We start from the raw sequence: 113,115 nt of genomic DNA, 5'->3' as shown, positions 1-113,115 counted from the left end.
TCCTTTTCTGAATCCAGTGTGAACATCTGGCATTTATTTATTTATTTATGTCATTTATAGTCCACCTTTCTCACTGAGACTCCAGGCGGATTACATAGTGTGAGATTAGTACAATCAGTATCAAAGACATTTCCATACAGTGTCAAGGACATTTCCATAGGATAAATAAATAGTTTACAAAGACATAGCATTAGCAAGGATCCAATACAGAGTTGAAGAACTGCTGAAACAGAACGGAATCAATTCTAGGACTGACATTAGACACCATGAAGCACAGGTAGTATATAGGAGTACAAATTTAAAGCAACAGATAATATGTAAGGTAGCATAGTGTTGAAGTCTATGGTCCCTAACTCATTAGTGAAGCATCTGAGACCCCCTCCCTGCAATACTTCCCTCCTATCTGAGTAAAAAACTGATTCACATTATTGCTAGGAGAGAAATTTTCACTTAATTTTTAAGGCATGTCTATACTAACCAGGGCTTTGTTTCAGCTGGAACGCTGCGGAGTTCCAGCACCTCTTGAAAATGGTCACTTGGCCGGTGGCCCCGCCCCCTGATCTCCAGACCGAGGGGAGTTTAGACTGCCCCCCACCATCAGGGGGCGGGGCCACCGGCCATGTGACCATTTTCGCTTAGGGCAATTTAAACTTTAAAAATCTCCCCCTTTGTTCCAGCTGACCCAAAGGGACGTCATTGTGTGGTCCTGAGTTCCACCACCTCTTTTCCCAGAAAAAAAGTCCTGGTCAAAGGTACCTGTCCCCCTTCCTTCTCTTCTGTACAGTTCTTCAGCATACTGTTTCCCTCTTTCCTTGCTTTTGTCCTGATGGGCGACTGTATTTCCGTGTTCATCCTGGCGTGAACTTCCCTATTGTGCGTGTGTGTTTCTCTCTATGTTAAACAGAATGCCTCTGTAGTGCACAGAAGTCTTGGGGCGTGTAAACGGGATGCAAAGGCGGTACAGGGGTGTCTGTGGTCCCAGCACTTCTGGCCCTCCGCTGCCTGCAGCGGGACAATGAGGGGCCTTTTCCACCGAGGGGGCGCCAGGCTCGCCCTCCCTGCCCGCCTCGGGGCTCCGTCGGGCAAAGGCGCCCCGCCTGATACCGCCCCCGAGCCTCACCGGCCGCGCTGCTGCCCGGCCTTCTCCACGCCCTTCCTGGGCCCATCCGCTCCCGCCCGGCCCGGCCCGGCCCGGCCCGGCTCGCGCACAACGAACTCGCCCTGCCCGGGGCCTGCCCTGCCTTGCCCTGCCGGGCGGTTCTGCCGCCGCTCCGAGGCTGCTTCCTGCGGGGCCTCCCGGAAGAACTACAACGCCCACAATACCCCGCGCCACGGCCGGAAGCCGGGCGGGAGCGGCGCGTGCGCGGAGGCGGCCGGAAGGGAAGGCGGAAGCGGCGGGAGCGACCCCCGGCGGCAGAGCGGAGGCTGGCCTGGCGTAGCCCGTCGGCACCGCCCCTTCCCGCACGACGGGCCGGCCAGGTAGGCCGCCCTCCGAAGCCCGCTCTGGGCCGGGCGCCGCGGGGCTCCGCCTGGGGGCGGCCAGAGGAGCCGCCGCGGTTGGGGGGGGGGGCGCGGCCGCAGACCCTTCTCGGCCTCCGCTCCGGGGCGGCTGCGCGGCGGCCTTCCCTCCCGGGGCTGTCCGGGCGGCCGCGCCAAGCGCCCCTCGCGAGATTTGGGCCGCCCTCCGCGCTCGGGGGAACGGGGAAGGGGCCTCGGGGGGGGGGAACGGGGGCTGCCCTCGAAGGGAGGGCCAGGCGCGCCCCCTCCCGGCTCTCCCCTGCTGGCCCGGGGCCTGGCGCGGGGGTCGGGGAGACGCCGGGGCCGCCCGCGAGAGGCTGCAGCCCGAAGCCGAGCAGGAGGCGGGCCCCCTCCCTCCCTCCCTCCCTCCCACCCAAAGCCCGGGGCCGGGGGGCGCCGGGGCCGGGGTCCTCCCCTCCCTCCCCTCCCCCCCGGGGCCGAGGGGGGCGCGGGCCGGGCCGCCTGCCGGGGCCGGGGCCGGGGCCGGGGCTGGGTCTCGTCGGCCGGCCTCAGCGCGCCCCCTCTGCCCTCCGCAGGCCGGTGAGGCGCGCCTGCCGGGCCGCCATGGCGCTCATCGAGGGCGTGGGCGACGAAGTGACGGCGCTCTTCGGGCTGCTGTCGGCGCTGCTGGTGCTGCTGCTCGCCTGGCTCTCGACGCGCACCGTGGAGCGAGCGGACCCCGCCGCCCGGCCCCTGGCCCCGGAGCAGCCGCGGGGAGGAGAGGCGGCGGCGCTGCTGGGCGAGCAGGGCGGGCAGGGCCAGCCGTCCGCGGGGGCCGCCTCGGAGGGGCCGGGCGGCGCTTCTGGCGACCTCCGGCACAGGACAGGCCTCAGCTCCCCGGAGCAGCCCTCGCCGCCCCCGGGAGGCCTCAGCCCAGAGGCCGCCTCCCCAGCAGACCACGGCATCGTCCTCCGGCTGAAGTTCCTGAACGACACGGAGCGCCTGGCCCGCGTGCGCCCCGAGGACACCGTGGGCGCGCTTAAGAGGTGAGGGGCGCCAGCGGCTCCCGGGGCGGGGGGGGGGCTGCTGCTGCATCGCTGATGGGTCCGGGGGCGATCCCCCCCCAGCCCTTTCCAGGCCTCTCCTCACCCAGAATCTGCAGCCGCCTTGGACTGGGTTAACAAGGGGCTGTTTCCTTCTGGAGGCCTCCACACCTTGGCCTGGGAATCCGACTTCCTCCTGTTGGGGGGCAGTAAAATCCACAGGCAGATCTTGTGCTGAGATGCGTTGACGTCCCTCAGATCCTGTGGAAGCTGCAGGCTCTCTCTTGCCCAGAGTCCCCCCTACCTTCCGCAGGCACCTTCAGCCTCGCTCCCTCCAGAGGTTTGGCTGGCAGTTCTGAGGCCCCAGGGGGTGGCACACGTGGAGAGCTGCCCCTTGGGGTTTTGTGGCCTCTCAACTCTCTTCCACTGACAGGTCCCATTCCCCTGAGTGCCTACCCAGCCTTGGGAAAGAATGGGCTGGCTTCTAGAAGCCTGATTCTGGCTCTAGTCATTTCAGTTGTGTCTTCCTTCCCCTCGCTTTGCTGGTACTGCTAGAGCGCGAGGGTACACAGGCTGTGGGCGTTCTCAAAATGCACTGACCTCTCAGGAACTCCACTAAGGTGACTGCAGTGTGCACTCTCAGGGGTCCTGCTGAATCCAGTGAGGCAGGGAGGGGTCTTATCTAGTCTGTTCCGAGTGGCCAACACAATATTTACAAGCAAAGAGCACCCCCCCCCCGCTCTTTGTCCTCCAGCCACAGTCAGAGGGTAGAGACTGCATGCGAACATGGAAGTTCTATATAAGTATGGTGGCCCCAGAATTCCTTTTCGGCCCTCGCCATATCGTGCAGCAGTAAGTTCTGCACATTAATGATGCACTGTGAAGAAATTCTTCCTTTTGTCCATTCTGAATCAACAGCCCATTAATTTCATGGCATTCTCCCATCTTCTTGTAGTGAAAGAAAAAGCTCTCCCCATAACATGCAAGTCTGTAAACCTTTTTCATGAACCCTGTGGGTTTAATTCATCCCAATCTTGCCTTAGAAGCCCCAAACCTCATACTGGGAGGTGTTCCTGCCTCTGTTGTTTTGGTTGTCCTGTTCATTCTCCCCCCCCCCACACACACACACTCTATGAGAGTAAGAACATCTGACAAGCCCTGCTGGATCGGACTGGGGTCCCTCTGGTCCAGCCTCCTGCCTGACACACTGGCCCACCAGTCACTCTGGAGGGCCAGCCACAGGGCATAGAGGAGGAGGCGGCCTTCCCCTGAAGCCGCCTCTTAGCGCTGCTGTCCAGAGGGCTGCGGCCTCCCTTTAGTCACCGCGATGAAACCCTCCATGAATCTGCCTGACCTGCTTTTAAAGCCACCTATGGCCATCGCTACCTTCTCTGGCAGTGAATTCCACATTTTAATCACTTGGTGGGTAAAAAAAAAATGCTTCCTTTTGTCCACTTTGAACTTACTGCCCAACAGTTTAATTGGCTGCCCCTGAGTTCTAGAAAAGCTTTTTGCTGTCCACTTTCTCCGTGAAAGTCACCGTTTTATAAACGCCTGTCATGTCCCCCTGTAATGGAATGTTATGGCAGACCGCAGCCTTTCCCACTCACTGCCCCCCACCCTAAACCTCCCTTCACAGGTCTGGGGCTTCCCAGGCAGGTAAGGGCTGGCCACCACATGCCACCTGCCTAGCCTCCACTTTTGCAGGCAGAGCGCCCCGGCTCAAATCCACACAGGGTGCCTTCTCTCCTCTTCCAGAGGCCCCACCAGGCAAGCAGCCCCATCCCTGTATATCTACAGGGGGCAAGGGAACTGAGAGGTTACTGTCCTTACGTATAAGCTGCCACCATTTAAACGACTAAGCCCATTTAATGAGACCAGAGCTTTTGTGGGAGTGTCAAATATTTTCCCTCAGCCAACGATTCCAAGCAGCCAGGGCTAAACAAAACAAAATTAAACTTTATTTACAAGAGCATAGGAGTGAATGGTTTTACACTCTTAAATACACTGGGGTTAAACAGGGAATGTTCCAATGGACCAGAACAGGATTCCGAGCCAGCGGCCTTTCTGCTGCCTCGGCTCTCTCCACCTCTCCCCACCCAAGGGACTCCCAACTGTCCCTGGCTCAGCATTTCGCGCCCCCCCCCCTCCATTGGAGAATAGTAAAGAGTCCAGTAGCACCTTTTAAGACTAATCAACTTTACTGTAGCATAAGCTTTCGAGAACCACAGCTCTCTTTGTTAGATGGCGTTTGAACTGGCTGAGACTAAGATTGAAAGAGATTTTGAGGTTGTAGTGCATCTGACGAAGAGAACCTCAAAATCTCTTTCAATCTTAGTCTCAGCCAGTTCAAACCCTATCAGCATATATTTAAAATTAGGATCCTTTTGTTCCAGAGTGGATCACCTTACACTTACCAATATTGAACTTCCTTTGTCACATTGTTGCCCACTTAACTAATTGAGGAAGCTCCTCCTGTAGCCACCTTCATTTTTACCATCCTGAATAATTTGGTATTGTCCACAAAATTGACCACTAGACTGTTCACCCCCCAATTCTAAGTCATTTATGAGCAAATTAAAAAGCACCAGTCCTGATCCTTGGAAGTCCCCTTCTGTTCACTGTCCTCCATTGCCAGAGATACTCCTACTCTCTGCTCCCAGTTGTTATCCATCATAGAACCTGCCCTCTTTTCCCACGATTGCTAAACTTTCCTGGGTCTTTGGCAAGGGAGTTTGTGAGAAGCCATTTGAAAGTCCAGGTATACGATGTCTACTGGATCGCCCTTATTTGTATTTATTAACCTGCTCAAAGAACTCCCAGGGTTGATGAGGCAGGACTTCCTTTTCCAGAAGCCACACTGACTCCCCCCGGGCAGGCTTTGTTCCCCTGTGCGCTTGTCAGGCTTCCAGGACCAGGGGCGGCTTCTCCCCCTGGGCATTCCCTCAGTCGCCAGGCTCTCCAATAACAGGCAGGCACCCAATGGCTTAATGCCAGATTACAGGCTAGAGATCTGCCCATCCCTGGTCCTGCTCTGCTCCTAGGCTTGGGGTCCTGCCTCAATTCCTGAATCGCTGTAGCTCGGCCCAAAGAGAGTCACCTGCTGTTCTCCTGGCCAGGAATTCTGCCTCCCTGGTCCTTCTGGCTTCTCAGGCCCTGCCAGCTGTCTCCAGCCTCCTTTCCCTCCTGCACTTGCCTTTTATTCCCCTTGCTTCTGTCTGTCACACCCACTCCCTGGCTCTCGAGCCCTTACTCCCAAAGAGGCCCTTATGCCCGAGGAGGTTAGCATTGGCTGTTTGGGTTCTGCCTGCCCTTCAGGTGCCTTTGGGGCCAAGTCCTGCCTTTCCTTCATCCTGGTCGCCAAAAATGCTCTCAGAGGGCTGTTCCGCAGCTCCCCTGCTGCATATCCTGACCAACGATACTTTTAAGATATAATAGTGCTTAATAAATAGGTGGTTAGTAATTTTCTCCTAATGTTCGTGGGACAGATGTTAAGCTAACGGGCTGGTATTTTCCTGGATCCCCTCTGGGCTTTTTATAAAAATTAGGGTGATGTTCCTATTTTCCAGTCATCTTGCATGAAAGTTAATTTTAGTGACATTACAGGTACTGGTTAGATGATGAGCAGGTTCATTCTGAGTTCCTCAAGAACCCAGTATGGGTGTATGCCACGGGACCTTGAGATTTACAGGTTCTTGGTTGGCCCAGTAGAACTTGATCTATCATCACCTTGACTTGACAGTTCTTCAGTCTCCCTTTCTAAAAAGAGCAGCTCCAGCTTGGGTACGTTCCCCACATTTTCCATAGTGAAAATGAACGTCAAGAATTCAGTTTCTCTGCCATTTCCCCGTCTTCCTTAAGCAACCCTTTTGATCCAGCGGTCTCCCTGGACAGTTTCTGTCTCCTGATACATTTGAAGAAATGCTCGTTTGTCTTGATGTTTTAGCACATTCTTTTTTTTTTTTGCTCACCTTACTGTGTGACTACATACAGTATTCCACATCAGGGTATCTAAAGGCGTCCCGATTTTATTTTCAGTCCTTCTCATAATCATTGCTTGTGTGTAGTTCTTCCTTTTTTTTATCACTGCCACTTACAGAATTAACATTTCAGTTGAGCTTCTCCACCCCGCAACCCTAAATCCCCCTCCGGGTCATTCCTGCCAGTTCAAACCCAGGAGGTGTATATTCAGAATCAGGCTCTTTTTGCCAGTAGCAACTGAGAATATTGATCCCAGTTGCCATTTAATGCCCTGTCTGGTAAACCTGCCGTGGTCCTGGACACTAAACTGGACTACCATTGACCTTTAACTACTGGTGGTGTGACTGGGATTTCAACCCATCTTCTTAGTGATGTTAAGCTGAGGGCAGACACGGCTGTGAGAAGGGAAGCTCCGATGTGGGGCTGGGAAAGCCAGGGATGAAGCAGCAGAGGGAAGATGGCCTCTGAAGAACTGGGACGGTGTGGCCGGCTGCAATGAAGCTGGAGAAAGAGTGAGGGGGGCCCTTGGCCACCCATCCAGCTGCTTCCCCTCTCGCGGCCCTACTTTCTCCCGTCTACCCTCTGCTTAACATCATTAGGAAGATGGGCAGGCAAACATTGCCGTCATTTGTTGGGCCACTTACTCTGGTCTAGAAAAGCGGCTGTTCTAGAGACCTCTGATGGTGCCTAGGGCATGTCTTGGTTGGAGTTCAGGAGGTGGTGCAAAGTGCCCCTGGTGTGCTGCAATCGGGTCACTGGTCAGTCTTTCCCCTTGTGGAGAATGGTGACGTGAAAATAGCTTTGATGGGGCAGGAATGCCAGCCCGGAGCTCCCGCCTGTCGTGGCCTCAGGCCCTGCTCCGAGGGCCCTTTCTCAGGCAGGAGCTGCCTAACCCCGCTGCTCCGAGGGCGGCTTCTGCCGGGGTCTGGCCCAGCGCGGTTGCTGCGGGGGGGGGGGCTGCTGCTGCTGCTGGGCGGGCGGCGCCCTCTCCCCTCCGCCCATGGCCTGGCCCTGACCCTGACGGTGCCCCCCTTCTCTCTCTCTCTCTCTCCCCCCCCCCCGGCGGCAGGGCCCACTTCCCCGGCCAGGAGCGGCTGGTGCGCCTCATCTACCAGGGACAACTGCTCCGCGACGACGCGCAGCCGCTGGCCGCCCTGCACCTGGCCCACCACAGCGTGCTGCACTGCCACCTGCCGCCGCCCGGCGCCCCGCCGCCCGCCCCGCCCGCCTCCGCCGCCCGCCCGGAGGCCGCGCTGCAGGTGGGCGGGCTGATGGTGCCGCTCTTCGCGCTGCTGCTGGGCGCGCTGTGGCTGCTGCAGCTGCACTACCGCCACGTCTTCACCGCCGCCGCCACCAGCGCCCTGGCCGGCCTCACCCTCCTCTTCAGCCTCGTGGCCTTCGCCGTCTACCGCAGATAGCGCCGCCCCGGAAGCGCCGGGGAGGGGCCCTCCGCAGGAAGTGACGCGCCGGAAGTGCTGCGACGGGGCTTCCGGCCGAGAAGCGCGATGGCGGCGCGCGGCTGAGGGCCCGGCCCTCCTTCCCGGCCCGGCCATGCTGCGGCCCCGCAGGCCTGCGGAGCTCCTCCGCCGTCGCCTCCCGCTCGCCCTCCCGGCCGCCGCCGCCGGGTTGCACCGGCCGCCGCAGGCCGCCCTGCAGGGGCTGCTGGAGCGCTGGCGGGCGCGGCATCCTCCCGCGCCCGGCCCCGCCGCGGGCTCTGCCGGCGCCCCGCGCCCCGGGCCGGCGGGTGCAGAGGCGGCCTCGCGAGCCCGGCCCCCCGGCGACGCCGCCCTGCGGGCCCTCTTCGGCTCGCCCGCCTTCTGCCAGAGGCGCCCCGCCCGCCGCCCGGCCGGTAGGTGGGGGCCGCCTGGGAGGGAGGGGCGGCGGGGCGGGGAGCCGCGGGGCGCCGCCGCTGCTGAGGCCGCCGGCTGCGCTTCTCTCCCGCAGACTGGCTGCCCGGGCGGGTGGACGGCCTGAGCCCCGCCACCGTGGCCCTGATCGCCAAGTACCTGGCCCGGCACCGCCTGCGGGAGCCGCGCTTGCTGGACAGCCTCGCCGACTTCCTGCTCGCCCGCGTCCAGCAGCTGGACCCCAAGGTGGGCGGCCGGGGGGGGGGGGCTGCCCCTTGCGGGGGGAGGGCGGCGCTGTGGGGAAGCCCCGGCGGCGCCCTCGTGTGGCTGGTTTGCCGCAGTCTCTCTCACTGAGCCCCGAATTCGGAAACCCGGAGCGGGAGGAATGATCGAGCACTGGACAGGAACGAACAGTGCACGGGGCGGAGGATCTGGGAGACCGGGTTTCGAATCTCCGCTCTGCCATATAAGCTCTCTGGGTGGCCTTGGGTCAGTCACACTCTCAGCCTAACCTACCTCGCAGGGTTGTTGTGAGGATAATATGGTGGGGTGGAAGAGAATGATGTATGCTGCTTTGGGGAGGAAAAAGCAGGGAATAAATAAAGGAAGTAAAACAATAAACTGCCGGGGCCAGCATCATGTGAGGAATGCAGGCGGTGGGACAACTTAGAAGGAGAGGCCAGGCTGAGGACTGCTGAGTGTTGATCCACGATGCCCTTCTGGTCCTGTGCTCCAGGTGATCCAGAAGATGGTCTTCCCCTTCAGCCGCACAAACTATCGGCCCTCCAACCACCCTGAGCTTTTCTCCCAGCTGGAGTCTGTGCTGGTGCAGAAGGCGGCTGCTTCTCCCCTGGCCACAGTCAACATCCTCATGTCCCTCTTCCAGTTGCAACATTTCCCCTTGGCTGCCCTGCACAAAGTCTTTTCTCCAGTCTTCCTTGGCAATGTCACCAGTAAGTGCCGAAAGGGGTTGGTGCTGCTGCGGCTTCCATGAATTCCTTGCTGGTGATGTAAAATTTCCAGGAATGTTGAAGCCATGGGCGGGAGGGGATGGTGGGGAGTATTAGGAAGTTTCATATCAAACCTAAACTGCTGCTGCTATTACTATTTTGCATTATTTGCATCCCTGTCTTTCAGGTGAGGCCCAAGGCGTATTATACCATATAAATCGATACAGTCAGCAGTGTGGGATGTCCAGTAATCCACGTAATAGGATTGGGGTTGGGATTGAGGACGTCTGAAACCAAGTAGAGAGCTGAGGCAAAGCCTAAGTATTAATGTGACACGTTAAATAGCAGGATACAGCAATAGGTAATATGTGCTGTTCACTGTAGAGTCCAGCTGGGACAGTCAATAAACAATACCATGGGGTATGGGTTGCAGACATTTAAAAACAAACAGCTGAAACAAACAGTAAGCATTTTTACCTCACATATTAAATGATGTGGAAATTACTCCATAGAGGCATACTTGCAGTAACAGACAGTACACAGAAGTATAGTCTGCAGTCTCTAAACCTTTCCAGTGGATCTCTCTGAACTATTTTCTTACAACACAGTCCTATTTTTGGTGTAAAAATCCTCCTGATTAATTGAATTTTGTATAGTTTGCAAAAAGCTAGGAGCACAGGAACTTTCCTGAGCTCTTTCTGGCAAGCTATTCCATAAGGTTCATGTATGGGCAAGTTGCTGATTTTTTCCCATTTGCAGTGTGGCACCATCTAAAGGCCCTGTTCAGATGAGCCAAGCTGCCATGGTGGGGGAGAGGCAGTCCTGCAGACATGAGGGACCAAGATCATGATGGGCCTTGAGTGTACTAGTTGATACCTTGATGTGAACCCCGTAACTAATGGTATCTCAATAGAGTGGAGAATGGGAGTAATACGCGTGCTCCACCTAGATCCCAATAATAACCAAGTTATGGCTTTCTGCACCATGGGAGTCTCCAAATTAACTTAGAGATCTAAATGGAGTGCATTACATAGAAACAGAGATGGAAGACCCCCCCCCCCAAGGGTCATCTAGTTCATCCCCTGGCACAATGCAGGAGATTCACAGCTATCCCCCCACCTCCCTCAGTGACCCTTGCCCAGAGGAAGGCATAAAAACACCAGGCCTGGAGGAAAATTCCTTTCTGACCCCAAATTGGGTCTTCTATTCCGTGGGTGTATAAGAAAGCGCCATGAGAACCGCGCCCTGGCTCCTCCCTTCATGCCCTCCCTCTCTTGATCTGCCTAAATTCATACTGAGCCATAGAATCAGCATTGCTGTCAGGTGACCATCGAGCCTCTTCTTAAATACCTCCAAGGAAAGAGAACTCGCCACCTCTGGAAGAAGCCCGTTCCACTGAGGAGCTGCTCTGTCAGGAAATTCTTCCTAAAGTTTAGTGGGAAACTCTTTTGCTTTACTTCTAATCCATTGTTTCTGGTCTAACTCACTGAGGCAACAGAAAACAACTCTGCTTCATCCTCTACGTGACACCCTTCAAGTACTTGAACAGGGCTATCATATCACCTCTCAGTTGCCTCCTCTCCAGGCTAAATATACCCAATTCCTTCAGCCTTTCATTATAAGACTTGGTCTCCTGGCCACTCACCATTTTCGTTGCCCTCCTCTGGACACGTTCCATCTTGTCAATATCCTTCTTAAACTATAGTGTCCAAAACTAAAAAGTTAAAGCTGTTTATTACAGCAGTCCAGTTTCAGTGTTACTGTGTCATGAATCCAGGTGGCCAGATCAGCTGTGTCAAGGTAGGGAGCCTTTCTCAAGGCTAAACTAACTTGGAAGTTGGAAGAATGCATTTTCTGTGGCTGCATTAACTTACTTGTCTAGCAGCAGTGCTTGATCCAGTGTAACACTTAGGCTCTTAACCGATCAAGTCAGAGTCAACTAAACCTATCAAAAGCGGAGAGCTCAGTTGATGCTTCAGAATCTCCAGCTTTCCAACCAGCACCATTTCTGTCTTGTCTGGTTTCACTTAATTTGTTCACTTTCAGCCATTGGATCCCAGCAGTCAGGTATGGATTTAAGACCTTTTCTGTAGGGTTCCCCAACCTTTTTGAGCCTGCAAACACTTCTGGAATTCTGACACAGCGTGGTGGGTGCAGCTTACTTTCAAGCACAAATCCTTGTGCTATAGTGGCAGCTGCTGCCAAAGCAACGTTTTTAAAAATCTGCACAGCCGATCAAATCTCTAATGACCAGTCAGAAGCGTTACAGTTAAAATCCCTACCTGGCCCTACTCGTTGAAAACTCTTGGCAGGCACCAAGAAGAGTGTTGGAGGGTGCCATGTTGCTCATGGGCAGCATATTGGGGGCCTCTGCTCTACTGCCTCACCTGGGGATTTGGAGAGAGAGAGAGAGCTGGGTATCATCCACATTTGATGACATTCAATTCCAGAGCTTTGAGTAATGTTTTCCTTTACATGGGGGTTGTATAACATAGGGGATAAGATAGTACCCTGTGGAACCCCACAAAATTCCCACTCTGAAGTTAGCTGTTCCATGAACAATTTAAACCCATCCAGTCAGGTTGTGTGATACCTACTTCTGCCTCCAAACACCTTAGTGGGATGGCATGATCTACTGTATGAAAAGCTACAGATAGACCCAGGAGGATGAGCAAAGAGGCATGGCCTTTTCCTATATTCAGACGAGAGCTCTATCTGTCCCATAGCCTGGCCTAAAAGCAGACGAAAAATGGTCCAAAACACAAGAGTTACAAACAGAATCATTGAGTTGGAAGGGGCCTTACAGACCATCTAGTCCGACGCCCTGCCCAATGCAAGAGCAGTTGTCCAGCTTCTCCTTAAAGACCCACCATGTCCCCCGGCAGCCAATTCCACTGCTAAATTACTCTTAATGTGAAGAAGCTCTTCCCAAAGTCCAGCCAGTACCTTCCCTCCTGTAGTTTAAACCCATTATTTTGAGTCCTATTCTCTGTTGCCAAGGGGAACAGCTCCCTTCCCCGCTGTCAGTGACAGCCTTTCAAATACTTAAAGAGAGCAAGCATGTCTACTCTCGGCCTCCTCCAGACTCAACATTCCCAGGTCCCTCAGTCTTTCCTAGCAGGCCTTGGTCTCCAGGCCCCTGATCGTCCCGGTTGCTCTCTGCACCCATGCCCAGTTTCTCCACATCCCTTTTGAAATCAGGCCTCCAGAACTTCACACAATACTCCAGGTGGGTCCTGACCAACGTGGCATATCGTGGAGCAATAGCATCTTGTGATTTGGATGTTATCCAAGATGAAGCATCAGTTGGGCTGCTCTGGTGTAGTGGTTAAGAGCACGGGACTCTGGCCTGGAGAACCGGGTTTGATTCACTCCACTTGAAGCCAGCTGGGTGGCCTTGGGCTAGTCACGGCTCTCTGGCACTCTCTCAGCCCCACCCTCCTCACAGGGTGTTTTGTTGTGGAGATAATAATGCCATACTTTGTAAACTGCTTTGAGCGGGTGTTAAGTTGTCCTGAAGGGTGGTATATAAATGGAATATTACTACTACTACTACTACTACTACTTGGGCTGTTTCATAGTTAATAGTGTGGGAGTTTTTTGTGTTCCCCCAGAATTTTCCATCAGAAAGATCACAAGAAAAGCCCTCTGGGAAAAAATGTTCCAAAGTTTTTCCATGTGGGGGGTGGGATCCATATATCCACTCCTTCCTGGCTGGATCTGCAGTGGGTGGGCTGAACTCTGCTCTCCTGCCTCCTCTTCATAGGTAGCCCCTGTGGGTTGATTGTACGCCGCTACCTCTCCTTTCTGGACGCAGCTGTTGCCCTGGAAGTCCAACAGTATGATGGCCCCCGCCTCGACCCCCAGTACCGTGTGTGCATGTTTGATGGCGCTCTCACTGCAGATGAAGCCAACCACAAGTACAGGTGAGCAGGCTGGGGTCAAGGAGAGGAGGTGGTCGAGTACACTCAGAGAACTTCCCATGTTGTTTTGGAAGTGTCCTTTTTCATGAGAAGATGTACAAATGTATTGGCAGAGAGGCTCAAAGATTTTTTTGGCCCTGGAAGGCCATTTTTGGGAGTGGAGGCTGAAAATACTGAGTCAGAGTTATATGATCCAGAGGTTAAGGACCGCCTACTCCTATGCGAACCTACTGACCACTCTGGCTGTCTCCAGAGGCCTTGTTTGGGTGGCCCTGCAACCTCCAGCTAGATGGGTGGCAGCCTGAGAGAGTGCCTTCTGGGAGGTGCCACAGAAACTGTGGAACTCCTTCCCCAGGGAAACTTCTCTCTCCGCTGTTGCCGTTGCTCTCCTACAGCGGGGGAAGGCTTGTTCTGCTTTGTCTGGTGTTCCCTCACTGAGTCCTACTGACCTTTCCTTGCATTTGTTTTAATTGTTTTTATATATTTACATGTTTTAATTTTGCTTTAACGTTTCTATTGTTTGCCACCTTGGGGACCATAAGTGAGATGGCAAGGCAGCTTTAAAATGTTTCAAACAAATAAAAAATATGTAAGAAGGGAAACCGTTCATACCACCCGCTGAGCCAGAAGCAACTATTTTTAGCAAAAGATACTTTGAATCAGGACGTGGGGTGGGAGGGGGGGTGGCGGTTGAGCCAAGGGGACGGCCAGTGGTTCTTGAGGTGCGTGAGCCAAGGGGAGGACAAGGTGGTGCCTCCTCTCGGTCTGTGTCCCCCGAGGCCTGTGGGAGGGGGCTTCCCACCCACCCCTGCTGCGCCAGGGTTTCTTGCCTCGGAGTCTTTGTGACAAGGGCTTTCCTCTGCTGCTTTCCCTAGTTACAAAGGACTTGTGGCAGAGGCTCTCCGGCAGCTTGTAGGTGAAGACGGTTTTCGGCAGAATGAAGTGCTGCCCCCAGGGTATTGTGCAGGTGAGAGAGCCGCCGGAAAGAGGGCAGTGTCTGGATCCGGTGGGCAGGGCACGGGAGAGTGCAGGAGGGCTGCTTTGTTTCGGCAGGGTTCAGGCCTTCCAAAACAAGGGCCCAAGCCCTGCTTGACCAGACCAAGGTGGTTCCATCCTCTCTGGCACTCCCTCTCCACGAATGGCCAAGCAGACTTGTCTGGAAAGTGCATAAACTTTCCCTGGGAGGGAACTTGCTTCCCGCCCTTCGCATTCCTGTCCGAGTGCTGCATATTCAAAAGTTCACCCCCTCCATAAACTGAGCTGCCACTCAGGGGCCCTGGCTGAGGCTGGCGGGTCCGGCTCCTGCCGAGCTAGGCAGGCTCTCAACTGCCCCGTTCACTTGAGTTTTCTTAACGGTACCATTCTCACTCTGGTTTCCAAAGGCCTTTTGGGGAACGCCCTCTCCTCGCTCTTTTTTGGTTTGTCAAGTTCTGCAGCTTGCCATCTGCAGCAAAACGTACATGAAGAATTACAAAGCTCCCAATCAGTTTTCTTTTCAGAAAATTAGTTGTATGAGCCCAGCCTGCAGTTAAGGTTTTGAAAGGGTTTTTTCATATGTAATTAAACTTCAGAGGTTTTCTCCTCTGCACCCAACGCGTGCATCAGCTCAGATACTTTCCTCTACCCCCTCCTCCCAGCAGCCCCATGCTTGCAGTGAGATTGAGCCTTGCATACGTTGTCTTTTGTCAGCATTAGAAAGGTGAAGACCCAGGCAAATGAGGGGGAGATGGGGGGGAAAAAGAATTAGGATACCTCTCATGAAATATTTTGGGTGCATGGGTGAACTGCTTTTTAACTCATGTTTTAAAAATGCCATTTTTGGACCTCCTGTATGATGGACCTCTGTATTTTTCCTCATGGGGCACATAGTTTGCGGGGAGGGGGAGGGTTGAACCCAGGAAACAGACCAAAGGGGGGAAGGATTAGCCCTCCCAGATCTCTCTCACTGCACAGCTGCACAGCATCTGACAAAGAGAGCTGTGGCTCTTGATAGCTTATGCTACAATAAAGTTGGTTAGTCTTGAAGGTGTGACTGGACTCTTTGCTATTTTGCTACTGCAGACTAACACGGCCAACTCCTCTGGATCAGCTCGTTTTAGCGTGTGTTTGTGTTTTAAGTAGTAAGGAGGGCTGATAAAAACCCTATGGTATTCCATGGATCTCAGCTACCCTCAAAAGTTAACGGTTTCTTTTACCCAGAAAAAAAGATGCCCCCTTCCTGCTTCATATATTTCCAGCAGATTTTGTGATCACTTCCTATGGTGGGAGGGTGGACACGAGAGCCACTCTCTCCTTTGGAGTTGGGGCTTTTGGAAGCCTTTCCTCAGCCCTGACTTCCCCCTCCGTGCTGGTGTGGCCTGCCTTGCCTTGTCAATTCCTCTCTCTGCAGATTTCCTGCTCTGGATCTCCCATTCAGGCTCAGTCCTCCCACTGCGCCAGGTCTCACAACCTTCCCAGGCTGTAAGCCCCCCGGAAACTCCGTATTTCCAGACTCTCTCCTTGGCTACGCTGCAGGCATCACTCTCCAGGCAGCAGCGGCTGAGCAGCAGCATTCTTGTGCCAGAGGAGACCCCGCAGCTGCCGACACCTCAGGGCTGTGGCTGTTGTCCGGGGGAGGAGCCTTCCACAACCACAGCCCTGCCAAGCAGCCCTTTCACGATGGGCAGCTCTCCAACTGGCTCGCTCTGCAGCACAGCTGAAGCTGCCCCCCACTTCAGTCCCCCCACCCAAGGCATTGGACCTCAGCAGCACCTGCCAAAGGAGGGGCATCTCCTCCCAGCAGCCCCAGTGGGCTCCCCATGCCTGCCCAGCTCTGCAGGAGCAGTGCCAGATGGAACACAGAAGGCCCAGGGAATCCACAGGTATCTGCTGGGACCTTGGGGTTATTAACCACTTGCTTTGTTGCTCAGAACCCCTCAATCTCTCCCAGGCTCTGATCTGGAGCCAGGATTGTGTGGGTGGCAGTCACTGGCGCTCCGTTACATCCACACATTCTGGAGAAGTGGTAGCCTCGCTAACTCTGTGGGCTGCTCGCGGGAATTGTGTGGAGCACCTGGCCAGTCAAGAAGGAAGTGTTTGTGCGCGGGGGTGATGGTGGCGTGAGGCCTGTGTGAAGGATGCTCAGAGGCACGCAGGGTGGGGAGCACAGAATGTCAGGTTTCTCAGCCCTGCCTGCCTGCCTGCTTGCTGGCTGTGGGGACAGACTTGCTCTAGAGGGCCGAGAGCTGCATCTGGCTCAGGGCCTGGGGATGACCAGAGACTGGCTGGCTTGAGGACTGGGCCAGGGGCACAGCGCCCTCTCTGGAGGGGCTCGGAAATGGTCCCACCAGCACCCCGCTCTCTGGTGCTACCTGGCTGAAGCGGGGGAGGGGGAGGAGGGAGGTTTCTGCAAGCAGGAGCATGAAGCCCCTCCCGCGCCTGCAGGCCCCCAGACTTGTCTGCTGTGGGGACCAGAACCCGAGGCAGGACGTGGGTGGCTGCGGCAGTTGCCATACCGGTCTTGTTTCGCAGAGTGGTGCTGTCCGTCAATGATGAATGGCATTACTGCCAGAGTTCATCTGTCCTGGTGGGCTCTCGAGCGATGCGCAATCGGCATCTCCACCTGCTGGGCTACCACCTGGTGCAGGTAAGTGGGATCTCCCCTCCTGGGATGGGCTGCTGGGGTTCTCTTCCCTGCCCGTGGCCTGTTTCGGGGGCAGGGGGAGGATTGAGCGGACCTGCCCCAGGCCTGGAGCGGGACCACCACACTCTTTGTTGTTTTGAGTATGGTGGGCCCTGGCCTGGCCCTCAGCAGTGCAGCTCGTGCGTGAACAGTTTTGGGAGGAGAGAAAACATCCCTGCCGGCCTTTGTCTGCTTCTGCGATGCAGCTGCCCTACAAGGACCTGGAGAAAGTGATCGGCTTGGGAGGGGCCAAGCAGTACCTCTGCCAGAAGCTGAGACGACTGCAGGTGAACGCGTGAGCCTGGGGAGGGGGCGGCTGCTCCTGCTGCTGCAGAAAGGGCTGTGCCCAGGGCCCCTCAGCAGATGTGGGGCAGTGCCTCGGTTGGAGGGGCAACTGGCCAGTAGAAAGCTCAACGGCAGCAGTGGTGGAGGAAACAGCAGAGTATACACGGTAGACGCCCTGCTCCAGACACAGAAAGAAAGACTGGCCTATCGTGAGGCGGCTGGAACAAGTGGAAGATGGGAGAGAAACGAGGTTGCAATAAAATGGAAAGTGGAACCGTTCTCACCAGCTTGCTTTGTTTTATTGACACCAACTTATCCATGGTAAAAGGAAGGAATCGGACGTGTACACACACACACACATACACACACACCCTTTAATTTGGCGTTTGCTCCCGTGACCTTCCCCTGATCCTGTGGGGAGGGGCAACGCGTGGCTTGCCGCAGGTGTTTTCAGAGCAGGCAAGCCCTTCGGCGCCTGCTGAGGCTCACCAGGGGGCTTACAAAAGCAAACCACCCAGTGGCCAGTAATACCCACCAGATTATTATAAAGCTGTTGATTGAAGTTTTAAATTAATCTTTAAATAAGATCATCATATGCAAGGGGCCACTGATTGTCACCCTGAAAGAGGCGGGCACGGTGCCTCCCCCCTTCTCCCCCTGCACTGGTGCAAGGAAGCAAAGGGGTGACTGCGTTCCACCCAACCGACTCCGGGTCCCGCTACGGCAGAGGCGGCAGCAGCAGAGATCCACGGATGCCGCTTTGGTGAAGGCCTCTTCCCTCCGGGGTGAAAGAGTGAGGGCCCAGGAGCGGTACTCCGAGATCCACCTCCTCTCTGCGCTGGGTGAGGTGAGGTGGGGCAAAACTTCTAGAGTTCTCTGCCCTCCTCACACCGGCATCGGCATCTCGTTGTACTCGTCCACGCCTTCTCTCTCATCCAGGATCGGCTCTGCCTCGTCTGCATCCAGCTGGCAAGGAGGAGGAGGAGGAGGAGGAGGGAGGGTGTGGTTGGGCTGCTGCTCTCCTGCCCAGGCTGACCTTGCCAAGAGCTTTGGCACTTGCAGCCACGCCCCCCCCCCCCCCAGCATCACTTACACATTTCATCTCTCGCTCAGTGAAGATGCGGCTGAGCAGGCACATGCGAAGTGGCACTGTGAGGATGAGGATGAAGGGGAACGCTAGGGAGGCGACGGTAGACATGACGGCCCACAGCACGGCCAGGCATGCCAGCTGCAAGCCTGTGAAGAGGTGCATCCGTAGCGTCCGCACCTGTGCAGACAGAAGCAGCCGCGGTGGGCCAGGGTGCCTCTTCCGCTGTGGTGGCGCTGCCCCCCCCTTCTGCAAGACTGCCGCACAGGAGGCTCACACGGCGCTTCTCCATCGCAGGAGGAGGGCAGCGAGGGCTGTGCCCACTGCTTCTAAGCAGTTGCCTTGCCCCGCCCCCCCAATTTCCCAACCTACATGCGGTAGAGACCCCAAAGGCCTTCCCCATGCTGACCTTCTTGACGTAGGGCACATCAGGGTGGTGCTTGGGGGGCATGAGCAGTAAGTGGAGGCGCTCGTAGAACTGGATCCCATTCAGGGAGGTGACGCCCATATAGAGGAAAATCCCAAAGAGGACAGCCAGCGGGATCTTGCGCAGCAGGTCTCCAATCACAATCGACAAGCCTGCAGAAAACTTGGCTCTGTGAGCCCGTCCAGCACAGCTGATGTGGGGGGGGGGAAGTGTTGTGAGGGCTTAGCTCAGAAGGCCCCTGGCTCCCTCTGAACAAGAATCTTTTGAGGGGGGAGAAGCGAAATCAATGGTGCCAGAGCGATCGTGGGGGAAGGAGGCCACCTGTGCCCTCGTGCGGGTGACAGGGTGCAAGGCCCGAAGACTCACCCACAAGAACAGCCACCAGTAGCCCCGTGACGCGCTGCTCCTTCACTTCTTGGATCTTGGGCTTGTCCCCAGGTGCCACAGCCTTGCTCATGACGGTCAGGGCGTTGGCGTGCGTAACAGAGCGCACTGTGGCTGCTGCCAGCCAGGGAAGCCCGAAAAGGGCACAGAACCCCCCCATGGCTACAATGAGCAGGAGGTCAAGGTGGAAGCCGGAGCCCTTCTGCAGCTTGCGCTCCTTCTTGCTGATGATCAGCCTGGGGGAGGGAGGGAGGGGGGTGGTTAGGGCAGCAAGGGCTGTACCCACTCTGCTTCTACGCAGTTGCCTTGCCAGCTGCTTGGAAAAGGCCCCATCAAAGGCTTCTCCGCAAGCCCCTGGACCCGTCTGGCGGCAGGGAGAGTCTTGCCCTCGCCCCCAGGAAGCCGCTGTGCTTCACTCACGTCGTGATCTGCGTCTCCATAAAGATGAGGATGAAGACCAGGACAGCAGGGAGGGCGCTGGCCACCATCATCCAGACGGGGAAGGGGCGCTCCTCCCCAAGGGGGTTGATGACCCAACTCCGTTGCTCAGGGTCTGTGACAGAGAAGCCGTGGGGCACCGAAAGCTTCTGCACAAGGGGACCACACAGGTAGCCGCTGAAGACACAGCCATGCCAGGGGAAAGCGGGGCCCAGGAGCCGCCACTCCGTTGCTGCTGCTGCCGCCGCCCTCAGCACAACTGGCTGGCTGCCCTCCCTCGCAGGAGGTCCCTAACACACATTGCTTGGCAGACACCCCCCTGTGGCATGCAACTGTTTTCAAAGCAGCTGAGAATGGGGGGGGGGGTATCAGTCCTCCCTGGTGGGTTTTGGTAGAGTCTTTTGGTCCTCTCCCATTCTGTGGGAGACGGGAAAGTTTCGCTATGGGACAGCAGTTTGCAAAGCAGCCCACCCCTCCCCTCCCGCAGCTGCCCCCTCTCCCCCCCACCCACCTGTGTGTACGTGTCCTGGATGCTGTAGTCCACCAGCACCATTATGAGGATGGCAATCGGGACCCCGAAGTCACCAATCACCCGGCGAACCTGCCCAGAGACACGCCCTCAGTCACAGCCTCCTGCCGGCCTGCTTCCTGCCGCCCCCCCCCCCGCCCCCAGCTCAGGCCAGACCCCTTCCCTAAGGACAGGTCTGCAGATCTGAGCCCTGACTCCCCCCCACCCCCCGGCGACAGGAATACCAGGTCTAACGTGAAACTGCTGGCCATGCGTAGAGTACCCCCACCCACGCCGTCCCAGAAACAGCCTCCAGGGCTACCTCTCCACAGCCCTGGACCACACACCCGTCCTGGGAAGAAGCGGCTGTTCTTGAACTTGCGAAGGAAGAAGGCGATGAAGAAGGTGCCGGCCATGAGCACTAGCGAGAGCAGCGCCGTGTTGGGCTGCCCTGTCACTCTGGAAGCCGCTCGGCTGTCTGTCTGGTTCCCCTCAGGCACAGGGCCGGGGTCCTCCTCGCCCGCCTCTGTGCCGTTGGCCTTGGTGCAGCCGTGCAGGGGGTGTTCCTGGAAGATCTGTCCGAAGGAAAGGGCCAAAGAGTTTGTCGCAGGGAAATGGCCAGGGGTCCTTTCATTCACGCAAGGGAACCCCCGCCCCGCCCCACCCCGCCCCCGGTGAAGCAAAAGCCACCACAGATTTTTCTCTTCCCAAATGCCGTCTTGGCACAAATGCTGCCCTCCTGGCCTGCTCACAGCCCCCACCCCCTTGTGGTCACCTTGATCAGCTTGAGAAAGGTCTCATAGATGAAGATGAGGGAGATGAGGAAGGCAAAGATCTCCTGGGTGAAGCGGGAGACGAAGCGCACCAGGAAGCTGCCCTCAAAGGCCACCATGACCAACACGATGAGGATGAGCCAGAAGCCGATCCAGACGCGCCCCACCAAGTAGTCCAGCTCGTGGGATCTGCAGAACTGGGGGCAGGCGGGCAGGAAGCAGTGGGTCTCCCAGGGCCAGGGGGACTCCGCCCTCCGCCCCGCTCCCCTTCTGGGTGGGGCTTGTGGGGCTGCTGCAGGATTAAAGCCCCCAGCCTTCTACCACTGTCTACCCCTCCAGTGCAATATGAATGGCAAGTCTTTAATCATCAGCCAATGATGCTGCGCAGTATGCGCTTTTATCACCACCTGCTGCATGCCCCTCATCTTTACCTACAAGGCGGAGACCCAATTCACCTCCCTTTGAACGGCAGCCCCAGGGAAAGCTTCTGGGCCCTTGGAAACCTCAAGGGGATGACAGGCAACCCCCCAAACTCACTGTGAAAAAGGCCTCCTCAAACACCAGCAGCGGCCCTGAGAAGCCGATGATGAGGAGGGGCTGAGCCCCCAGCAAGCAGAAGAGGATGCCCTGCACAGAGGTGGACAGGATCAGCTCCGAGACCCCAATCAGCCCCTGGGTCTTCTCACCTGCATGGGGGAGGGGACGACAGAATGAGGGAGTGGGCCTCGGAAGTTAAGGGGGTGGCAGGACTTTGCCAGCAAGTGCCCGGGGACAAAGGAGGTGCCCCGCGAGCATGTGCGGCTGAGGAGAAGCCTGCACCCGGCGTGCCCAGTGCCAAGGGAACCCTTCCCCAAGCAGCACATGGCCTTGAGCTTCCCCACAGCCACATAAGGCCTCCGGTCAGTGCTCGCTGGGCACCCACAACTGGTCTGCCCCCTGCATCTCCTTCTAGTCCGTTCTTTTTTTCCTCCCCTGTTATACTGCATTGCTTGTTCAATGTATGGGACTGCCTTCATTTCATTGCTCTTGAATTGTGAAAGCTAGTTTATTGGACGTATTACGGTGTTTTATTTTTGTCCTTTAATTGTACAATCCCATTTTATTACATTGTTTATTGAAAGTCCTATCCTGGTGCTTATTGCATTGCTCTTAAAATGTTGTAATCTGCCTGCATCTCAGTGAGAAAGGAAGACAGTAAATGAGGGGAGCCACCCTCTACCCAGGCAAGAAAGCTTTGACTGGCACTGCTGGGAGGCGGCGGCGGCAGCAGCAGCAGCTCTCTGCCCTGGGTGTTTGGCCCCCCATCCGTGAAACAGGATGCTGGATTAGAAGCATACAGCTGGAAAGGACCCCAACGCTCCCCTCATCCAACTGCCTGCAGCATGCAGGCAATTCAGAGTGAAGCGACCACTGATCTACGGCCAGAAGAAGGCAAAAGCCTCCAGAGCCCCCAGCCAGGCTGGCCTGATCAGATGGACCCTCCCTGGTCTGGTCCAGCCGCAGGGTTTTTCTTTGGATGGTAAGTAAACAAACCACAGCATCTGCTGGGAGGGCAGAGGGACACAGAGCTCCAGCGCCAAGCACTGCCCTTGGACGCCTAGACCGGGCTGATGCGCGCGCGTGTGTGACGCTGGGCTCAAGGGCCGCTGCCCGGCTCCTCAGCTGCAATTCTCCAGGGTGTGATTCGAAAGCTGGCTTCTTGTGCGAGGAAACCCACTGAGGCTGCGGTCCCCAGGTCACAGGCTCGGTGCTGCGAGGCTACTGAAAGACAGCGGCTGACTCAGGGGCGGCGGGCGGGGACAGAAGCGAGCCAGATCTTTGCATCGCATCCGTTCAGTAGCATTTGGATTTGATTTGATCCTGTTACGTTTTGATATAAGCTACTTTGGATAATGCTTCTTTGAAGAAGCAGAATACAAATTCTCAAATGAACACGCACAGGTAACCCCCCCCCCCCACACACACACACCTGTAGCGTGCTTACCCAGCAGTCCTCCGAAGGTGATGGCAGGAGAGAGAGCAGCAAAGTAGATGAAAATCACTGCAGCCACGCACTGCGGGTCCAGAGCATCCCGGAAGTCACTCAGGTATTTGGGGTAGCGGCGACGGACGTCTCGAATCAGGCCCCCAAAGGGGTGGCCTGTCCGCCGGAGAGGGTCATCCTCCTCCTCCTCCTCTTCGGCCACCTTCAGCTTCAGCAGCGCTAAGCAGGCACACAGCTGTCAGTGGGGCGGGGCCCCTCAGGGTCCCAGCAGCCCATCCTACAGCATGGCCGGGGGGCGGGGGCGGGGGGGGACAGGCTGGTTCCCTCCCCAGACAATGGAAGACGCTGAGCTCCAGCTTCACTGCCTCAGGAGGTGGGGGCAGCTCCAAGCACAGGCAGCTTCAAGAGGGGACTGAACATAAACATACGGAGCAGAGGTCCATCCGTGGCTATTAGCCACACAAGGTATAGCTGGAACTCTGTGTCTAGGGCAGTGAGGCTCTGTATTCTTGGTGTTGGGGAGGGGCAATCAGTGGGAGGGCTCCTAGTGTCCCTTCCCCACTGGCAGACCTCCTGAGGACACCTGGGGGGGGGCTGGCCACTGTGTGACACAGAGTGTCGGACTGGAGGGACCGTTGGCCTGATCCAACATGGCTTCTCTTACATTCTTAGCTGGCTAATCAATACGCCCCAGAATGGAGCCCCTTTGGTTCCTCACAGGGAACACAAGCAGGCTGTCACTTGAGGCCTGTGAACCTCATCAGATGGGGCAGAAGGGGTTGTCCAACCTGCCCCCTGGATGAGATCCAAGGTTTGCATAGGTGGCCCAGAAGCAGCGCACACACAGGGAAGGAGCGCGTTCACCCCGTTCCCACCTCGGGGCACGTGCCGCTGTCCATCACTGCCGGGCTAAGCGTTGCCTCCCCTCCCCACCTTTCTCCTCTGGCGATTTGGGCTCCAGAGCCACCCCGAGAAGCAAGCGCCGCTCCTGCTCCTCCCTCCGCCGCAGCATCTCGCGCTGGAAGTGGGCCACGCTCCGGAGGAGCTCCTCGCCCTGCACCTCTGAGGGCGGCAGGACCACGCTGCAGTCCAGGAACTCGTTTATGGCGTTGAGCAGGTCGTGCCGGTCGTCGGCCAGGTAAGCAGCCTCATGGAATTGCTGCGGGTACACGGGGCAGGCTGAAGGGAGAGGCCTGGGGCCCACGCAGCACGCAGGGGCCAGGCAGGGGCTGTTCCAGTGGCACAGCAGGCCTGTGTGGGCACCGAGAGGGGCAGGCGGCGCCTACCTTGTCAGACATGAGCGTGGAGATCGACCGGCCAATTTCATGGTAGTCCATATTGGTGCTGCTTGGGCCCAGCAGCACAAAGAGAAAGCGCACCGGGACTGGCACCTCCAGCACCGCATCCAGCTGAGCTGCCTCCTGCAGCCGCACAAAGGCCATGGTGGGCTGGTCCAAAAACTCCACACAACCTGCGGGCGAGAGACCGTCCGTGTGCTGGACTCGTGCGGGGGGTTGCCCCAGCTCCTGGGAAGCCTGGGGTCCCGCCTTTCACACACAGCCTCCCACCAGCCAAGCCATCAAGGCCCCTTACCGACAAGCACCACCGTGGCCTCGGCATTGTCTGGGATCTTCTCCAACAGTTTCAGCTCGTGCTTGGACTTGGATCTGGTGATGCTGCCAGGGACTGTGGGGGACAAGACTTCCCTCTGCACAGAACAGCAAAGGTGTGAGAAAAGCAGCGGAGGTGGGCATCCTCCCCCCACCCCGCCCACCCCTGCCAGACCCACTGCCCCGCCCCGCTCAGGGAGCCCCTTCACTGCCTGCCATTGGAGGAGGAGCCCGAGCTCTGTGGGCAGAGATGCCCTCTCATCCCAAGTGCCTGGGCAGAACTTTCCCAGAGTTGCATCGCTTCCTCTTCCCTAGTTGCCAATAACATAAACTGCTAGTCCAGCACAATCAGCCAGCAGGCAGGTGGCACGGGGCTGGGCTGCAGCCCTGACACTCTGGCTTGGAAGGGAACAGGCACCGGCTCAGTGTGTGTGTGTGGGGGGGGGGGGGTCTCACCTCTCTCTCGATGTCCACTCGGGTCTCGTGTTCGCCAGAGTGGCCTCCAATGAGGGGGTCAGTGACTGCTGGCTCAGCACCCTCCCCTACGTGGTTGGTGCTGTGGTGATGGCCCAGTAGAGAGCCCAGGGAGCCGGCTGAGATGTTGCGGGGGAAGGAGAAGTCCTTCTCATCAGAGGGGTGGCTGCAAGAAAAGCTCTGAGTCTGTTGGCACCCCAAGAAAGCAGTTCACCCTTCCGAGGGAGAGCCTAAGCTCAGTGGGAATGGAGCTTCCTTCCCCTGGAGGAGCGAAGGGGATGGGGATCTCAACCTCTACCTGTTTCCAACTCCTGTGCAAAGCCAGAGGGGCAGCCGGCCTCACCTCTACTGGTCCTGTGCTCTGTGGACCCAGTGGTCCACCCGTGCGGACCTCACCTGTGCTTGAGGAGCAGAGCTCGCAGCACGTTGGCACGGTCCTCAGCGCGAATCTGGTCAGAGATGATCATCTGCTCCACCACCTGATGCGCCACCCCTGGCAGTGTCTTCTGGTCCAGGTCGAGAAGAACGGCTCCTGGAGGGAGGAGGAGAGAAGGAGGAAGAAGGGCAGTAATCCTGGCATCCTTGCTGTGCCCCCCACCCCGAGACCTGCCTCTACACTGGGACGAGGCCCCCAGGCGGCTCTCCCAAGGTGCATTGACTGACGGAGAACAGAGGCGTCTGGCAGCCTCCGTGGAGTGGCCCTGTGCCGCTCTTCTTTGCTTGCACGGCCCCTGGCGTGGCCCAGAGACCCACCACTGTTCCCCAGGCTTTGTCTTGTGTGCCAGCAAGTATGCTTAAAGGGCAGCACTTATCCCCACAGGTCCAGAGGAGTGAGCTGTGTTAGTAGCAGCAAAATAGTAAAGGGTCCAGTAGCACCTTTAAGACTAACCAATTTTACTATAGCATAAGCTTTCGAGAACCACAGTTCTCTGCATCTGCCAAAGAGAGCTGCGGTTCTCAAAAGCTTAAGCTACAGTAAAGAAGTTGGTTAGTCTTAAAGGTGCTACTGGACTCTTATTTTATTTATGTCATTTATAGTCCGCCTTCCTCATTGAGACTCACACTACTATCCCCGCAAGGGAAATGCTAACTAGCAGGTAAATACTAATATACTGCAATGTAATACCTGAACTAGGAAGAACTTTTTAGCTGTCTCTTCAGATTTTTTTGGAATAGATTTGAGCTGCCAGTCATCAGTCGGCTTCATCAAGCCATGTGGTTGTGCCTCTATTCCACCACAAGAGGAGGCACATCTATAAGCCCTTCAGCCAAGAGGAAAGTCGTACAGCTCCCTTAAGCAGCCACAGGCCGCCCAGCAGAGGAGCGTGTCCCTTTAGCTGCGCTTCTGCTGGGAGCATGTAAATCTCCAATCCTGGTTCCCCTGAGTGTAAATCTCCAATCCTGATTCTCTTGCGTGATTCTCTTCCTTTATGATAAGTCACTTCAAGGGCTGGAACAACCAAGGGGGCGGGGTTGACCTATCAGAAACTCTCCTGCCCTGGCAGCCTCTCTGCTGTGACTGCCCCTCTTCCCCTCACCCTCCTTTAGGCACCAGAGATCCCTGAGAGATGAGGGCAGGAGGAGTGATCCCTAAGCCCCTTGGGAGCTCTGCCCGGTTGCTGTGCCTCTCTCCCTCCGGCAACGGGCGCAGTTCCAAAGCCCCTGAGAGTCATCCTGACACCCCTCCAGTCCAGCTGCGACGCTTCAGGAGCCCCTGCCACGGCCGCCCTCAGGAGCACCCTTCTGCTCACCGTGCGACAGGGTTCTGCGCAGTTCCAGCAGGCTGCGGAAGGAGAGCGAGGCCACGTGCGGCTTCCCCCAGCGGTCGGTCTCCTCCTCCACGTCCTCCTCGAACTTGATCCAGCGAGCCGTCTCCTTCCACTGCATCTCTTGGTTCTTGTCGATAATCAGCTCGTTCAGCTCCACAAAGACCTGCACCAGAGAGCAACCAGCTTGGACTGGGGGGGCTGGCAACAAGGACCCCCCCAAAAAGATCTCCCCAGACTCCTTCGGTGGAACAGGAACCCTTCCCTCCCTCAAGCCCTCTTGCCTAGTGGCCCCCAGGGGGTGCCCCGATCATCCTCCATAGGCTAGACCTTGTGGGGCAGCAGAGTGCTTGACCGAGCAAAGCTGCTCCAGAGGGCTTGAGCAAAAGAGTCAAGCTGCACAAGGAGAGCCTCAGCCCCTGCCCAGGGCGGGGGGGGGGGATGGGAGGGGCGGGGAGGAGGCTCACCCACCCACCCACACAGCCTGGAAGACAAGTCATGGCCTCGCCCCCAAACCCTTCTTGACAGCAGACCACTCCTCAGCCCGAAGAGGTCAGGGGACAACACCCCCCCCCCCCACATCCTGATACATCCTGTGGAGGCACCCCCACACACACACTGAAACTCCCCCCCCCCCCAGTGTGAAGGGAAGTCCTCTTGGTGCAATATCTGAGAACTTAATTGCCTCCCAGGTCGGGGAGGTGCCTCTCAGCCATCATCCTGTTTCCAGTTGCTGGGCAACTGAGGTCTCAGGGAAGCCTCCAAGTGACCCCTCGGGACAGCTGCCTTCTCCCATTGGTGGCTTCCCTGGCAGCTGGCATAGAGAGGTACACTGCCTCTGAACATGGAGGCCTTGCTCTCCCCACATGATCACTCACCTCATGGGGCTGCCGGTCCTGCTTCCGCTGCCGTGCACTGGGCTCTTTGTGGTCCCTGCCAAGATGCACCACCTGGCCCTTGGCACTTTTCCGGAAAAGGTGCCGCCGCACTCCAGGGACATCCTCAAACCTGTGGCCTGCAGCAAAAGGGGAGCAAAACGTGGTGTGTGGGGGGGGGGGGGAGGACTGAATGGCCGGGCACCTGTCCGCGCTCCGAGACCCTCTTCGTGGCAAGTGCTCTGGGAGTGGGACTTTTTGTTACCCCTCCCCCCCCCCCACACACACACACACACTGGACACCTCCATTCCTGGGTCAGGTTCTGGGTTCAAGAGATACATCCGAGTGGATAGATAAAGCATATGAATGTACAGCCACGGCTAAATTAACTTCTTACGTGCATAACAGACCAATATCGGAATTCCAGAAAAAATGGAAACATTTGAGTATGTAGCTTGAAGCTAAGAAAAATTAAAAAGTTAATATGGAAATAGATTAATTATAATATATGTCAGGGTTGAACTTTAAAACTTTAGACTTTAAAAATGTATAAAATGATGACTGTTTAAGACTTGATATTAAATGTTAGGTATAAAATTTCCTTCCCTTAAAGAGAGGGAAAGGAGAAATACCGCATAAGCCACGGCAATACAGCCCGGAAAACCCACAACAACCATCGTTCTCTGGCTGTGAAAGCCTTCAACAATACATTAAGCTAGCTGTGTTACCACATATTTTGAATATACTTTTCTGTTGTAGTTTAAATTTAGTATTTCCTATTTTATATAAGTTTCTATGCACTTTCTATGGCTATTTGTGTTTTTCTTTTCAAATAAAATTTTTAAAAAATTTAAAAAGACCTTGGGGCTGGTTGTTTGGGGGAGTGAACGGGCAAGAAAAGTTTCCACTCCCACCAAGGAGTTCTGAACCGTTTTTCTTTTGTGAGCATCTTTGGGATCAAGCTGCATAGAAATGGCAAATCGAGGAGGGGGATGAACCCCACGGGACCCTCCTCCCCACAATTCTATGCTGAGCTTGTGGTCTGCTCCCACCCTCCAGAGTGCCAAGAGCTTCTGCTCTGAGGCTGCCCACCCGCAGCGGCACAGCGTGCAGCCCCGTAGAGTGCTCACCTGCCTTCTAGGACGTCCGCAACACGTTTTGCTCTCTGGAGGGCACGGCCAGGCACTGCCCTCGCCCCAACTTCCCACTTGCAGTGCAGCAGCTGGGAGGCTGGAGCTCTTCTGCCTACAACTCTCTGCTAAGACTTATTCCTGTTTTTCCCCCATGACAGCAAACACCAGCACAATTCGGAAAGCTCCTTGAAGGCAAACTATACATGCACTGCCACCCCAGCGGGGAGGCGGGCAGGGCTTCCATGCCCCAGCACAGCCACTGATCACTGGATCTCCCCTCCCTCTGTGTCTGCTTCTTGCCCTCTCCTTTGCAGGGGGCTTCTCCCCCCCCTTCCCTGCTTCATTGCACACAGGACTGGGGAGGGGAGGGAGCCTTGGCCCTGCGTTTCAGGGCGCCAATGGCAGAGCAGGCGCCGGGTGAGCCAGGTCCCCTTCCCTCCCCCATGGAAGCCTGCTTGATCTTCAGCCTGCCCCACGCTTTCAGCCTAACCTGCCTCACAGGGTCGTTGCAGGAATAAACCTGAGGAGAGGCGAATGAGCCACCTTGGGCCCAGGACAGGAGACCGGGGGGGGGGGGGGCAGAAATACGGCAAACGGGCAAATGAGACTTGAGTTCCCCTTGAAGAAAGCCCAGCAGAGGGTTTGCTTTTGCCCATGGAAACCCATTTGGGGGGAGGGGGCTCAGCAGGGGCCTTGTCTGGGGAAGCCCCCATCCTGAGGTGGAAGAGTGGGGGGGGGCGCCTGCTCCTCTGCCACACTCACTCTTCATGTAGTCCAGGTCAGCCGAGGCCAGGGTCTGCGCCTCCGACTCATCCGTGGGCACCTTCGGGTACCGGGCCTGCTCCACGCCGGTCAGGCTGCCGATGCACCGGCGCTCATTCAGGTTGTAGCTTCGGTGCCCGGGCTGGGACTTGGAGAGGGGGCGCCCAGGCGAGCCCCCCTCCAGGCCGGGCCCCTCCGTGCTGCTGTGCTCCTCGCCCTCGGAGCTGCAAGTGAGAGACCTGCCGCCTCAGGGAGAGCAGCCCCCCACCCGGCTCCCTGTCTCGGCTAACCAGCAGGGAGCCCGGCCCAAATGGGCAGAGAGCAAAGCTCCAGGGAGGGGAACCCCAGCCACACGCACCGCGGGCGGGGCCCAAAGTCTCCCGGAGGCCGCTCTCGGCTGGGCTGGGAGACTCCCTGGAGAAGACCCCGGGCCGGCCAGAAGCCCCCTCCCCCCGCAGGCCCTCTCGCCCTGGGGCATCGGCCCCTCCTCGGAGACCTGCCAGCCCCGCCCCAGATCTGCCCAGGTCTGCGCCTCGCTCACCTGCCCGCCCTGGCCGCGGGTGAGCCCCCAGGGATGGCGGGGGCGCTGAGGGGCGAGGCCGGGCCGGAGGAGGCCTCTGTCCGGCGCTCCGCGGCATCCTCCTCCTGCAGGAAGAACTGGGGGGGGAGGGGGAGGGAGGGGGTCAGCTCCGGAGAGCAAGGCCCCCGCCCGCCCCGTCTGGCACGCCCGCAGCCCCTGCCCACCTGCACCCCCGGGCCCTGCGCCTCCCGCAGCCGCGCCTGCTCGGCATCCTCGGCGAGCCCGGGCTCCTCCTCGCCTTCCTCCTCCTCCTCGCCTTCCTCCTCCTCCTCGGCCTCCTCGATGGTCGGCGTCTCCCCCGGCGCGGCTGTTCCCCGCGGCTGCTTCTTGCCCTTCTTGCTGGCCCCCTTTTTGCGCCGGGCCTCGGAGGGCAGGTGGGCCGAGAGCGGGTGGTGGATGTGGTGGGAGGACTGACGGTGATCTGCGGGGAGGGGGGCGGGATGGGCTCAGCGGGGCTCCCGGCAGGGCCGGCTAAGACGGGCGCCCAGAGCCAGCCGCCTGGCAGAAGCCCCAAGCAGGCAGGAGACACCCTCCCCGCGGGGCCCTGGGGACGCTGCGGCGCACAGCCAGGTTCGCTTCGCTGGGCGATTCTCTCCCTGCCACCCCTTTCCTCCCCCCGCCCCGCCGGGAACTCTCCCCCGGGGCCCGCCAGCGACAGAGCCCCGGCGGGCGCACGCACATTCGAAGTCTTCCTCGCTGTAGCTTCGGCCGGCCTCCTCGACGGGGCGCGAGTGCGAGTCCTGCAGGATCTGCTCGAAGCGCTCCACCCGCAGCGCCTTGCCCAGGTCCTTCTCTTCCTCCTCCTCCTCCTCCTTCTGCGCGCCGAACGGGGGCGACGCCGGGCTCAGCCCGTCGGCCTCGGGCTGCAAAGCAAGCGCGGCGGCGGTCAGGGGAGGGAGGGGGCGCCCCCCGCCCGACGCCAGCCAAAAGCCCCCGCGGCGCCCTCCCGCGCCGGCCTGGGCCGCGGCGGCGCGTCCCACCTGAGCCATGCCGGAGTCGAGCCCTGCCGCCAGCGCCCAGACGGCGCGCCTTTATCCTCCTCGGCCGGGGCGGCTCCTGCCCCTCCGCGCCACTCCAAATATTGACGGATCCGCCGCCCCTCGCGCCGCCCGGCACCGCCGCAGATTAGCCGGAGGCAGCTGCTCAAGGTGGCGCCCCCCCCCGCCAGAGGACACTGGGCGGCGCCCAGGCAGGAGGGGCAAGAGGAAGGCAGGGCCCTCTGAGCAAGTGCAGAGTGCCCCAGGCACAGCCCCGAGCCAGCCTCGGCTTAGCCGCCTCCCGCCGGCACTCTGCCCGCTGCCAGCTGCGGGTTCCCCCCCTCCCCGTCTGCGCCAGCGGGGTCGGAGCCGTACCAGGATGCCAAGTGCCAGCGGAATGTGATGGCATCGCTCCCCGGGTGAGCAGGGGCAGCGAGGGCGACGGGAGGGGGCATTCAGGGGCAGGCACCAACACCCCCCCTCGCCCGGCTGGCCCCTCCCGCCTGCCTTGCTCAGCCCAGCCCCAGGAGGGAGGCCTCTCCCTCCGAGAGAGCCTCCGGTGCCCTGGCTCGCCCTTACCTGGGCCCCGAGCAAGAAATCCATGGCTGGCTGGCTGGCTGGCAGGCAGGGGGGAGCCTGGCGGAAGCCGCGCCCGGGCCGCAAGTCCTTCCTGGGTTGCTGCCCTGCAGGCCCGTCCAATTGCAGGGGGCACCCGGGAGCCGTCGAGGGTTAATCATTAAGCCGGCTCCGTGGGGCCTGCGCCGCCAGCGCGCGCACACAGATGACCCCCACAGCCCCCGCCGGGCAGGCCAGCCCTGCAGCGGAGGGGGGCGAGGGGTCTTCGCCGTCGCCCCTCTCGCACTGCCCGCCGCACCAGCCGCCCCCCCCGGCCCCTGCCGCCGCCGCCCTTTGGCCTTCCCTGCCGCTCAGAGCCGAGCGCTCCTGCTGGGACTCTGGCAGAGCAGCGCCTGGCAGGCGGGTGCCCCCATGCCCGTGCCCAGGGCCATGAAGGGCGGAAGGCCAGCTGCGGTCCGCGCTCAGGCGCGGGGGGGGGGGGGAGGCTGCCCCGGCGCTCCGGAGCCTGAGCTGAGGGAGCGGAGAGTCGGCTCCGGGCTGCCCCCTGAAAGCCCACAGCGCAGGCAGGCTGCAGCCCGCTGCCCAGGAAGCCCAGAGCTCCAACCAGCCGACGCAGCTACGCCTGGGCTGTTTTCAAGCCCAGCCAGGGGGCACTCAAAGCCCGGAGGGGGGGAGACTGGTGGCCCCCCCAGCAGGGATCCTCCTGCGCCTTCAACAGCTGTATCACAGGCACCAATTCAACAGGTGGAGTTTCCCCCAGCTTCTTGACTTCAGAGAATCAGTTCCACTCCACGCATACTAACTGGGGTTGGAAATTAAACAGCCAATATTGTACAGCCCTCTGTGTAACAGCCTAGCTTGGAATGCTGTGTCCCTTCTGGTCACCCGTGCCGGGAAAGGATATTGCAGAGCTCGGAAAAGAGCAGAAGAGGGTGAGCGAGCAAGACGACCAGGGGTGGGAGCCGCTTTCCTCGGAGGAAAGGCCGGCGAGGCTGGGACTGTTCCCCTTAGAAGCCGAAAGCCGACTCAGGAAATGGTGCCGGGGTGGAGAAGGCCCTGCAGGAAACTAATAGCAGGAGCGGGGGGCACCCAATAAACGTGTCCAGAGAGAGATTCCGAATAGACACGAGGAAATTCTCTCTCCTCCACAAACTGCTTGATGGGAAAGATAAATTAAGGGAGTAAAGAGAGCTTCCATGTCCCGCAGCAGCTGGCCGGCAGCAGCCGGGAGCCGCGGCCTCGCCCTGTGTCGGCCCTCGGGGCAAGCGGCTGGCCACTGGAGGGTGGGGGTGGGGAGGCAGGAGTAGCGGGACCCTCGGCCCGGCTGCAGGGCTCCTGGCGCTTGGGAGCCGGTGGCAGCGCTGCTTCCTTCGCCGGGCACCGTCAGGGCTCAGCCCCTCCCACCCGCCGGTCCAGAGCACAGCCCGGCACCCTCCCGGCCCTGACCGAGCCAAGGGCTCAGAGCCTGCGGCTGGCTTCGGCGTTGCCAACAGCCCTTCTCCACCCAGCCCGGCCGGCCCAGCGCTGCGCAGCGCGACTCACCCCCTTGTAGGCCGTGGAGACGATGTGGCGGAGCTCGGAGGAGACCCCGGAGCGGCTCATGGTGGGCGGAGGGCGCGGGCGGCGCAGCCTTCCTCAGCCTTTCTCCTTCTCGCTGGGCCTCGGGGCGCAAAGAGAGGGGGGCACCATCACCTGCAGCCGGGCACAGAGCGGAGGGGGCGCCCAGTCAGCCCGCCCCGAGGAGAAGGAGGCGGCCCGGGGCTCCCTTCGCCTGCCCCTCCAACCCCGCGTCCTCCTCACCCGGCCCATCCGACTCCTTCGCCACCAGCAACCAGCAACCTGCTCCCGGCCCCCGCCGGGCATGCAGGAGGAAGCCTTTTACTCCCCCAGGAGCGGGCAAGGCAGCCGAGTCTGCCGCGCCAGCCAGGAGCAGGTCGGCCTCTCTCACTTCCGACGGCTGCTCTGGGGCCGCGGGCGCCTGAAGGGGGAGGGGGTCCCCCCCTGCTCCTGGCCGAGCAACGGCCCTGCTGCCCGCTGCCTGTCCCGGCGAGGAGAGGAGGGCTGCCGGCAGAGAAGAGGAGCGGGCGGGGCAACGGCTACCCCCCCCCCGCAAGGGGCCTTCGGGCGGGCGGCAGAGGCGCTTGTAGGCCAGCATCCCAACCTCTCTGCCCTCCTTCCTCGCTGCTCCGGACTGGCGCTGCCCTCTCCGGGCTAGCCTGGGGCCTGATCCTGCCTTTCGAAGGAAACCCCCGTGAACCTCGGCAGCAGAGCAGCAGCTGCGGAGACCAGAGGAGCGCCCTTCTGCACAGCTGGAGCCCGAGCTGCCGCTGAGCGCGCCCCCTCCAGCAAAGGCGCAGCGCCAGCAGGGCCCCCTCCCGAGCCTGACCCGCCCCCTCCCGAAGCTTTCAGGGGCCCCGCCTCGGACCCGGGCGGATCTGCAGCCCAGCGAGGAGCCGGCAAGCGGCGGCGCCCCGCCAGGACGCGTTTCTCTTGGCCACGCCGCACGGCCCGCCGGCGCCCGAGAGCAACAGGCACCCCGCGGGGAGGCCAGGCCAAGCCAAGCAGGCCCGGCCCGCCGCCCACCTGTCAGCGGCCGGCCTGCGGGCTTCCCTCGACGGCGCGGCGCAGCTCAGGGCAGCCCGCGCTCCGGCCCTTTATCCCGGCGGCGCCGGCAAAGAGGAAGCCGGGCCGTGACTGGCCCTCACGAGGCGCCCACTCAGCCTGCCGTCAGCTGGGGGGGGGGGGGGAGAGGCGCCGCCGGCTCTCCGTCCCCGCCCCCTCGAAGCCCGAGCGGCCAAGGGGCGCCCATGCCAGCTGCAGAGGCAGAGGCAGAGGCAGAGCCGGCCGGGGCGTCCCGCTCGCCAAGGCTCCTGTGCTGCCCTGGAAGGCGCCACGGCCGGGCTGGCTCTTGGCCCGCCGGCCAACGCGAGAAGAAGGGCCAGCCGGACAGGGGAAACGGGGCAGCTGGCGGCCCGGCCGGCCTTGCTCTCGGGGCGGAAAGAGACGGGGGCCAAGGGCGGCTGGGCACAAGGCAGGCGGCCGGCCCACGTGCGCGCCGGTCACCTCCCGCTGAATCACCGCCGGCGGGCGGGTGGCACTCACGGCCCGCCCCGGGAGGAAGCCGTGCCTGGCGCCCCCGCCCCGCCCCGCCCCGCCCGCGCTCGCCAAGGCCGCCCACCCACCCACCCCTGAACGCCGGGGCAGGAGTGAAGCGCAAGGAGGCCCGAGAAGCGCCCCTCTGCGCTCGCTGCACTGGGGGGCAGCCAAGCAGCTCCGGCGGCCCCGGCCCTCCAGGCTGTCCCGCTGGAAGAGAAGGACGGTGCCCCCCCCCGCACATTAAACAAAAGCCGGGGGGGGGAGGCAGATGCCGGCCTGGCCCGGGCAGGCGGCCAAGCGCCGTGGCCGAGGAGGCAGAGCTGCTCTCGGGGGTGGAGGGGAGATCTGTGCCCGAGGCCCGCCGCCTCCCTCCGGAATGCAGCCCGCGGGACGCCCGTGCCGTGCCGTGCCGTGCCCCCAGGGCCAGCCGCGGCTCCCCTACCTACCTGGTCGAGTGCCCGCGGCCCGAGTGCCCGGCTGGGAGGCAGGCCGGCGTCCTGGCCACGGCTCGGCACGGCGGGGGCGCCGGAGCTCTGCCAAGCCAGAAGGGCCACATTCCGGGCGCCAATTAGACCGACCGGCCTTCCAGCATTCCCGCGGGAGCAGGGCGGCCTCTCCCGAACAGCCCGGCAGGGGCCCACGGAGCCGCCCGGCCGCTTCCTGCTCGGCCCCGCAGGCCAGCCCCGACCCACGGCCAGCTCCAGCCCCCCTAACCACCGCCAGGCCGCCCCGGTTTAGGGAGCGGGGAGCGATGCAGTCCAGAAGCGGCAGGGAGCCGGCGGCCTGGCAGCCTGTGCCACCACCCGGGAGCCGCTGCCGGTGCCAGCGCGCAATGCTGACCCCGGCAGGCGGCTGCGGGGCTCGCCTGGGAACCATAACTCGCATCACTGCGGCAGGACGGGCTTTGCCCACCACCCCCGTGGAAGGGGAGCTGCCTGTGTAACCCTGTGAGGTTAAGTGGTTTAGCCCCGCGGGGTGGGGTCAGAAGCCAGAGGCAGGCTGCGGAGGAGGAGGCTGTTTGTGGGGAGCTTAATAAATTATAAGCTCTTATCACCTTGAATAAGGTAATCAAACGTTGTATGTGAAACATGATTTAAAGCGGCGTTTGTGTATTGTGTGTGGTTGGTGTTACTGGGGTTGTATTATTTTTGCAGGGCTGAAATTCCCAACCAGAAGACGGGAGCCTGGAGCCTGGGGTGCTCCAGGTGGATGAGAGAGGAGAGGACGCAGCATCACCTCTCGGGTGTGGAACTGTTCGCCTTTTCAAGGACATGGTTGATTTGGAGGGGTTTTTTTGTATGGTTGCACTTAAGAGTTAATCTTTGTTAAAGTTGTATTTTATTAATTGTTAAAAAGTTTAAAAGAAAAAAAAGTTATTTCTTAAAATTTTGTGAAAGTTGCTTTCTAAGTCCCATAGAACCCATGAAAAGAAGTTGCACCTGCTTCCCAGGGAGCCCGCCAGCGGATTCGGCGCCGGGGCCACTGGGGCACTTCGGGCCCTGCCTGCAGGCCTTCTGGGCAGCCCGGCTGCAGCCGACAGGGCTGCTTCGAGGTCCCGAGGCACCCCCGGCCTCTCCCCACAGGCAGCGCCCATTCCTCGGCCTGTCCGCACAGAGCCCTCGTGGGGCGCCTGCCCGCCCGCCCACCCGCCTGCTGCGCGGGGACCGCCGCTGATGCGCTCGACCTGCGCGCTGATCGCCCGGGCGGGCTTCGGCCCGGCAGGAGCAGCGGACGAGGCTGCCCCTTCGCTGGAGAGGCCAGCCCGAGTGGCAGGGCCGGAGCCCTTGGCCAGGCACCAGCGCTCGGCTTACGCCCTGGAACTCTGGCCGGCCTCCCGGGAGCCCCTGGGCGCCAGTCCTGCTGCTCCAGCGGGAGGTCCGGCCTGCCTCTGCCTGCCCCTCTCCAGGCCAGGGCGCCTTGCCCCGTCCCGTCCCCTCCCGTCCGAGCTGGACAGAGCCGGGCTCCACGGCAGAGCAGAGGGCGGGCCTGGCGGCTGCTGATCAGCCTGCAAATCTGGAGGCCCCCCGAAGCCCTTTCTTGATCCACGAAGGCGAAGGGCGGGCCGGGGAGGCGCAGCCACCGGCGGGGGAACCGAGCGGGCGCGGCGGGAGCTGCAGTTGCCCGCCCCAGCCGCCGCGAGCGAACAGAGGGAGCAGCGCCCCGCACCGGGCACTTTCTCCCGCCACGGCCGGGGGGAGGGGGGGGGTGGCAGGCGGCTCAGGCGCAGAGCAGCTCTGCCTCGCGGCCTGGGGGGAGGGGGAAGCGGCAGCAGGGGGAGGGGGTTCGGGCTAGGGGGCTGGAAGAGGCGCGCCGGTCCTGCCCCGGCCGGCAGGTGTTCTGGGCTCGGAACCGCCGCCGCCGCCGCCCCTCGGAATGAGCAGATTCCTCCGCTTAATCCGGCCGCCAGGCGGGGAGCAGGAGGAGGGAGGATTAGAGGCGCGTAAACACATCGCAGCTTGTTCTCGGGAAAGCCGCGCTGAGAAGAAGCCCGGAGCCCAGTTCTCACGGGCCGGCCGGCGGGGCGGGGCGGGGCGGGGGGGGGCGGCGGCGGCGGCTGCGCGGGCCTCTCCAGCCCCGGAACGAGACGGCCAAAGGGCAGGCCGGGAAGCAGAACGCTGCGAGCCGGCCGAAATGCAGCCTCCCAGCCGGGGAACCTTCAGGACGTCCCGGACTGCGCGCAGGGTCCGCCGCTGACCAACAGGGGCAAACAACCGTTCCTCTGAGCACCTGCCGAGTACCTTTGCCTCGCCGCACACAGGACGGCTGGGGATAGGGGAGGGGCCTGGCAGGCAGGCAGCAACGCACCCCCCCCCACCCCCGCCTGGCAGAAGCGGGCCTGGAATGCCCCGGAGCGCCTCCCCGCAGCCGAGGAGGAACGCCGCTCCGCCGGGGCCAGCTCTGCCCCTTCTCTGCCCACCCTTCGGAGAAACCCCCGGGGAGCCGCCGCGTTCGCGCGGACAGCGGGGCGCTGCCTGGAGGGGCCGGGCCGGGAGGGGGCTCCAGAGAGGCCCCTCAGCGGGGCAGGGGGGCAGTTCGAGCCGGGCTGAGAGCGAGCCTGCCCCGGAGCCGGAGGCCACTCGGGCTCCTGCCATCCACACCGCCGCCTGCCGCACTGGAAAGCGCCCTTTGCGTGCCCTCTGCAGACGGCCCGGGCTACCCCTGCTCTTGTGCCCATGGGGCTGGGCAGCCGCCGTGGAGGCTCTTCCCGCTTCTCCCCCTCCCCAGCCTACCTACCGTGTTGGGCCGGAGCTGGAGCCTGCGGCGCACCGGCCCGCGCCCGGGAGCCTGAGCGCGCCTGCCTTGGCCAGGGCCACTCCTGGGCCGGGGGCGGGCCGAGCCACTCCCCCTCCCCACGGACAAAAGCCCTTTGTCGGCGGAGGCGCAGCGGGCCGCATCTCCCCCCCCCGCATTAATTGCTGGCTCTCAGTGCTGGGGGGGGGGAGGTCACATTCCAGGGGCGAGCCCCGGCTGGCCCGCCTGATCCGGTAAGGCGATTATGGGCAAAGTCACCCCAGAGGCCATTTGCCCCCCGGCCAGACCGGCGCTGCTGAGCCCCCTTCGGCGTGCCAGCCGCCAGGCAGTAGGCGAGGGGGGCAAGCCAAGAGGACGGCGGGGAAGGGGAGCTGCCCGCCTGCCCTGGCCCCTCCACGCTGCGGCCTTCCCGAGGGGCCCCCGGAGCGCAGGCCCTTTGCCCACCTGCAGGCAGGCGCAGGACGAGCCCAGGGGCGCCTGCCGTTCCACCCGCTCCCCGGTGCAGAAGGCAATTCTGCTTCGAGGGGGCACAAAAGCCTCCCTCCCCTTCCTTTCCCAGCGGAGGGACTGAAAGACCCGCTGCCGCTCATTCGTGCGGAGGGGTGGGGTGGGAAGGGGGCGGGAGGGGCTCGCCTGCTCCAAAGCCAGCCCCCCCCCCCTCTAGCAGCACGCGCGGGGATCCCGGGGCTCCGGGCCCAGAGAGCAGCAGCCCCTCGTCCCCCTCCCCGGGAGAGGGCACTGCCGCCTTTGAGGACCCCTGGCAGCCCCGGAGCCTGCAGGGAAAACTTGGCTCAAACTTTCAACAGCCACAGGGAGCCGTTACAGGCAGCGGCTGCACCTTCGTGGGTACCTGGTTGGGCTGTGAGAGAGCACTCTGCTGGTTGGAATCCTGCTGCTCCCATGAGCTCAGCGGGGGGCCTTGGGTGAGCCCCTCCTCTCAGCGCAGCTCCTCAGCTGCATGGGGGGCGGGGGATAACAACAACACCGACTTTGTTCACCACTCTGAGTGGTGAACTCATCTATCCAGAAGGGCAATATATAAGCACACACACACTTGCTGTCATTATTAGTTCACATATAAGCCATCAATACAGGTCAGTTTCCCAAGCAGGCGAAGAGGGGCTCCCCAGGGCCGTATCAGGGTTGGGAAAGCCACGTGTGTATGTCGAGGGCACGTCCTTCCTTCCTGTCCAAGGCCAGGGAATCAGGAGCCACTCTCGGGACTCCAGAGCCTGCCTGCTGGAGGGAGGGCAGCAGGGCTTTGCCCAGGGCAGTCGGCCCCAAGTGCCCCCCCCCAGGCCAATTGCAGGAGCAGCCCGGGCAGCTGCTGGGGAGCGGAGCCAGAGCCCAAAGGCAGGTCTCCAACCAACCACCGCCTGCGGCCTACTGGCCAAGAAAAAAGCAGGAGGCGGGAGTGAGTCCTCCACACCAAGAAAACTGCGCCAGAGGAGGTGGGGTGCCCTTGTGTCCAGGGGCTGGGCAGTGGGCCTGGGCCTTCGCCACAGATGCTCGCCAGGACTGGCATCTTGCTGGGAGACTGGACTAGAGGGCTTCCAAGGAGCCCCCGCCTCCAGGGATCTGGGACCGGATTCCACTGGCACGTGGCGGGGCCCTGGAATGCCGAGGGATCCACTCCCTCTGCCTCCCTTAGCCGCAGATCCTAGAAGCCGCCTGTAATTAACTGGTCCCTTTTCTTTCAAGCGGCCTCTTTTCCCAAAGGGCTGCCTCGGGGAAGTGTGCTGGAGGGGGGAGCCCAGTGCCCGGGAAGGGCTGCAACTGTGCACCAAAGAGCTTCCGGTGGGGGGGGGGGACGGGGCTGGCTGCTTCACTTGCTGGGAACCAAAGCAAGGCTGGCAGCCAAGAGGCCTGGGGCTTAGAGCAGAACAGCGCCCCCCCCCAGGCACAAACCCCCTTCCTCTAAGGCTCCCCACAGATTCATCCCTGGCCGGCAGGCAGCAGGAACTGGGTGCTCACCCGACTGCAGGCCTTATCGGACGCCCCTCTTTTGCACAGTCTGTTCTTAAGCCGTGTTTTAGGGGAGGGAGACTTGCTCCCCCCCCCAACACCTACCTCATTGCAGCCCCCCAGCCTCACCTACCTGATGCCTGCGAAGCATCCCTCGGGGCCACCAAGCACCAGGTCATCGTTGGGGGAGGCAGTCTTCTTCCCTGCCTCTCCTGGGCATCTGCCACTCAAGCGGGCCAGAACCTGGCTCCGAGGCTACCCTCTTCTCCAGGACAGAGTCCCAGGGAGGCTGGGCTTCTTCAACTCACTGGCTAACCAACAGGCAGACACACGCACCTTCTCCAGACAGAGACTTTCAATCCTACAATCCTCATAAATTATACCCGCTGGCAGATGGCTCTTCACACCGCATCATGTCCTCTGCTTCTGGTAGCCCCACTCAGTCATGCTTGGAGGCAGCAAGCAGGTCTCTGCAGCCACGAGGGCTACAGGCTCCTTCTCACAGCCCAAGCCACGCCCGAGTGTCCTGGAGTGCCGCCGACCCTCGAAGCAGGGCTCAAGTCCTGCGCTTGCACTGTGAAGTTAAGCGGCGGCGGCCCTGGCACGGTGCCCACGTCTCCGGCTCAAGAGAGCCCTGGGCTGGTCCAGGGAGGAGCCAGCGCCAGGCCTGGGAGCCGGGCCTGCAGCCACAGGGAAGGGCCTGGAGCAAACGGCCTTTTCCTCCAGGACCACCAGCCCCATCCCTGCCTCCAAAGGCCTCGCTGTCACACCCCAAAGGGGAGGCCGGGAGACCGACTGGCCCAAGGTGCCGCAGGCGCCCCCCCCCCAACTGCTATACCGTCCCGGCTCTCCTCCTGATCCTTCCTCCTCTGCCAGGCTGCCTTCTCTCAGCCCAGGCCGGAAGCTCCGCAGCAGGCTGGGCTCCCCACCCGTCGAGAGGGAAGGGCAGGAGAGGCCTGCAGCCGTGGCCCACCCGCCCCCTTGCCAAAGGGACCCCAGCTGGGCACGCCTGCTGCCTGAGCCCCCGGGCTGCTGGTGCCACTCCGTTCCCGCGGGGCCTCTGGGGGCAAGGGCCAGGGTTTCTCCCCAGGAGGCCCGCCAGGCCGGGGACAGCCGCGCCCAGCCCCCCCCCCCGCCCGCTGCCAGCTAAAACGAGCTGCCCTGCCCGCATCCTGAGCGCGGATGAATCACGGCGGGCCTCGCGGGGCACGTGCGCAAAGGCACGCCGAGCGCGGCCGGGGGGGGGGGCAGCCCAGCATTGCGCAACCAGCGCCCTGCTCGGAAACTGCAGCTGGCCGGCCGGCCTGGAAGCCCCCGGAGGCCCCCTCCCCAGCTGCCCTGATTGCCTGCGGGTGGTCGGGGCTTGGAAGGGGGCTCCTGCCGGCGCCTGGCTTGTTCCCAGGGGGAGGCGACGGTGCTTTGCGAGGAGGCACAGGCAGCCCAGAGCCCACGACAGCCTCCTCCGGCCACAACTATTCGGAGGTGGAAGGAAAGGCACTCTGCGCAGGCTCAGAGGTGCTCCTGAAGTGCAGTTCCTATGATCACTTTCTTCCTCCTCATTCTCGGCAGGACCAAACGGGAGCTCTTCCCGAGTGGCCCAAACTCTTCGTATGTTTTTGTCTGTGAATCTGATGAGAACCCTGCGAGGTAGGCCATTTTAGATCCGGAGGAGGAGGAGGCGGCGGCTGGGCTGCGAAAAGAAAGCTGCGGCGTGGCCAGAGCTGTGGCCGAGCCTCAGGACGGGCCCCTTCCTTCCACTCACTCCTGGCCTTGAAAGCAGGGGCAGAAGGCGGGACGCGCAGGCCAGCAGGGGCTGCTGCCGGATAGCCAGCACGGCGCTGGGCTGGCCTGGAACCCCGGCCAGGGAGGGGCGCCAAGGGGCTCGGAAGCTGCGCGGCGGAGCTTGTGCCCAGCCCCTTTTCCTCAGCAGGCACCGCGGAAAGGAAAGGAGGCGCCCCGTTCCTTCCGTCAGTTCCTTCCGCCCTTTGGCAAAGGGTGGCTCGGCCTCTTGCCCTCTGGCCCCGGGGCCTCTGACCGGAAGACCCGGCCTCAAGGCCCACGCCTTCCAGGGGTCGCCTGTGCCCACGCCTGGGGCGGCGGCGGCGCCTTCTGCCTGGCCGGGGCTGCAAAGCGCTTGGCACCCCCGAAGCCCCTCTTGCCTTTCGCCCCAGGCAGGCAGGCAGCTCCGCGGGTGCCGCCGGCAGAGGCACCCAGGCCTGGCCGAGCCCCCCGCTCCCTGCCCCCTGCCTTCCGTGGGCACTACCCGCCGAAGCCCCCCAGCAACCCGCACCGGCACTCACCCCCCGTCCTCTGCGGCTCCCGGAGCGCGGCCAGGCCCCGCACTGCCCTCCACGGCTCCCCCCGGGCCCGGCGCCAGGAGCGCGGCCTGCTCGGCTCTGCTCGCTGCCGGCTCTTCCCTCGAGCAGGAGGCCCTGGAGGCAGCCCTCCGCCCCCGACGGCCCGTGGGCCGGCCTCAGCCTCGCCTCCTGCCAGACGGCTGCGCCCGGCGCCCTTTTATACCTGAGCTGGACCGAGGAAGGGAGGAGGCGGCGCGGCAGCGGCTCAAGCCTTTGTTCGGGAAACGTCCCCCCCCCCCCGCCCGCCCGCCCTCTCCAAACAACCCGAGGCTGCCCAACTGTCTGCAAGGGCCACTTAGCCGGCAGCCACACCCCCGGGGAGGCACTCCACGCTCGCCGGCCGGCCCAGGTGCGCGGAACTCTTGCGCCTCCCAGAGAGGAGGAAGCCCGGCGAGAGACCGGGAAAGCCACTTCACCTGCGGGGCGGCGGCGGCGGCGGCCGATCATCTCCCCTCCGTGGGGAGGGAAAGGCCCCAGCTCCAGCCGGAGGTCACTTTCGTGCCCCCTTCCTAGGGGGAGCTGCGCCGCACCCAGTGGTACCGAGTCTCCACACATGGGCACCCCCTCGGCCTTTTCAGGTGCCTTCTTGACCCCGCTGGCACGTTGGCCTTGGACGGGCTCGAGGCCAATAACCACCCCCCCTCCATGGCTAAGGGATCCATCAGGCCTCACCAGGGCACGTGGGAGGGAGGGAGGGAGGGAACGCCCTTCCCGGGCGGGGCACAAGCCAAGCAGTTTGTTTTTCAAACTGTCCCGATGGTGCCCTGCAGATTCGCGGGGCCGCCCGCCCCCTGGCAGCGGCACAGAGCTCTGTGGGAGGCGGTGATGCAAGCGCATTCCTTGCGCGGCAGGCCGGCCTGTGCCTGGCCCAGCCTCTGCCAGAGAAACAGCGAGACCCGCCGCAGGGAGCCGCCGGACAAACACGGCTGCCGCCCGGGATGGGGAGGGTCGCGGCCAAGTCCCGTCCTCTGCCACAGGCTCCCCGCGCAGCCTTGGCAGAGCGCGCAGCCCGGACCTGGCCGCCTGCTGCGAAATGTTCCTCCGCGGAAGAACAGCCGCGGCTCAGGGCCCCTCTTGCTGGCCTGCTCGCGCCTTCGGCGCAGGGGGCTTTGCGGGCGCTCGTGCCCCCCTCCCCGCAAGGGGAAGCACACGGGCTGGACTCCCCAGCCAGAAGTGCGCGGCAGCCTCCCTCCCATGGCAAAGGCGCCGAGAGGGAGCCCGAGCGCCCCCCCCCCCCGCCCCCGGGGTGCAGCCGAAGCAGAGCCGCAGAAGCGAAGGGCGCAACTCCCTGCCTGGCCGCAGGGGCCGGGCAAGTCGCGCCCGCCCGTGCCTCGCCCCCCCCCTCAGCCCCCCGGCACAGCCTCTCGCTGCTCCGCAAACAAGCCAGCCCAGCCCAGCCCAGCCCAGCCCCTCATGCCGGGCTTCCTCCACACAGCCCGACGGCCCCTCCCAGCGGCGGCCCCGCGGCTCCGACAGGGGGTAATTACGCCAGGCCCTCTCCAAACCACGAAGCCCGCGATCGCCGCCGAGGGAGGAGGAAGGGGGCCGAAAGCGCCGGCCGGCTTCATTACAGCCCCCGCCCCCCCTCCCGGGGGCTGCTGATCCGCCGCAAGCCAGCAGCGCACGGGCGGCCCCTTCTGGGGGCAGACGAGCCCTCCGGTGCCCGCCTGGGGGCCACTCCCAGGAGACGGCCTGTTTTCAGCCGGCCACCCGCTCTCGCCCACCGACACCTGGGCGCCTGCTGCCCAGTACGGTCCTCCCGGAGAGGAAAGCGCTCTGCGGGCTGCCCCCCAAACAGGCTCCCGGGCACGGGCGACTCCTTTCCCGGAAGGCGGTGGCCTGCTTCGGCCTTGCCCCCAGTTGCTTTTGCCTCGAAAGGACCGGGTGTCCCCTCATCCCGGACCGGAGGCCGCTGGGGCCACGACGCCTCCCAGGGCAGCCTCCGCAGAGCCTTTGCAGAGAGCTTAACAAGACTGTGTGCTCCCGACCTTTGGTGGAGTTCAGTTGACGCTTGCAGACCCTCCTCCTAAAGAAGCAACTAAATGCAGCTGCAAAAAAGGGCCTTCTCCGGACTGGAAGAGGCCCCCCTGCCTGGACACGGCTGCTCTGGCCACCTGGGGTCCCGCCCTGGGGACCTTGAGACTAGACTACTGTAACGTGCTCTAGGCAGCTCTCCTCTGGAGGCTGACTCGGAGACTCCAGCTGCTGCAAAACGCTGCATCGTGTTTACTCTCAAGACCGGTGGGGAGCACGCACAGCATCCCTCCCCTTCTGCAGGCACGCCATTGGCTGCCCGCCACTGACAGGGCTCGAGTCAAGGTCATGCGAAGCCCTTCGTGACTTCAGCTCCTTGCGTCTGTGAAACCGCCTCTCCCTGTCCTGCCTCGGCAGCGGCGCTCATTGGTCAGGAAAGCCAGCTTGCTGCAAACTTGCCAAACGGAATGCTTCGGAGGGTTCTCCCTCCCCAGATTACAGGGTTGCGCCGTCAACCCTCGGTCTGGCGCGAGCACCTCCCAAGCGGAATGCCCACACACACATTTTATACGTGCAAGAAAGACACGCGTCAGAAGGCCCCTCCGGTCCTGCTTCTCGCCACCTGAAACTCCAGCCCTCCCTTCCCACGTGGCCTGCGGGAGGCAGCTGCCCCCCCCCCCCCCGCGCCGCGGGTTCCTTGAGTTCCTTCTGAAACGTGACGCGAGTCACTGACGAGCCAGGCCGCAAAGCGACTGCAGCTGGCCACGCACTCCAGCCCGGGCAGCCGGCGCTGGGAAAGCCGGGCTCTTCCTCCACTCCTCTGCGAGCAGCCCGCAGGGGAATCGGGCGCGGGCGGGGAGCCCCCGGACCTCAGCGGACAAGGCCTCGCCTCTGGGCTCAACGCAAGTTCTCCGGCTAGGAAATGGCTTTTCTTGACTTCGTTTTTTAGCAAGCCACAGAATCCTGGTTGCATTTGATAGAAAAGGGGTGTATGCGTGCAATACCACGGGGGGGGGGGGGAAATGACCGCGCCCAGACTTATTCACCCAGCTCCCAACTGCTGATCCTCTGCCCACCCCTCCCAGAAGAGCAGGCAAGCAGCACCCAGCCCTCCCAGCAGCTCCAAGGAGAAGTTCCGACAGCCGAGCGCCCCCCAGTATGATCCGCCTAGAGAGGACACTATAATAGCCAATGGCCAGATCCTGACTACGCAGAGCAAGACCCAAGACCCAGCCCCGGCAACCAACTTCCTTTCTCCAGCGGGGAAAATACCAACGAGGTGGGGTGGGGGCAGACCAGCCTCCTTCCAGACCTTGCTGGGATATGCCTGAGAAGATCCTCCCAACCCTAACCCCGTCACCCAGATATTTATCCAACTTTTGCAATACTCCAAGTCCCAGTCAGTTCCACAGGCCATGCTGCGTGACAGCTTGTGTCTTTGCCACTGCTGAGCTCAGCTCCTGCTGCTCTTAGCCCCCTCCCTGCTGGTGGTGTATAAGGGGGCAGAATAAGGGCCTCACTGTGCCCTCAGGGGACTGCCCCCCTGCACAGTTTAGCGCTGTGTCTTGCTCTCTGGAGAGACGGTGAGGAGACGAGGCTGCCCACTCCTTGCCGCACTGCCAGCTGCAGGGAAACAGAAGTCGGAGAGCAGGTCCATTCCAGCCACTTGGCTTCCCTGATTAAAATCCCACCTGAGGACCCTCCCTCCTATCGGGCACCCCTTGGGCTGGGCCTCAAGGAGGACCCAGCCTTCCTCTGGCAGGCAGAGCCCAAACACACACCCAGCTGGCTGTCGGAAAGTGCCGGCTGCAGGGCTCAACGGCCCAGACCAGGGTCTTTTCCCCCCAGAGTGGAAAGAAACAAGGCCCCGAGGAGGGCGTTTTCACCAGAGGGTACTTTGATGAATTCCAGGCAATCTGAGCCACAGCAGGGCCTAGAAGCAGCAACACGCTCCCCCCCCCCCCCGCCCAGCACACCAGTTCTCCCCTTTACACTTCCATCGAGCGGTTCTTGACAGAGGTGCAGTTGGTTTAAAACTGACAACCAAAGTACGTTCTCGCCCAGACTGCTTCGCTCCTGGGACGTCTTGCTTCATTTGGAATCCAAACCAAACCAGGGTTTTTTGGAGCATCCACACAATATTGTCCTCGTATTGTTCACTTTCCATATTTTCCCCTATTTTGTGGTGATCTTACCCAAACTTGGTTTGGGACAACCTTTTTGGAAAGATGACAGTTAAAGTGCCTTTGGATGCTACATGGATGGAAAGGCCCACATTTGTGCAGGTTCACCTCCCCCCCCAAAAAACCCTGGCAATTGAGGTATCATGATAGCATTATAATGGTCTTTCTACAAGCTCCTCTGAATTCCAGTTTTCACTTTTAACAAATCTCTAGCACTTTTCCTTATGAAGACATGCCTTTCCCCTTATATCTCTGCAATGAAAAGGGATGCTTACTTTTTTAAAAATGAAAGCTGGGAATTCAGAGGGAGATCGATCATAGTGATATGTCAGTCGCTGATCTTTTCCCTAAAAAACTGAAAAAAGCACTCCCTCCAACGGCACACGATGAGAAGCTGTGGCAAGGTAAAGCCTGCCACTACGAATGCTTCTGCACTCCCAGCAGGGGTGAAAGCGATGGTACCTTGAGAACTGTTTCTTTGTAGAAGCAGCCCCAGTTAAATTCAGATCACAAGAAGTGAGGAAGCTTAGATAAGGCATTTCCTCCGTGAAATTTCTCCCAATGGCTATTAACCAGAGTGGCCAGTGGCAACCTCGGTGTCGAAAGGTAGCAGACCTCGATTCACCAGATGCTGGGTACCCATTAGGAGGGCTCTGCCTGCTTTGCCGGGCCTGGGTCCTTCTCAGAGCCACCCAAATGGCCCCAATGATGAGAGGGCACTGCCCCAGATGGCTCTGGTCTGGGGCAAGCAAGCCGCACAGCTCACACACGGGCCATATGCACGCTGGGCCCTGCCTGCCACACCCAGCAGCAGCCGCTGCCGCACACACCTTCCCTATTGACAGGGGGCCCCAGATGACACCTGCACGGGGCATCTCTCAACACGAACGATCCCAGCACTAGGGACGTCACCTATAACCATAACCTGCAAGCTCCACCCCACATGCTCATTGCCCCCCCCACACACCCTTTGTAGCCCCCCAGCATATTCTTTGACAGCCCTCTCTTGGAAGTCTCCAGTCAATGCCAGCCAGCAGCACGCCATAACCACAAGCCAGGAGGCCCTTTCAGCCTTCACCAAGACCACTGACCTCCCCCAGACCGACAGACAGACAGACAGACAGAATGCCCCCCCCCCTTACCTTGGAGGGAGACGTGCCACAGTCAGCTCCCCTCCTCTGGCCAGCTTCTTTCTAAAGATTTGGGAGTGGTCAACATTTGCTGCCTTTTTATTTTCTCAAGGCCCACCTGATGTTTAATTTTCTGCTTCCCCCCTCCAGTTAAAAACTGGTTACTTTCTCTTCTAGTAGCCTTTCCTTGTCTGGCTCCTGGGTGGCGGGAAATGCAGAGGCCGTTAGAGGGCCTATAGGGCAGGAGAGAGTCACAAGAAGCCCCCCCCCCCGCCCCCCCCAACCCAGGGCTTACCGGAACCCAGCCAGGGAACTGGATTGCAACTGTCAGAGCTCAGTCCCAGAAGTCACCACCAACGAGCATGTCCAGAAGACCCCTCCCTCTGGGCCACCAAGAACCACTCTCCCACCGGGAGGAGGGTCAGGAGCCAGCCAAGGGGGTCTTCAGCACAGAAGTTACGCACAATGAATGGGGAAGAAGGACAAGAGCTGGAGGATGTGGGGTCGGGGCAGGGCCACTGGCACGGCATGGGCAAGTGTCCCCTCTGCTCACCCACTCCCATCCCGCAGCCAAGTTGTTAAGGACTTTTGGAACCCACACACAGCAAAATATTGTGAACTGCAGGTTCTGAGACTCTCCCTTAATTCAAAAAAAAAGAATGCTGCAGAAGATAAATACAGAGCGCACACAAAGAAAATCCCAGCAGGCCGAGGAGCCTGGAAATCAGTCAAGAAAAGCGACCAGCAACCGAGTCCTGCAGTCCGGAACCCGGCCAGGATGCTGACTTGGCGTCCTCCTGACCAGATCATGTTCCACCCAGGGCTGTGTCCCCAATGCCAGGCAACAGGGAAAGATTTCTGCCGCAGGAGCTGTTACCCCTGCTGTCCAGCTAGGCTGGGGGAGAAGAAACTGCCTGAAAGGACAGGATGTGTGTGTGTGTAATTTTAAAACTTTATAAATGGATAGGACAGGTTCATGCAGCATCCCATGACTACAGCATCAGTGGCAGCCTGCATGTGTGAACGAGCCACAGGCAGAATTTTCACTGCACTTCACACTCAATGCTCAGCCATGTGCACACTGACCAGCACTTCCACACCAACCGGCGCAAGCAAGTCTCGCTCAACCCACCGCCATGCGCACAGGTGCAGTACAGGGGAAATCACGCAAAAGCACAGGCACTTGAGAGCATGGCCTGCCTGTGAGACTCAAGACAATTTGGCAGAAGAGGGAGGGCTGAAACCGGGCAAGGATACCCAATGCTCCTCCGTGGAGTGTGGTTCCTCTAGTTCTGCTGGAGTTTTCCAGGCTGCCTGTCAACCACCTGGCTCCCGGGGCAGCAAACGGCAACGCAGATGGCAGACTCACACACGGGATGCAAGGATGAGGGGCAAAAGCATCACGGAGACAATAAGAGACGCAGGAATGACAGAGCCTGAATTGTAACGGGAGGAGGGAGGGGGAAAGGTATGCCTGCTCGAAGGAGCCAGCCCAACCAAGAAACCGCCCGGGAACACGGGAAGAGTTACTCTGTGAGAGTCGAGAGCAGATCCGACTGAGCAGCCGAGGAGAGGGTGTCCCATAAACTAGGAGCCCCCACAGAAAAGGCCCTGTCCCTGCTTTCAAGGGGAGGCACACTGGGAAGGCCCCAGCAGATGGCTGGCCGGAATCCTGGGGATAGGGGGGGTCCTTTCAGGGCCCCGTTCCCAGCCTGCCTGCTGAAGCCTTTCAAGGTAAGCAGCAGCGCTGGGACTTAGTAACAACAACATAATTACAGTGTGCTCATATACCAACCATTCTGGACAGCCTAACAACAACATTCAATTTATATACCGCCCTTCAGGACAACTTAATGCCCCCTCAGAGCGGTTTACAAAGTATGTCATTATTATCCCCACAACAGTAATCACCCCTGACCCCTCCTGTTCTCTAATGCATCACGGGAGAAAAAGAGCAACATTTCCATGAGCCAAACACAGACACACGATCGAGAAACGAGAAACGAGCCCTTCAAGACCACCCTCCCTCTGAGAGTGGGAGCCAAGAGGACCGCCCGAAACGCAGAACTTCTGGGCCAGGTGTGCCGGCCACAAGCCCCGCCCACAGCCAGGCACTCCTACGGGGCAATGGGTCCACCCCCCTCGGCAGAGAGAGGAGTGACGAGCAGAGGTGTTTGCCCACAGGGGCCACAAACGCCCACCAACAGGCAGGCAGGCTGGGATCCCAGCACAAGCTGAGGAAACGGATGCAAGGGGGCTTCCCTCAAGCATCCCCTCTAAATACCTGCTGGGGTGTAAATGCTACAGAGCCCCTTAACCATGGCAGAGTTTGGGGGGCTCCCGGTGTCTTAATCTGGCCCTGGAAAGAGGCCTCTGACCCTGGGGAAAGAGCCCAGACCACCATCTAAGCACAGACAACACCACGCAAACCACATCACACACTGTGTGTCACACACAAGAAGCCTAGAGGCATTGTGATGAGGTGTCCTCCAAAATTATTTATTCGGGGAATGTGTACGCCTCCCCTCCAGACATGCCCAAGGCAGGTCACAACTAAAACAAGAAAACAACACCAATCAAGACAATAAAAACAGGCCCACAAAACAACACACAACAATAAAACAAACCAACAAAACAGCCCAGTAGAATAAATGAAAACAAAACAATAAAAACATGCCACACCAATTCAAGCCAGAATGTAACAGCCGGTAAAAACAAGCAGCGCAATCTGAAGCAACATTCACAAAACAGTCCTCAGTCTAGGCACAGACCATCAGAAAGATGGGAGGCCAGGCGACCGCCAAGCGGGAGGGCATTCCATAGGCCAGGGGCCACCACTGGAAAAGCTCTGCCAGCCTTACCTCTATTGGGGGGCACAGAGAGCAGGGCTTGAGCAGGGGCCCTCAGCAGGCAAGCTGGACACAGTATGGGGGGGAGGAGGAGGAGGAGGAGGCCTGCAAGCACTCTGGCCCCAATCCATTTAGGGCCTTCTAAGGAAGAACCAGCACCTTGAATTGCCCAGAGAGAGAGACGAGCAGTCAGCACCGGCCCTCATTCAGGAGGGGAGGCCCAGGTTCAAATCTCCACTCTTCCCAAAAAATCTGCAGGGTAACCTTGGGCCAGTCACACACCCACACTCTTGGTCAAAGCTGGAAGAATTGGGGGAAAGTCCTCAGAAACACAGGGGGAAAACAACACAATAAACGCTGAAAGCCAGAGTTCTCCCCATTTGTTTTCCTGGGGCTTCCCATCTCTAGAAGGGGTGGCAACACAGCCAAGGAAGCAAGCGAGGCACCCCGTCCTTCATGGCAGGGCAGGGCGAGGATAGGAATGCCATTCCCAGCGGATCCCATTCCGCATGCCCCCCACCCAGTCCCCCTTTCCTGGTCAAGACCTTCTGAAAACTTTTTCGTTGGTTGGTTTGGCACCTGCCACCTCCCTCTGGGAGCTCCTTTGATGGCCAAGCTGTTGGGCTGTGTGGGCCAGAGCCGGAGAAGTGGCCCCGGATGGGACCTCTAACCAAGCCTCGGATAACATGTGGAAACCACCACAACAGAAGCCAGACCGGGGGGGGGGGGCTGTTAAGCAAGGCCCATGGGGGGTACCAAGCCCCCTACCCCCCCACCCCCAGCAGCAGGCGGCCTGTTTTCTGTCCCAGCTGCAGGGAGACGCCTGGCCCAAGCGCCGCCGCCGCCGCCTCCAGCGGCAAACTCGCCTGGCTACAACGCCCGGCCCGGGGGTGCCTGCTGCGGGGGGCAAGAGGGCACGTGGACTGCAGGCGCTTGACTCCAGCTGCTCCCAGCAACGGCCACTGGGAAGGCCGTTCCCCCCCCCCCCCGCCCGGGAAACGAGCGCCCCACCCCTACCGGGCCGCTCAGGCAGCAAGCAGGGGGCGGGGCGCGGGAGGGGGGGCTCCCTGCTGACGCTGCCCCCCCACCCCCCAGGAGCGCCCTCGGGGCTGCCCAGTCAGGGGGCCGGCCGGGCCGCACCCCCCCACCCCGCCCCGCCCCGCCCCGCCCGGAAGCCGCCTGCAGGCCCGGAGAGGCGGCCGGGCGAGGGCAGCCCCCCTGCGCTCGCTCCTTCGGGGCCAGCTCGCCGCCCGAGCCGACGCGCGTGACTGGAGGGCGGCCTCCGAGACGGCGGCACCCAGAGACAGCCGAGCCCAGGGCCTGCCGCGGCCCGACCAAAAGGCCAGCCCGGAGACGCATCAGCCCCGCCGCTGCGCCCACCCGGCCCCGGGCCTTCAGGCACCCGCGGGCGTGCAGAGCCGGCCTGGGCGCGGAGGGGACGGAGAAGCGGGCCTGGCGCCCCAGGGGAGCCAAGCGGGGCGCCGCAGGAGCCAGGCCAGCCCCCGCCCCGCATCTCAGCCGCTGCCTGTCTGGGGGCAGGTTCGTGGGGCGCTCGCGGGTGGCGGGACCGCCCACCCCCCCCCCCGGAGGAGGCACGGCGGGCCCTGCAGGCTGCGGCATCCGAGCCCTGCCTCGCCCCCTCCCCGCGCCTCGGCCGGAGGGGCCCTGGCCCACCGCGGCTCGTCCTGCCGGGGCAGCGGGAGATCAGGCTGCCTCTCGCCGGCGCCACGCGCAAGCTGGGCCAGGAGCCCGGAGCGCAGCGCGGGAGCTGCGGGGCCGGGCGGCGGACAAGGCGGGAGCGCGCCCGGAGCTCCCACCGAGCAGCCGGCCCCAGCCTCGCGCGCCCAGTCGCTCCCGTCTCCGCGCGCGCACGCGCCACTCACCGATCGGCAGCGCAGCACTCTGGCGCGCCCCCGGAGCCTCCGGCAGAGAGGCAGAGCTCGCTTCTCCGGGCGCGCCCCCGACGCCGCCCCGCGCACGGCTGCCCGGCCCGAGGGCGGCCCCTACTCCCCCCGCCCGCCCGCCCGGCACCTCCCCGAGAAGGGGCGGGCTCGGCTCTGCCCTGGCGGCGCGCCCGGGGGAGCGGCTCTGGGCGGCGCTCCATTCCCACGTGCAGAGGCGCCCTCTCCCCCCCCGCCCCGCCCGGGGCCCAGGCGGCCGCAGCTCCGCCTCCCTCCCGCGCCGGGGCCGCTCTTCGCCTTGGCGCTCCTGGTAGACGACGGGCGCCCCGCCCCTGTGCGCGTGCCCGGCCGCCGGCGAGCCCAGCTTGAAGGGGGGCGGGGAAGCCGCCGGGGCTGGCCTGTGCCCGGCGTCCCCTTTCACGCCAGCCCGGCTCCGCCGCGCCTGCAGAGGCCGCCCCAATTCCGACCGCCTCGGGCAAAGCCCGTCTCCTCGCTTCCGACGGGAGGCCTTGCTGCCAGCGGAGCGACTGCGCGCGCCCCCTTCCGAGGCCTTCTGCGGGACTGTTGCGCGCGGCCGCCCCGATGCGGCCCCGGAGACACGCCTGCGCTGGCCGCCGCGCAGGGCGCTCCTCCCCTCGGAGCTTCACACCTGGTCCGCAGCCTCCAGCCCCTTCCAGTGTTTGCAGCCGTGCAGAGCACGACAGCCACACGTGTCTGCACCCTTCCGCGCCGGCCTCAGTGAGCCCCGCCTCCGGCTGCTTGGCTGGGGAGAAATGCCGACCCCCCCCCCCGCTGGCCTATCTGCAGAGGGAGAGGCAGCTCCTCTCCCCCCCACACACACACACGCGGGCAGAGCCTCCACTTGGGCCAGCTGTGCTGGGCTGGCTCTTAATTCACTGGTCCTCCATCCCCTGGCAAGAAGGGGCATCTCTTCCCACCCCCCAAAGTCCAGGTCTTCCTTCAAAGGGCAGGAGGGGACAGGCACCAGCCCTCCCTCCAGGCAGCCAAGAGTGCCTCGGGCAGGCTTTGCAGCAGGGCTCTTGAGTGGGCCTTCTGTGCTACTGGGATAGTTCAGGCAACTCCTGGTGCAGGCAGCGAAGGGACAAGACCTCAGGCCTACCCTGCAGGGCTGTCAGAAGAGGCCATGGGGGAAATGCCTGGTATTCTAGCCTCCATCCAGCCCACAAGAGCTTTTCCTCCCTCTCCCAAAGTGCTAGAAGTTGGGAGCCCCCAACGAAGTTGATGGGCAAGAGATACAGGAGACACAAAGGAGGGAATTCTTCAGCCAACCAGTCATTAAAGTGTGGGATTGAGCGCTGGAGGATGCATGGATGGCTTTCAAAGAAGGCTAAGCAAATTCAGGGAGGGCCATTCCATTTTTTATTTTATTTATTTACTGATAGGCTGTCTTTCTTACTGACGCCCAAGGCAGATGACGCAGTGCCAGACAACATGATCAGCCCGGGGCCAGAAACGAGGCTTTGGGTTACAGTTGGCAGCACGCAGAAATCCAAACATGGAAATGAAACTGTTGGAACAAAGCTTAAGTCATTAAACAGGACATTTCAAAGACACGGACGCACACATCAAGGGGCAGTGCCCAGCGGCGCAGGCTGCAGTCCCGGCCCCTTTACCAAAGCCGCTCTCCCCGCCCTCAGCGAAAGCGCAGCGCCCCCGCCCTCAGCGAAAGGCCCTCCAGAATCACGGCCCTGCGCAGGAGGCAGCCAGCGGGGAGAGCGCGCGGGGCGTTCCTGACCTCCCCAGCCAGGCCGTTCCCCAGGGCAGGGGCCGCCCCAGAGGAGGCGCGTGTGCGGGCAGCGGCCCACTTCGCCCAGGCGCAGGCGGGCACCTGCAGAGGCGTCCCGTGCCAAGGCCCGACGGGCTCTGCACGCCGCAGCCAATACCTTGGACACGCTCGCTGCGGAGAGGCTGCTCCTTCGGGCTGCCGACACTGCGCACTGCCCGGAGTCTCCGGGTCGCCTCTAAGGGAGACCTGGCGGAGCGCACGTGGCGCAAGATTTCCCCGCGCTCACGTCCCCTGCCCACGAGCAGCCGGACACGCGCGCCTGGCCCGCAAGCGCCGCTCTGGCGTGGCGGGGCTGGTCTTGCGGGCGCCCCTCCTCCCCGCCCGCGCGGCATGCCGGGAGTCGTAGTCTCCGCCCGCCTCGCAGCGCTTCCGGGGCGGTGGGGGCGGCTGTGGCGCGCGGGCCGCCGGGAGTCGTAGTCCCAGCCTGGCCGGGGCGAGCGGCTCCGCGGGCGGCGCGGGCGGCGGGGCTGGGCGGGCGCCCGGGCAGCCATGCAGAAGTACGAGAAGCTGGAGAAGATCGGCGAGGGTGAGCCCCGCGCGGCCCGGGTGGGGAGGGCGTGGAGGAGGCGGCGGCGGCCCCCTGCCCCCGCCCCCGCCCCCGCCCCTGATGCCCTCCTCTCCCCTCCCCCGCAGGCACCTACGGGACGGTCTTCAAGGCCAAGAACCGGGAGAGCCACGAGATCGTGGCGCTGAAGCGGGTGCGGCTGGACGACGACGACGAGGTGAGCTGGGTGGGGGGTGGGGAGTTCTGGCGGGCGGGGGCGCGCGCCCGGGCCCCAGGGGAGACCCCCCACCCCACCCCGCCCTGCCCGCCGTTTGCCTTTGCCTTGCAGGGGGTGCCCAGCTCGGCCCTGCGCGAGATCTGCCTGCTGAAGGAGCTCAAGCACAAGAACATCGTCCGGTGAGCCGCCCTCGGGGCCGGGCCGGGCCGGGCCTCTGCCCGCCCGTCCCTCAGGGGCCCGTGCGGGGCCCAGGAACAGCTCTGCCCGCCCGGCGTCGCTTGGCGCCCCGCCCCGCGGCCTCCCTCTGAAGGGCAAGCCCCCCCCCCCGCTCCAGGGGTGCTGGGCCTGCCTCAGCCCTGCGGGCATCCCGGCCGCCTCCCGCGTTTCCCGGCGCGGCCTGGCTGAGCTGCGGCGGCCAGCACTGCAGGGGTGGCCGGCGGGTGCGGCTGGGGCAGGACGACGTGGGCGGCTTCGCGCTCACCACCTTTCCCGCCGTTCCTGGTGCGGAGGGCGCCGCCTTTGCTTTCGGCCTCCGCTTCAGAGTCAGTTCTGGCCGCAGCCCCCGAGATGTCCCGTTCGGGTCCAGCGCGCCTCGCCTTCCCCAGACGCGAGCGGAACTGCCCGGGCCTGGCCCCTTGGCCCCTTGGCCCGCGTTAGAGATCCTCCCGGGGGCTTCTCAGCTGGCCCTGGGTTTCCCCATCCGGGCTGATTCGGCCTAGTCTGCAGCCAGGCTGGCTCTGGGCTGCTCACCGCCCTTCGCATCTGGGGGGGGCCCTTTCCTGACGCCGGAGTGCTTCCTCCTGGGGCTCAGTTTCAAAGAGCTTCCAGGCGCTCAGAAGGGATTTGTAGCCCTCCCCCTTCAGCCAAGTTCCTTCTTTGGAAATTAAAAGTGACTGTTGTGTATTTCGGGGACAACTTTCTGTCAACATGAACACCGAACTTAACAGCATTGCGGTGACTGTTCCTAGCCGGTGCAGCCACCCTGGTTGCCTTGCACTGGCCCTCCGTCTCCATTCAGAACCAAGTCCAGAGCGGCCCTGTCTCGCCTTGACTCCCATGCACAGTCACTGGTGAGGCCTGGAAAGCTCGTTTCTGTGGCCTGACTCGAGTGCGTGTTTGGCCAGTCGGTGTGAAGGCAGCTGGAGTCTCCCAGTATGGCAGCATCCCCCCCCTTTGGTCACCTCCTGTCTCTCTCCGTCTCCCAGTCTGTCTCCTGGTTTTGATTGGGGGGCATTAGGACAGCCCCACTGTTAAGTAACCCTCTGGGCCCAGTATCTCCACCCATGTGGATTCTGGCAGGCCTGGGCCGTGATTCCTCCTTGGAACAGAAGTTCCCACCCAAGCTGCCAATGGCAACCCACCGCAGTCGGGCACCCCAGGGACAACACCCACATCCTCCCTCCATGGGGCCTGGGCAGAAGCACAGGGCACAGGTGAAGCTGCCTTCAGCAGACCCCTGTTGCATGCCAGACACAGGGGCAGGTGTGTCTGCTCTGACTGGCAGCCCAGGTCTCTCGCAGCGACCTTCCACGTCGCCTGATCCTTTGAGCTGCAGGTGCAGGGACAGACTGGGCCTCCTGCCTGCGAAGCGCAAGCCCCACCCCTGAGCCCCAGGTGAAGCCCCCTTCCTTGGTCTCACGGCTGCTCTTGGCTCCTCTCATCGGCAGCCCCTCCTCTGTCCTGGGCGGAAGAGGGTCTTTCCCGTTGCTTCTCACCAGATTCTTTGGACTGGAACTGCTGGGGGTTGAACTGGGGACCTTTGGAACGAACAGAAGAAAATATTTCTTTACACAACGAGTGCTTAAAATGTAGAATTCGCTGCCAGAGGATGTAGAGCTGGCCATGGACAGAGACGGGGACTGGACTGGTCCAGGGAGGCACCAGCAGTCTGTCGGTGGCCATCGGCCATGGTGGCCAAAGGGACCCTCCACATTCACAGGCAGGGCGCTCCTGAGCCCCGAGGCCAGGAGGCAGCTTCAGAGAAAGGCCTCAGCCTCTGTGCCCTGTGCTGGCCCTCCAGAGGAGCTGTGAGGCGGGAGGCTGGACTAGACGGACTCTCCCTGGTCTGCTCTAGCCGAGCTCCTGCATTGTGCTTGGAAAGCAAATGAACACTCTCCCCCCCCCGCCGCCCCCTTGGCCACAACCCCACAAGGAGAAAAAGCAGACACCTCCCCCCCCTTCTGGTGCCCAGGCCACGGGCAGTGCAGCCAGCCCTGGCCATCCTCTCCTGTGGTCCTTCCTGTTCTTTCAGAGTTCCTGGGGGGGGGGCGTGTTGGGTGTGATGAGCCGGGGGGGGCTGGCAGAGCCTTTCCCCGGGCATCTTTCAAGGGCATCACAGGCACCCTTGCTGTCTCCGCCAGGTTGCATGATGTCTTGCACAGCGACAAGAAGCTGACGCTGGTCTTTGAATTCTGTGACCAGGTGAGGAGCGGGAGGGCAACTGGAGCCCTGAAGGATGGGGTGGGCTGGGAAGTGATGGAGGGAGAGAGGGCAAAGGAACGTCACTTCTGAGCAGGCCCAGGTCCAGAGTAGTTGGGGGGAGCAGCACCTGGAGAACCTCCCAGGCGCGGTCTTTTGCCATTCCCTTTCCCAGCACAGCTGCTTTGCCCTCCTGCTGACCACCTGCTGGCGGCTCCCGTGATCCCCTCTGGGGCCAAACCAGCCCTTGAGATCCTGAGGTTCCTTACGAAGGGCCAGCACCTGTGGGAGTTCGTCGCGTTGGCCAGCCCTCTGCTCTCCGGTGCTCCTGGCCGCCCACTGACTGCTGCCCTTCCTTCCTGCCAGGACCTGAAGAAGTACTTTGACAGCTGCAATGGAGACCTGGACCCCGAGATTGTGAAGGTGAAGGTGGGGAGGGACCCGCTTGGGAAGGGGCTTCGGCTCCCTCCAGCTGTCCTCCTGTGGTTTGCCTGCCTCGGCGGCCGCTGGGGAGAGGCTGGCCCGGGAGACTGAGGACCCTTCCCTCTTCCTCCGCAGTCCTTCATGTATCAGCTGCTGAAAGGCCTGGGATTCTGCCACAGCAGGAACGTCTTGCACCGAGACCTGAAGCCGCAGAACCTGCTGATCAACCGTGTGAGTCCCACCTTCGCGGCCCCTTTCCCCCCACGCCTGCAGGGGGCAGTTGTGCCTCCTCAGCCTTTAGTGCGCCTTGCAGGTGGACGGGGTGTGTGTGTGTGTTGAGGAGCGATGGACGTCCAAAGAGTGCTGGAGAGAATCCCTCCCCAAAGGCTCCTGGGGAAACATGGTAGCTGGGGGTAAGAGGGCTGGCCCCCTTATGTTAAATGACAGGAAGCAAAGCCTAGGGGGGGTCAGTGGACAGAGCTTGCAAAGGATCTCCGAGGGGGCAGGTGGCGCCACGGCACTCTGGATGCTGCCGGGGAACACTTGCAGGGTTCAGGAGTGCTCAGTGGGAAAGCTCCCCCTGGTGCGAGGGGGGAGTGAAAAGGACAGTCCCCTTCCTCTGACCCTGAATCTCGGGGCTGCCGGAGGAATCGCCAAACCCTGGAGGGCCCCACCTAGCAGCAGAGAGGGAGCAGAGGCCGCTCCAAGCGAGGCCGCCCGGCGTGCTTGTGAACGGAGGGCTAGTTGGTGCAGAATAAAGAGAAGGAAGGGCTACGCCACCTTTCAGTTAGGGAACTCAGGGCCACAAGAGGTGGTGATGGCCCCAGAGCTGTTCGGGAGGGGGAGGGGCCTGTTCACAGCGATTTGCTATGAGGCCCAAACGGAGCCGTCCTAGTCAGCAGAAACGCGCCTCCAAATATCTGTTGCTTTGGGGCAGGGGGCTGCTGCCTTCATGTTCGGCTTGCAGGCTTTCTGGTTGGTGAGAAACAGGCAGTGGGCTAGGCTGATTCGGCAGGGCTCCGCTGGCATTTCCCCGCCCTGTTGGGTCAGACCAAATGCCCAGGCAGCTCCAGATCCTCTGTGCCAGTTGGGCCTGCTCAGCTGCCTCCTGGCCTCTTGGAAACCCCTCCCTGATCCCGGTCGCTCCAGCTCTGGAAAGTGCAGTCTGAGCATCTCCCGTGCGCACCCTTCTGCGCCTGTCCGAGGAGGAGGCTTCTGCGCAGGACAGTGCAGCGTCGATCACAAAAGGCCTCACCTGCCCAGGTCCGCCGTGTCCTTTTAAAAAGCTGTGTAGGGACACGCGCTGGATGGAGTGCCACCTGCGAGGAAGCTGAGGCAGGCCCTGACTGGGATCCCCAGGGGTCGAGCAGACGGGGGGTGGGGTCCTCAGCTTGGGAACGAATTTGGTTCTCTGAGGATTTGGGGCGGGGGGGGTCTGCTCAACAGAGTCTGGTCACACAAGAACCCCCTGCTGTTGCTTTCCCTACAGAACGGGGAGCTGAAGTTGGCTGACTTCGGGCTGGCCAGGGCCTTCGGAATCCCCGTCCGCTGCTATTCAGCTGAGGTGGGTGTGGCTATGGGGAGCCGTCCCAGATGCACTGCCCCCCCCGCCCACCCCGCTATTTCTGCTGGAGTCCCTTCGTGTCCCCAGAGCAAATGGCTCAGGAAGACACCGGCTACACTTCCCGCAGAGTTTTGGCCCCGTTCCCCACCCCAGCTTGTGCAACACTGCATTAACTTGCATGCTTTGTTTAGGTGACAGAATGGGGTGTGTGTAGGGTGGGAGAGGCCTTATATAATTCCTGAATGTCTTCTGTTTTTTCTCCAGGGATCTGGTATTAGGTCTCTGGGAATGAAGCCTCAGGAGGGTTAGGTGTGGGGTTGGGAAGAAAGGGGGCAGCCCCGCAGAATCTTTCTTAATGAGGACTAGAAACCAAACAGAAGCTGCAGCTCCTCTGATATGATGGGAGCAGCAGCAGCTGAAAGCGGGCATGGCACTTTTGGGTCTTGCCCTGCGCTGCCTGCTGTGGCTGTGGGCATGGGCAGTTGCCCTCCGATGCCGCGTGACCCCAGCCCAGTGAAATTGGTGGGTTTACGCTGGAGCCACCGGGCCTCGGGTGGCGTTGTTAGTCTGGCGCTTTCCAGGGCAGGTGCTCCATGCTGTGATGCCGGGACCCTGCTCTGTGTTTCCCCTCAGGTGGTGACACTCTGGTATCGCCCTCCAGACGTGCTCTTTGGAGCCAAACTCTACTCCACGTCCATCGACATGTGGTCTGCGGGTTGCATCTTTGCCGGTAAGGATGTTCTCTGAGGCTGCTGTGGAGGCACAACTGTTTGCAGGGGCAGCGTGCCAAGTTCTCTGATCTCCCCCCCCCCCGCAGAGCTTGCCAATGCTGGACGGCCCCTGTTCCCAGGCAACGATGTCGATGACCAGCTGAAGAGAATCTTCAGATATCCTTGGCTGTGGGCACGGGGAAGCAAGGACGGCGTCAGCCGCTCTCACCCGGGGGGTGGGGTCCTGCGCAGGGCGGGGCGGGGGGGGGGCTAAGATCTTCTGCATCTTGGAATAAGGAGCCTTGACTCTGACACGCTGTTGGGGACCCCAACGGAGGAGCAGTGGCCGGGCATGACCAAGCTCCCAGACTACAAGGTACATCAGCCTTGGTCCCAATGAGGAGGGGTTGGGAGGGGGACAAATGGGAGGGGGGGGCTGCCTCATTTTCTGGGAACTGGTTTTGTGCTCTGTGAGATTGATTGGGGCCGTGCCAAGGCTGGAGGCAGCAATGGCTTTCTCTAAGGAGATTATTATTCCCCTGGCCTCTCTCCCACTCTTCCCTCCCAGCCGTACCCTATGTACCCTGCCACAACGTCGCTGGTCAACGTGGTGCCCAAGCTTAATACGACCGGCCGGGACCTGCTTCAAGTGAGTCCTCCCCCCACCCCATTCTGCTGGGCTCTTCTCTGCCCCTCCCCAGTCGGAATCCTCCGCGCCCCGCAGCGGGGTCCATGTTAGCCCCTCACCCTTATGATGCCTTCGCAAAGGGGAGGCCACAAGGCACGGGAGGGAGCCGCTGAGGCCTGCAGAGCGAGCCAGGCCAGCCTGGCCCAGGAGCAGGAGACAAGACCTTCCCACCAGGGCTAGGGGGAGGAGGGGCAGCCAGCCCTCTCCCCCCCCCCCTGCTCACCACCCCACCCCCCTCTCTCTCTTGGCCCTCTAGAACCTGCTGAAGTGCAATCCAGTCCATCGGATCTCAGCCGAGGAGGCGCTGCAGCACCCTTACTTCACAGACTTCTGCCCCCCCTAAGCCCCCCCCCACCGGAGGCAGCTCCCTCTGGGCCAGGTGGGGCTCGCTAGCCGTGGCTAAGGGGCTTCTTGGCCACTCACAGGAGATTCGGAAGCTGGCCCTTGGATGGGGCCAGTGGGAGGGACATCCCAATGGGACCAGGGGCTGGGGGGGGGGAGGCCAGCTGCTCCCTCCCCTGCTCTGCCACTTAACTTCCCAATCCCCTTTCCGTTACCTCTCATAATCATGTTAAATATCTGGCTGGGGGGGGGGAGGGCGGGGGGAGGGGAGAAACAAGCGTTGGAACTGCTGTGAGTATTTCTGAGTTCTATAAAATGCTTCTCGGCCCTCCGCCAGCCCCCTTTGCCGTTCTTGCTGTTTGGGCTTGACAAACACCCCAGCGACGTGGGAGGGGCGAAGGGGAGAGGCTATTCCCCCCTCTTATCTCCCCAGGAGAATTGGGCCGGAGGTAGGATCGGTGTTCTTTTATAGCAAAGATGACATCGAAGGAGTTTCTCTTCTTTCTGCTCTGCCTGCCCAAACGGGCGGTCGGGTGTATGTTTTGGGGGGGGGGGGGCAAGAAGACCGTAGTGAGTAGAGAGGGGGGGGCAGGCTCTCCCCCTGTGTCATGTCCCTACGCAGCCCCCCTCCTTGTGAAACAGGCCTTAATCTGCCCTCCTGCCTGTAGAGGGGGGGGGGCAGAGACCACAAGATGCCGTGAAGTAGCAAAGAGGCTCTTTAATGCTACCCAGGGACGAAAGGGCAGGCTCGCAGGGGTGTGAAGTTGTAGTGCGCTCGTGCAGAGGGATGGGCTTGACAGGGGAGGGCCAGCGGAGATTCATGCAGCTGGGGAGGTGACAGCAGCCTAGCTGGCCCTGCTGGGGTCTGTCCTATGAAGCTCCCTTTGACAGAGAGAGAGAGAGAGAAAGACATGCTGGGAGCTGGGAGGGCGGATCAGGGCGGGTCCGTGTGTGTCACTGTGCGAGGCTTCTGCTCACCTCCCCCCGCCCCCATGCAAAGCATCTAACCAGGCCGGGGCAGCATCTCGCATCCCCTGGGCTCTGTGGCGGCGCTGGAGGAAGCTCTTCTGGAGGATGCCCCCTCCTGACGCTGGAGTCTTGGGGAGGGACTGGTCCCCACCTCCTCTGGGCTCTTGTGGTCTCAGTACAGCTTGGGGCAGGGGGGCAGCTGCTGGCAACGGCCGTGCCGGTCCTCGGCTCCTCGGCGTGGGTTCTTCCTGGAGGCTGGCCCTGGCAGAGGAGCTGCAGGCCGCCTCCTCCTCAAAGCGGTCTAGAGCCGCGTGACGAGGTAGCAGCTTCGGGGGGTATCCGGCAGCATTCGCTTCACGGCGCAGCGTGGTCCAGGTGCTCTAGGGATGAAGGGGAGGGTGAGTGGTACCCCTGCCAGAGGGCTGTTTGGCCCCTTACCCAGCAGCTAGGCGAAGGGTGCTTTGATTCATTTATAGTCTGCCTTTCCCACTGAGTCTCAAGGCGGGTGCTGGCTTAACTGTCCTGCCAGTTGTGTGTAGGGCGGGGGGGGGGGGTCCTGCAGAACCCACCCTCCGAGCCATGAGGTTGCATGGAGCGCACTGGAGCCCAGGGGTGGGGTGTGTGGGGTGAGAGCGGTGCTTGGGCCTGGGGGGGGGCTTATGGCCCAGGAGCCACACTCTGTTTCCCCTTGCAATGCCCCAGCACGGAAGGCGGGGGCAGGCAAGAAGCGACGCTGACTCTCGTGCCCTGCTTGCGAGGGGCTTGAGTTGCCATCTCTAGCTGCACCCCCCCAGACCCCAAATGCCAAGGGGGGAGGATGGGGTCATGTAGTTTTTCTCCTCAGGTGCTGCAGATCTGAGCAGGTGAGGGTTATGGACCCCTTCCCTTCCGGACGTCCCTCAAGGTCTACGGAATCGTCTCTCATCTGTTCTGCTGAGCAGCCGGCTTGCCAGAAGCCCCCAGACCCCTTCCATGAGCGTGGCTGGGCTGCTGCAAGGGCCGAAGAGGCCTACCCTCCAGGGCAGACCCCTGAGAGGATTTCTGCTTCCGCACATGGAGAGAATGTGCAGCGCTTAGGCAGAGATGGGGGCACACTGGCAGGGCAACGGCCACAGGCTCCACCCCTGGCAGCTCCTTCGAGGGGCTTGGGAAGAGGAAGGCCGCCTGGAGAGGGGGCGGCCTGAGAAGTGGGGGCGGCTCCTGCGCTGCTGCGGGGAAATACTTGCCACACTTCTTGCCCCCCCCCCAGTCCTCAGCCTCCTGGGCTCCCTGAGTGGGTGGGAAAGTGGGGGCAGGCTGTGCAAAGGCAGGAGGGGGTGGGTTGCAGCAAGTCCCCCACCTCATATGCAGACCAAGAGCCCCCCCCCATTATTCTCCAGGATTTTGCACATACATGCAGGGGGGGGGGGAGCCGCCTTCTGTGTGGCCTTGGTTGCGGATGCAGCTCCGCTTGTGATGGAGGGGAGACTCCCTGCCTGGTGCCAGGAGCAGGTCCAAGCCACGGGAGGGCTCTTGCCCACCTGCCTTGAGGATCCTCCGGCCTTCGGCCTTGGGGGTGCATCCCAAGGGGGCTTCCCCCATTGCAAGCGGCTGGCTCTTTTCTTCTCAAGGCAACTGCCCACAGCAAGTGCCTTGCCAGCAGAGAGCCTGGGAGACCCCCCTGCCCCCCCAAAGAGGGATCGGAAGCTCAGGCCTCAAGAAGCACTACCTGGGCGCCTGGGGTGGGGCCGCGCCTGGGCTGCCTGGGAGGTCCGGGTGGTACTCCTGACGCAGATGAGATGCCAGGGGGCAGGAGAAATGCAGAGACAAACATAGATGAGGGGAAGAATGGGGTGGCCGATGGTCCCACTGCAGAGGGGCTGGAGACTCTCCCCAGCCATGGAAGAGAAAAGGTAATGAAAGCGGAAGTGACTGCCCTGGGGGCTGAGGGGCACAGAGCTACCCTCTGGCCTCTGCTCCCCTCCCGCCCTGTTTTCCAGACTGCCTCCCCCCACCCACCCTTGGAAAACCAGAGAAATGCAGAAGGAGGGGAACATTTCCATTCAGGTGGGTGACGGAGGCCTCTGCTGCTGCCCCCAGACCCCCCCCCCCCCGAGCTGAAGGGGATCCCCTGCCTCCCCAGAGGAGCGTCCCCCCCCCTCTGCCTCAGTCAAGAGGAGAAGGAAGAGGGCTGCTTGTCCCGGGCTTCCCAGCCTCCCGTCAGCATCCCCTGCCCAGGCTGGGCTCTGGAGGAGGAACCCCCCCCCCCCTTACCAGGCTCTGGCTGTTCCGCCTTCCTGCCCGCTTCCTGTTCTGATGGTAGTTGAGCAGCTTCTCCTGCAGCACCTGGTGCAGAACAGGGAAGACAGAACAGGGCAATTGGGCTCCGCCCTGAGCATGTGCAGAATGCCTCTTCTAGACCCTCGGGCAGAGACTCGCGGGTGCTTCCCAGCAACTCTCCTTTGGGCGTCCAGGTTCTGCGTTCCCTCTTGCAGGCAGGCCTCATCTCTGCCCACACCTTCGACTCCTGGAGCAGCCTGCCACCTGGCAAGCACCTTGAGGGGGCACCCGCTCCTCCTCTTGGGGCTCTGGGGGAAGGGGGAAGGTTGAGCAGCTCCTGCTGTGGCTCTCTGAGCTGCCCTTCTCCGTGGCTGGATCACTGCCCCTGCAGCTGGCAGAAGGGCTGCTGCTGCCAGGGGAAGGGGCACTGGCAGAGAAGCCCCCCTCGGGCCGAGGGCCACAGGCCTTCCTGGCCCCTCCCACTCCCATGCCTGGCCCACGCACCTCATACAGGTAGTCCAAGATCTCCAAGATGGTGAGGAGGCTGGCCCCAATGAAGAGCCCCATCTGGCCCCCGATGTCACCTGGTGGGGCAGAAAGAGAGCCGAGGCTGGGGGGGGTCTGCATTGCCCTCCCCCCATAGCAGGCCCTGTGCTCCTCCCATGAGGTGGCTGCAGCAGGGGAGGGGAGGGTTGGGGAGGCAGGTGCTGAGCCGTCTTTTGCTAGCCGCCCCCCTGCATGGAGACATCCCCCCCCCGGCCCAGTCCCTCAGAAGTTACTCATAGAATCCTAGGGTTGGAAGGACCCGCCAGGGTCATCTAGTCCAAGCCCCTGCACAATGCAGGAAATTCACAGTTACCCCCCCCCACACACACACACAGTCACCCTTACTCCCCACCCCGCCGCTGTGTCCTACTCTGAGCCCCCAGCCTCAACTGCAGTTCTGAGGCGAGCAGAAGCCAGCCTGCTAAATCAGCCTGAGCCCGTCCATAGGAGCCCTGGGGCTTCGGAATCCCTCCCAGATCAGTACAGGTTTAATTTATTTAACTCCAACCCGGGCTCAAACATCCAAAACGTCATAAACCCCTACACACCCACACCCCTCCCCCTTAAAAGCTCTGGGGAATAAAACGGCTCTGCAGGGCCTTCTGAAGTCGTCTAATGATGGTGCCGCCTAAGACCTCAGGAAGCCACGATGGGAGTGGGCACGGGCTCTGGTTGATACCAGCCAGGCTGCCGTAAGTGGGGGAACGGACAGCAGGTGGCAGCCTGAGGACGGTGGGCAGCCTGTGGGGGGAGACAATCCTTCAGATATCTCGGCTCTGGGCCATGATGGGCGTCAAAGGTCAGAACCAGGAATTGGGACTGGGCTTGGAAAAACACACTGGCAGCCAAGGGAGCTGTTTTCAGCGGGGCACAGTCTGGTGCTGCCGGCCGGGAATCTGCTCCTGCCTCCTGGACCAGCTGCCATGTCTAGGCTGACTTCAATCCCAGCCCAACCTACAGCATGTTACAGTAATCCCTCTACAAGGTTCCAGAGCATAGATCACCGCAGCCAGACTCCGCACGGCTGAGTCTAAGAAAAGAGAGAGTGGGCGAATCAGATGCAGCCGGCTTAAGGCACTCTTGGCCGCTGGGCCAACCTGCTTTTCAAAAACCAAGGCTGCCTCCCTGAGTAGCCCTCGCCCACCTTTTGACCCGCTCTGCGATCAACCGCATTAGTGGATCCAGTCCTCAATGAGTTATCGGGCACTGGTCAAGTTCTTTTCCCCTGCCAGGGAACTAGCAGGCCTCGGGCTCCCTCCCGAGTTGGCCTCCCCAGTCAAGCCAAAAAATGCACGACCTCGGGAGGGAGCAGGCCGCTCTTCCTGTGCGCCTCTCTCTCTCTCTCTCTCTCGGCTTCCAAGGCACGGCACTGCCAGGGGAGCTGAGCTCAGAGCCAGTCACCCACACGCAAAGCCGCCTTCCTTGTTCTCGGGAGGGCCCTTGCCCCGTGTTCCTTCCCCCATCCCTGCTGGGGCCAGGACGCCGTGGCAGCTCCCCCAGCCTCCCCTCAAAGCAGCCCACGGGCACAAAGCCCTTCCAGCCAGCTGAGGCCTGGCTCTGAAGCTCAAGGGAAATGCTGGGCTCCCTTCGTGGGCTCCGAACCTCAGTGGCACCTCCCAGGAAGCAGATGGCAAGAAGAAACTGTCCCGGAATGAGCTGAGCCCAATGGGTAAGCCCACCCCAGAGGTGCCAGTGCTGGGGCCGGGAGCCAAGCCAAGCGGTTCAAGTGGTGTGGCCAGCTGCGCTCTGCACAGCTAGACCCAGGCTCCAGCGACGCTCCCCCTCCCTGTGACGGAGTCTGCCCTGGACTCATCCGCGCCACTCACCCAACAGGCCAGCCACCTCGTAGGCCTTCTTCTGCTCGATGGTCTCGTAGCTCAGCGCCTCAAAGAAGATGTCCAGCACCAGCAGGTTCTCCCTAAGCGCCCGGGGCAGAAAGAGGAGAGGCTGCTGTGGGGAGGAGGAGCAGCGATGCCCAGGGGAGCAGGAGGGGCCCGGCTGAGCCTGCAGCAGGTCAGGCTGGTAGGGGGCTTCTGCATGTTGCAGGGGCGGGGGGGGGGCAACCAGAGGGTGGCAAACTCACATGACGTATTGCTCGCTGCGGTTGTATTTCTTGGCCAGGTATTTTGCAGAAGCCTTGCTAGGAATCTTGACCACAGAGAGCTCTTTGCCGAAGCGCACCGTCTCACAGGGCGTCTGGCACATGCAGAACTCATTGTCTTTCTCTACCAAGAAGTCTGGGGACAAGGGGGAGGGCATCGTGCCTGGCTGAGGGGGCTGCGAGACCCTCTGCAATGCCCAGAGAACCAGCTCTCCCCCAGGCCTGGCCAGCCACTTCCTTGTCCCCCCTCCAGACGGCTATCAGCCACCTGCTTTCTCAAGGGCATGGACAAAGAGCAACTTGCGGTGAGGACAGGACTTACCCAGAGCTGGGTCAGCACATTCCTTGTACAGTTCTGGGGTGCAGATGTTGGCATTTCCTGGTCGTGAGGAATACAGAGTCAGGGCATACAGAAGAAAAGCTGCCCCCAAAACCTCAGCACTGGCATCGGGCCTGGCCCTGCCCGTTCTCCTCTCAAGGCCATATTACGCTCTGTGCACCCCTTGAAATCTCCCCAAGAGGTGAATGCTCTGCTGTGTGCCCCCCCTTACATTAGAACCAGAGGGGGCGTGGGTGCCAGTGGCTCTGTGTGCACGAGAGACGTGCCTGCGGCCACAACCACCATTCTGGCACTCACATCGTTCTCCTTTGACCACAGCGTGAGATGACGGAGTAGGTCCGTCCAGTCCGTACCAGGAACCCCGCCCCCCTCCCCAGCTGCCTCTCCCTGACCTGGCATGTGCACCATGCGGCAATTGCATTTCTCTGCCAGGTAGCGGGTCTCGCAGTCAATGCGGCAAGCGGCCGTGCTGTAGTTGGAGAAGAAGTCTGACTCAATGGGGCTGGATTTGCAGTCACCCCACGGGGGCGGGAGGTAGAAGAGCTGAGGCAAAGGGCAGTCAAGGAAACAGCTCTGGGGGCAGATACCCTCCCGGCCCAGGGAGCAGGACCCTGGCGGAAGCCCCACCCACCCCTAAGCCAAAGAGGGTGGGCTTTGGAGCCTCCCTGCCCCACAAAGGGTTGCCAACCTCCAAGAGATCTCCCGGAATTGCAACCGACCTCCAGGCCACAGAGACCTGTTCTTCTGGAGAAAAGAGCGGCTTTAATAAATGTGGAGGGCAGTTTTTATGACATTATACCCCACTGAGGTCCCTCCCCACCTTTCTCCCCAGGCTCCATCTCCAAAATCTCCAGGAATTTTCCCAGCTTGGAGTTGGCAACCCTACTCAGTCATGCTGCCCCGACCAGCTTCAGCAGGCCCAGCAGCGCAGGGGGAGGGAAAGTGCATGCGAGAGAGTGGCCGAGTGTCCATCAGACAGGGTGGGGCTGCTTCCAAGAAGGAGGTGGGGAAGGCCGTGTCTGCCTCTTGGCCCCCACTGGCCCTGCTGCTGCAGAGAAGAGTGACGGGTGGAAGGGGGCCCTCCTGTCCAGGCTCTGGGGGGTGGATACTCGCTGCTGCTGGCAGGAGACAAAGGTCTGGAACCCGGGGGCTATGCCAAAGCCCAGCTGATCGATGGAAGGCGGTTCCTCCTGGCTGTGGATTTGGACCTTCATGCCTGCCTCATAGGAAGTCTCCTCTGCAGAACAAGAAAGAAGAGGAGGAGGAGGAGGAAGAGAGGACGGCGCCCAGCCAGGGAAGGCCAAAGGGACTCGAATGGGGGAGGGAGCCTGCCTGTGCCTCTGTTGCCCTGCAGCACAAAGTCCCAGGGAACTGGGCACAAATGCAGATGAGAACACCCTGCCGTGTGGGACAGGTGAGGTGCGACCCACCCTGCTCTCTGCAGAGGACACCAGGGCCCTGCTCCAGCACTGCCCCTGAGAGTGGACTGGACACCCTCCGACTGCAGGGGCCATTTTTGAACGTCCTCCTCTCCGCCATGCAGACCCTCCCCGTTTGCCAGGCTAGTTCTCTACTTGCAGGAGATTTTCTTTATATGGGGGGCATTCAGAAGTGGTATCTCTCCTCCCCCTGCAAATCCACACGACCCCCAGGTCATGTGACCAGCTCAGCATCCGGCCTAGAGGAGAAAGCAAAGTGTGATCTGGTGTTCAGGTTGAGGGCCAGGTGGGCAAGCTCAGGTGCCTAGGGCAGGGCCCTGAGCTTCTCTGCACAGGTCACGCTACCTGCGTCATAGCAGGTAGTTCTCCACGGCTGCATCTCGCAAGCTCTGCAAGCAAGAAGACGCCAGCAAGGCCAAGAATAAGAGGCCAATGTGTCCGCAGGAGGCAACTGGGGCAGCAGCCCCTCTTCCTCTCAGGACTACAGCTCAGAAACCCCTTTGCTCCAGGGGAAAGCCACGCAGCGGAAACGGGGTCTGCAGGGCTGGATATGTGACTCCGGACATCTTGGGCAGGTACCCACGGCCGGGGGCTCCTTGTCCTCTGCTGAGAGGGGCGTGCGGGCGAGACTCGCAGGGCCCTGCTGGAGCCGGGCTGACGGCCCCCCCACTCAGGAAGAACGAGGACCCCAGGCTGGGGTGGGGGTGGGCATCAGGCTTGGCAGAAGGGAACGGATTCCTCAGGCGGGGCCTGTTCCTTGGGTGACAAACCCCAGGAGGACAGCAGTGGCCCTTGGGAACATGGAGACGAGTCTGTCTCCACCCGCCAGCAGACACAGGGCAGGGCAGGGGCAGCAGCACTTCGGGCAGAGGTGCGCTGCTGAAGGAAATCCTTGGGTTGCTAGGCGGGAGGAGGAAGTCCCGGCCCCCCAAGGCAGGATTCTCTGCACTGTCGGGGTACCAGTCTGGGGTCAGTGCAGCAGGGGGAGGGGCTGCCCTGGCATCGGTCTGCAAACTTACAGCACAAAAACGTGCACAGCACCCAGGGGCACTCTTCTGTTGCCAGGGCACTGGGAGCCAGTGGGGGGGGGAGTGCTTTGCAAGTCAGATCAGGGTCAGGGAGTCCCAGGTGCGAATCCCCCCATTGCCAAGGAGGCTTGCTGGGTGTCCTCGGGCCGGTCACTGTCTCTCAGTCCAAACCACCCTCACAAGGTTGTTGTGAGGATAAAATCAAGGAGAGGAGAACAATTTAGGCCACTTTGTGTCCCCCCCCCCCGGGGAGAAAGGCTAAGTTTAAATGAAGTAAATAAAAGATCTGTACAACTTGATTAGGAAACTCAGTACAGGGAAACTGATTTTTAGTATATTTTAAATTAATTTTACTGTGTTTGAATGTTTATCGTAGCAAGTTTTTTTTTTTTTAAATTGCAGTTGGGCAAAATCTACAGCTGTCTGTACACGTGCCTTACCTGTGGCGCCCCACCTGTGGAATGGCCTGCCGGAGCGGTCAGGAAAGCTCCTGCCCTCCTCAGTCTCCACAAACTATGCCAATTATTCAGGAGGGCTTCTTGCCGTCCGGTAAGGAATGGCTCAGAGAGGTGCCTTGGTAAGGGGAAAGGGCTGCAGACGGGGTCCTGTCTGCTGATGGAGCCACGTCCCGCATCATTAAGGGTGTCACGTTTAATTCCTTCTGCTTTGTTTCATCTCTGGGCTTGGACTTACATTTCCTTCCACATTTCTGCAACCCATGCCCCATTGGGTTTGTTCACTGGACGTCCTAGCTACGGATTCTATTGACCTGCTCTGTGTGATCCACCTTGTGTCTCAGTGAGAACGGCGAAATGTAAAATAAATCGATCGATAGATACAATTTTATTGGTGTCATCAACCTTGGGGACTTTTTTTAATTGTAAGGTGGCCTATAAAGAAAGAAGGTAACTCTACAGATAAAGGTCCGTTTCGTAGATCCTGATCTCCCTGGCCTCCCTCCCCCTCCCCACCCAAACTCTAAACTGCTTTGCCAGGCAGCAGAGGAAGGAACAGGAGAAGTCAAGTCAGCCAGGTTTGCTCACAGTTATTCTCATTTCTTTCAACGCCCTAATAAATTGATTTTTTTTCAAAGCATTTCCACCATCTGTGCCCCGCCCCCGAATTCAACGCAACACACAGAGCAAGTGTGGCTGTCCCAACAAATCTCACCTCCTGGCACAGACTTGCTTCATTTCAAGAAGGCCCCCCCCCATCAGGAGCCCCCACTGTACCCTGGGACCCTCCCCAATTACTTGTCACAGGTGCGGATCCCAGCACCTGCTGTCATCAGGAAGGCCCTCTAGGCCGTGGCCCTCGGCCGGACTCACCCGCCTCGCCCCAGACAGGCAGGTACTCGTCCTGCTGGATGTTCAGCATGACCTCCAAGCCGTTGCCTGTGCCACCTTTGGCTGTGGTCAGGAGCGGGTGGCCTGGAGCCCCCGAGTTGAATGTGTAGCACTTGCCCAAGCGGGTGAATATCTGTGGGGAGCAGAGAGACGGATGAGGCACCAGCAAGAGAGCACTGAGCAGGTGGGGGGGGCGGCCGCCTGGCTCACGGGGGTGCAGAGCTCCCTTCGCCTCCTCTTTTGGCACATGGATTGGGAAAAGCAGCGCACTGCAGGTGCTCAAGTGCAGAGGCCTGCCTGGCAGGGCTGTGTGGAGTCAGGGCCACACGGGGGACTGGCAGAAGCTGCCTTCTGTGTGCCAGGCACTGCTGGCTGGAGCTGCCGACTTGGAGGGGCCGCGTTTGTCCAGGGTCTCCCCCGAGCCTGTTGCCCGATTAGCCGGAACACCATCTGCATAATACCTTCCATTTGGTCCAATAAGAGGGTGTGAGCTTTGGAGGTTCTGGGGGTTAGGAAAAAAAGTTTTAAAAGGGGAGAAAACTTGTTACACTGAGCTATGGAGCATTCTTTGATGCTCAGGAAACACCACTGGGACAGACCGCCCAATTGTCTGCAAAGCACAGAGAATCAGATCGGCAAGACGCAGCCAAAGGGATGCCACTTCCAGGAGGTGTCAAGCGGGTAGGCCATCTGGGTCTGTAGTAGAAGAGCAAAACTCAGGTCCAGCAGCACCTTAGAGACCACCTGGGTTTCCAGGGCATGAGCTTACACAGCTCATGCCCTGGAAATTTTGTGGTCTCGCTTGCAAAAGTGAAACACAAGCCTTCTAGCCCTCCTTATGCACGAGGGTTTGCTTGTGAGCAGGGGGGCTGCAATCCCTCCTTGCTCCTCTTCCCTATAGATTTCAGAGCGTTCCCTCTGCATCATATGAGGACAGCTACCATAGAAAACATTTAGGGGTTTAAGTTGGACCTCTGAGTTATTCAAGGGCTTCTGGGGACTTGCAAATACCTCCCTGTTCTTTACTCCCTATGAAGCTGCAAGAAGCTGACCTGGTAGCTCCTCTAAGAGGCCTGCATCCCCACCCACCCCCAAATTGCAGGGAGCAGTATGGCTCCAAAGCCCCCCTCCCCATACAAGTCCTTTACTAGGAAGCAGGTCTAACAGGCTGGACTGGCCCCCATACACAGAGATGGCCTGCCTGCCTGGATTAGAGGAGAGTGCATCTCAGTGGCTTCAGCCTGCTGGGCAAGGCAGCCGTGCTGCTCCAGAGATCTGTGGAGCTGGAAGGCAGCCATGCCAGGCCGTGCCACATGGACAGAGGACACCACCCTCTGCCTTGCCCCACAACAAGCTTTCAAGTGCCATCCGCTTCTCGGAGGGGCAGCCTTGCCCCCAGCCTGGTACGAAAAACAGAGGCCTTCCAAGAAGCCCCAAGGATGCCTAACGCTGAGGCTGAGGGCACCCGCCACGAGCAGGGCGGGGGCACTTCCTTCCTTCATCCCTCTGGGAATTCTGCACCTTGGCCTGCTGCCAACTGATGGACCAGGAAGAAACAGGGACTGGCTCCCCATCTGGATTCCTGACCCGTGGAAAAGAAACCACACGGGCACCTGCCTGCCCCCTTGCTCGCCTGCCCTACGTGGCGGTGCATAACATAAAGCAGCCTGGCCCGTGGGATGCTGTTCCGCCTGGGGCGGGGAGAGTTGCCAGCCCATTACAGGAGCCATTAGCGGAAAGGTGAGAAGAGAATCGATCCGTTGGGAACTGGAGAGAGCAGCAAAGTGACCCACAGGAGTGCCGAGTTGCACAGATGGGGGAAGGATTCCCAGCCCCGTCCCCACCTGCACATCCACCCCGGCCAGGCCAGCGCCTGCCGGCTTGCGTCCCCTTCCTGCTGGAGGGAGGGAAAGAGCCAGCATGTGTGTGTGGGGGGGGGGCGATGCACACACACCCAGCAGCCAGTTGAGGTGGAGTGCCTCTGCAGAAGGGGGTTCAGGGCACACTGAGCCTCCTAAGCCAGTCACGATTGCTCACTTAGCCTAACCCACAGGGCTGTTGGGAAGATGCAAAGGAGGAGAGGAGAGGAGGCCCCCAGGTGCTCCTTGACAGACGGGCAGAGTTAAAACCTGAGAAACAAACTTTGCTAAGGAGGCGCTTTGGTGGGGGGAGGCACGGCTAGGCCCCCCACCCCCGGATAAAGCAGCCCCCTCCTTCCCTCCGGGCTGCCCCTGCCTTTTATCAACACACACTGATTTCCAGGGAGTGGCTTCCAGCCTCCCGGGGGGGGGGGGAAGTGGGAGGCGCAGCTTTGCAGGGGGGCCTCCTCCACTAAGCAGAAACAGGGATGGAGGTTCTAAAATCAGGCGCTTGATCACACTGCCTGCACGGGAAGATTGCTGGACTTGGAATGGGGAGCCACGGGTTCAAATCCCCACATGCGCCATAACATTCCCCACCTCTTTCCTCCCAGCCTCGCCTACCACCTCAAGAGGTGTTGTGTGGGGAAAAGCCACACCTCCACATCTGTGCACCCCACCCTGAGCCACAGGTAAGCAACCCCTGGGCCCCTGCCCAGGCACCCAGAGCCTCTCTCGCAGGCCTGAAGCCTGTGCCCGGGGAAGGGCCTTAGAGCCAGTCAGTCTCCGCTCAGCGGGCCCTGGGAGAACTCGCTCCTGCTCTTGGCCCTGCTGGCCTCTTTCTGCACCCCTCTGGCTTGGCTGGAGGAGTGAGGAGGGCTGGGCCAGACGGCCTTGAGGGGAAGCCTCGTTCTGGAACGGACCTTCCCCCAAACTCGTGCGAGGGTCTTTCAGCAAGGGGGCCTCCCCGTGCGCCCCGGGCAGCATCAGCTCCCCTCCCCCATTGCCTCATTGGCTGGGGTCAGACAATGCCAGCTTGGCATCGGGGCCAGCCTGGCTCACGTGCTCAACGCTGCAGCTCCTCTGGCAGTAACTGGAGCAGCCTTGGGGAGCACATGCAGCGGGAGCAGAGCCGGAGGAAGAGCTCTCTGTGCCCGTTGCAGGCAGGAGCCCGGAGAGGAAAGGGCAGCCAGCTGCCAGCCTCCCCTCTGGATGCCCCTGCACCCCCCACCCAGAAGGAAAGTGCCCACAGGAGGGAAGGGGGGCCTCTGCTGCTCTCATCCTTCTTTATCCAAATTAGCTAATCTGGAGTACACCCCCCCCCCAGTTTTCCACATTCCACCCATGAACATGACTTGGGCCCAAGGGAGGGGACCCCTCCCTCCTTCAAGCACCCGGAGTGCAGAGACACAAGAGAATCTGCGTTCCCCAGCCTGCTCTCTCCCACCCATGGCCCCATCTCCACCCTCGGCGACATGAACTCTCACAAGCAACCACTGGACAGGCGGCCATCGCTCTCCCTGCAGTTCCTACAAGCGCAGAGCCCTGCCTCCGGACGAAGCCCTGCTCACGGCTTTGCAAGTCCAACCTAGCCGGACGCTGCCTGCGGGGAGCCCAACTGCCTGAAGACCAGGGGTGGGCCTCAGAGCCCTGCAACTCCGGCCCCCTCCCCACGCACAGGCACAGCCGTGGAGGGAAGGGGGTGGCCAAAGAGGGATCTCACCACCAGCCACATGTGGGGGGGGGGAGCAGAGCAGGGCCTCAGCAGTCCACCTGCCGTGGAGCAGGGCTGTGGCCAGCGGGTCACAGGCCAGTGGAGCAGGCCAGCAGGCCCACGGAGGGCTGACCAGAGGGGAGCTCTAATGACCGTGGGCCTGTGACAGAAGCCGCCAAGGAGGAGGCCCCGGGAGGGCTGTGGCTACCCATCCGTGGGCCAAGGAGCGGGGGGGGGGGCCTTGGTCAGGGTGGGGGGGACAACTCACAGTGGTGAAGTTCTCGGGGCCGCATTCCCGGGTGCCAAAACGGCAGTCCAGCAACATGTCCCCCAGATCGTGGCCAGCACGTTGGAAGAAATCCTGCATGTCGAAGCTCCTGCTGGGGAAGAATCCGGGCGGGCTGGCATCTGCACCCGGTTGGCCCAGGGCTTGCAAGTAGTCCGCAAAGTCTGGGGGCTCCACGCCGAGCAGCTCCTGCCCCACCCAGTGCAAGTCATTGCGGGTCAGCCGGGACCGACGGATGCGGTTGTAGTTACAAAGGGTGATGGCTGGGAAGGTGAGCAGCTTCCCCTCCTCCTCGTCCAGCATAGTGACATGGTGATACTCCCGGTAATACTGGACCCGTTCGGCCACCTGGTACAGAAAGATCCCAACCGCAGCCAGGACAGCAGTGGCCCAAGCCATACGGCGTGGTGTGAACGGCCCCGGCAAAAAGACATGGCTGATGCCGTGCAGAGTGCAACTGCCGGCAAAGTTCACAATGTCGGAGGCCTTGGGGGAAGCCGCCTCCCGGTCCTGCTGCCCAGGCTCCTGCATGGTCCTCGGCTGCTCTCGGCAGCCCAAGAGGTAGGGGTGCCTCCTGCCTGCCTGCCGGGACCAGGAGCTGAGCCCAGCTGGGTGGATTGTATTTCAGGAGCCCGGGAGCACCTGGAGTGGGGAAGGGCTAGGCGGCGGCATCACGGCAGCAGCAAATCCTGGCACGGGAGGGATGGGCCTGGCAAGGTGACCAAGGAGGCCTGGCTGGCTGCCAGCAGGGAGCACCGGAGGAAGGGCCAGGCGCAGCCGGCACAGCTGGCTTCATCCCTGGGTCGATTCGACGTAAGTCTAACCCCCGGATCCCAAAGATGGGGCCTACCCCCACCCCACCCATGCTCCCTGGTGCATCTGTGCTGGCCTCTTTCCTGACACCTCCCACACGCCTTCCTTGTCCTTTCCCAGTTCTGTCCATCCTCCTTTGCCCTGTTCTCAGCCCTTCCTTTGCTCCTCTTTCCTCTGCCACCTTCCATGCAACTCTTCCAAGCTTCTGCCCTTCCTCCTCTTCCAGCTGGGGCTGGGGCTGGGGGGCAACGCTGCAGCCTCCCCTGCCACCAAGTCTGGGCAGAAGCTGCAGCTTAAAGGTCGCTGGAGCTCAATGCTGTGTTCCATTAAGGGCCTGTGGTGTGTGTGCACATGAAACTGTGTGGCCACAACAACTGCTCTGCCACCAGGAGAAAGGAAGGGGGGGCAGCATGACCCCCCCCACACACAGAGTGAACTACAAGGAGGAGAACGGAGAATTTACACTCCCCCCCGCCTGGAACCCCCCCCCCAAATTTCCTATACTGCCACAGATGCCCCCACATGCCCCCCAGCGGAATCCCTGCACCACACAGGCTTGTGGACTCCCTATTGGCTCAATCTGGCTGCCCGTCCCAGAGCTCCCGCACCCACAAGGACCGTCCGAGAGTTGTGAGGACTGCCCACCGTACAATATTCCAGTTGGCTCAAGGCTAGTAAGGCTGGGCCTGGGAGATTTCTTGGTCCCCTTCAAAAAGGGCAATTTTCAATTACCCCACCCCAAATGCTTCAATCAGTTGAAATAGTATTGAAAAATATGAATAAGGGACAGAGCCGGGGGTGGGGGGAATCCAACACCTCTCCCCCAGCCCTGATGGAAGGCAAATATATTTATGTGAGAGATTCCCCCCACTCCTGGAGGAACGAAAGCACTGAAGAGCACCCCCCATCCCGATGGTGCTGGGGGTCCTCAGACTTCCGAAGGTGCCCCCTGGCCTATTCTGAGTCTCGCCAGGGGGGCATGCAGCATCTGCCGGGTGGGGCAGTGCCACCCACGCTCTCCTAACTGGCTGCAATTGTGTGGCAGGCAGGCGAAGGACCCCTTTGGCAGAGCTCTTGCCCACTGCAGAGCCCTGGAGAGAGAGTGAAGAGTCAGGCTAGTGGGTGCCAGCTTTGGGGAGGCGGAAAGAAAGAGGGTGTAAAAGAGGCTTTTCCATACCATAATAAACATTTGGCAGGGGCTCAGGAAGTCAGCTCAGATTGCTTCCGGGGCTGGAACTGGGCTCCTTCCCACGAACAGCCATCCCCAGGGGCTGCGTCGATGCCTTGGCTGGCCAGCGGATGGTACCTGCGGGCCTGCTTGTCTCCTCAAGCAGATGAGCATTTGGACCTCAGGCTGAAGGGCAAGCAGTAGCCAGAGGTCTGCCAAGGGTGCCTCACCCTGCCTGGGCCCTGCCACGAACATCAACTGCGTCTCTCAGCCAAGAGCCTCCTGCCCTGCTGGCCTCAACAGAGGAAGTGAAAAATGGCAGTGGGGCCTTCTGCAGTAAGGGTGGAGGAGGGCGGGCAAGAGAAAATCCTGGCCTGGAAGCCACAGCCTGTGGGGTCAAAGTGTTTGCTGCTCATGCCCAGATGTATGGCCATGAGCCTCAGCCAGCAAAGGGTTAAAAAAGGAACTCCGGACATGCTCAAAGGTGCCTCTTTGCCCTTAGCACATGTTCCCAACTCTCCCCCAACTCAGGGGCACAGCCCTTTCTCCTCACAAATGAAAGGCTTGCATCTGAGGAGGAGCACCAGTTTCCTGACCCAAGCGGTGTGTGTGTGTGTGTGTGCTTTCCTGCGTCCCCTGCCCTTGGCAAGCTCCTGTCATATATGTCTGTCTACATATCTGCTACGAGTATTCTATGTGCTCTGTAATGAGGGCTAATCCTCTGAGAGTATGGGAAGTGGCATATTGGGGGGGGTCTGTTTAGCTGGGAGTTGCTTATCTTACAGGTGCCTGCTGTGGTCTTTACTTTCGTTTTCACAGCTGCTTGTGTCCTTGAGCGCCGGCTCATCCTGGGAACTGAAAATAACTTCCTCTCTCCTACAGTTCTTCTCATCTCCTGTCTTAAAAACCCCTTCCCCCCACCCCGCTGGCTCCTTTGCACCAGAATCCTGACTGTCCATATCCTAAAGGCGGGAACTTTCCCTGTAACTAACCCCTCCAAACTTCTACACGTCACTTCTGCCAATACCCTTGTCTGTGTTTGCTGATACTGATGGATCTCTAATAAAGTAACTTTAACTCATCCCCTGGATTGTGTGCAGTGGAATACTCGGGGGATCTAACGGCCAGAACCTGACAGGTAGCAGAGCATCTTGTCCGCTGCAGCGCTGCAGCTACACAGAAGATGCTCTAAAGAAGCCCCTCCACAGATTTCCACATGGCACAGCCTCCTCTTCCCACATCCCAGGTTCTAGATCACACAGCACACCAGTGAGAGCCATGGGTAAGCCGGAGGACAAGGCTTCGCCTTAACTTCTTGTGCAGCCCTGGGAAAGAAATGCTCGTGGGACTTCAGTTCCTTGTTTATAAAACGGGGGGGGGGGGGGGAGACCTCACCAGAGTGCGACACAGGCAAACAAAACTGGGGGAGGAAGTGTGCTAGAAAGAACAGCTATGCACCCTTTTTCCTCTGAAGAAGCCCCTTCCAGCCCCGGGGATCAGCTCTGCTGGCCAATCCCTGGGAACTTGGTGGGGAGGGGGCACAGGCTGCGTCTGTGCAGGGCTGGATCAAGACCTTACACACTGTCAGATTATGGTGTCCCCATATGTAATTCGAAATAAAAAGAATACTAAGCCATAAAATAAAATTGTATTTCTTTTAAATGACACAAAACTTGCATGTATGCTGAAATAAAAAGAACTTCTAGATTTTGATTGCAAAATTCAGGTTAAGCTCATGAAAGCTGGCCCTATGAAGTGTCAGGTCCAGTATATATCTAAACTGTACTGACTCCATTTTCTAATGCTTCTAGTGTTTAAGTGCTTTCTCCCCAGGTGCACCAGTTCCCAGGCAGCATTCCCACCAGAGGAGATTGTTATGTCTAACACCGTTCCACCAAGCATTGGCCTTGAAGGAGAGCAGCTTCCCAGGACTGAAAGATGTTGTTTTGAGAACTATGGGGGGAGGCTGTTCCAGATGGGTATTGTTACTCTGTATCCTATGCTTGCTCTTCATTGGTAACAATGATCATGTACCATCCTGAGTCTCCTATTCAGGACAGTGGACTATAATGGACCTTTTCTGCAATAAAGCTTCCTTTGCCAGACATTGGACTTATTCTTGCTTCTAAAGGGAATCTTGCAGAGAGTACCTTATTTAGCCACAGTCTGACATTTTGTTACCAATCATGTCTGCGTCGGGCCCAGCGGAATCCAAGGTTGTCCCGGACAGGGATCCTTTGTTTGATCCGTATGCGTCTCCCGACAATCAACAGGTGCAAACCCAAGACTCCCAGGAGCTGGGAGCAACCGGGAACGGAACCGGAGCCTCCACTTCTACCCTGCCTCTCATCGACTTCAGTACTCGAAACGAGACCGAAAGCAATCTCGGGGCAAGGCCGAAAGCAACCGCTCTCCCCTTGATCTCGGTGCCCACCCCGTCGGAGTGGGGAGCCAGACCCCGAGAAACCAGAGAGCGCCGGGCAGGTGGACTCCATCCACGAGTCTCGATGGACGGGCGCCGAAGCCTAGAAACCGTCCCGGAACTAGATAGCAGCCAACCATGGCGATATTGGAACAGGACGTTTGAGCAGATGGAGGGGGACACGTCTCGCCGAGGCGCCCTGAGTTGGGATTATTCCGAACTTGCCCCGTGGAAGGAGCCAACGGAAGTCCCTGAACCAAGTTGGGAGCAGATACGAGGTCGCACCTATGCGGTAGATACCAGCATCTCGGCCGTGACGGGTATGGCCAAGGGAATTCTAGCCGCGAGGTCGCGAATAGTTCAAGGGGACCCTCCTCCGTGGGGCCCTTTCTCCCCGGTGAGTACAGCGAATGAAGGTTCCCTGAGCGAACAACCAGGGCCAAGTCGTATACAACAATTAGAAGCTAAGCTGATGGATATGGAAGAAAGCTTGGCTCACGCCATTCATTTAATTTCCTCAATGGGGGCAGGGGAAAGACTGTCTCCTGAAGAGATGGCGATACAGATAGCTACCCTTCAAAGTGTCATCTCCTATCCGATGGAGGAAGTTCAGCAGCGGTCGTCGCCTACCGGCGGGGGGGGCACCTATCCTGGCGAATCGGGAGAACAACCCAAGGAACTTCCCCCTCAGCGGGAAACTCCACCGAGAAGGGACCACCCGGTTGTGCCATCCGGTGAGACTCCCATCGAACCTCCTATCACGGGAGGGGATGTGCCGGGAGACGAGACCCCCGTTGAGAGGCCTACGGAAGGGGAGGAAAAGCCAAGTGATACACCGGTGATACCCCCCCATACTTCCCCGAAAACGGTCCGGCCGGACCAAGCGGGAGCACCCGTGGCTCCATCAGGGGAGGGAGCCCCTGGTCAACCGCGCGAAACTGTTCCCGTCGGGCAACCTCCGGGAGATGGTCTACCAGCGCCAAAAGGCCAGCCGACGCTTCCCAGAACAACAACGCCCGGAGGGGCAAGCCCGCGCGGACTTCCACCCATTCGGCCTTCGCCGCTGCGGCCCCTTCCGCTTCGACCACAACTAACCCCGCCGCTGCAGCCGATACGTTTGCCACTGGAACAACCCGTAAGACCGCCTCCGACCCAACCGATGGGACCTACACCACTGCGACCCCACCAACCCACCCCTCAGCGGCCGATTATTACTCCGCCACACCAACCTCAACCGCCAGCACCTCAACCGCTACGGCCAGCACCTCCGGCATTGCCACCAGCCCTGCCGAGAGCACCGCCACCAGCCCTGCCGAGAGCACCACCGCCAGCCCAGCCGAGGCCGGCACCCCCGGCTCAACCGGTGAGGCCACCGCCAGCACAACCGGGTCCCCTCATACCTCAAGTGCCATTGAGGCTTCCGGCGGACTTCTACCCAGCCCCGGCTCCGAGGCAAGACCTCCCAATGGGTTGGGTGAAACTGGACGCCACTTTTGACGGGGATCCCTCCAAACTGGGCTTTTTTCTGGTGCAAGTCGTGCAATTCTTCAACCGGTGGGGACACCTCTTCGGCAGCGAGGCCAGCCAAATTGAACACCTCGGCTCCCGCTTACAAGGGAAAGCAGCGGACTGGTACGTAGGACTATATAATATCGGGGCCCCAGAACTCGATACTCTCCAGGGGTTGGTGGATGCTATTAGAGCACAATATGAAGATCCCTTAGAGGAAACCAGGGCCCGAACAGAATTGCAGGCCATTAAGCAGGGCAGCATGGCAGCGAGAGACTATATCACGAAATTCCGACAATTGGCTGCCAAGTGCCCCAGGTGTGAGGAGTCCACAAAAATTATTCTGTTCAAACAAGGACTTAATCCGAGACTTTTGGACAGAGCCCTCATGCAAGACAATCCCCCTACGCTGTTAGGTTGGATTCAACTTGTTTGCGAAGTGGAAAATCGCATTTTAGAAGTCCGTTTGGTTGAGCAACAACAACAAACGGGACAAAGAAGACCATTGACCTTACAGAAGGGAGCTCGGGGAGCTGGCTACGCCACCCGTGGAGCGAGAGATGCTAGATGGCAACAAGGGCTGTGTTTGCAATGCGGACAGGCTGGTCACTTTGCAGCACAATGCCCCTACCGGCCTGTGCAAAGACCTCCGCTCCAATTACGGCGTCCAACCCTTGCTCCGTTCCCTACGCTCCAACGCCCGACTCCAGCTCCACGAGCAAACAGAGGCCGCGGCGCTTCCCAAAGGCCAGCCTCAGAAAGAGGGCTGGAAGCGGAAGAAGTTATGGAATACGATCCCGCTTCCCCATCTGCAGAAGTCAATCCAGAAAGTCCCCAGTCGGGAAACGAGATGGATCTGTCGTAAAAGGGCCCAAACGACAGATCCGCCCCAAGCCCGTCCCTGCACGGAACCGGCCACCTGGGTCCATTTTATTCATGCCAGTGACTTTAATCAACCCAGAGAGAAAAATGCACATTCGGGTGCAAGCTCTTATTGACTCGGGTTGCTCAAGAGATATCATAGCCCCAGCTCTAGTCAATGGACTAGTCTTACCAACTCGGGAATTACAAAATCCAGTAATTTTTGAACAAATGGATGGTACCAACATGAATCCGGTCACAACTGAAACCATCCCGGTGATCACAGGCATGGGACAGCATTGGGAAAAGAGGTCCTTTGTCATCAGCTCTACTGCCAAGTACCCGTTAATTCTAGGCAGCAAATGGCTATGTGATCACAATCCCTACATAGACTGGGCTCAAGGATGTATTACCTTCAATCATGCCAACTGTAAACTTCACCGTTGGAATCAAAACTGGGGCGAAGACCCTACTCAGAAAGAAAAGGCCCTCCTTACCCAAGAAGAAGTCAACCAAATACCCGAACCTTACTGGCCTTTTCTAAACGCTTTCTCGGAGGAGGAAGCGGACACGCTGCCCCCGCATCGACGAACGGACTGTGCGGTGGAAATTTTACCAGGAGCCTCACTACCCAAAGGGAGGCTCTACCCCATGAGTCTCCATGAACGTGAAGAGCTCCGGAAATTCATCGACACCAACCTCCAACGAGGGTTCATCCGCCCAGCCTCTAGTTCCCACGCCGCTCCAGTTCTCTTCGTGAAAAAGAAGGATGGGGGACTTAGACTGTGCACGGATTTCCGAGGACTAAATGCAGTGTCCACCAACAACGCCTATCCTATACCGCTCATCCGAGACCTTCTCAACGTCGTGGCCCAAGGTAAGATCTTTACGAAATTAGATCTAAAAGATGCTTACTTCCACGTTCGTATCAAGGCAGGGGATGAGTGGAAAACCGCGTTTAATACGCCCCTCGGACAATATGAATACTTAGTTATGCCTTTTGGATTGACGGGAGCCCCGTCTGTATTCATGTCCATGATAAACGAAGTTTTACATGAATTTCTATACAAAGGGGTGGTGGTGTACCTTGATGATGTTTTAATTTATTCTAACACCGAGGAAGAACATGTTCAAATGGTACAAAAGGTCCTGGCCACCTTGATGAAGAATAAATTGCCCATCAAGTTGTCCAAATGTGAATTCCATAAAACCGAACTCACTTACCTTGGGTTTTGCATCTCACAAGAGGGGTTGAAAATGGATCCAGCCAAAATACAGGCGATCCAAGATTGGCAAACACCCACCACCCGCAAAGAACTGCAATCCTTCCTGGGTTTTGCCAATTTCTATAGAGACTTCATCGCAAATTTCGCCCAAATCACACTCCCCTTAACAGAATTGCTGAAAACCAAAGATAAAGGGGACCAAGCCAAAAAACCCTCTGCTAAACTACAATGGACCCCCGATTGCCAAACGGCCTTCGAATGCCTTAAAAAGCAATTTGTAACGGAACCCATCCTCTCCCACCCCAACGAACAGTCCCCCTTCATAGTACAGGTCGACGCCAGCGATACGGCGATAGGGGGGGTTTTGCTGCAGAAGGGGGAGGATGGGAATTTGCGGCCTTGTGCATTCTTGTCTAGAAAGTTCTCAGAGGCAGAAAGGAATTGGAATGTGTGGGAGAAGGAGGCCTTTGCAGTGAAAGCAGCTCTCACAAACTGGAGGCATTGGCTGGAGGGGGCGAGATACCCTTTTGAGGTCTGGACAGATCATAAAAATTTGGAGGCCCTACGAAGCCCACGCAGACTGAATGCCAAGCAATTGCGGTGGGCGGAATTCTTTTCCAAGTTTAACTTCACCCTCAATTATCTCCCGGGCAAAACTAACTTTTTGGCGGACGCCCTGTCGCGCATGCCCCAACATAAAAGCAAACGGGCGGAGACTGTCGACACGGTCTTCTCGCCTAAGCAACTTGGGGGCGTGGTGACTACTCGCAGCCGTGCTAAGCAGGCCCTCCCGGCCGACCAAGAATGGAAATCGAAACTCAAAACTGAAGTGGAGAAGGAGGGGGATAAAGCTCCGCGAAACAAACTAACCCGATCCCCACAGGGGGATTGGCTAGCTGGGAGCAAGTTTTATGTCCCGGACAGCCTTAAGCTGGATGTCTTGCAGCGCTGTCATGATGCTCCCACTGCTGGACATTATGGGTACCTGAAAACTTTACACCTAGTTCAAAGACAATTCTGGTGGCCGGGCATGCGCAAAGACATTTCCCAATACGTTAGTTCCTGCCCTGTTTGCCTCAGTGCAAAAACCAGGAAAGGGAAACCTCCGGGCCTCCTGCAACCATTAGAAACGCCGAACAGGCCCTGGGAAGTAATCTCTATGGACTTTATCACTGATCTACCTCTTTCAAAAGGACACAATTGTATTTTAGTTGTGGTAGATCTATTCTCCAAACAAGCCCATTTTATCCCCTGTACTGCTATACCCTCCGCTCGAAAACTAGCGGATCTGTTTCTAAAACACATCGTAAAATTACATTCTTTTCCGTCCAAGGTGATTTCGGATCGCGGCGGACAGTTCGTTGCCAACTTCTGGCGGGAGCTTTTGAAAATGTTGAATATTGAACAAGGTATCAGTTCAAGCCACCACCCACAAACCGACGGACAATCTGAAAAAACTAACCAAATTTTAGAACAATTTCTTCGTTGCTACATTAATTTTCAACAAGATAATTGGGTGGACCTTCTTCCCCTAGCCGAATTCTCCTATAACAACAGTATACACGCTTCAACGGGAGAGGCTCCATTCAAAATTGTGTACGGGACTCACTTCGATCCCTTCCCGTTAGACGCACCCCCTCTCCATTCCTCTAAACTGCCAGATGTATCTTCATGGTGGGGGGAGGCGGCGCAGCAATGGACTCTTATTAAGAAACACCTCGAAAAAGCCAAACTGGATTACAAAAAATACGCAGATCGCCATCGTGTGGCCGAATGGGAATTACAACCTGGAGATCATGTGTATATTTCCACAAAAAACCTAAAGCTAGCTCAAACCAGCCGCAAACTCGCTCTAAAATTCCTGGGACCTTTTCCTGTGCGCAAAATAATAAATAAGGTGACTGTTGCTGTAACTTTACCTAAAAACCTGCGCCATGTGCATGATACGTTCCACGTCAGCCTTCTAAAGAGAGCTCCCACCGACAACAAATGGCACATAAGAGCTCCACCCATTCCAACTTTGATTGACGACCAAATACACTATGAGGTACAACAAATATTGGACTCTAAGCTCAAGCGAAACCAGCTTTTTTACCTCATTCGCTGGAAAGACTTTGATTCTGGTTACGATGAATGGGTGAATTCTGCACATGTTCATGCTCCTAGATTAACCAAAGCTTTTCATACTCGCTATCCATATAAGCCAGGGGGGGATCTATTTTAAGGGGGGCAGAATGTCAGGTCCAGTATATATCTAAACTGTACTGACTCCATTTTCTAATGCTTCTAGTGTTTAAGTGCTTTCTCCCCAGGTGCACCAGTTCCCAGGCAGCATTCCCACCAGAGGAGATTGTTATGTCTAACACCGTTCCACCAAGCATTGGCCTTGAAGGAGAGCAGCTTCCCAGGACTGAAAGATGTTGTTTTGAGAACTATGGGGGGAGGCTGTTCCAGATGGGTATTGTTACTCTGTATCCTATGCTTGCTCTTCATTGGTAACAATGATCATGTACCATCCTGAGTCTCCTATTCAGGACAGTGGACTATAATGGACCTTTTCTGCAATAAAGCTTCCTTTGCCAGACATTGGACTTATTCTTGCTTCTAAAGGGAATCTTGCAGAGAGTACCTTATTTAGCCACAGTCTGACATGAAGCATGTGGACGTCCACCAGCATCCAGCCCCCCCACCCCCACCCCCCGATTCCGGGAGGTTCTGCCATTCTGGCTGGCACAACACTTAGAACCCGGAAGCTGCACGCGGTAGAGTGGCGGGAAGGCGGGCAGAGGGGCTCCCCCAAGCCAGCCCGCCCCCCGCGCAGGTGCCGCCCTCTGCTCCCAGTCCCACCCGGAAAGGGCCAACCTCGCCCGCTGCAGCGCCTCGCCTGCCTGCCTGCCAAGCTCCAGTGCGGGGGGGGGGTTGGCACCCAGCCCCGCTGCCTGCCTGCGGCGGCTGCACCGCTGCTCCTGCCGAGCTCGCCTTGTTTGCCGCGTCGGCCGTTTATTTCGCCCCAGCAGCGAAGACGGGCCGGGCCGCCTGCCTGCCTCCTCCGGCGCTCCTCCCAGCAGGGCCTGCAGCCCGGGAAGGCGCCTCCGCTTCTGCCCCCGCCGCTTTCGGGCCGCGCCTGCTCGGCAGCCCCGCTCGCCAAAAGCCGGCCTCGTCCGGGGAGGGCGGCAGCCTCCGGCGCCCGGCCCGTATCCCCGCCTGCCGCGCGGCATGCACGGGGGCGGCTGCGGCCCCCCTCCCCGTCGGGGCGCGGCGAGGACGGCCGCGCTCGGGCTTGCTGCGCGGGAACGGAGCCGGGCCCCGCCCTTGCAGCCTAATGGGGCGGCGGCACCCCCGCCCAGCGGCCGCGGCAGGCAGCCGCGCTCGCTCTCGCCCGCCGCCGCTGGCCTCGGAGGCGCAGCCGGAGGAGGCCGGCGCCGCGCAGCCTCGGCGTCTCCAGAGCGCCCTCCCGCCCGGGGAAGCGAGGGCGGCCAGCGGGGGTCCGCGGGGCCTCCCTGCCGCTTCTCTCCCGGGCGCCCCTCCGTCAGTAAGCCAGGACCCAAGCGCGGCTCTGAACGGAGCAAAGCAAACTGCAGCAGGTTACAAAATAGAACCATTGAGGCTGATGGCAAAAATCCCCACTAAAGCCCTTCATTGAGGCTGGAATTCTTCTTTTATTGTTACAACACTCTAAAAGGGCTTCTTTGGCTTCCTTGGTATATTTCTTGGGTCTTCTCTGAATCTCTTCCCCACATGCTCAACTGCATGGTCTGTACATATTTTGCTCCGTTTCTCAGGACTGTCTTGGTTATTTGTTCTAGCAGGTCATTAGGAGGGCCCCTTAGGGGGTCAGTCTCGATGTTCTCAGGATATCCCTGAGCGACAGCAACCGGCTAGCTGGGTGCTTACCCTTGGTCTACCCAGCTAGGCGAGTCACCTTTCCTTTTTCCACTGTTAACAAAGTGAGAAAAATGAAGATCACATCCTGGCCATTGGGGGTCACCATACCACCTCCTGAGCCGGCCCATTACACCACAGCTCCTCCTGCACAAGAACATCCCCCAGGACACCGCCTCCGGTCCCAGCAGAGGCGGCCCTGCAGGCACAGCTGCCAGGGATCGGTTCTGAGATGTCGCAGGGTCAAAAACAATGACACCCTCTTCCAAAACCCAAGAATAGTCCCTCCTAAGGGCTTCACAGGCAGTTTGGATAGTACTGGGAACCAGAATGAACCTGCCTGATCCCACCACGGCAGCTCCCACGCTGCAGAAAACTTGTCCCTTACAGCAACCCTCTGCCCACAAGGATGGATTCAAGCCAGCCCAAAGCATGCGACTTAAATTCCTGCTTCGGCCTCCAAATCTCCGCACGGTCACAGGCTGCCAGTAAGTCTAGTAAAAGCAGCAGAGGGGCATGGCCCCCCCATCTACATTTCAATGGAGGCCATCCACGGGGCCACCAATGCTGTCTCCATCCCACAGACCTGCCTGAAACTGGACCGAAAGGGGTCTAGGGCCGACAAGCCACCTAAAAAGGCCAGATGCTCCGCAACCCCATTTTCCACCATCTTGCCTTGGAAGGGTAAACCTAGAGACAGCGGGCAACATCGTTTTCCTCTAGAAGTGGTATTTTAAGTAACGAAGGACTGCTTGTTTTGGGACACGTGGCACAAAGCTAAGATTCGATATGGCTCAAGAGTGCCACCTTGAGCGTCTGGGTTCTTGGACCCCTGGGCTTAATATGAGAATAGCACTTTACATTCCATTCCAAGTTTGGGCTCCCTAGCAAACAATCCTTTTTTGACAAAAGGCAACACCACCGTCTGGGCCAAAGTCCCTTTCTGTCATGTACTGCAGTCATTAAAATGGTAGGACAGCCTGCAATAATTCTGATTTTGGACAATATGAACACAGACACAAAATGCTACTCTTCAAAACTGAGAGGTTTTATTTTATAGTTAATACAATCAAATTGTGTCAAAACAGAGGGGGCACCACCCCTCTCCTCCTCCAATGGCCAATGCTTCCTGCTCTGGGGAGATGCTTGCCACAGACTGAATGCTTTGCACATTTTCCAGGCCTGCACACCATTTACACTCCTCATCCTTGAGGTGATGCAGGGCGCAGAGTTCTCCCCCCCAGCTCTTGTTGCTCTGCGCTTTTTCAGAAGCAGATCTCGGGGCTTGTTGACGGATGTGTTACTTGACAGTTTCATTCAAGACCTGGAGAGGCTCCTTCCAGGAGAGCAGATTGCCTTGAAGCAATGCCATTAACCAGTAAAGCTGAAATAGAATATGAATGCACATGTAAGCACCACCACTGGTCACATTTTAGTCAGTGCATTCTAGCCCCTGGAAAACCAGAATCACAACCAAGAGGCAGAAGGAGAAAAGTCTGCCTCTGCCTAGTCCTTGGCCACTTAACCCCTCCTAGTCCCAATAACTCCCCAAGGAAGAGACACCAAAACCTACCACATGGTTTTCTTCACCAACATCAACCAAAGGAAGTTGCAAACGGACCATTCTGGCAGGCTGCTCCTGATGAAGTCTCCAGCAGTGAGGCACCCGTACCACCTACACTGAGGGAGGACAGTTTGCTCTGAGACTGTAAAGGACTTGCGTGTGGGAGGGGCTGCTGCCATCAATCCACTCCCCCCGCCCCCACCGGGTTTTATTGCTAGCAATTTAAGCCTCGGGCAAGGGAGCACCAACCTCCTCCTCCAAAGGGCCCGGCACTTCCCACTCTTGGAAGTCCTCCATCCTCAGTTGTCAGTGCCCAGCTTAAGACTGAAGAGCCACATAGGCTAAGAAACGCCCTCAGAAGCAGTCTGCAGCCAAGAAAGGAGGAAAAGCTTTAACCATGGACAGTTAAAGGGCCTTCTGTCTTCAATGACAATTTCAACTCGCCCACCCCCAAGATCTGATCTTCCTGCTGGATCTGTTCAGCCAGTGAGAAGCATACCAAGGCTTAGATTACAGGGAATTTTGCATGTTTATTTCCACATATTATCCTTTACAGAATGAGCGGTTAAAATGTGAAACTCACTGCTAAAGAATATAGCGATGGCCACACTGGCCACCTTAAAAGGAGACGGACTTCAGAGGAAGGCCTTGCTTCTACGTGCTGTTTGTTTGGCCCTCCGAAGTAACTGGTTGGCTACTGTATGAGCCAGAATAGACTAGATGGACCAGTGGTCTGATCCTGCATGGATGTTCTTAAATGTGTCTGAACCCAAGCACTTACTCGGTACCCCAATCAATGCTGTTCTGGGCAAAAGGCACACCATCTTCCCATTACACTTTTAATTTCAGGTTTTGGCTCTTCAAAACAAAGTGCTGCCCACCCTTTAACTTCTGTTCAATGCCCTTCTCGGTTTCATGTAGTTGTGCCTCAAGAAAGCAGCAGCACAGGGGCACATCATTGGTTTTTTTTAAACCAAAACGCTAGGGGACTGCAAGCCAGTGATTGCTCAAATGTGTAATGCAACATACCCAAAGCTGAAAAACAAACCTGAAAATTCCCAATTAGCAAATGCTACTGACTTCCTGCTCAGGAAAGCAAGCTTTGGTGTCAGTAAGGGCTTTCAAAGTCCTGTTCCTATCGCCATCTGTCCAAGGTCTTTCTCTTAACATGCACGCACAGCAAGGACGACTCACCCGCCCTCCAGCGCCAAGGGCCGCGGTTGCAAGCCCCAAATGGCTGGCTGGGGCCATGTCCAGGAATGCCGGCAGCAGCAGCAGCGTTTTTTCCTTTTCGAGTGTGGGATGCCTGCAAAATGAAGACAGACACTGCCGGATGAAGCGGATCGGCGCTTCCGCGTGGAAAGCGCTGCGCCCGGCCCAGCCCGCTCGTGTCTGGCGGGGGCTCCGCCTCCCCGGGCGGCCCTTTGTGCCTCCCCTCCACCAGCCGGTTAGGATGGCGGAGGCGCCCTCGGGGCGGGAAGGGCCGCGGGCCCCAGCCAGCGCCACGACGGGGGTCCTCCTTGGCGCCCCGGCCCCCCTCAGCAGCGCCTTTCTCAACAGCAGGCGTCTGCCGGTAATTCCAGCTGAGTTGCGTTGGGCTCATCACCAGGGGGCCGGGGGCGTCCGCAGGCCCTCGCCCGCCCCGCACTCACCTTCCGCGGGTTGAGAAGTAGAGCCCAGGAGCGCCCCGTCCGTCTCGCCGCGCCTGCGCAGAAAGGCCGCCGTCAGCGGGGGGAGGGGGAGAAGGGCGGGGGGGGGGGCGGAGGCGGCCGCGGTCAGGCGCGAGGAGGCCTCGTCACGTCTCGCCTCGGACGGCACTTCCTATCTTGGCCTCATCACCCCGCGGCCGCCCGGCCCGCCGCTCCCGCCCCGGCATCCACTCGGCCCGGCCACCCCAGCCCAGACGAGGCCCAGAGGGAGCGGCCTCGCCTCGGGGGCCCGCCAAGATGGCGCCCGCACGACCTACCTCAGAAGGCGCGAGGGGGCGAAAGGGGCAGGCGCTGCCGGGGAGGCGCTTTTAAGGGCGCGGGAGCGACCATCTGGCCGCGGAGGGGGCGCCGGGCGGGACCATTGCTGGGCAGGGCGGGCTCTGGCGCAGGGGCTTCCCTCGCGCCTGCGCAGACATCCCGCCGCCCTCGCCGGCCGCGGGCGGGCGCTGGAGGGAGACGGAGCGGCCCGGGAGTCCTCGCCGCGCTCCGTTCCCCGTTCCGGGAGGGCCCTCGCAGGCCAGGCCGCGGCCGGTGCCACCCTCGCCCCGCGCCCGGAACAAGCTCTGGGCCGCCCCGGAGGCCTTTGCGGGCGCTGCTCCGCGGCGGGTGTCCCGGAGGAAGGCGGAGGAGCCTCTCGGGGCCGCGCTGGGCACGGGGGCGCGCTCTCTGGTGCCTGTCCAGACGTCGGTCCTGGTCCGCCGGCCCCGGGTTGCGCCGTTAATGAGCAGAGGGCGCCGTTCGCGAGTGGGAGGGGGGGGGTCGTGGTTTGGGATTCAAACCCCCTACAAGCCCCCCGGTTGAGCATGCCTTGAGATGCCTTTGTCAGACACCTCCTTATCTGCAAAGAGCCAAAGAAGTGAATGTATTTATTGCTTTCCACCCAGATTCTCTCTTCAAATGGATCAACTCTTCGCAGTTGTTAAAGTTTTATAGGCCTCGAGGCCTGTCTCTTCCTGCCTGGTTAAACATTGTGACTGATGTCCTTGCAATTTATCCAGGTCTCAAATAGCAGAAACTAAACTTTCCCAGGAGAAAGTTTATTTCAGTGTAATTCCCAATGCGGTTATAAATGATTAACTACAAGCTTAGGGCTTTGGTAATCTCTCCTTTTTTAAGACACAACCCTGTGTAGAAGCTGGACGGAAGCCTGCTCCATGGCTGTTACCAATCTGTCAGAGTTCCCTTCATTCTTTACTAACCAGTTAGAAATCTGCTCAAGTTTAGTGGCATCATGATATAATCTTAGGCTGTATGATGCTTCCCCTGTTTCACAAACTGGTTTAACATAAAACTGCCATCCTTTTAATTTAGCTCTTGGAATAATTGGAGGAATGTTTCTTAATAAATAGATTAATTTGGGGGTTATAATCATTTTAAGGTTATTTACCCAACCTAATGAAGACAGATTAAACGTGTCCCAAGTATTGAGTTTGTATTTGGTATCTCTGATTACTGCCTTAAAATTACTCTCAACTAATTTCGTGTTGTTGGAGCGTATCCAATTATCTTGAAACAGATCCGATGAATTCCTATTTCTTGGAGAGCCCTCAGCTGGCTCTTGGTCTGTTCTTATATTCTTACCAGTTAACCTCCCCACCACAACCCTCTAGTGGCATAGGCGAGGATGGCTCTTGGTCTGTTCTTATATTCTTACCAGTTAACCTCCCCACCACAACCCTCTAGTGGCATAGGCGAGGATGGCTACTGGGGGGGATTTGGAACGGGGGAAATTCACCGTGGGGGAGCCCCGTTACTGCTCTGCTGATTCAGCAGCAGCAGCAGTTGTGAGTACATTGCAGAGTATCAGAGCTGTTTGGAAGCCGCTGAGTTCATGCCCCACACAACTCTTGCGTCTAAAGATGAAGGGAGATCTCTGCCAATGGGGCCATCCCACTGCCATGTGTGGGGCTTGGTCTGACTTGCTTGTCTCCCGGGGGAAAGCTCCCAGCTGGGGTGTGTGGCCAGCTCTGTGGCTGCTTCGGGTGCTGTGTGAACAACACCTGGGTGTGCCGTAGAAATACAGAATGAGGAAGCAGAAAGGGGCTGGAAGCAAAGTCTGCACTCGCCAGGCACATGGCTGTCTCCTGGTGCTACCCGTTCTGGTTGCCCCACTTTGCAATTGGCATTGTGGTTAGTCTGGTAGAGGGATGGAGCCTCTTCCTTTTCACCGCCTGGCCTTTGTCGGGCACCGCACTGACCTGGCTGTCATCCAGCCAGGGCGCTCTGCTGTTCTCTGCTCCTCCTGTCTGGTGGGCAGGGAATGTGGGTTCCCTAGCAGGAGGCCCTCTAGAGGGAGGCAGTCCTTGGAGCAACGGGCGCACAGCCCTCCTCTGCCACCGCTGCTTTCTTGCGGGCTGGGCATGCTCTGCCAAGCATGGGGGTAAGGGGCACAATTTTTCCCTGCAAGAGACTTTGCCTCTTCCTTGACTTTGCCTTGTACCACCACTTACCTTTGCATGGGCTGCAGCTGGTCCTGCCCTTCGCCTTCTGGAGTGGGTGCCTTCGAGCTCTTGGCAGGATGCTTAGATGTGTCTCCCCAGCTGCAGAAAACGAGGGTCCTAGGCACACCAGACACCTCCCCCACCCCCAGCAAAGGCCTGGATAACTAAGGAAGGATGAATCCCTTCATCAAGTGGACTTTCATTCCTGTAAGTTGCTTCGAACGTTCCACGAGATCCTCAAATGCAGAGAGAGATGCAATAGGGAGGACTTCGGAATGTAAATTGTGCTTCCCTGTGCCAGTTTCTCGGAGTCCTTGGGTCTGTGCCAGCTAGGGAAGGTTTGTTCGGGTTTTGCTACCAGCAGGGTCTGATGGATAGGCCAACTACAGTATTCGGTGCTGGGAAGGGATTCTCCTGCAATCAGGTTGCCTGGGCTGGAGTGGACCGAGCCCCCTGCTCTGCTTGTGCTCTGAATTCAGTGGGCTGAGCGGGGTGGGGCAGGCAGCCCCACCTGGTTTCCCACTCATGCTTCAGGGACGGTGGGCATAGGGAGTTGAGCCAGGGCCTGCCGCATTGCTTTCCGCAAAAGGTCTTGAGGCCGCTCTTGCACCAGATTAACAAAACCACCACAGCTGCCATACAGAACTGAGGAGCGGTAGCAGGAGGGTGTTCTGGGCCGCGGGGCTATCCTGAGTGTCCCCCTCGGAAATGGCCCAAATTCACTCTCAACTCCCGCCTTGGCAACAGGCCCTGGTGCTGCTGCACATTTGGGGGCTCAAGCAGAGCCTTTTGGGGCACTACGTCGCTGCTCTGCCATGGCTGGGAGGCTCTTGTGGGTAGCAGGCGGCCCCCGGGTACTTGGCAGAGCAGCACTGCAAGAGAAGCGCCCACTCCGCCTGCACTTCTCACCTTCAGGGAATGTGTCTTTCAGTCCTTGAGCAAGGGTACGTTGCCCTGATCATTTCTGGAATAAGTGCTGACTCGGGCTGTTGGCGCAATTGTGAGTCCAAAGTGTACTCTTTCCACCCCACCCTGAAAATGTGGGCCTCACCTTGTTTTTCTAAGAACCTGGTTTCGATTCAATGTCGAGGGCTACATCAGCAGTGGAGCAAGACCCCTGCCAAGGCTGACAGCGCGCAAACTTGAGCTCGGGTGGGGGTGCCGATGCCCATGGCAAAATCCTTTCTATCACATGGGCATTCACTCTTTGAGTTTTCAGACAGGAGCTTTTAATACTCTGACCCTCAGCCACGCTTGGAGCCCTCAGAAGTTCAGGCTGCTAAGTTTGCTGAACAATTTGTGGGTAAATTAGAGGCGATGGATCTGGCTTGATTTCCACACTCGTTGCTGGAGGAGCGAGAGGCTGCTTGTTGGTATTTAGGTTTTATTTTGAGGGTTTCACATTATTTATTTCGTTTGTCCTCAACTGTTCCTGCAAAGACTTATGGCAGATTTCAGTTTTTAAAAAAAATCAATATTATGCAAAGAGTATTAGGATGCAATGATAAAGGCTGCTTAAGGTTTTCAGACATTACGACTACATCCCTCAGCAACATATTTTGCACCACAATAACAGTGCGGAGCCTTTCCGACCTCCACAAGGTGGAAGCCCCAGTGGAGAATGCTCAGAGATGGACTGCTGCTGGTTTTGCCCATTTGCAGGGTGGCACCTTCAGCAGACTTCAGCATATCAGGAGAGGTGACCCTAAGCCACCCTCACCCTTCGTAGAAGCCATAGAAGGCAGGACGGAAGAGAAGCAAATAGATCCTCTCTGCTGAGGGCTGGGTCCCCAACATAGAGCCTGTGGCTGCCCTGCTGCCTGCCAGCACCTTCCCTGGTGCCCGCCAAGTGTTTTGAGAAGGTGAGCAGGGCCAGTTGGGTCTTTTGCTCCAATCAGAGCCATCTTGTCAGTAGCTTCCCGGACCTTCAGATTCTCTGCTTCCACTGCAGCCTCAATAGCAGCTGTTGGGTGCCGTTACATGATCAGCATAAGAGCTTGTGCCTTTACAGACAGGCTGATGGGAAATGAGGTATTCTAACCCTTTGGGGGTTAGAATCCAGAAAGAATCCAGAAAGACCCATGAGCCTTTGTGGGCAGCCCATTTTATCTAGGCTACCCATTTTGTGGCATATCAGGGCCATATTCACCTCTGACTTCACCAGGTAGTGAAAAGTCCATGGTTCAGGCCAAATCTCCAACTCTGGAAGAAGACCTTCCTTCAAAGGCTCAGAACAAAAGATTAAGCCCAAGGTTTGGCCCTTTTCATGCATGGGGCCTGTCACTGTTTGAGAGAGGTTTAGGGCTGCCAAGGAAGCAATGAAGTCCTGGGCCGGCCTGACCTGAAGCACTCGGCCTCCATGTTGAGGTCACCCGGAACCATCTGTCTTGGAGGAACTTGGACAGCTATCCTTCTTTCAGAACAGTGTGACACTACTGGCCCAACCGGACTGGAAACGGACCACAGGAACTGGATGAAATAAGTCCAAGGGGAGGAGGAAGATTCCTGTGGAGAAGACGCCTCTACTCAGGTTTATTTTAAATGTTTTATTTCTAGCCTTTCTGCAGGAAAAGCTTCATGCGATTCGATCTTGCTTTGACCAGTTCCTCTCTCGTTGCAACCCAGTTAGGGTTAAAAACAAAAGCCTTAGCAAAGGATCATTAAACGTGATGGACTGGGCTGCTGCGCCACAAATTCCCAGCTATCGCTATGCTCATCTGATCGCTGGGCTCTGTCAATGGCCAGTAAAATCTAAGAAAAATATCCAAAACATATTTAAGTGCTGAGGGGAGGGATAGATTTTGCTCCGGATGCTTGGATTCAGTTAGGAAAGCTGAACATATATTTTACATATTTAGTTGAAGGCTGGAAAACTCCCCCCCTTTCACAACGCTAAATAATGCACTTTCAATCCACTTTCAGTGCACTTTGGTGATCGTTTGCAAGTGGATTTTGCTGTTTCACACGGTAAAATCTAGTTTCAAAGTGCGCTGAAAGTGGGGTTGAAAGTGCAAAGTCCTGGGCCGGCCTGACCTGAAGCACTCGGCCTCGATGTTGAAGTCGCCCACAACTATCGGACGATGTGTCGGAATCGTGTCCTTAGCATCCGCCTGCAGTTGGAGATCCTGAAGTACTGATCAACTGGCCTCTTTTCTTTCATGGCTTTTGGAGACTTTGTCTTACTTCCGTTCAGTTTTCCTGCTTGCAGAGGCGCATTACCGCCATTTTAAGATTTGGGTGGGCTTTTAGCTGTTGGGTTTGAGAGCTGGGACTTGTGTGTTTCTGTGTGTGGTTGTTTTGTTTGCCAATCTCATCAGTTTTTGTAGCATGCCCCTTGGTTTTTTTTATGTTGTTTCCTTTGCATAGTAAAGTTTTGGGTCACATAGAGCACAAAGATACCAAAATCATAGACCTGGAAGGTACCCCAAGGCTCATCTAGTCCAACTCCCTGCACAATGCAGGAAATTCACAGCTATCTCTCAGCCCCACCTCCCTAGTGACCCCTGCTCTATGCCCAGAGGAAGGCAAAAACCCTACAAGGTCCCTGGCCAATCTGGCCTGGAGGAAAATTCCTTCCTGACCCCAAAGTGGCAATCAGCACAGGAGCCAAGCACCGGCTCATCCCCTCCTCCTTTTCCTCCCCTGATCCCTGTACATTCATAGGAAGTCAGAGCATCATCCTGGCTGACAGACGGCCATCCAGCCTCTTCTGAAATACCTCCCCGGAAGCAGAGCCCCCCCCCGCCTCCCGAGGAAGCCCCTCCCACCGAGGGACTGCTGTAACTGCCGGGAAGCTCTTCCTAATGTTTAGCTGAAAACAATTTCCCTTCCGCTTTAACCCTTTGTATCTGGACCAGCCCACTGGGGCAACAGAAAATAACTCCGCTCCATCCTCCATTTGACAGCCCTTCCAATACTTGAACAGGACTACCATATCACCTCTCAGTCATCTCCTCTCCAGGCTAAACATATCCCATTAAAACACAGGAACGAAATAAAAATCTACATAATTGCCGGGCAAATTACCATTTTAATGTTGTTTGGAAAAGGATGGCTGCCAAAGACTCAGGAGACATTATTGCAGGGCGTGATCGAGTTCAGAAACGTGCAGGCCTTGTCCCTGTTTCTTTCAGTGGCTTGAGGACAGACTTCATTGCAAGAGTTGGGAAGAAATTATGCTTCTTACTCTCCTACGTCAATTTATCAAGAAGGTTCCCTAAAACATGTGAGAGCCTCCAAGAACTGCAGCCCACAGAGTACCCTTAAAAGAATAAAAGGGACAGGATTTTCAATTTGAAGTTTACAACAAACTGTGGAACATCCAGGTAGAAATCTACCCATCTGCCCCATTTGTTCCACAGATGAGTCCAATTGGATTTTACAAGCCATTGACCGAGAGCCAGGAACACACCAGCTGCCCGGGACTGTCAAGTCCTGTAATCTGGTGCGCAGCTAGCTCTACCATGTTTAGCACGCCCTTGCAACGCTTTGGTTTTTAACCCTGGCTGGATCGCAGTGAAGGAGGAATGAGTCAAAGCAAGATTAGAAAACATTCCCCGCAGTTCCTGTGTGGCTGTGGAGAAAGTGAGTTGGGTATGAGGAACATATCACGGAGTTTTGCCTGGAATCTGAAATACATGGGATAAAGGGGAGGAAAGCCAACAGGCTCGGAAGAACATCGAGATAGGAAATTTCAACAGACGGAGCGAAAGGTTAGCAGAAATTTCAACAGACAGAGCGAAGGGCTAAGATAGCAGAGAAAAGCCTTCGTTCAGACTGGGCCAGGCAATTACTGGCTAAGCAAGAGGACTCCAGGAGTGAACCCACAAATTCCCCAGAACCTGAGCCCAGCAGCCCTGAGCTGGCATTAAAAAACCCTGCGGCCACCGAGGAGTCTCCCAGCCCACACTCGAGACTAACGTTTCCAGCTCAGAGAAGCACTTTCCTGCCTCTCTCCACAGCTTCTCTTGGCTGCTTTTGAACACTTAGTGGGGTGTGGCTAGAGTGAGGACATGGCACTCTGTGCATTCTCAGGGGGAACGCTAATATTACTGGGCATGTTCCAGAAATGAGTTTGGTCCAACAAGGGCAGCCCAAGGACTTTTGGCGTCCTGAGCTCGGGCAGGGAAAACATCTCCCCACCCCTCACTCTGAGGTGCTGCAGGAGGCTGCTGCCCCCCCCCCCCTCCTGCCCTGCCTGCACTGCAAGGATGCAAAAAACCGCCAACCGCAACGAAGACCCTGGAAAAGGGCCCCATCCCTGACCCTGTCCCATGATGGGAGGGAGGGAGGAGCCCGCTCACTATAGGCCGCCCACGCGGCTGGGGGCTCCATGTGCTGCAGCAGGCCCCAAAATTGCGGGCGGGCGGGTGGGAGGGTGGCCACAGGGCCAGGTGATTGCCAAAGCATGCCTAATGGCTGGGCCAGCCCTGTGGCCCAATGAAGTGGAGCAAAAGGACCAATTTGCAGTTGGAACGGCTGCGGACAAGCCACGTGGTTGGGCTCCGCTTCAGGGCCGGAGACCATGGCCCTTTCCTGGGTATCGGAAGACGTGGCTAAGGCCCCCTGCAGCACAGAGGAGTGCCGTGAGCATGCCTGAGGCTTGGCCGCTCATCCCAGGAGCATGCCCCACAGAGGGGGCCAGCCCTCCTCTCGGAAGGGAGCGCCTCCTGCTCTGAAAGTCCACTGCAGCACTCCCAGCAATGCAAGCGGCTCCCCAACCCCAGGGTGTTATCAGAGGCCAGCCAAGCGGAGTTTGCTCTTGGCTGGGCCATAAAATGGGGGCAGGAGGCTGGAGGGGGCAGGGCGAGAACAGCCTCGCCTCGAGGAGACGGGAACAACATGTCCCAGCAGGAAAGCCCAGACCCCCAGGGGGCAGGGGCCCCTCAATAGCACCTCCCAATACTCTCCCCCCCCCCCCGCTCGGACTGGCACGAGCTGGCAAGAGCAGCTTTCCAGCCTCGCCCAAGGGAGACGGCTCCAGCTCAGGCAGAGACATTCACTGCCGCTTGGACTGGGCACCTCCTGCGTGCCAGGCCTGCGCTCTGTCCCTAGTGAACACATGCTGGAGCCCATGACGCTGCCTTCTCCTGGGTGAGGCCGCTGGCCCAGCCATGGCCTCCAGGGGCTCAGGCCGAGAAGGCACGTCCTCCTTCATTCTTTTAGGCGGAGAGGCCAAGAACGGAACTGGGGGCCCTCCATATGCAAAGCAAGGGCCCCTTCAGAAAGTCCACCCCATGGTTTGCTTGTGGCAGGCCAACCAATTGGGTGCCTTCCCTGCTCAAATGGCTCCTGGGCTGGATGGAGAAGGGAGTCTCCGACCCCCACCGCCCTGTTCCATTCTTCCTGCCTGCCACGGAAACCCTTGGCTTCTTGCTCTGTCCTTGACGGAATCAGGGCACAGTGAAACCCACTCCGCTGTGGGAAGCATCTCTGTGCTCCCCCCGCCCCCCCCCACTCTCTTGCTCTCCAGGTTGAAATTGTCTGACTTGTCTTTGAACTGAAGCCAGGCCCGGCTATGGCTATAGCCGTAGCCAGCCCTTGTCTCTCTGCCCGGCAGCATGCTCCCTGGCACCCAGAAGGCCTGTGCCAGGCACCTGCCACTTGGCCCCACCTCCTGCCTCCTGCAGCCAATGGCCCCCTTTCAGCAACCAGGGCCTCTCCCCCTTTTCAGGCATGATAAGGGCTGCCTGCGGGAGAAGTCTTCCGTGCAGGAGGGGAACCTCTCCCAGGAGGCGGCATCCAGGAGCCAGCTCAGTGAGTAGACCCTGCAAGGCCTCCTCCGAGGGCAAAGGGGCCGGTTGGCAAGGGGGGGGGCACTAAGGGTTCCTGCTCAGCTACAGAGCTGCACCCAGATGTGCCACAGCCGGACACGAATAGCTCCTGTGGGTAGCCCAGACGGGCACAGAGGAATATAGTCCATGGAGGGCGTTCAGGGAGACTCCCTAAGGAGACCCTGGAAATGCCCCCACTGGTTGCTCCCATTGCTGTGTGTTCCAAGGTATCCTGCCTCTGAATCTGGAGGCTCAATTTGCCTCTCATAGCTAATGACTGTTAACTGAGCTGCTTCCTTGAACATGCCTCCTTTTTGTCAAGGCCATCTAGGCAAGAGGCAGGCGGGGGGGGGAGGGAGTCTCACATGCCTCAGGGGAGGGAGGGATATATTGGAGGCCCCCAGCAAGTGCATGGGAGGAAAGCAAAGGTTCTCCTGGGGCCCGTGCAGAACTTCCCCCCTTCGCTATGAGATCCACGCAGAAAACGAGGGCGGAGGGTTGCCGGGTTGCCCACGTGCCTCAGAAGAACGCTCATACTAAGACAGGTACTAATTTATATGCAGATAATTTTTGAAAATGTGTTTTCTTTTTCTTCCAATTTTATTTTATAGAAAAACAGAAAATACTATTTGCTCAGATCAGAACGTGAACTCCTGGTAGGAGGGGGGGTGCTTCTCTTATGATGGGGCTCTGCAGAACTCCCGTCCCACGGAACAAACTCGCCTGTTTGCTTTGTGAAGATCCAGAATTGGGCGCGGGGGGAGGGAGAAGCAATACAGAAATTCCCTTTCCCACTTTAAGGAAGGGGTGGGAACCAATTCTGTCCCAGCAGAAGCTACCCCCCACCCCATATGGGGCAGGGCATTCGTGGCCAAGGGGGCTTGAATGAAAGGCAGAAGCCACCCCACTCGCTTGACGGGCATTCCCTTCCTGGGGCGGCGGGGGGGGGGGCTCTTTGCTGGGTTAGTCCAGCTCCCTTTCTGACCTCACCTCACAAGCATAGTGAAAGCAAAGGGAAGGAAGGTTTGGCTTTTTCATTCTGACTTTCGGGGGCATGAGCTCCGATAGAGTGCTCCTCGTGAGGAGGCCAGGTCTCCCCTCATCCCAGAGCAGGGTGGCCAGTCTGCAGGCGGGAATTGCAGTTGATCTCCAGACTGTAGAGATCAGTTCTCCTGGAGAAAAGGGCTGCTTCGGTGGGTGGGCTCCCTGGCACCATGCACCTGCGGAGGCCCTCCCCCCCCGCCCCGGCAAGTCCTGCCCTCCCTCCCCAGGGTCCACCTCAGAGAGGCTCAGCTGAGGCTGCTGGGGGCTGGGAAGGTCAGGGTGCCACCTGAAGAGGGGCTTCCGCTTCCGAAACACTTTCCGGTCTGTTTCCAAAGGCCCCCCTAACCTCGGCTCACAACTATAGATAACAACAACAACTTTTGATTTATATACCGCCCTTCAGGACAACTTAATGCCCACTCAGAGCAGTTTACAAAGTATGTTATTATCCCCACAACAAAACACCCTGTGAGGTGGGTGGGGCTGGGAGAGCTCTGAGAGAGCTGTGACTAGCCCAAGGCCACCCAGCTGGCTTCAAGCGGAGGAGTGGGGGATCGAACCCGGCTCTCCAGATGAGAGTCCCGCACTCTTAACCACTACACCAAACTGGCTGGAGGGTTTCATTCACAATTCCCCTCACTTTGAGACCTGACTCAGATCTGAACCACCGAGTGAGATTCAGCAATAGGTGCTCGTTCATACAGAGGCAGAGAGGCCTTGTGAAGAAGAGCTGTGCTTGGCTCTGTACTGCTGGGAAGGAGGTGCCTAACAGCTGAGCCTGCAAAACATTTTGCAAAGCAACCCAGTTCCTTAGCGAGCTGCAAGGAAGAAGAGAAACTTCAAGCTCACCAGCCGAGTTCTCAAACACTTGAATGGCCCCAAACCTCTAAAAAAGGGAAACTAAGTACAAATCAAAAGGAAGTTTCTGGTATTTGAAAGGCGAAGTGTTTTATTGTGGCCCAAGGCGTTCAAGGACTGCAGCCCTCGCTTGAGAGACTTTTCAAAACAGCTGAGTCAAAAGGCCAGAAAAGGTCCAGGTTGGCCGTTTCTGTGCAACGTTCAAATGCATGAAAGCAAGGAACACTGACCATCCAAGGATGCAGGTTCTAGTCCACCAGAACTTTGGCCACAATAAACCCGTTGCTCTTTTTGTTTTGTTCCTCTCTGGAAATGGACCAGAACAAGGGCAAAGTCCACAGAGCAGATACAACAGGGAGAGAAATGAGCCCTCTTACAGCTTCATTTCCCAGGCTCAGCGGTGTGCCGTACACTCCTACCCTCTTTGACACCCACTTGCTTTCTCCAGCAGGCGCAGAAGTCAAGATGCGGCCCACCTGCCTGGTCATCGCAGCTGCCTTGCTCAGCCCTCTGCTGGGGGCTGCCTCTGGTTCTCTCCCCCAGTCCCAGAAAGCAGCATCCATCTTCTCCGACTTGACTCCCGAGGAACTGCAGGCCGTCCGAAGCTTCCTAATGAACTGCCCGGAACTGGGGCTCCAGCCAAACAGCAGGGGTACCCTGTCCAAGAACAGCCTCTTCCTGGTGGAACTCCAGGCCCCCAGGAAAAGTCAGGCCTTACGCTACCTGGATTTCGGTGGGTCCCGCCCAAGACGCCTGGCCCGAGCTGTGGTATTCTTTGGTGCTGAAGCCAAGCCGAATGCCACCGAGTACATTGTGGGACCTCTGCCTACCCCCACTTTTTACCGACGTTCTGGCCAACCCGTGGCCTATGCTTCACGGCCCATGACGCAGCTGGAGCACCGGCTGCTTCACAGCCAACTGCGGGTCTCCCTGGCCCCCCTAGAGCAGTTCCTGCAGGACGTCTCCGGCTTTGGGCTTGAGCAGTGCGGAGGGCGGTGCTTGACCTTCACAGATGTGGCCCCCCGCGGTCTGGAGCCAGGCGAGCGTCAAACATGGATTATGCTGCAGAGGGAGGTGGAGGGCTTCTTTCTACATCCCGTAGGTCTGGAACTCCTGATTGATCACAGAGCTCTGGATCCCGACGCCTGGAAGGTGCAGAAAGTCTGGTACAACGGGCAGTATTTTGACAGCCCCGAGGAGCTGGCTGAGCAATACGCACAGGGCCAGGTGGAAACAGTGGCGCTACCCAAGCATCCGGAGCACAGCCTCTTCTCCACCTTTGTTCCCCGTGGGAACTTCACCACAGGCCCCCCTACAGATGTGCACGGGGCCAAAATATGCGAACCGGATGGCCATCGCTATGACGTGCGTGGCAACCTGCTCCAGTACAGTGGCTGGAGCCTGGCTTTCCGGTTGCGCTCCTCCACTGGTCTGCAGCTGTTCGACGTGCGCTTCAATGGCGAGCGCATTGCCTACGAACTGAGTGTGCAGGAGGCCGTCGCATTCTACGGCGGGATCACGCCAGCTGCCATGCAGACGAAATACATTGATGTTGGGTGGGGGATGGGCTCCGTCACCCATGAGCTGGCTCCTGGAGTCGACTGCCCGGAGGTGGCCACCTTCCTGGATGCCTATCACATGTATGATGTCGACGGGCCTGTCCGCTACCCTCGTGCCATCTGCGTCTTTGAGATGCCCACTGGGGTGCCCATGAGGCGCCATTTTGACAGCAACTTCCATGGTGGTTCCAACTTCTATGGCGGCCTGGAGGGTCATGCGCTTGTGCTGCGCACCACTTCCACTGTGTATAACTATGACTACATCTGGGACTTCTTGCTTTTCCCCAATGGTGTGCTGGAGACCAAGGTCCACGCCACTGGCTATGTCCACGCCTCCTTCTACACACCCGAGGGCATCCGATATGGCAGCCGTATCCAGGCCCACGTGCTGGGCAACATGCATACCCACCTGGTACACTACAAGGTCGACTTGGATATTGCAGGTGGGTCTCCGTTTCCGGAAACCGGGGCTGGGGCTTGCAAAGAATTGCAAAGGGCACTTAGGCTCACCTTTTTGAGTGGCAAGATCCCTTAGGAGCCTAAGCCAAACCTTCCACTGTGTGCTCTAGATGAGGAGGCATTAAGGAATTTCCTCTGCTGAAATTCCGTCCCCTTTCTCAGTTTCTGTTTTACTAGGACTTTTCTATAAGCCCAAGACCATCCCTTCTCTAGGAACTATAAAATTACATCTTACATGATGCAGTCTGGTGAGGTGGGACTGTGGTGCTCAGCTGCTCACAGACACAACGCGGGTGGCACTGGCCCTACGACTGGTGTGTGGGGCAAGGCCAAGTAGCAGGGTGCGCCTGGCCTTATCCTCCCAGCGCCCCCAGAGAAAGTGGATGTCCCAGGAAAGGCAGGTTTCCAGGCCAAAGGGGGTGAGTCTTCCACAGCCAAGCCCCCCTCTGGGTCCCACGGGCAGGGAGTGCTTCTCCCCAAAGGGTGGGGTGGGGGGGCTGGCCCTGTGCTGTGAGCCCCGCCAGGCAACGGCAGTGATGGCATTGTGGTCAGGGGAAAACACTCTGAACATGCTCTGAGACTGCTGTGTTTATGATCATTGTTTAAGTCTTTTAACATACAAGGCCTCGTGGGGTTGCTGACTCCAGTTTGGGAAATTCCGGGAGATTGGGGGGTGGGGGGGTCTGGGGAAGGCAGACTTTAGGGAGGGGAGGGAGCCCAGGAGGAGGAGCTTGGATGGTGCCCCTCCAGACCTCTGCCCTCCCCTGGAAACAGGCCGCCCCATGCCCCGTTGCCCCCGCCAAAGGCACCTCCACTAGGCTTGCCAGCTCTGGGCTGAGAAACTCCTGGAGATATGGGGGCGGGGCCTGGGGGAGGCAGGATTTGGGGAGGGGGGACTTCACTGGGCGTGATACCATGGACCCCACCCTCCAAAGCAGCTGTTTTCTCCAAGGAGAGCTCGTCTCTGTAGTGTGGAGCTCCCTTGCAGTTCTGGAAGATCACCAGACCCCCCCCCCCCGCCTGGAGGTCAGCGACCCTCCCCCCGGGACTTGTCTTCTGGGAGGGGGGTCCCCTCGTGAGATGGGAGGGAGAGGTTCGCTTGGGCTGCATGGAGGTCACACAGGCGCTGTCTGCCTCTGATGCCGTCCCAAGGGGCACAAAACCGACCAGAATCCGGCCATTCTCCCCCTCTGGCCGACTCCCCTTTTCGCTCCTGGAATTTTAAAACCCGACAGATCCTTCTGTGTGCGCGCATGCGTGCGTGCGCACGTGGTATTCTGCCGCAAGCGGAGGCTTTCAGTCAATCACCGAGAGCGGATTGTTTGCCTGCGCCGCTTTCCTTTCGGGTGCGGGGCTTGAGTGTGCACCTTGGAAAGTCCTGAGCTGCAGCATCCCCAGGGCCTGCTGGCAAGCGCCCCGGGCTCTCTCGCTGGGCCTCCGGGGCGCTGCTTCGTCTGCTTCACCAACTCCGAGCGGGGAACTCTGCGGCCGCCTCTTGCCTGCCTTGGCCCCGGCCTGCAGGCTCCACAGCGGAGGAGGCTCGCTCTGATCTCGGGCGCCCCGTCGGCTTCCCCTGCGTACCTGGCCTGCCCCAGCTGATGCCGGGGTCTTGCCCGCCCCCTCGCTGCTCCAGCCCCTGAAGACCTAGCTGTCCGGCCCACCCTCCAGGAGCCAAGCCTGGGAGCAGGCCCGCCCCTCTGCAAGAGTCCTGGGGCAAATCCCCCTCCCTGGCTGCCGTGGGCCCCCGGAGCCCCCCAAGGCAGAAGTGCAGAGGTGGGGGGGGGGAGCAATGCCGAGAGGCACCAGGCTCACTTCTCATTCCTCCTCACACAGCTCTAGTGGTCAGCCGTGCCTCCTCCTCTGGCTGAGAAGTGCTGGGGCTACAAGCCACACCTTTTCACCTAGGCTGGACGCTCCACCCCCGAGCCCTGTGGCCAGCACTTTCTGGAGGGGGGGGGGATAGACATGCTCAAGAGCAGCAGTGCAGGATTTGGGGGCTTGCCCATGACCAGGGCCAGGCTGCAGGGAGAGCTGGGCTTTGGGTGGTGCAGCCCCTCCTGGGAGGATTATAGAATCAGAAGGCAGGAGGGGGCGCCCGGGCCCTTCCAGACCCGGCCTCTGCCCTGCAGACAAGCTGCCCCTTCCTCAGTGCCCTGCCAAATGCCCCTCCACCGCCCCGGAGGAAGGAGGTTCTGCAGCTTCCTCCAAAGGGGGGGGGTCCCCCTCTTCAGCTGCTGTTGCGCACCCCCTCAAGGCTTTTTTAATTGCGGAGCAGATGAGCTCAGAAGGGGGCGTGGCACATGGCAGATGCCGCGCCCATGCACGTCCTCCTCCCGTATAGCAAAGGGAAGGCCCATCGATGCCCCTGAACGTCTCAGAGGAGGGGCAGGATGGAAACGGGCCGATCCACTCAGCAGCCCTGCGGCCCTCTTTTGGGGCCGGCGACTGCAGAGACTTCCTCACCTCCTGCCTACAGGAGTTCCCTTGCTCATTCCCCCTGGAGGGGCTGGCCCCTCTTTGGTGCTCCCAGTCCAGCTCTTCTGACCCCCGCCCCCTTTCCACAGGCACTGGGAATAGCTTTGAGACCTTGGACCTCAGTTTTGAAGACCTGCCCGTTCCTTGGAAGGCCAGCGAGCGCCTGGTGCAGCCTTTCCTGGAGCGGCAGCCGCGCCTCCGGGAGCGCCAGGCAGCCTTTCCCTTTGGCAAGCCGCTGCCTCGTTACCTCCTTTTCTCCAACCCCACGAAGAACAACTGCTGGGGCCACCAGCGCAGTTACCGCATCCAGCCCAACTCCCACGGCCACCGCATCCTGCCACGCAACTGGAAGGAGGAGAGAGGGGTCTCCTGGACCAGGTAAGCCAAGCGGGGCCTGGAGGCCGCGGAGCCTGACCCCGGCAGGACCCTGTCGCTCCATGCTGAGGAAGGGACCCCCCCCCCTCCCCGATACGGCTCTTCGTGAGGTCAGCCCTTGGTGCAGATTCTCTGGCCTGCAGCTGGCAACCTTAAGGGTCAGATGCCTTGGAGGCTGGAGGCTGCCCTCAGGGCAGTGAGGGCAATGCCAAAGCCAAACCTGCCAAGATGCCTGGGGCGTTCCTTTCCAAAGGTCACAGCCAGCCCAACTCCTTCAAGCTCTTCCCTAAGCTGCAGAAGGGGGGACCCTAGTGCTGAAGCAGGCCGGGGGTGGGGACCTTTTTAAAGGCTCCCTTTGCCTGCCACCACCAGAAGCCTCCCCCACCCCCCTGGCTTCCCCATGGTGCTGGGGGTCCTTTGTGGCCAGCGCTGCCTCCTCCTCCTTCCTGCCCACTCCTGGCCCTGAATACAACTTGCAAGCAGCCCTGCAGCCAGCGTCCACGCCACTGGAGATGACGCAGCCACCCTCAGCACCATGGGAGCCCCTGCACAATGAATCTCCTCGCCCGGGCCAGGCACGAGGGAGGGAACTAGCTGCCTCTAGGTCAGAGCTTCTGTGGAGTGGGGTCACCACAGATGAGGCCGCCCCTGAGACCTCTCAGAGGGCAGCAAAGCCCTGGAGCAGCAGCTCTAGTCTTCCTTCTGCCGCTCAGCTGCTTGGGGGGGGGGGTGAGGTCTGGAAGACTGGTCTTTGCGGGAGAGGCCAGGACGGGCTATGTTACGCCTCAGGGTGGCCTCGGAGCCCCCTCCCTCCCTCCTCCTGAGAGTGGACTGCCTTGTCCCGAGTCAGGATCCGCTCTGGCTCCCTGAAGCCCTCTCCGTCTTCCTGAGCAGCGGGAATGAACTCCAGAGGGGCGTTCCCCAGTTAGCCCAGCACAGGCTGCTCCTTGCCACATGGGTCTCATTGCAGAGTTGCCCTAAGCAAGAGGCATCTGGCTCCCATACTCTGGCAAGCTGGGGGGGCTGCTCCTTGTGCCCAGGGGAGGGGGTGCCTGTGCCCCTTCTGCAGTCCTGGGTGCTGAGGTGCTGCACCCCCCCCCCTCGGCAGGTACCACTTAGCAGTGACTCGGCACCACGAGAAGGAGGACACCAGCAGCAGCATCTACATCCAGAACAACCCCTGGCAGCCCACTGTGGCCTTCGAGAACTTCCTCCAGGATGACGAGAGTCTTGACACCCAGGTAAGGGGGGGGGGGGGGTTCGCTGTGTGAGGACCTTCCAAGGGAGGTGGGCGGCTGGCGAGGATTCAGGGTGTGTGTGTGTGTGTGTGTGTGGCTGCTGCCTGCCTACCCAGAGGATTCTTCCTGCAGGACCTGGTGGCCTGGGTGACGGTGGGCTTCCTTCACATCCCACACTCAGAGGACGTCCCCAACACCTCCACGCCTGGCAACGCAGTGGGCTTCTTCCTGCGCCCCTTCAACTTCTTTGACGAGGACCCCTCCGTGGCATCCCGCCGGACCGTCATTGTCCGTCCCAACAAGTCTGCCGTCAACAAGGTGACCGTTCAGCGCTGGACACCAGACCGCCCTAGGAGCTGCATTTCAGACAGGCCCTTCAGCTATGACGGCACATACTCCCAGGTGTAGCTCCTTCTCAGCAAAAGCGGGGGGGCCCAACACCTACCTGTGGGGCAGGCCCAGTTTCCGGGGCTGGGCAAAGCTCAGAGACCAGCAACAGCACTGACAATTGCGTGTGCAAGACACCCAGCACAGCTCGAACGCTTCCGCTGCAGGTAGAATTTCCCCTTGCCACAAGAGAGGCAGATCAGCTGACAGGCAACCCGAGCAATGCTATTGGGCACAGCCAATTTCTTAAACCATATTTGAGGCTACTTTGGCAGACTTTACACAATAAAGTCTATTTGTGTGTAATGTGCTGTCAAGTCACCTCCGACCTATGGCGATCCTATGAATGAAAGGCCTCCCAAACGCCCTATCGTTAACAGACTCGCTCAGATCCTGCAAACTGGAGGGCGTGGCTTCTTTTACTGAGTCCAGCCCCTCTCATTTTGGGTCTTCCTCTTTTCCCGCTGCCTTCCACTTTTCCCAGCATTACTGGCTTTTCCAGAGAATCTTGTCTTCTCAGGATGGGACCAAAGTATGATCGCCTCAGTTTTGTTATTTTAGCTTCTGGGGGAATTAATGTGATTTGATCTAGGACCCACTTATTTGTCTTTTTGGCTGTCCGTGGTATCCGCAAAACTCTCCTCCAGCACCACATTTCAAATGAATCAATTTTCTTCCTGTCGGCTTTCTTTACCATCCAACTTTCACATCCGTACATAGTAACGGGGAATACCCTAGTTTGGATTATCCTGATCTTGGTTCCCAGACAGAGGTCTTTTATCATCTTTCGGGATCTTCTCTCGCTCCCTCACAGCTGCTCTTCCTAGACCACCGGGTTGCTGAAGCCAATGAGCAGCAGTAGATTCCCAGCAGGCACAAGGAAGTGAGTCCTCACAAGACACAAATTTAACACATGGAACTCTGTCGGCTGAGGACACTTAGACCAATGCAGGGTGGAGGAGGGTCCATCAACCACAATCAGCCACGTGCTGAAGCACTGGCTGCCCCGTGGGATGGAAGGGGGGCTCCCCTGAGGCCATCGAGCTGGACTCTGCTGGGCTCGATGGACGGGAGGTCTGTTTGTGCAGGGCTGCCGGTTGTTCCTGGAAGGTACTTCTGTGAATGTGGCTCCAAGTGTTCTTTGCCTCCGTCCTGCATTTGGCCTAAAACCTGCACCCCCACCCCTCCCCATGCTCCTTTTTATCCGTTAAATCGTTTGATGGGGGGTGCTGGGTTCAATGCCCCTTTCCGATGTGGGCTCCCATCCCCGTTTCCTTAAGGTATTATCCTCATCATGGGGTCAGGCTCAGCTGTCGCTCTGCGAAGCCAGAATCTATCAACCTACCTTACAGGGCTGGTGTGAGACTTAAGATGAAGACGGCAAGTAAGAATGCAGCGTAATGCATTCTATTGGTCATAAAGCTGTACGCAGGAGGCCAGGGTGCCTCATCTTTCAGCAAAACGCACCAGCAATGTTTCAAAAGGGCTTATTTGGGTGGGGTGGGGAATGAATGTGTCCTGAACCCAGGCAACGGCATGTTGCTACCCCAAATTGCGGTCTGTTGCACAAATGAGTTGCATATAACTCCGCATTAAATTAATGAGGTGTCAGCGTTCTTAAATGCCTCTTAATTATTATACGCAATGGTTGGAAATACAAAATAATGCTTTGATTTTTTCCACACATTAATGTTCTGCCTTTCTGTCCAGGAGCTTGAGCATAGCTGATCAGTAGGCAAAAATCCCCCCCTCCCTTAAAGGCAAATAGCACCTCTCCGAGGCCGTTTCTGGTCAGGAAAATGGTTCTGGGGGAGGGCTTCAGCCCTCTCTCACCATCCAATGTGGCTCCAATCCATACTGCCCCCCCCCCCGAGACTCAATTGCATCAAGAAACTCCCAGCAGAGATGTGGTTTGATAGGAGGCCAAGGGCCACCCTGGGGTGGGCCTGGAAACAGTAATGCGCAGTTTCACCATCATGAGGAGTCCTGAATGAGAGCCTGGGCCAAGCGCCCTCTGCAGCCCTGTTCGGAAACCCGCACAGCTCCACTTCACGCTCTGTCTGGAGTTTCCACACTGTCTCCAGTTGTTCCTTTCTCCGGACTCTCCGGCAGTTGTCCGACAGCTAAGCCTGGCTTAGGACACAGCACGGCAGCTCCAAAGCCCCAGGGCCCAAGTTAAGCAGGTGCGAAGGGTACAGAGAGCAGGGGCCCTGCCTGGGGTGCAAATGCCACTCCTCTGACCCTCCCCCTCCCCCTCCCGGCTGGCTGCCAGTCTGGGCTCTGAGCCTGCAGCAGACGTGTGAGTTTTTAAATGAAAGGCGGGTGCCTCCGTTCCTCGCCCACGCCAGAGAGGCACGCTGGCACCACTGAGGACCAAAGCGGGGCCCCTCAGAAACACCCGTTTCTTCACGTGCAAATATAACCCATTCGTGACTCACCTGTGGGATTCAGAGTCATATTTTCAAGCAAGTTGTCTGTCTGGAAGGCAGACGTGAAGGCTTGTCATAATCCCACCCCCGATCCTCAGGGGCTGAGGTCACGTTCCCCTCCCAAATAATCCACCAGCTCAATCTTCCCAAGATGTGCTGCCCAGAGACCCCTCCCACCCCCCCCAAAGATGCCTGCAAAGTGAGGCCGACCACGCACGGACGGCGCACTGCCTCCTGTGGGCTCAGGAAGGGCCTTGGACGGGCCCCCAGGTGACCCCCGAGGTCCACTGCACTGTCTGTGAGAACAAAGTGAGCAAAGCACAGCTCTTCTGGACAGAACCAGCCAAGGAACCTGCGCCCCAGCTGAGCCTGGACCCTGCATTCCAGGCCCTGGGGCACTGGTGAGCCCATGCCGTGCTTTTCTCTGCAACCCACCCTGTGAGGTGATCCGTGTGAGTGGCCGAGCATCAGCCCTGGCAGTACTCCGGTCCCGCAGCACTGCCACGGTGGCAGTTGCCGCTTGCCCCACTCCTTGTTCACAGCCAAGCACCCCCTAGCACCGTCCCCAGAGCAGGAGGCAGGGGCCCCAGGAGCCAGCCAAGTGCGTGGCCCACCCAAGGGCCCCTTGGGCAGCTTTCCCTATGACCCTCAAGGTGGCCCCACCTCCTGGCCTGGAAGACGTTTCCTCCTGCTTGGCCACATCCGGACTTCCAGGAATGGCCGCCGGCTCAGGGTTTCTGCTGCCTCCGCGAAAGGGGAGCGCTGGGGGTCGTCAGCTTGCCCCACGTGACTTCATAAAGATGGGAGACTCAAGGGGTCCCTGTGGCACCCACAGGTCAAAGGCCACGAGGAAGGGGTACAGCCACGGAGGACAGCCACGTGGCTCTGCAAGTCCCCCCCCCCACGACGGAAGCCCCAGGAAGATGGAAGGTGGGGCTTGCCGGCAGGGGCATCTCCAGGGCACTCCTGGGCCGGAAGCCGGGTTCAGGTTCCAAAAATTACACTGGAGGGACCAACCGTGGTCTTCAGTCCAGATCTTTTTAAACTGCGCGGTGTCCTCCACCATAAAGGTGAATCAAAACCCTTCACGTGTGCGTCTCCATCTGTGTGTGACCCTTTGAACTCCCCCCCCCCTCCGCACCTCCCCAGGATCACAGATTTTGGGGGGGAAAGACAAAATCTAAAGTAAACGTAGGCTGTGCAGTCCTGGAGCAAGGCTCCCCAGCCCAGACTGAGCCATGTCAGCTTCCAGAGACCCAATTCAGCACCTCGGCAACACGGCCCCTTCCGTGGGCTGCACTGCTGCAGAGGAAGGCTGGGGGGAGCCCAGAGACCAGCTGCCGAGAGGGCAGAAGGCGGAGCTTCAGCAGGGCTCGGAGGGGCTGTGAAGGGTCTGGGAGGACAGGACGGCGAGGGCTGTGGCTCACTCGCTCGCTTGGAGAACACCCTTCCCCCAGCAGTGCAGCCGTCTGACTGGAAAGCATCTCTTGCGGCACAGGAAGCACAAGGCAGGATTTTATTGCCCTAAAGTTAAAAAATCTCTCCCGCTCTGTGCGAGGGCCCAGTGCCACGTGAGCTGCTGTGCAATTCCGTGCGGCGGACTGGAAGCAGAGAGACTGGGCGTGGGATCAGGCTCCTCGGAGCTGCTTTTCTCCATCTGACCCCCCGCCCCCCCCCCCGCCCGGGAATAAAGGTGGACCGGCAATAACTGTCAGGGCCAAACCACACGTGCTGTTTTTAAACAAACTGGCTCGAGGGCTACCTAGGCCAACCCTCATTCCCTTTAGTCCAGGAGTCCCTAACCCTTTTGGGCCTCCGGGCACCTTTGGGATTTCAAGGCAGGGGGGTGGGCTCCATTTCAAAATAGCCGCCACAGGAGGCAGAGCCAAGCACACGCGGGAAGGTGGAGGGTGGGGAACACCGACACACACAGAGCCTGGACTGGAGTCTTGCTCACAGACTCAGAAGAAGAAGCCCTCCGAGTGCGAACACACAACAGAGAGAAGCCGGCGGCCAGGGAAGGAGGGGAGGGAAACACAACGCAGGTACCTGGAGAAAACCAAAGGAGGGTAACACACACAGACATTACCGAGGGGGAAAGGGGGAGCGTAAAAGACACACAGAAGGCAGCCAGAGAGAGAAAGGGGAGGATCACCCACATGCAGAGAACAGGCCGAGGAAAAGAAATACACACAGAGGGCTACCAAGGGAAGATGAAGCAGGCACAATTGTTCTGCCTTCACAGCGGCCGCACCTACTTTCATGCAGCACAGGGTGGGTGCCGGCAGGCGCCACGGTGCCCATGGGCGCCACGTTGAGGAACCCTGATTTAGAAAGATGGCATCTGCGCTGGGAATTAAAATTTCCCAAGCACACTGGGCCCAACTGGGATTTGGACTGTGGCACAGAGAGGAGGGGCTTCAGCCTTCCCCTGTGCCTTTTTCCTGACCGAAAACAGCCTGCAGTGGCATTTTTGCCCCCTTGGAGCTGCTGGCAGAGGCAAATAAGGCCCCCACAGGGCCCCTTCTGGCCAAGCAGACAGTATGGGGGTGAGGCTGAGATGCCTCCTCCTTCCAGGTGGCCTTCTTGGAGGCTTCGTTCTCAGCAGCTGCCGCCTGTCTGTGAGAAAAACAGTTGGGCTGGGAAACGCGGACGCAGCGCATTGAGAATGTCCAGTCTAGTCTGGCTGTTTTTCTTCAGATGTGAAAAGCCCACCTCCCCCTGAAGCGTGCTCCAATCCCTGGATCTCCACGGCTGCCCTCTTTTGTGCTTTGTCCAGCTCTGCAATATCCCATCCTGACCTCGTCTTGCACCAGATGCCTGGATGAATCCCAGGGAGACACAAACACAGCTGAAGGCCCACCTTTGACTTAAAGTTTATTGGGCTACGTTGCTAATGCTGACTACAGCATGCAGCAGGGAGGTGGGGATGGAAAAGGTTTTGTCACATGCATTTGGACTTCGGGGGCCAGTACAGCATGAGGGTCTGAGGCCCACTGGAACACCCATGCTGTACAAAGGAACGGGGGCTCTAAGGACCCCTAGGAGGGTACAGGACCTCTCCTCCAACTTCTGCCACGAGGAACCAGGGAAGGAACACAGGCAAGAACCTACCTTCCAGCTCTTGCGGGGGGGGAGGGAGAACGGCTTCC

General features: G+C 59.4%; 7 protein-coding genes and 1 non-coding gene across 16 annotated transcripts; 4 read left to right on the top strand and 4 right to left on the bottom strand.

The window, feature by feature from the left end:
- Positions 1-658: 658 nt before the first annotated feature.
- TMUB1 (transmembrane and ubiquitin like domain containing 1) lies at positions 659-7,903 on the top strand. 2 transcript variants are annotated; one of them, XM_054991653.1, is made up of 3 exons: positions 659-752; positions 2,055-2,504; positions 7,552-7,903. In XM_054991653.1, the coding sequence occupies exons 2-3, from the start codon at positions 2,083-2,085 to the stop codon at positions 7,898-7,900; spliced, it is 771 nt and encodes a 256-aa protein (XP_054847628.1). In that variant the 5' UTR covers positions 659-752; positions 2,055-2,082; the 3' UTR covers positions 7,901-7,903. The 2 variants fall into 2 exon arrangements, with proteins under 2 accessions (XP_054847628.1, XP_054847626.1); XM_054991651.1 differs by lacking the exon at positions 659-752 and adding an exon at positions 1,371-1,479.
- A 124-nt stretch (positions 7,904-8,027) lies between these two features.
- On the top strand, positions 8,028-17,427 carry FASTK (Fas activated serine/threonine kinase). The gene is made up of 8 exons (XM_054991648.1): positions 8,028-8,331; positions 8,427-8,575; positions 9,066-9,282; positions 13,046-13,205; positions 14,078-14,169; positions 15,592-16,063; positions 16,713-16,827; positions 17,070-17,427. The coding sequence occupies exons 1-8, from the start codon at positions 8,034-8,036 to the stop codon at positions 17,160-17,162; spliced, it is 1,596 nt and encodes a 531-aa protein (XP_054847623.1). The 5' UTR covers positions 8,028-8,033; the 3' UTR covers positions 17,163-17,427.
- Positions 17,428-17,438: 11 nt separating this feature from the next.
- On the bottom strand, positions 17,439-52,266 carry SLC4A2 (solute carrier family 4 member 2). 4 transcript variants are annotated; one of them, XM_054991635.1, is made up of 23 exons: positions 52,193-52,265; positions 33,046-33,195; positions 30,630-30,813; positions 30,115-30,371; positions 29,912-30,027; positions 29,371-29,594; positions 27,478-27,614; positions 26,585-26,765; positions 25,230-25,365; positions 24,816-24,999; positions 24,343-24,457; positions 24,036-24,220; positions 23,683-23,908; positions 22,750-22,968; positions 21,303-21,451; positions 20,768-20,962; positions 20,340-20,567; positions 19,996-20,085; positions 19,467-19,633; positions 19,029-19,282; positions 18,645-18,814; positions 18,242-18,415; positions 17,439-18,114 (listed from the first exon to the last, which is right to left on the bottom strand). In XM_054991635.1, the coding sequence occupies exons 2-23, from the start codon at positions 33,103-33,105 to the stop codon at positions 18,034-18,036; spliced, it is 3,732 nt and encodes a 1,243-aa protein (XP_054847610.1). In that variant the 5' UTR covers positions 33,106-33,195; positions 52,193-52,265; the 3' UTR covers positions 17,439-18,033. The 4 variants fall into 4 exon arrangements, with proteins under 4 accessions (XP_054847610.1, XP_054847607.1, XP_054847608.1 ...); XM_054991632.1 differs by having other exon boundaries at positions 29,912-30,371; positions 52,193-52,266; XM_054991633.1 differs by lacking the exon at positions 52,193-52,265 and adding an exon at positions 42,117-42,175 and having other exon boundaries at positions 29,912-30,371.
- Positions 52,267-54,424: 2,158 nt separating this feature from the next.
- CDK5 (cyclin dependent kinase 5) lies at positions 54,425-61,213 on the top strand. Its single transcript, XM_054991650.1, has 12 exons — positions 54,425-54,543; positions 54,651-54,739; positions 54,851-54,918; positions 57,100-57,160; positions 57,524-57,580; positions 57,716-57,811; positions 59,070-59,144; positions 59,778-59,874; positions 59,962-60,031; positions 60,170-60,230; positions 60,423-60,503; positions 60,799-61,213. Exons 1-12 carry the CDS (start codon positions 54,507-54,509, stop codon positions 60,883-60,885), a joined length of 879 nt encoding a protein of 292 aa, XP_054847625.1. The 5' UTR covers positions 54,425-54,506; the 3' UTR covers positions 60,886-61,213.
- A 941-nt stretch (positions 61,214-62,154) lies between these two features.
- Positions 62,155-75,302, bottom strand: ASIC3 (acid sensing ion channel subunit 3). Its single transcript, XM_054990989.1, has 11 exons — positions 74,754-75,302; positions 70,895-71,045; positions 68,209-68,336; positions 67,492-67,642; positions 67,082-67,138; positions 66,742-66,895; positions 66,485-66,576; positions 64,617-64,696; positions 64,107-64,178; positions 62,881-63,122; positions 62,155-62,233 (listed from the first exon to the last, which is right to left on the bottom strand). The coding sequence occupies exons 1-11, from the start codon at positions 75,300-75,302 to the stop codon at positions 62,155-62,157; spliced, it is 1,755 nt and encodes a 584-aa protein (XP_054846964.1).
- Positions 75,303-87,679: 12,377 nt separating this feature from the next.
- LOC129337724 (translation initiation factor IF-2-like) lies at positions 87,680-90,745 on the bottom strand. Of its 2 annotated transcripts, none has more exons than XR_008597844.1 (6): positions 90,183-90,745; positions 89,869-89,921; positions 89,411-89,522; positions 88,466-88,581; positions 88,226-88,332; positions 87,680-88,036 (listed from the first exon to the last, which is right to left on the bottom strand). XR_008597844.1 is itself a non-coding variant. In XM_054991649.1 (6 exons), exons 1-5 carry the CDS (start codon positions 90,728-90,730, stop codon positions 88,248-88,250), a joined length of 909 nt encoding a protein of 302 aa, XP_054847624.1. In that variant the 5' UTR covers positions 90,731-90,745; the 3' UTR covers positions 87,680-88,036; positions 88,226-88,247. The 2 variants fall into 2 exon arrangements, 1 of the variants encoding a protein (XP_054847624.1); XM_054991649.1 differs by having other exon boundaries at positions 88,226-88,327.
- Positions 89,990-90,059, bottom strand: LOC129338101 (small nucleolar RNA SNORD49). Its single transcript, XR_008597887.1, has one exon. It is a non-coding gene; the product is annotated as a small nucleolar RNA SNORD49 (small nucleolar RNA).
- Positions 90,746-99,001: 8,256 nt separating the features above from the next.
- On the top strand, positions 99,002-109,207 carry AOC1 (amine oxidase copper containing 1). Of its 4 annotated transcripts, none has more exons than XM_054991647.1 (5): positions 99,002-99,122; positions 101,490-103,043; positions 105,624-105,912; positions 107,018-107,150; positions 107,280-109,207. In XM_054991647.1, exons 2-5 carry the CDS (start codon positions 101,507-101,509, stop codon positions 107,553-107,555), a joined length of 2,235 nt encoding a protein of 744 aa, XP_054847622.1. In that variant the 5' UTR covers positions 99,002-99,122; positions 101,490-101,506; the 3' UTR covers positions 107,556-109,207. The 4 variants fall into 4 exon arrangements, with proteins under 4 accessions (XP_054847622.1, XP_054847620.1, XP_054847619.1 ...); XM_054991645.1 differs by having other exon boundaries at positions 99,084-99,122; positions 101,493-103,043; XM_054991644.1 differs by lacking the exon at positions 99,002-99,122 and adding an exon at positions 99,675-99,684.
- The last annotated feature ends 3,908 nt before the right edge of the window (positions 109,208-113,115 follow it).

Source organism: Eublepharis macularius, chromosome 11 (assembly GCF_028583425.1).
Source record: "Eublepharis macularius isolate TG4126 chromosome 11, MPM_Emac_v1.0, whole genome shotgun sequence".
Lineage (NCBI taxonomy): Eukaryota > Metazoa > Chordata > Lepidosauria > Squamata > Eublepharidae > Eublepharis > Eublepharis macularius.
The sequence above is the reverse complement of the archived record's forward strand: the minus strand, read 5'-3'. Positions and strand labels throughout refer to the sequence as shown.

Bases quoted from the DNA above. Each gene is read 5' to 3' on its own strand.
- TMUB1 (XM_054991653.1), top strand. From the start codon at position 2,083: ATGGCGCTCATCGAGGGCGTGGGCGACGAAGTGACGGCGCTCTTCGGG. The intron at 2,505-7,551 runs GTGAGGGGCGCC...CCCCGGCGGCAG, and splicing joins ACCGTGGGCGCGCTTAAGAG to GGCCCACTTCCCCGGCCAGG.
- LOC129337724 (XM_054991649.1), bottom strand. From the start codon at position 90,730: ATGCTCAACCGGGGGGCTTGTAGGGGGTTTGAATCCCAAACCACGACC. The intron at 89,922-90,182 runs GTAGGTCGTGCG...CTTTCTGCGCAG, and splicing joins GCCCCCTCGCGCCTTCTGAG to GCGCGGCGAGACGGACGGGG. The intron at 88,582-89,410 runs GTGAGTCGTCCT...TCTTGGCTGCAG, and splicing joins CCCTTGGCGCTGGAGGGCGG to ACTGCTTCTGAGGGCGTTTC.
- SLC4A2 (XM_054991632.1), bottom strand. From the start codon at position 33,105: ATGAGCCGCTCCGGGGTCTCCTCCGAGCTCCGCCACATCGTCTCCACG. The intron at 25,000-25,229 runs GTGAGGTCCGCA...CTTTTCTTGCAG, and splicing joins GCTCTGCTCCTCAAGCACAG to CCACCCCTCTGATGAGAAGG. The intron at 18,815-19,028 runs GTGAGTCTTCGG...AGTTTTCTGCAG, and splicing joins ACTGGTGGCTGTTCTTGTGG to GCTTGTCGATTGTGATTGGA.
- ASIC3 (XM_054990989.1), bottom strand. From the start codon at position 75,302: ATGCAGGAGCCTGGGCAGCAGGACCGGGAGGCGGCTTCCCCCAAGGCC. The intron at 71,046-74,753 runs GTGAGTTGTCCC...TGCTCCCCACAG, and splicing joins GCCCCGAGAACTTCACCACT to ATATTCACCCGCTTGGGCAA. The intron at 66,577-66,741 runs GTGAGTTTGCCA...CCGGGCGCTTAG, and splicing joins CGCAGCGAGCAATACGTCAT to GGAGAACCTGCTGGTGCTGG.
- CDK5 (XM_054991650.1), top strand. From the start codon at position 54,507: ATGCAGAAGTACGAGAAGCTGGAGAAGATCGGCGAGG. The intron at 57,161-57,523 runs GTGAGGAGCGGG...CCTTCCTGCCAG, and splicing joins TCTTTGAATTCTGTGACCAG to GACCTGAAGAAGTACTTTGA. The intron at 60,231-60,422 runs GTACATCAGCCT...CTTCCCTCCCAG, and splicing joins CCAAGCTCCCAGACTACAAG to CCGTACCCTATGTACCCTGC.
- AOC1 (XM_054991647.1), top strand. From the start codon at position 101,507: ATGCGGCCCACCTGCCTGGTCATCGCAGCTGCCTTGCTCAGCCCTCTG. The intron at 103,044-105,623 runs GTGGGTCTCCGT...CCCTTTCCACAG, and splicing joins GGTCGACTTGGATATTGCAG to GCACTGGGAATAGCTTTGAG. The intron at 107,151-107,279 runs GTAAGGGGGGGG...TTCTTCCTGCAG, and splicing joins ACGAGAGTCTTGACACCCAG to GACCTGGTGGCCTGGGTGAC.
- FASTK (XM_054991648.1), top strand. From the start codon at position 8,034: ATGCTGCGGCCCCGCAGGCCTGCGGAGCTCCTCCGCCGTCGCCTCCCG. The intron at 8,332-8,426 runs GTAGGTGGGGGC...TCTCTCCCGCAG, and splicing joins CCCCGCCCGCCGCCCGGCCG to ACTGGCTGCCCGGGCGGGTG. The intron at 16,828-17,069 runs GTAAGTGGGATC...TCTGCGATGCAG, and splicing joins TGGGCTACCACCTGGTGCAG to CTGCCCTACAAGGACCTGGA.